The sequence below is a fragment of the Aulostomus chinensis genome, chromosome 6, assembly GCF_037954235.1.
Source record: "Aulostomus chinensis isolate RoL2024-O1b breed Wild chromosome 6, RoL_Achi_v1.0, whole genome shotgun sequence".
Classification (NCBI taxonomy): Eukaryota; Metazoa; Chordata; class Actinopteri; order Syngnathiformes; family Aulostomidae; genus Aulostomus; species Aulostomus chinensis.
The window spans coordinates 17944938-18053089 of record NC_141325.1 but is presented as its reverse complement, the minus strand read 5'-3'; the positions used below and the strand labels follow the sequence as shown (position 1 = coordinate 18053089).

At 40.3% G+C, this 108152-nt stretch overlaps 5 protein-coding genes across 11 annotated transcripts; 2 read left to right on the top strand and 3 right to left on the bottom strand.

The window, feature by feature from the left end:
- Window positions 1–975: 975 nt before the first annotated feature.
- Window positions 976–6932, top strand: ctsla (cathepsin La). Its single transcript, XM_086206893.1, has 8 exons — window positions 976–1098; window positions 2079–2214; window positions 2417–2539; window positions 3476–3628; window positions 5687–5911; window positions 6031–6199; window positions 6282–6399; window positions 6523–6932. The coding sequence occupies exons 2-8, from the start codon at window positions 2092–2094 to the stop codon at window positions 6620–6622; spliced, it is 1011 nt and encodes a 336-aa protein (XP_086063019.1). The 5' UTR covers window positions 976–1098; window positions 2079–2091; the 3' UTR covers window positions 6623–6932.
- Window positions 6933–7872: 940 nt separating this feature from the next.
- On the bottom strand, window positions 7873–20137 carry fbp2 (fructose-1,6-bisphosphatase 2). The gene is made up of 7 exons (XM_086205420.1): window positions 19874–20137; window positions 18449–18611; window positions 17238–17330; window positions 16120–16260; window positions 14354–14491; window positions 10669–10788; window positions 7873–8245 (listed from the first exon to the last, which is right to left on the bottom strand). Exons 1-7 carry the CDS (start codon window positions 20044–20046, stop codon window positions 8060–8062), a joined length of 1014 nt encoding a protein of 337 aa, XP_086061546.1. The 5' UTR covers window positions 20047–20137; the 3' UTR covers window positions 7873–8059.
- A 1285-nt stretch (window positions 20138–21422) lies between these two features.
- fbp1a (fructose-1,6-bisphosphatase 1a) lies at window positions 21423–29132 on the bottom strand. The gene is made up of 7 exons (XM_086205419.1): window positions 28880–29132; window positions 26828–26990; window positions 25454–25546; window positions 25132–25272; window positions 24907–25044; window positions 24627–24746; window positions 21423–22047 (listed from the first exon to the last, which is right to left on the bottom strand). The coding sequence occupies exons 1-7, from the start codon at window positions 29047–29049 to the stop codon at window positions 21856–21858; spliced, it is 1017 nt and encodes a 338-aa protein (XP_086061545.1). The 5' UTR covers window positions 29050–29132; the 3' UTR covers window positions 21423–21855.
- A 5539-nt stretch (window positions 29133–34671) lies between these two features.
- Window positions 34672–92800, top strand: kank1a (KN motif and ankyrin repeat domains 1a). 6 transcript variants are annotated; one of them, XM_086206888.1, is made up of 14 exons: window positions 61943–61983; window positions 63563–63657; window positions 63905–63951; window positions 67809–67938; window positions 78202–80844; window positions 83293–83454; window positions 86282–86390; window positions 86685–86885; window positions 87083–87170; window positions 87829–88048; window positions 88693–88835; window positions 89834–90034; window positions 90517–90615; window positions 91352–92800. In XM_086206888.1, exons 4-14 carry the CDS (start codon window positions 67902–67904, stop codon window positions 91412–91414), a joined length of 3966 nt encoding a protein of 1321 aa, XP_086063014.1. In that variant the 5' UTR covers window positions 61943–61983; window positions 63563–63657; window positions 63905–63951; window positions 67809–67901; the 3' UTR covers window positions 91415–92800. The 6 variants fall into 6 exon arrangements, with proteins under 6 accessions (XP_086063013.1, XP_086063015.1, XP_086063018.1 ...); XM_086206887.1 differs by lacking the exons at window positions 61943–61983; window positions 63563–63657; window positions 63905–63951 and adding an exon at window positions 34672–35072; XM_086206889.1 differs by lacking the exons at window positions 61943–61983; window positions 63563–63657; window positions 63905–63951 and adding an exon at window positions 44886–45009.
- Window positions 92801–93123: 323 nt separating this feature from the next.
- Window positions 93124–102943, bottom strand: cfap157 (cilia and flagella associated protein 157). 2 transcript variants are annotated; one of them, XR_015116565.1, is made up of 9 exons: window positions 102720–102943; window positions 101361–101632; window positions 98035–98188; window positions 97680–97947; window positions 95923–96044; window positions 95645–95795; window positions 95002–95165; window positions 94700–94844; window positions 93124–94371 (listed from the first exon to the last, which is right to left on the bottom strand). XR_015116565.1 is itself a non-coding variant. In XM_086206886.1 (9 exons), exons 1-9 carry the CDS (start codon window positions 102881–102883, stop codon window positions 94323–94325), a joined length of 1494 nt encoding a protein of 497 aa, XP_086063012.1. In that variant the 5' UTR covers window positions 102884–102943; the 3' UTR covers window positions 93126–94322. The 2 variants fall into 2 exon arrangements, 1 of the variants encoding a protein (XP_086063012.1); XM_086206886.1 differs by having other exon boundaries at window positions 93126–94371; window positions 94700–94849.
- Between the last annotated feature and the right edge of the window lie 5209 nt (window positions 102944–108152).

Here is a 108152-nt window from a genome sequence, read left to right as displayed (position 1 = left end):
CAATTTCAGCTGATCTTGTTGAGGCAAGGATTGAGGGTCAAGAGGGTACTGCATGAAATTAAATCACTTAATAAAGTGTAGCTTTGAATTAATATTATGGGAAACCAATAATCGGAACTGTATTCCAGAAGTGTTTGTGGATTACTGAACGTATGAATGCATAGACAGGGTCATTCTGGTATTTGCTGAGTTTGAGAATTTGTAAAGATGTCTTCAGTTTTGCTGTTGATTATAGTCATTCTGCAAACCAGCGCTCAGTGTCTGAGGGGTTCTGGGTTTTGTGATGTCACAAACAACCTCCTGACTTTGTTTTCTGACTGTCGTTGAGTGTGACATTGTCATCACGAACCCTGTAGCCCCTCACACCCCAAACATCAAACCACACTGCATTTCCTTGAGACACCAGCAACGCACCAAGGTTGATGTTGGATTGGAGGAATTATTCTTGAGAGAATTTCTGCCCTTGATCTCAGTCATTTAGACCGTCATCTCACCCCCAACCGCGATCCAGAGCGGTTAGTCTGTTGACTCTAGAGTCTAGACTCTGAAACTCGACAACACACCTACCAGTTGCCAGCAATGTACACGCCACTTTTGCAATCCATGGGATGATCATTTTTTGGGGATTAATTGGTTTAAAGTTAACCAGAGGCACATATTTTAATTTCACTTTTTTTTTCTTTTTTTACTTCTGCAGTAAGATAATTGAATCAAAGTGACTTTGTTACAATATCAACTTCCAAATATCGCTTTTTGAATTATAAGGCAGACTTATGCCAAGCATGCCGATGGTTTCAAATGCTTTCGATGCTTTGTCTGTGAAGGGTCCTGAACATGAAACAAGTTTGAACAAACAACGGAAACTTGACAAACACCCTGTACTCGACCCAACGCCATTCCAGAAAGGAGAATCACGTGCATTCCCAATGACGCTATTCCATTGGGGCGGGGCTGCAGCTGCAACAAACAAGGAGTGGACCAATCAGAAAGCTGGATGGGTCCTTCCTCAGCTGCCAGTCAAGCCCTTATAAACTTTGCGATCCTCAGCTGCAGGGGGATATTTTCTGCTTTGTCATCTTCCGCAACGAAGTCTGTACAGTAAGTTTATTCGCTTGACTTGTTCTTAATGTCAGGGTAGACATACATGACTTTACTTGATTAAGTCCTGCAAGATAAAATGTTAATATTTCATTTGTATTTTTACGGCATTCGATGGAAAAACAAACTGTCCCTACGTATTGGTTTTATTACATATCTGCTTTAGAAAACGTGTCTACTCAATATGTATTCAGTCAGAAATCGCTATATTTACAAAGTCTTTGCTATCGGCTAGCCATCTTGTTTTCTCCGGCTGCCTTTGTGTTCGCCGCCTCTCCCTTGGATGAGAACTTAGCCAGCTCCTCTGCTATGCTAGATAAAACATACATCAATAAAGGGAAATGGGGCTTCAGATCGCTATTTGCCTGCTGTTCGCTAAACTTGGAGTTTCATTTCCTTTTTCTGGTTTTAGTTTCCATAGCCTGGTGAGTTTCTCGGTTCCACCGCCGCCTCGGGTCCCGTGACTGCAAATACAAAAGGCTTGGTTTATTGTCGTGATGTGGCATCGTTTAGCAGGAAGACGACAGGAACGCGTTCTAGACCCGAAAACACTCCGTACCGCCCACCCGTCTCATAAATGATCGATACTGTGGCGCCATGGTAGGGTGTCAGCTGGTGTGCCTGTGGCCCATTAGTGGGCCTCACAGTCGGGAAAGTACTCAGTAAATGTCGGGAAATGAACACTGCTACATCAACGCGGTTCCTCCTACTTCCAGTGTTGTGGGGAATTCTGTTCTCTTTTCAGGATCAAGTGACAACAGCCGTCAGGTTAGATAGGGTCAGCATGCAGGTTGTGATGAGTGAATAATGATCTCAGCTTGGAAACAGAACTTGACATCATGCCAGCTTTGAAAAAGCTCCCTCCTTTGGATGACATGTGACGAGAACTACATGGCGCATTGATGAGATTTCAGAGAATGAATGGTCTTTTTTTTTCATGTGTATAAACCTTGGAACATGTTGTTCTGTTTTTTCTCCAGTAAGTAAACCACAATGCTGCCTCTAGCTGTACTGGCTGTCTGCCTCAGCGCAGTCACCTCTGCTCCCACTCTGGACCCACAGCTGGATGAACACTGGAATCTGTGGAAGAGCTGGCATAGTAAACAATACCATGAGGTAAAGCAATGCTTTATTATTTATATATATATTATATTTATATATATATATTATATTTATTTATTTTTATATATATATATATATATATATATATATATATATATATATATATATATATATATATATATATATTATTTATTTTATATAAAATTTCTGCCCCCCCAACTCACAGAAAGAGTCTGAATGTTGATGATGTTTGTAGAGGGAGGAGGGCTGGAGGAGAATGGTGTGGGAGAAGAACCTGAAGAAGATCGAGCTGCACAACCTTGAGCACTCCATGGGCAAACACTCCTACCGCCTGGGCATGAATCACTTTGGGGATATGGTGAGTGAGACCCAGCTTCCATACACAACCACCAGACCTCACTTTGATCAAGAGTCCAGCAAGACAAATAGTTCTGGTTACATGCAGCTTTAAGAATATGTGAAATTATCAACAGGGATTTGAAATCTAAGTACAACTTCAAATAAGATGTTGTTCATGATTCGTAGGCATTAAAAAAATAACTGTTAAAGTTGCTTTGAAATTATCTGAACTTGAAGAGTGAGTTTGTTTCTCTATTCGACTCTTGAGTACAAAAAAAAACACTCAAAGAATTGAGGGGGAAAACATTGCCTTGGAATGGGGGGGGGTCATGCCTGACACTGAAAATGTCTAAAGAATACATGGGCGACTGTAAAATCAGCTTATAGTTTACAGTTGTTATGCCACAAAACAAGATACTTAAGCAAGGAACATTTTGATGTTTGAATGGTTATTGTCACTGAAAGTACAAAGATGAAAACTAAAAAAAAAAAATGTGTGTAATAAGAGGCAGTGGTCAGCACTGTCACCTCACAGCAAGACGGCTCTGGGTTTGAGTTCGGGATCTTTCTGTGTGAGTCTGCATGTTCTCCCTGTTCCTGTGTGGGTTCTCTCTGGTACTCCAGCTTCCTCCACAATCCAAAGACATCAAGAGGGGACGAGGCTGATTGATACTCTAAATTGACTGTAGGTGTGACTGTGAGTGTGAATGGTTGTCTGTCTCTATGTGTTGGCCCTGTGATGGACTGGTGACCTGTCCAGGGTGAACCCCGCCTCTCGCCTGAAGGCTGCTGGGTTTGGGTCCAGCCCCCCATGACCAGTAACAGGATAAGTGGTAGAAAAAGGGAGTAACAGTGTAATGAGTAACATTTGAATTTCATAAATGTGGCTGCTATATAAATCTTTGGAGTCCAATTGTTACTGAGGATGGAACCATCTCCAATAATGTCCCTGCAGAATCATGAGGAGTTCAAGCAGATCATGAATGGCTACAAGAGCAAAGTAGAGAGAAAGGTCAAGGGATCCCTGTTCATGGAGCCAAACTTCCTGGAGGCCCCACGTGCTTTGGACTGGAGGGATAAGGGCTACGTCACCCCTGTTAAGGATCAGGTAAATTCATGTTTCTTCAGTACTCACAAAGGCCCGATATGATCTGCCAAGGTGTGGTTAAACAGGCCTTTGTCAAATGATGAAACCAGATCAGGGCGGCATGGCTCAGGGGTACAGTGGCCGTCTAGCAACCAAAGAGTCGCTGGTTCGATCCTCGACCCCGGTGACCATGTTGAGGTGTCCTTGAGCAAGATACTGAACCCATAATTGCTCCTGATGAGTAGGTTGGTGCCTTGCATGGTGGCCTCCACCATCAGAGTGAATGAGATGACACTGTAAAGCGCTTTGAGTGCCGCTAAGGCAGAAAAGTGCGACATAAAATTGAGTCCATTACCATCAGGTCTATTGCCGGGTACATTTTTCAGTGTGGTGAATTTGTCTCAGTGCCGAGCATAGTAAAGTAGAAGTTGCAAGTAAAATCCTGAGTAATTTGGCAATTGCTGGTAAGTGGTGACTCATGCGTTTGACAAGGAAAGCATGTTGGATTGTCCCCAGTCTATTTTACAAGTTTAACACCATGACTGGCAGTAGAAACTGTGCTTGCTCTGATGAGATGTTTTCAATGGCTGAAAAGGGAATGGAAAGTGAAGTTTAAACACTGATTCATGGTTTACATTGCAATCAATTTTCAAACACAGATCTCAGTTGCTTGGTTGTCTTCCTGTTGAGGGGGCTCATTGGATCACTGTGCTTTCAGTTGACCTCATCCATTACTTTATAGATTTGCATGGCAGCATATCCTGGCAGCCACCTCCTAGAAACATATCTACACGCCACTGTAACGCATACGCCATCGTCTCCCTCGGCCAGAGCCCTGGCCTTTTTACATGTGTTTCAGTGTCAGAGTTCTGTCATTGGACTGCGTGGCCAGCAGCTCCCATGACACAACAGATAGAGAACATTTTTTGACATTTGAAAGCGTGAAAATACATGGGTCACTCTGTTGTTCTTTTAAAAAAAATAAAATGAATTGACATTGACCACAGACAAACCCTCATTTAGCTCCTTTTGCAGTAAGTCACTATGGTGAGAGACCTCGGGTGCCAATGGAAGGTAATAAGATTTAAATGGCAGAAGAAACATTTGTGTAACAGCTTGCTGCCCATGGTTGGCATTTTCCTGTCCGCTTAATGTAAAGTTGCGTGTCACGTTGTTGTGTTGTGTGCCTCGTTTATTTGGGCGTTGCCTGGAAATAATTGCACATTTCATACGCTCATCTGATTTAATGGCATCATGTTCACGTGGCTATGACTGATGCGGCTGCCATATTATGAACTCCTTGGTAGAAGTTTCTTCTAAAGTGAGTTGTACAAGAGCAACAATTGAAGAAGAAATGATGAGCTAGGGCCTGGATTGTTGGCCTGTCTGGTCTGAAGCCTGTCTGTCCCCTGGAGTAAATGTGTTGCTCAAATACACAGATAAGATGCCTACTTTCAGGGTATTTTATCTTTATGCTGCACACACACCCACACACTCTCCACCCTATGTGACTGCACAAACTGTTCTCTCCATTCTCTTGCATAAACACCCCTCTATACCCTTTAGCCTACTTAACAGTGAGCCTGCTGGACTTGGTTTCAGCTTACTTGTTGAGACTTCCCATATGAACTTATTTATAGACGCTCTGACTCTGCATCTCATTATCACACTGCACTTCACTCAATCCAAAGAGCAATATTAACAAAGCAAAGATGTCAAGATTTCATGATGGAAAGTAGATGAGGGCTGGTGACACTTTCAAAACATGACACAAGAATATGCATCATCAAAACCCAGAGGCAATCAGAATATATTTTGTTCTTCATATCGGTAAACCTGCAGTTGAAATTATATATGTTATTTCTTTTAAATGTTGTTGATACTTCAGTAGCTTACTCACAACTTTGGCACAAGCTGCAAATGTTAGTCATGTAATGTTAATGTCAAAGTTAGAAAAGCCCAGCAAGAGTACAAATGGACGTCATGGTAAAGCAAGTGGACACGTGTAATTTCTCAGTATTCGTACATTCAGTTGTCTTTGAGTCTTAACACAACCCGCTGTGCTCTCACTCTCTCCAGGGTCAGTGTGGCTCCTGCTGGGCTTTCAGTACCACTGGAGCTCTGGAGGGTCAGGAGTTCAGGAAGACTGGAAAACTGGTGTCTTTGAGCGAGCAGAACCTGGTGGACTGTTCCAGGCCTGAGGGCAATGAGGGCTGCAATGGTGGTTTGATGGACCAGGCTTTCCAGTACGTCAAGGACAACCAGGGCCTGGACTCTGAGGACTCCTACCCCTACCTTGGAACGGTATGTATCTCATTTCTTGGTGGTGGTGCTGAGTCATTTCCATACTAAACATTCATGAAATGTTAGAATTAAGGGACTTAAAACCCTGGAAAACCAACGTCCTCCCTCTCCTCTTCCAGGATGACCAGCCATGCCACTACGACCCCAAGTACAACTCTGCCAACGACACTGGCTTTGTTGACGTCCCCAGTGGTAAGGAGCACGCTCTGATGAAGGCCGTGGCTGCCGTTGGACCCGTGTCTGTTGCCATCGACGCTGGTCATGAATCTTTCCAGTTCTACCAGTCAGGTCTGTGGTTTTCTGTTGTCTTTGACTGATATCTAGCCTGCCCCTCTGGTTTGTGTCTGACTTGCTGATTGTGTGCTTTTAGGAATCTACTATGAGAAGGACTGCAGCAGTGAGGAGTTGGACCACGGCGTGCTTGTGGTGGGTTACGGCTTTGAGGGAGAGGATGTTGATGGCAAGAAATACTGGATTGTCAAGAACAGGTTAGTCTAAGCAGTATTCCTTCCCTCCCATCAAACAGTTGTTTTTCTTTGAACTTGCTGAAACAAACCACCAAGACAATTCCTGTCCTGACTTCATGTTGTTTTTCCCTCTGTCTCCTGCAGCTGGAGTGAAAATTGGGGCGATAAAGGTTACATCCTGATGGCCAAAGACAGGAAGAACCACTGTGGAATTGCAACAGCCGCCAGTTACCCATTGGTCTAACTCCGCCAATTTGCAGTACCACGTGTTTCTTTTAGTTGCAATAGTTCGGCTTAAGATGTGCAAGGCTTCGTTCTGAGCAACGCGTTGACAGAAGACCCTGCAACATTTCATGGATAAAACACTGTTTTTAGGGAATTGCTGCCGTTTGACTGGTTTTACGCCACTTTATTTGTGTCCCAAAATTTTAGTTTAGTCTTTACTTGTAAATATGTATGCTTCCTGGTAAGTGAGATGTTAACACTTGCCGAAGGTCCTTGTAAATGATTTGTTTTTTACTTTTACTGTGATCAATTAAAATTGTGAAACACTAGCTTGGTGTTTTGGACTTTTGATTTTATTCATTGGTTTTTGTGTTTGTCTTTGAGGGTTGACTTCTTTCAGTTTTGATACATTTTTACAAATAAGAGACTTTTTAAGAAAAGATGAACCATAAAGGAGTTGTATATGGAGGTCACTTAGTGCCAATAAAAGGGAATCAAGATTATAGCTCTGATTAAAAACCTAATTGTGAGAATTAGAAATGGGACATTTTCAATGAATCTAAATTTAGATAAAAATCAAGATTAAAACGTGACACTTTTCTTTTGACTTTATAAAAAGGAACTTTGTATTGAATTAAAGGGTTTTGAATAATTCAAATTGCCAAAAAAGGGCTTAGAACTTAAGTTGTCTTCTTTGTAACTGACCGTTCAAGGTGCAATGGATTCATCACCCTGATGTGGAGGGCATCAAGAGGTACCAGGACATGAACCAGCACTTCCCAACCTGCTGCTGCACCACAAATGTAATCACTTAAGTTGATCTTTGTAAATCTTCAGCATCACTGATTCATTTTGTTTGTATTTAATAATTGATACAACTTTGAATTAGTGAGGTCCAGCTTGACCTGCTACACAATTACATGGTATATATTTGGTTCTTCAGGCCTTATTAGAGGCTTCACTTACATTCACAGCGAGGTTGGTCAAAGCAGTGGCCGAGTCATGTGATTGGCTGTGCTGCGTGATGCGTGGTACTGGGAGCCTATAGGATTGTTGATCCTCAAACAATGGTGGTGATTCATGAGTATGTAACACCATGCCAATGACTTGATAAGCTTGTTTGCAAAGTCTTCTCAATGTAAAGGACTGAACAAATATGTCAACGAGGACCGCGACTGATGAAGACTTTACATAGAGAATGAATGCAGTAGTTTATTAGTCATGTAAGAAAATGTTAATGTATTACACTTTCCCAGAATCCAAAGCTGTTGGACTAACAGTTTGAGATTTTACTATAAATTTTAAGAAAAGTATCATGTTTCTAAAGGTGGAAACAACAAATCTTGCTTTGCAGATAATTTTTTATGATACAAAGTCCAAAAACAAAACAAAACAATATCTTTGAGGATGGCTTTATTCACTGCATTTTCTCCCACAAACAAAGGTCGTAGCAGCTTCACTGGTGCTTCTTGACGAAGTTCAGGAACTCGTTGACATCATCAGGGGAGCCGACTATAAAGGGCACCCGCTGGTGGAGGGCATCGGGCTGGACGTCCAGTATACGCTGGGTGCCAGTGGTGGCGAGGCCTCCTGCCTGCTCAATGAGGAAGGCAATGGGGTTGCACTCGTACAGCAGCCGCAGCTTCATTGGGAGGTTTTAGAGAAAAAAATGATTCAGTTTAGGTTTATTAAACTTTCTGATCTTCAAAAACAAGTCGTTCAATTGCATTAGTATTTGCAGCTGTTCCTTTTATAATTCAGTTCCTCTTTAATAATGTAGTTTCTCCTTTTCAAAAGAAGTATTCTTGGTTCTGATAACTTTTGAATGTTTTAGATTTTATTACTGATATTTGGTCAAAACATACCACAGCTGTACAAGGAAACATGCTGAAAAATATGAATAGATACAGACAGTCAGGTAATGATTCTGAAAGATGGCAGTGGAAGGGTTTTCAATGTTTCACTTCCTCGTAAATGGTTGTAGGTGTACAAGGTAAAACCACAGTAAAGTTGGCTGAAATATGGAGGGGTTTTTTGAGGGGGTTGCCAGAAAAAATATTATACATAAATTAAAATTATGGGGTTTTCCAAGGTTACAGGTGTTTCTAAATAATATTAATGTTATTATATTATTATTATTATTATTGCAATAACAGTAATACCCTGAACAGAAAGAATAAAAACAATATAAAATATGTCAAAATAATATAAAATGTAGGCAATGAAACAACAATGAAATGCAAGGAATGAAAAAAGAGCTGAGTGAAAAATGACAAAAATGAAAAAAGTGTTCAATCATTCCAGTCCCATATCAACAAAACCAAAACGAAAGAATTTGCTTGTCTGGAGAGGTTCGTTTTAGCTGGAATTTAAAGGTGGCAAGAGAATCAGAATGTCCTGAGATAGAGTCCCAGAGGTGGGGGCCAAGCAGCTGAAGGCTCTTGACCCCATGGGTGGTGGGAGGATGGATTGGGTGAATGTTTATAACTTCAGCTGCATGGTTGTTTTTTTGATACTTAGGCACTTGTTGTCATTACTCCTGCTTGTCCTGACTACTTGTACCTACTACATCAACACAAAGCTCTGAAATTCTTTTACCTAGCAGTAAATCAGAATCTGATTCTGATTATACGCTGGTGAAACATCAGTTTTGTTACAAATGTTAATGCATATCCAGTCCACAACACAGGACTAGATTGCTATAGGGGAACACTTGTTGTAAATTAATAGAATAATGAACTGACTCCTGAGTGAAAGGGTTTGTGAGTCATGCTAACTGGAAAAAAACTTTCTTTATCTCTGAGTTTCATTTGTCAGGGCAAGAAAAACTCATCTGACCCCAAGTTCTTCAGGGTATTGTGTCAGTTATGGACCTGAATGTGTAGTAAAAAAAAAAGAAAGAAAAAAAGACCTAAGTTCTTACCATCATAACATCAGAAGGAATTATCCTTTAACAGGTCTCTGGCTCTGTTCTTGATCATTTCAAGACCAGTTTGGTATACTGGTATCATAACTGGGCCATTTATGGAATAGCTCTAGTATTTGCGTAATATTTGCTATCCTGCTGAGAATACGGTGATAAGAATTCCTCTCTAAATGGTAAACATGATCCAGCAGTGGCTGACATGTGAAAGTGACCCTGTAGCTGCACTGTTGGGAATCACCTGATCATTTTGGTGTGAACAAGTTCGCACTGGTCTATCCTGCCTCGTAATACAGCCGTGTTCAGGAGTTGCTCCCTAGTGACACTCAGTCACTGCAGCATGAAGGAGTGGCAGAGGGGAGCTCTGATACTGGTGGAGTTACGGTAAGTAATTATAACCGAGTTTCACCAAAGAAGCACAAAAGCGAAAACAGGTGCTTTTTTTTGACAACAGCATTTTTGCCATTTTGGCCTGAATATATCAGATGGTGCAATTAGCTTTGACCTCTTGTGAAATAAATCTTTGTAAATAGTGAAGTAAAATCTTTGTTTCTACCCTCAGCTCATGCTAAGGAAGCTAGAATTTCTTAGCATTCCTTTCTTAAAATAGTGTTGGACATCCCAACTTTCTAGAAATATGCTGCCCCCTCTGGATGGAGTGTGGAAAATTTAAGACTCACTTGTTCGATTGAATATAAATTGGAACATGTTCTAAATGTTCATATATTAGCCAAAGAAAGATATATTGTGTTAATCAGTTAAATTTTGACTAGCCCAAAGGTACAGAGGGCCAGGTAGGATGTTTCTTTTTTTCTTTTTTCTTCATGCTAAGCTAACTTGCTGTGTTGCTTCTCTTTACCAGACATGTAGCAAAATAGCAAAATGTGCATTTCCTAAAATGTTAAATAATCCCTGACACTGTATATGAGGACTTTCTGAGTCCAGGATTGTTCTCTAAAAACCTGAAAGAGTTTTCAACAGACTCATGTGAAATCCATGCACACTGGTCAAATGTATTTATTCGCACGAATAGAAATGCACAGCTTTGTTTCTGAGGGGTTTTAATAGTTTTTAAATCGTAGGAAAATAATAATACTAATAATACTTGATTAAAAATGCTTGAAACTATCCTAACTAATTACCTTTCCCTTTGGGTTCTTCTCATTGGCTGGGTACAGGAAGATTCCTCCATAGGTGATGGTACGGTGAACATCAGAAACCATGGAGCCAACATACCGGGCTCCATAGGGGGCGCTGCCATCCTGCAAGGTGTTGGATATTAAACTACATGAACGAGGAATGATTTAAACCAGTCTCACATTGATAAAAAAAAAAGTGTCCAGGTTTCATGGTCCAGGTCACATGTTAGTAAACTATAAAGATTCTTCAGGACATGCACAAACTTTCTTCACCACTTTCATGAAGTGACCACTTCACCTCTACATCCTGTACACAGGAAAAACTCTTGTCACTTACAAAGAATTTCAGAGGAAACTGAAATTCTAGGCAGGAAAAATATCAAACTATAACAAAAAATAATCTTTTGGTGTAGATCTAAGTATGCTCAAAGCACTGATGGAATTTGGGCAAAGTTTAGCTGTGAGGATCCAATTGAGACATCAGTGTCTAATACACTGTTGTTTTTATGATCCTCAATTTTCCCTCTACATAGCATGATTGTGAGTAAACAGACTGATATCGAAGTGACTCTTATCTAAAGGGACTTTTTATCATCTAAACAGTTGATGAATGGACTCAGTAACACACACAATTGAGGCACTCTCATTGAAACGTGTGTTCTGCTAGTATTTCCTCTAAAACAAAGAATCGTGCCACTTTTGAATATTTATATGTTGAACCTCAAATGAGCCACTGAAGAGTGATTTTGTTCAGTTTAGTCACAAAGGATTCCTTTTTTTCTGCCAAGTCAGAAAAATAAAACTTGTAGGATATATAAAGATATCCAAGATTCCCCAAACTCTGCTGTTGTAGAATAGTACCAAAGGTTAATTTAATCTCACTTTATGTTCTATTTACAATTTTCGGAATTGCTAAAACACAAAATTCTCTTCTCTCAACTAAATGCTCAATAGCTTGCACCCATTTATTGAATCGGTCACTCTGGTGGCAAAACGCTAAACAATTTTAACTTGTCAAAGCTTGAAAAACATTGCTTTAATAAATGGAAACGTTTCCGGCTGATTTGGTTATTAAAATATCAATGAAGTTGGATATACACGTAAGAGGTTCAACAGGAGGCTCAGATTCATTCAGAGACTTGTTTTTCTTTCCTGACATGCTGCCGTGGCAGAAAGTTAAACAGCAAACATCACAAAGGTCAAAGTTTACCTGGCTGGAAAATGAGGTTAGATTAGAGACCTGCTGCTTTTCCATAAACCTATGTAGAATAATAACAATGTAAAGAGGTAAAGACTCAACAATATGGACCGAATGTCAAGGTCTGGTTCGACTTGTGTATTTTATTACGTCTCATTGACTGAATTTACACGCTGACGTGAAGTTTTGTAATGAAACAGCAGCCTGACGGAGGTTTGTGTTCAGACCTGACCAATGTGATGCAGAGCCATGTGCCCACTGAGTCACATCCCAGTCATCGTAAGGGCGGGAGCCTAATGGTTGTGCTATTTCCTGAGAGCCTGCCAAACTGTGTAACACTCACAAACACTGAAAACACACATCCAGATGGCCACAGTCGGAACAATGTGACCGAACGAAGAAGAAAAAAACAGCAGTAGCAAGGGAACAAGTTTAAGTGACTTGAATGACTCGAACAAATCGTCTTCTACAAGAGTGTTCATGCTGACAAAGTCTCAGGCCAGGCGATGCCCACCTGACTCTGTGTGGTTGTATTTTTTTAGGACGTTTGCAACAGATATGGTTTATTTTCCTCACGTCATGTTGTTGTTTCACACCCATGGACCAGAAAATCACCTAATTCTATATTAATGCTGAGACTGAGATGGCTTAATCTGTGGGAAAGTATCTGAAGGAAAGGAAGAAAACAATTCTATATTACACAGATTTTGTAAAGAATTTTGTTTAAAGCAAGAAAATTCAAACAAAAACATGTTTTTTGATACATTGCTAAAACATAAAAATGTTACACTTTTCGTTGTTTCTTTCGATTCAGATGTATGTATCTATGTATTTATGTAATTTTATTAAAACACCATATAAATACATAGTAATATATTTTTGGGGATAGAACTTGGACGCTGTGGCAAAACGTATCAATCTGAGTTGTTCAAATCCGAATGCAATAATGAACTTTGTCAGGGTGAAAGAACTCTTGTACCACTATGAAATCCAACAGCTCTCCTATGAATCTTCAACAATAAAAAAGGAATGAAACTTCTGAACAACAAGCTTCTGTGTTCAACAACAGATTTTTATTTATTTTGATATAAAGGTGTTGTGTAATGCTCGTGTTTAGCACATTCGCGTGGAAATAGACTGAACCTTATGGAAGAAGAAGAAATGATTTTGTTTTGGTATTGAACGTATTTTTGAATGTTTTCAACAGTTAGTTATTCTGCGTCTGCACCGGAAACCGTCACAGTGACTGTTACTGAATTTTTCGGAGCCTCAACTCAAGGCTGCAGGCCATGTTTGATCATCAACATAAATATTTAAGTGAAGTATTCCTTTAATCTCACCTGAGGATTTGTTAGCGCCATGATAAGGTGGTAACTGTCAAAGAAAAGAAAGTCATTTTCTCTAAATTTGCTCAAGCTTATGTCTGAGGGAGGATTAAATAAACTGATGTGTGTGTGTGTGTGTGTGTGTGGGGGGGGGGGGTGTGACTTGTTGGAGAGGAGCTGAGTGTGCGTGTGTGTAAATTCTGGTTTGTAGATGAGAAGCAGCCATATCCTGGAGAACAGGATGTTTCCTGCAGCTCAGCTGACCATGCAGCCATCCTTCCTCCTGGCCTGACAAACCATGACATGCACTCAAGGAACTGCCCATCACATTTCCAGCTCAGTATGGCAGCAATTCACTTCATCTGCCGGTGGTTTTACAAAGGAACTTAAAGGATGTTTCTCTGACAATATAACATCTCTTAAGCTTTTACACTGAGTCCGATATTTCCTGTTTGTCAGGGTTTTACTTAACTGTCTACTTAAAGTGAGCCACTCATTTTCAGCCGTTGTACAACATATCAAGTGACTTATGACTCAGAAAACTGTGTCAGAAAGGAAAGCATCATCAAAGTAGAAGCTGTGTGAGTGGACAAGGTCAGCTTTGGTTCAAGGCCTCAGACTCAGGAAAACTGATCAATGTCACAACTTTGGCTCAGATGAAAGGATGTTGATGTGGAAACCCATAAAATGCCGCAGTACTGAAGATCCTGTAAGTCAGCGTAATGAGAAACGCTGTATGTCAAATTCTACAACTTTCTCCGAAATATTTAATTTGTTGAAACAATGATTAACATCCTAAAATAAAGGTTTAGTATCTCAAAATGATAAGAATCACTTCAAATAGTTGTTTGGAATAGTTCTTTATCTCAAAACAACAATAAACCTTCTCAAAATAATGATTTAGTACCTCAAGATGATGACGATTGATTTCAAAGCATGTCACCGTCTCAAAATCACGACTTCGTACCATAAAAGAGTGGAAAAATAATCAATTAATTTTTCAAAACTTATGGGAAACTCCAAAAAATGAACTACCTGTGCTATTCTATTATTCTGAAGAAAAAATAATCATTCTGAAATACAAAGTTGTCCAACAGTTTTGTTTTTTCATCCCAGTGTTAGATAAGGTTCGAGGATCTGTGTGCAGCATTGATGGTGCTCTCACCTCAGGATACTTCTTGTGCTTAAGGTACTCATTAATGGACGGGTGGAAGTATTTGGCGTAACCCTCGTTCAGACTGTAGATCTTTCCTTTGGGCTTGATTTTTACATTTCTCTCTGTCAGGATGAACTCACCGATTGCCTGAAAAGCACAAATATTTCTGTTTTATTTGAAACATTTATTCAGTGGGAGAACTTTGCTACGATTCTTTGTTGTAATGAAGCTCAACACTGCACCTTAATGTATAAAAAACAGTCCATGAAGAGCTTGTGATAAAGAAGTCTGGAAGAAGTTATATTTCAACCATGATGTGACATACTGTGGTGAGCTGGCGTCAGCGGCCGGCTGGCTGATGGATATCATGCCAAATTCATGTTGTTGTAACGGTTGAGTTGTAGCTGATAAAATCTAATTTGATAATAAATGCAGCATTCCTGAACTTAATATCTGCCATAACCGCAGAGTTCTGTCTTTGTGTAAATATCCATCCATCCATTTTCTATATCGTCTATCCGTCAGGGGTTGCGGGGGGTGGAGCCTATCCCAGCTGATATTGGGCGAGAGGCAGGATTCACCCTGGACAGGTCACCAGTCCATCGCAGGGCCATCAGGAGCAATTAGGGGCTCAGTGTCTTGCTCAAGGGTACTTTGACATGGTCACCGGGGGAAGTGAGGATCGAACCAGCGACTCTTTGATTGCTAGACGGCCCCTCTACCTCTGAGCCATGCTGCCCCTTGGGTGTAAATATTTGATAAAGAATTCCATCCCACGTATTTTGTTTCCACTTTCTTAGGCTTCATCCCTGTACTTTGTCTGTAAGGTTAAGAGCTGAACTGACCCCCGGGCCTTGACCTGGGTCTGGGAGTGAACCTGTGGTGCCTGTCATAATTCTTTTGGAATTGTAATTTTGTTGTTAGAACACTAGTAGTAAAACTGACCAGGGTGAACCCCGCCTCTCGCCTGACAGCCGCTGGGATAGGCTCCAGCCCCCCCCCGCAACCCTTAACAGGATAAGTGGAAGAAAAAGGATGGATGGAAGAAGTACTGAGTGGGTGATAATTAATGTCAACCAGGTGTGGCTGAGAACTGGCGGGAACTTAACAGGAAGTGGAAGTGAAACAGGGATGACAGAGATTAAGAAAATAAAACAGGAAGTGGATTGAGTCCAGAAAATGCCTACAGTCGGTGAGCATAACATTACTGAATGACTGTTTAGTAGGGGGGGACCTTGTACATTTGTATTGGAAATGTCCAATAAATTGTCCAGTGTAAGCCGTCTCTGAGTCTCCAGTCTGTTTCTGTTTCCAAAGAACATTTTCATCACACAAAATTCCTCTACAATATTAAAAAAAAAATCACATAAAACAAAGGATTACTGAAATGAAAATATTACTTTTACTTCTTTACTACATGCTGTTTATATTCAACTTGTGGCAGTAAAATAATATTTAGAATGCCAACTGTTATAAAAGTTCAAAGGATTAGATAGATTTAAACATAGATAAGAACTGTGGCATACTCAGTTCAGTTCAACAAAATAAAAAATTGACCATGTGTCATCATAGTCCCTTATTGAACTGTAGAGGTGTGACTGCTGGGTCAATATTTTCTCAGTTTTCATTTAATAAAACCATGTAACAGCAAAGAAGTAGGACAAGAGACACTAATTGGACGTAGAAGCCATCTTTGGGAAGCATTTCAATCCTTCATCTCACATTGTCCAGTAAAACCTCAGGCATTCAGTTGCAGTGGGGACTGAACTACTTACAGGGTCCAGCATGAAAAAGTTGAGGCCTGCGCCGGTGCTGAGGGCTACCAGGGTGGCGCTGCCATACAGGGCATAGCCTGCACACACAATATTGTTGCCTGGCTGGAGGGCATCTTTCTCTGTGGGCTCCGCCTCTGATACCTGAAGGGGCCAGGGGAGTGGCATCATGATGAACAGTGTCACACTAAAAACTTGTGGATGAACAACTGGATCCAAATAGAAAACAGCATTATTTTAATCAGATGACTGGTGATGATATCGGTAGCATTGACACTCGGAATTCAATGAATCTTGATTGAAAATAAAAGCTGCTTTAACAGTACGTGCTGATATCAACAAATACGAGTTGTTACGACTTTAAATTACAAATAGACAGAAGATGGGAAAAGTATGAGCTGGGAGAGTTTTCCTGCTTTTCTATGTACCTTTAAGTTGTAGATTACAATGAAAATATACAAAAGAAGAAAAATAAAGAGTAAAGCATCTACTATCACTGTATCAAAAACAAATGCTTGTGTGCTTCTGCATAATATTAACTTACTCTTACTACAGGCATGTAACATTGTTCGCTGTACAGCAGCGCCCCCTTGTGTTCATGGAGAGCGACTGTATGTTGAATTTGTATACAAATAACTATAAACTGCTCTCACCTTCTTTAACATATTGATCAGCATAGCTATTTTATAATTTTTCAGAAACATCCAAAGTTAAAAAGATAGCAATGTGTGTGTTTACTGCTTTCTTTTCCTAAATGTATTTCTTATTTTAAGGCATCTGTCCTTCATACACATGCATGAAATGTTATCAGTTTTAGTACATAAAATATAAACACTCAGGGGTAAGCTGCTATTCATATTAATCTGTCATCACATTATCAGTAAAAATTAATTGTAATATATCTTAAATGGTTTATAGGCAAGCATAGAACTAACTCCAAACAAGGCAGTGTCTCAATTTAAAGGGAAAATAGTTTTGCTGCAGGAGTTTAGTGTCCTTCCCTTCAACAATACATCATGTTTATTCACTATATTGATTTCCAAAAAACATTTAAGGTTCTTGTTTATGCAACAGAATAAAATATTTTACCAGAACGGCATCTTTTGGTTGTATGTACTGACCCTTTTGTAGATGGCGAATATGGTGCCAATAGAAGCCAAACAGTCAATGTTACTGGAGCCATCCAGTGGGTCAAAACAGACCACATACTTTCCCTAGAAGAAAATAAAAGTCACAAAGTCACATTATTGAATTTGATTTCCTGTTGTATGATTACATTCCAGCAATTAATCATGTAACTTTTTATCATCAAAATATATTGTCGCTACCTAGCTCCACGTGCAGCTAACAGAAAAAAGGCAACAATAACATCCTGTTAATAGTCCCGTATTAGACTTGATGTTCATTAATGAGGGGGACTTGTTTGTCAGTCCTGAATAATTTATTGATCGTCTGATAGAGCTTCTTTCTTTTGTTATTCAATATTAGCTGTGCTGGTTCACCTCCTTCCCGTTGGTTCAGGGAAATATCTCATCCCTTCCCCTGGTCAAATGTAGTCCACATGGTGTTTGTTACAGATACCGTGATCATGTGTTATTATGTTAGTTAGCCAGTGTGCACATATTGCACATATGCACCATTGCATAGTTTGAAGAGAAATGTACATTATTGATAGTTTAATCATTAAACAATCAATTGAATTGTTTGCAGCTGGGTGCAGCACTTTCGGAGTTGTGCACTGCAGTACTATATTGTGTTGTTGATCTGTTATTATGTATCAGATGTTTTCAACTGCATGCAGCTCTTATGCTCCACTGCAATGTTTTGTTGATAATGTATGTTATGTGTTATTTACAGAATTTCATTGGCATATATTGCTTGATGCCAGATATGTAGCCAAAGACAAAATTTCCCTCTGGACATCTTGTTACACGACATTCGGCTGCATTAAAAGTAACATGCTGAATATTACGTGATTTTAAGGCCATCCTTTACTAAAAGCTTCTGACAACATTCATTGTGGAGAGTTTCAATGAGGAGAACAGAATAAGCAGTACCATCATGCCCCCCCCCCTTAAAAATAATATTATGAATTTGAAAAAAGGACCACAGGTCTCCCAAAGCAGTCTAACCTAGTTTCATTTAATAATATAACATTATCACTAACATGAATGTATTTTACTGAAGCTTCATCACACCATTTCAGATTTAAGAGGAACTGTAAAAACCTTCAAACTTCTCCATCAGCAAAAGACATGATGCGCATTCATGGCATCGACTTGCTCAATTCTGTGATTGCTAACTAAGCAAAATGGCGAGCGTATATACTGACCCTTTTATCCTTTGGGGTGAGGATGAGCTCCTTGTTCTCCTCAGACACCATGCAGCAGGTGCTGTAGGAGGCCTGCAGCATGTTGATGACCAGGTCGTTCGACAGCACGTCCAGCTTCTTCACATCATCCCCCGTCACGTTGATGGAGCCAGCCAGGCCCTGTCTGCATGGGTCAGTCAGTCAAGAAGGTGTCACTCACACACATTGACATGCCAGTGGTGAGAGGAGAGCCAGTTGTGAGGTGCTGCTGGACTTGGTTGATGGGAAAGCTTTCAAACAATGGAACAACTGATGCATTTTAAAGTTTACAGTTTACAAAGACAGCTCTAATGATCTTCATTTGGTTTCAAAACAGTGTGAATTCAGTTACATAATTTCAATGTGCATCAAGTTCTCTGAATAATGGTCCATTCTTCAGGAGCAGGCCATGCAAAATTTGTTTTCACTAGATATGAACTCAACAGGCCGCATACATGAATTGTTCTTATGCTCAAATTTGCTCTTACACACTCATTTAAGCCCTCGATGCACTTTTACAGACAGGAAGCAAAGCCTGAGGGGTGTTTGTAACTCCTTGCTCCTGACATATATTCGGCAACATTAACATAATTGCAAGCCTGAGTGATTGACAGTTACTGAGGGAAGCAAATATTTACTTGTTAAAGCTTGAAAAAAAAGAAGCTGAGTATAACTGCAGCTCTGTTTATTTTTGCTCTAGAATGAAAATTTGGGGGTTTGCTGATGCTCAGACTCAGCAAGAAATCAGGTGTTTTTTTTAAAAACTTGTCACTTGCATTTTTAAAATTTTAACTGTAAAAAATGATCTACACAGTCAACGATAATAATAATGTACTATCCAACAAACAAGAAGCAGCTGAGTTTGTGTTCATTACAAAATGTCCAAGTCCAAATTTAAGATTTACCTCTTCCTGAGAGGCTAAACTCTAAACCCTGAAGGACACTGAGAATGCTGTTCTCCGGACTCAATTCCCCAAACAAAAAGTTAGTTGTTACATCACTTTTCCACAATCCAAAATGTTGTGAAAGCTACATTTTTTCGATTTCTATGTTTTTCTGAAAAACTGCACTGTTTTATCACTCTTAGATTAAGATGATGAAACCTCAGATTTAGAAATGTCATTGTCCTGCTTTCAGCTCTACTAATGCCATGAAAGATTCAATCATATCACCTGCTGACATTTTGCAAGCGCTGCAATCAGATCTGATTAATCTTTGACAATTTTCAAACTCTCAGCTTAAGGACACAAAACCACAGTCTTGAATAAGTCCTGGACCCCTCCAACTAATGTAGGAGTGAAAGAAAATGTCCAACAGCTCAATGACCGCTGTTGCACCCTGACCTCTGACCTCTTAGTGTAAGAATGCAAACCACACAGAGATGAATAATCGCTCCTCAGTACTTACAGGTGGGCCAGACCTGCCTTCCGCACAGCAGAGGAAATGGCTTTGATGGCGGTTAGGATAGCGTTGATGAGCTGGGTCAGCTCACCAGTGGCCCCCTTAGCCTGGCGGCCAGTCTCGATCACGAACCGAGTCAGGGTCCATACGTCCGTGTCAAATGCTGACTGGTCTGACATGGTGGGTTTTAGTCCCTCCTGGTGGACAACAGGTTGCGTGCTCACTGGGTGGAGGACAGACAGCAAATGGGCGACCTTATTACCAGCTGAGTCCTTTTCATTCCCTGAGCCATGAAGGCCAGCCAGCGGATCTATTTGTGAGAGCAGCCGAGTGGAAGAGTGAGTGTGTGTGTGTGTGTGTGTGTGTGTGTGTGTGTGTATGGGTGTGTGTGTAGAGATGGGTGGGGGGGTGTCAAGTGTCAGCAAAAGAGACAAGGTTTAAACCTGCACATGACAAGCATTTTGTTAGTGTTAACTCGGGTAACATTTGTTAAATAAATAAATAAATGAATGAATAAACAAATAAATATATATAATTATGCAATATTTATATACATATAGTTTCAGTATACACTACAACACTATACTGTATATGTACTATTATATTATATATATGATTATACTATTTATGTACCATTAATAGTCACACTGTATATATATATATATATATATATATATATATATATGATTATGTAATATTCATATACATACAGTTTCAGTATACACTACAACACTCTGTATGTACTATTATATTATACATACTATTATACTATTTATGTACCATTAATAGTCACACTGTGTGTATATATATATATATATATATATACACAGTATATATATGTGTATATATATATATATACTGTGTGTATATATATACACACAGTGTATATATATATATATACTGTGTATATATATATACACACAGTGTATATATATATATATATATATATATATAGTCTCATAATTTTACGAGGTTTGATATTTTTAGCACTTTTTTTTGTTTTGTTTTATAAAATAGTGATTCTAACAAAAATAAACCACAGTGATTTGCACTGTATTGCTCCACACACCACAGCAATATGTACCTTAATTAATAAAGGGTTGCAAAGACATCCTGCTTGCACAGAGCAAAATTGGATGTCATAAGTTAAATTATCTCCAAAACGAAAATAAATCAAATCTCTTTATCTAAAATGTTGTTTTGTTGCTTTTTTCCACAACTTGCAACAATTCAGAATTGAGTTTGAAGGTTTTTTTTTCCTAACCTAGGACCGGGGCCTTCTGAGCTGCAACAACAGAAATTCAATTTAATTCATGAATTAAAAGAGACATGACTTTTTAAAATCAAGAGAGTTGCAGTTGACTCTGTTGTTAAGTTTTCGCACAACAGCAGCTCAACTGAGCTTTAAATATCATGTGAGCTTCCACTGACCTTTAGCTTAAAGGTCGACTCCTCTGGATAAAGTATCTGCACTTCTAACTTTCATTTCACAAATTCAAAGTATTCATTTCAGCATTTGTGTCTATGTAAAATGAGTATGCAGGACAAAGAAATAGCTTATTGAACTCATTTGGATTTATTTAGATGCAGCAAATTAAATAGCAATTGATCACATGATGAAGCCTCTGACATGGATGCATCAAGGTTGTATTTGGTCCTTCACATGTCTAGAACGTCTGTTCATGCTAATCAAGGCACATTGGAGGTAAACTGAGAAATAGTCTTCACTTTGGGTTCATTAAGTGCAGTTATTTTGGTCACATTTTTTGGTAGTTTTCTAGTAGCTTCTTTGGTATCCATCAATATTAGTGGTATAAAAACCTTGTAGCTCCAAATGTGGTTATTCTTTTTGTTTTACAAACCACCGTTTTCAACTTTCAGCTCCACCCTTCAAACTCAACAATACATGATCAAATACATGTACGTTCCCTGAAAACCAACAATGTGGAAGTACAAGGTTTTCCACAAACAGCGATGGTTGTGCGGTCTCACTTCCTGGCATGCTTCTTGCAGATGGCAATGTACTCCAGCACGTCGTCAGGGGAGCCCATAGCCACAGGGGCTCGCTGGTGGATGCTCTCAGGCTGGATGTCTAGGATGTTCTCTGAGCCAGTGGAGGCCATGCCTCCTGCTTGCTCCATGATGAATGCCATTGGGTTACCTTCATACAGCAGCCGCAGCTTTGAGGAAGACAGGGAGTTCAGTTTCTTGTTCTCATGTTAAACTCCAAAAATAATTTTCAAATAATCAACAAAACACTCCACTAAACCTATGAAGGTAAAGGAATTACTGAAAGAGCCCACATAGAGTTACAAATAACTTCTGCTTTTTTTTCCAACAGTTGACAATGCAAACAAGAAACATCCTGCAAAGGAGAAGGGGTTCTAAAGACACCATGTTCATCCCTGAGACTTATGAGACCATTGGGAAACTTCCAAAAATGTCTTCTTTCAGTTATGATGGTGCTTCAGTTCAAAAATAATTGAATATGATAAGAAGAATCTCATATTTACATCGTGACATTGTAACATTACAAAGACATTTCAGATGTAAGTGGAATGTTTCGATGTGGTCATACAGCCATGTTTAGCTGATGTTCCATTTTGATTATTTTATGGTCAAATTGCAGCATTTTTTAAACTTTTTATACAGTGCAAGGTTTTTTTCATTCATTCGTGGGCCACAAGAGATGTTCCCTTTGGAGTTTTGTGGAGGAAAAAAAAAGTTAGAAATGACCCAACTGGTTTAAAAAGAGTCTTAACAGTAACAGAATGTGGAGCTCTTTAAAGAATTAACATTTTCCTGTAATGTAACAAAAGAAATTGTACAAATATTCTGGGAAAGAAATGCAAAGGATCACACAAACATTATAAACATTATGTGTTGGTCCCATAAAGGTTCCTGGGATCACCAGGTTCTGCAAATGCCACAATAACATAATGTACAGACCCACAGACAAACGTTCCCACAACATCATTTCACTCAAGACTTAAGAGTCAAATATCAGCCCAGGATACAAGAAAGGAACCATTTTTGAGCGGAAATGAAGTAAGATACCAACCAAATCCTGAAAAAAGTTGCTCTATATGTATATACCTTAACCAGCAGACTGCAGCTTTTGGGGAAATTATCTTGTAGTCTTTCCTCCTCAGAGGATGACAAGAAGATATACACTGCTCTGCTCTGTCCTGCATTTGGGCGCTGCAACTGGCTGACTAGCACAATGAATGGTAGTGGGCAATGTTAGCATTCAAAAATATGAGACCTTGTTACGTTCTCAACTGGATGCATAAAATTTAATAGCCTTGGCTGACAATTTAAGACAGGATAAGAATATTAATTAAAATCATGACGTCTTATAATTTTTCAATGACTTTTGAGGGAGGAATGCTAGCACTTCCCACCCACTACCATTCACTGTGCTAAGACAGCTAGCCATCAGTACTTAGTACACCTCAGGGCGGTAGTGGTCAGCACTGTCGCCTCACAGCAAGAAGGTTCTCAGTTCGAGCCCCGGCTCGAGCACAGGATCTGTGGAGTTTGCATGTGCTCCCTCTCTCCAGGTACTCTGGCTTCCTCCCACAGTCCAAAGACATCAAGAGGGGACGAGGCTGATTGATACTCTAAATTGACCGTAGGTGTGACTGTGAGTGTGAATGGTTGTCTGTCTCTATGTGTTGGCCCTGTGATGGACTGGCGACCTGTCCAGGGTGAACACCGCCTCTCGCTCGAAAGCCGCTGGGATAGGCTCCAGCCCCCCACAACCCTTAATAAGATATGTGGAAGAAAATGGATGGATGGATGGAAGGATGGACTAAGTCCTCAGTATGATAAATAGTGTAACATAAAACTAAACTAAACTAAAGGCTGAGGACTCTTAATGTCTTTTATACATTTTTATGTCCCTTAAGTCCACGAGCAGTGTTCATAGACTCATGAGTTAATTTATTTCCTCATTCTCTTAACAGACAAAATATTCACGTCATCAGTTCACTAAATCATGGGTGCTGGTAGTTAGAAACCATTACTGTTAATATGCAAACACTATCACTGTCACATTATAAGTCAACTAAAAGAAAATATGATGTGCCTCATCTTGCACATACTGGGAGGATGTGGCAACTGAGGAAACAACATTGTGACACGATCGTCTATATGGTCTCATGTTACTGCTGAGACTTAGAGCTTTCTAGACAGAAGTGGAAGAAAAATCGGAATGGAACTGAAGTGGGTGTAATACATCATTGTAGCTAATGGTGTTATTCAGTTTGTTTTCAAAAGCACAAATAACCATGGAAATATAATGTTGATACATTTTTATTCGATATACTGATCTCTTGTACGCTGCGTCTGAGAATAAACAGAGGCCACGTGTACATGAAGCAATCCTGCAATATTAAAACGATGAGGAGGATACACTGAATAAGATGCCGTAATGTAAGTAGCATTTTCTAACAACCATCACCTGGATAAGGTCATTGTCGGAATGAGCAATAATCGGATTAAGACATGGAGTGCTCTGATTTTGATTGCATGTTGAAGTGCTTGTGCACATGTATACACTTTGATCACACTGCCGAATCCTACCAACGTTTTTGCGGCATTGTAGTAACATACACGATGGTAAAACTGCTTCCAGATGCATGGTCCAGCTTTCAGTGAGAGGACTATGCAAGAGATTACTGTCATCTGCGCAAACGTAGATAATGAATTTTACTCTAGTAATTCGAGGTTAAGGAGAGGAGAAACAGGACTGTACCTTTCCCTCTGGGCTCTTTACATTTCCTGGGTACAGAAAGATGCCTCCATACATGAGTGTTCGGTGGACGTCTGCCACCATGGAGCCGATGTAACGAGCATTGTAGGGCTCACTGCCATCCTTCAATAAAAAAGTTGCATTAGTTACAACAGTTGAATACAATTCAGTGTGATGACCTGGAGTGTTTTCACACACACACATTGGTTGTTGAGTTCGTAAACTTCTCATGGAGTCTTTAAAATGCATGAAATTCTTACTCAGTGATAACAGACAGCATTACCTGAGGAAATTTCTTCTTCTGCAGGTATTCTGTGACAGCAGGGTCAAAGTACTTCGCATAACCTTCATTTAAACTGTAGATTTTGCCTCGCTTTTTAATCTTCACGTCCCGATCGACCAGGATAAACTCACCAATTGCCTGGCGAACAGAAAGCAAAAAAAAAAAGACCAAAATATTCAGACACTGATATTTAATACGAAAGAATTTTGTTCGGGGACTACTCACTGGGTCGAGCATGAAGCCGTTGACTCCCTGGCCAGTGGAGATGACCATCATGGTGGCGCTCCCATAGAGGGCATAACCTGCCGCCACGAGGTTCCTGCCAGACTGCAGGGCGTCTCTCTCGCAGGGCTCATCATCTGTGGTCTGAGACAAATCACGCATGTCATATTCATGTAATCTTTCCTTAACATTTCATTGTCAAGTACGATTACAAAAGTAAATCAGTGTGGAGGATTTGGCATAACATGCAACATACACAGTTTTAGTGTTGGACTTCAAAAGCTCTGTGTTGGTTTGTAAAGAATAATGACTCTTTTGCTAGTACCTTTTTATAGATGGCAAAAATGGTACCAATAGAGACGAGACAGTCGATGTTGGAGGAGCCGTCCAAAGGATCGAAACACACAATGTACTTGCCCTAAGAGAAGGAAAAGTGTTAGCAGTGTTATATGTTGTTGTCCAAGATAGCTGTAGATCATCTGATGCCAGTGAGGATTGCTGTATTGAATAAAGGGTGAATGAAATCAACCCGAGTTAAATGAGGAGTGGGGGTCAGCTGACCTCCAGTAGTAATACTACATCTGAATTTGAAGAATTATTGGACACAGTATGCATAGGCAAAATATTACTCGTGTGCGGTGCCTGCAATGCCAATGCAGGAGAAAAAAAAATCACAATTTTTTTATACAATACGAATGTGCGATCGAGGCTTCATGACCTTGTGTTCGTGTAAATTATTCATGTATACACTTTGTGGAAGTTACAAGATGCAGTATTTTTTTTGTTTAAATGAGCCACACACACTCAACTTTGTCAGCATAGCTGTCGCAGTCCAGCAAGACATAAAAAACAAAGTGACCATGTTTGCTCAGGATACCAGATGACATCATGATTGAATGTCCTAATAGTCCACATAGCTGAAATGTTTGAGATTGAAATGGCTGTGGCTGGAAGAAGAGTTCTGCCGCCACCTATGGATCCCGACATTCCCAACAAGGAGATTTAAACGAAGTTAGCAAGCAATCAAACCAATCAGGACTGCTTTCTACCCCCCCCCCCCCCCCCCAAATAATCATGGCTCTTGATTGGTTCTTGTAGTTAATGACGTGAATTTACTAAGTGGTTGGCAAAACATAGCAGTAGAATCTTTTCTGGTTGCATTTTGTTACACTCACTTGCTCGGGGGGGGGGGGGCTAGTTCTCCACCCTCGAATAGTTTTTTTAGATAGGAGGGGGGCAGACATATCTGCACACCTCAACACACGCTCGTGAGGTACAGATGGTCTCAGCTATACAAAAGAAACCCAGAAACAAGCAAATTTTATTTTGACTCATTATTCTAATGCTATATACAAAATAACAGCGCCACCATGAGGTTGATTGTATTATTTCTAGTGCTGGTATGTTTTACATTTAGGATCCATGTGGCAAGTTTCTGAGCTCCAGATACTTAATGCAGAGAGTTAAAGCTCTTTCAATAGATTGATTTACACTTGTGCCCTGAGCTGCTCTAAATAGTTATGAGACATTGAAGTTCTCACAGAGAGAACTTTATGATCCTGTTTTGCTTTAGAAATTTGATCCCAAATAACAGAAAGTATAGTTCCTGAGCTTCTTGGAGTCCACAGGAATGTCAAACACGAAGCTTCAGGAGGAAATAAACGTGCAAATTGAACTCTGGTCCCACAGACAGGCTCACCCTGGTTTCTGGCTCGACGATGATGATTTTGTCATTCTCTTCTGAGACCAGCACACATGAGGTGAAGGATGACTTGAGCATGTTGATGATCAGATCGTTGGATAGAATATCCAACTTCTTTACCTGGTCACCCGTCACATTCGTGCTGCCAGCAATGCCATAACTGAAACCACAGACAAGATGAGACAGCATGAAATCTGCTAGACTTTCTTCTGCTGCTGTTTTAGATCATAAATGTTCACTTCACAACATTTCTACCTTCTAATCAGAATTCCTAGTTAACATACACTAAGATTACCTAAACAGCTACAGCTCAGTAGATAAATCAGACTGGACTACATCATAACTTTAATCTCAAGGTTTGATGTGAAAACATGAGAAACAAAGGATGTGAGAGGATTTCTAAACTGCAACTTGTGATTGAGAAAAGTATTGCACCAACAGCTGAAGCGATGGCTGCCTCAGAATCTTATCAGCCACTGAAGTTCAGCAAGAAATGCTGCTCAGAGGACACAGTAAGAAAAACACAGGGAAAAATGTAGCTAAACTCATTGTATTCAGAATCAGAAAAGACTTTATTGCCAAGTATGGTTTTATACATACGAGGAATTTGTTGTGGTGCTGTTGGTGCATGCAGTCCAATAATCTAAACAAAACTAACTTCTTAAGTGCAGAAGCATATATAAAGATATAAACATAAATATATACAGTCTGTTATGATGAATAAATCAGCAGTGCAGTCGGCAGTAATAATACCACAGACAAATGTGCAGATGAAAAGGTGCAAAAGAACAAGTAGTCCAAGTTGAGCGTTAATGTAATGCAAATGTATATGTATACGTATTGATTTATTATACTATAGTAATACGTTGTACTATAGTATAATATTGCAAAAAAAATACACTTTTGCCCCGTATACTTCCACAGTTTCTAAATAATAAAATAAGATCCTGTAGATACACGTCAGGCTCGTCTATGTTTATAGTTTCCTTTTCACAACTCATATCTAATTCAGCAAAACATACTCTGAAGTATCAATCACCTAAATCAAAGTTATCCTCAACATATCACTAATGTCCCAGTTATTTTCTTGATACATTCTTTTAAATAAGATATTATTAGAGCAACAATTTAAGTTTTCATCCAAAGACTTTGACAGTTTCACTCCATATATGGAAATAAACTTTGTGTAATTTGGTCAAATAGAGTTTAGAAATTAAATTTCCTCCTATGATCCTCATCCCAATATTTAACTTTGCAGATTTTCAGGCAAATCAACCATCTTTACATTTCTATTTATGAGACTGTGTAAACAACCTATTTTGGCAACATAACCATTTGGTTATATGTCATTCATTATAAAATAAATATTTGATCAAGTCTTTAATTTATTTATCATCATCAATGATGATGAAAGACACTAAATACATGATTTATGGGGCTTTTATAAATGCTTTGGGCAAAAATAAAATTACTTTTTCCCAAACTCAAACTGTTTACATGTGTTTTTCAGTATGTATAAAATGTGAATCTATCTTATAAACTTGTTATTATACATGTAAAATTAATATCACTAAATGCCAACTATGGGACAAAATCAGTTTTAAGATGTCAGCATAAAAGTGTTGTACATCCTTATCTTAAATTCTTTCCTGTCCAGGAGAAGCCAACAATATGAGTCTAGTTTTGGAGCAATCAAGTTTAATCCAAACAACACTGAAATGAGGACATACACTTCATGTAAAATATTAACACAGCAGTTCTTTGTCATGTTTTTTAAGTTTTCAAATAGTCAAGACGATCAAGTAAAACATAAATCAGATAATAATGCTTATATAGATGAAGTTTGTTTATCGAGATCATGTGAAAGTGGGCGTGATGGTTACAGGTATGCGCCTCCTGATTGGCGCAAAGAGGATCTGCCGCTCCAGTTTTAGAGAATGTAGATGTACACGCATGACAGTGACAGAAACTTTCGATCCTTCAACTATTACAGGAAACTATCCCCATATTCTTTCATTCTTGACCCTGTCGACAAGATTTTCTACTCACAGGTGGGCGATTCCAGCTTTACGCACCGCGCTGGAGATGGCCTTCACCGCCGTGCACAGAGAGTTAAGCAGCGTGGTCAGCTCCCCGGTGCCCTTCGCCTTCTTACCCTCCTCCATCACGAAGCGGGTCATGGTGACCACGTTGGTGTCAAAGGCTCCCTGATCGGACATGTTGGTCAGTGATGATGTCCCAGAGTAGAAGGTGGAGGAAGTGCTGCGGGATTTAAATGCGCTGCAACGCGGAACTTTGTAGGGGGGTTGTCAAAGACGAAGGGACCAATCCCGGCCCGCTGGAGAGGTGTGGCCCGGTTGGAAACACAAGCCGCTTTGTACAAACTAAACTGATGAAATGATAGTGTTACCAAGGGAGGGATGTGACCAGAAGAATGAACGCTGTGCATGCCTAAATACACTGCTTGCACAAGACTTTTCATCAGGCTTGATAACGAGCCCCTCGCCATCTGAATGTGCACTATGACATTCTTGCTGCCCTCGGACACATGAACTTCTCAGCATTCAGATTTATTTTAGAAATCTGTTTCTGTCTTCCCTATATGGAAGTCTGTAAAAGTGTGTAGTTTTAGCTCGTATTTCCAAATAGTAGCGTCTCTGCAGATATTTTAGGTATGTTTTCAATAATATGGTAACATCCAAGGATGATTAATTCTGTCAAAAGAGTCACATTATGTATTCTACAATGTTTAATGATTTCCTGTTACTTCATAATACATACTTCCTGGAGAAATATGTTTTTAGGAGCCAACTGTAAAATAAAGAAACAACTACCCCTCTGAACAAGTCCATACGGTGACAACAGTGGCCTCATTCATGAAATGGTCTAACAAGTGTATTCTTGTCAGACTGTTTTCACCCTCAATTTGGTCTAACAGACAGAAAGCATAGCCTGATGATGGTTATTGCTCTTGTAACTGTCATCAGATGTCAGGGGTTACAGATAGTCATCGGGTTTTGCTTCCTGTGGCTGAGACCAAGAAGAGGTCTAAATAAAAAAGTCCTATAGTGTGGAAGAAACATTTGTGCATGGGAACTATCCATGAGCATGAAAGTACTTAAAAAGTGTGTGTACCTCCCAACAAAGGCAGAATTTTGGGCCTGGGCCCTAATTAAAGCTGCGAGCAGTGATGAGCTGGTCTTTGGGGAGGGAATGATGAATGCGTACAGTGTGGTAAAAATATCAGTTCTTGTGTCCACATGTGCTACTAATGAACAAACACTTGTATGATGTTGTTGTACATTGTGTGAGGAAAACACTGTAATCCTGATGTAAATCAAATGGTATTTGTTACATCAGGCTTACTTCCTGTAACCACTACGTTGGGTTGTGACTATGAATTAAATTAATCTTTTAGGTGTCTTCAGGGCAGGACTCACATTAAAACATCAAGCATGGAAAAGATCTGACCATGTGGAGTCCAGTTTCTAGAATTTCATGTTCTATGGATAAATATCAAGTTTGGCTGCCTCACCACAGGAACACCATTTAACTAAAACTCAGTTTTCCCAGTAACTCATCCCAAAGTTCATAAACTGTCTCTGTCTCTGCTCTACCCATAGTACATCAAAGTGTAAAAAAAAAAAAGCCCCTTTCTCATGTCAGCAGGTGATACTATGACTAATTGCCCCAAAATTTGATTGATTAATTTGATTTGGTGAGAATCAGCATTATAGCTTTTGCATAATCCTGCAAACAAACAAAAAAAATACCACCTTAAGAAAGGAGGTAATGGGGCCCATTGCACAATTTAACCAATGTGCAAATTACTGTAGATTTAAGTTTTCTAATAACGTATTGCTGCCTACTCTGCTCCAGTTTTCTTGATTCATCTGTGCTCCATTTGTTTGAGATAACATAAAGAGTCATTCTTTACATGTTTGCATACTGAGCTAGTAATCAGATTCTGAATAAATTACAAGCCATATGGATGTAATTCGTGACATCGGTATACTTTTACCAATAATAGATCTACTCCAGTTGAGTGTCTTCTCATGCATTTTCAAAGAATTTTAAAATATTTTTATGAAGTAAAAAGTCAGGCCTCTTTATATATCATGCAAGCACAAGCAGAACGCTCTTCTTTCCACTCACCCTAGATCATTTCATCAACAAGGAAGTTAGACAGAAAATATCCTACAACCTTTTATTTCCTTGAGCTCTTACAACAAACACCACAAGGTGGCATCCTTAGCCAGTCTGGCTTTCTGGAACACTCTAGAACATCCATCCATCCATTGTCTTCCGCTTGTTCCTATTAAGGTTTGCGGGGGGGGGGGGGGGGGGGGGCTGGAGCCTATCCCAGCAGCTTTCGAGCGAGAAGCGGGGTTCACCCTCAGGTCGCCAGTCCATCGCAGGGCCAACACATAGAGACAGACAACCATTCACACTCACAGTCACACCTACAGTCAATTTAGAGAATCAATCAGCCTCGTCCCCTCTTGATGTCTTTGGACTGTGGGAGGAAGCTGGAGTACCAGAGAAAACCCACACAGGAACAGAGAGAACATGGAGACTCCACACAGAAAGATCCTGTGCCCGAGCCAGGACTCGAACCTGAAACCTTCGTGCTGTGAGGCAACAGAACAGAGCGTGCTTATTCCCACTTACATCCAGTTTAGAAAATGAGGTACAGCCTCTTCTGACTTACTTTTGTATAACAGTAAAACTTTTCCCAAATCTTTTCCCACTCATTTTCACAGATGAATGAGGTATGAGTCCTCTCCAAAAACTCGAGAGGATATGGCGCTCCTTCAAACTGGAAGAGTCACATGCCAGTTAGCAAGACATCCTTAAAGCTTATAGGAAAGCCCTCTGAAAAATAGCACTGCCTACTACTCAGCGTTAGCACAGTAACACAAGAACAACCCCAGGTTTCTCTTCAGCACTGTAGCCAGACTGATAAAGAGCCACATCTCTATGAAGCCAAGTATTCCTGTTTACCTGAAAACAACAACAACTCTGGATCCAGAAGTTGTGGCCAACTACAGAGCAATCTCAATCTTCCTTTTCTCTCCAAAATTCTAGAGAAAGCAGTTGCTAAACAGCTCTGTGACTTTCTCCAGAGCAACAGCTTATTAGAGGATTTCCATTTAGGTTTCCTGGGTCAATAATAGCACAGAAACAGCACTAGTCCAAGTTACCAGTGACCTCCTACTAGCATCAGATGAGGGACTGGTCTCTGTGCTGGTCCTATTAGATCTTAGTGCAGCTTTTGATACCATTGACCATCATATCCTTCTACAGAGACTGGAACATGTCATTGGCATTAAAGGAACTGCACTAAATTGGTAAGGGTCATATTAACTAAGTTAATCTCAGTTTGTACTTGTTGATGATAACCCCTCTGAAACCACTGCAGTCAGTTATGGTGTTCCACAAGGATCTGTGCTTGGAGCAGTCCTCTTCACCCTTTATCTGCTTCCTCTAGGTCACATTATAAGGAAACACGATTCATTTTCACTGCTATGCTGACGACACACAGCTTTACTTATCAATGCATCCACATGAAATAAATCAGCTGCCTAAACTGGAGGCCTGTCTAAAGGAGATAAAAACATGGATGACCCATAATTTTATTTAATTAAATTCTGAAAAAAACTAAAGTCATTGTCCTGGGCCCAAAACATCTTAGAAACACCCTATCTAATGAGATAGGTACCCTTGATGGCATCACCCTGGCCCCCAGCACTACTGTAAGGAACCTCGGAGTTCTCTTTGATCAGGATCTGTCCTTTCATGCCCGCATTAAGCAAATTTCTAGGACTGCTTTCTTTCATTTACGTAACATTGCTAAGATCAGACACATCCTGTCTCAAAAAGATGCAGAAAAACTAGTCCATGCCTTTGTCACTTCCAGGCTGGATTACTGCAATTCCCTCCTATCAGGCTGCACCAGTAGGTCCCTAAAGACTCTCCAGCTGGTCCAAAATGCTGCTGCCCGTGTGTTGATGAGAACTAGTGGAAGAGACCATGTCTCTCCTGTCCTGGCTCCTCTGCACTGGCTCCCTATCAAATTTAGAATAGAATTCAAAATTCTCCTTCTAACATACAAAGTCCTCAACAATCAGGCATCTTCATATTTGACAGAGCTCATAGTCCTCTACTATCCAGCTAGAACCCTTCGCTCCCAGGCTGCAGGGTTACTTGTGGTCCAGGCTCCCCTCCTGTTGAACCGTCTCCCAGTTTCAGTCTGGGATGCAGACACCCTCTTAAGAGCAGACTTAAGACCTTCCTTTTCGATCGAGCTTACAGTTATTGCTGCTTAGGCTGACCCTCAGATATGCTGCTATAGGCTTAGACAACCAGGGGATTCCCATGGTGCACTGGGCTCCTCTCTCCTCTCTTTCCTCTCTATCCTCCTGTACTCATATGTGTTATTAACTCGTCTTCTTCTCTGGAGCCTTTGTGCTTCCCCACTTCCCAGATCCCTGACTGATGCTGCTGCTGGAGGAGGCTACAGACCTGAAGAGGCTCAAGCAGCCACCCTTTGCATCACTTGTTTTTGTAACAGCTTTTGCAGGATGTGCTTGCTCATGGAGAATTGTTGGGTGTAAATTCATTGATAGAGTGTCACAACTTTTGTTGTGATTTGGTGCTGCACAAATAAAACTGACTTGACTTGGGTCTGCTCTATATGAAAATTGTCCAGAGATGTCTAGTATGTTTTGATGCTGTTGAATAACAATCTTCTTCTTTTTTTGAATGGCAAGGTCTCATCTTCCAGTATTTCTAACATTATTCACCTAATAATTCCAAGTCAATAAGTAGAATTAGGTGTCCACAAGTATAAGTAACACGCAGGATTCAAACCCAAACATCCTGGGCGAAAGCTATGAGCACTAATCAATCACCTATGAGCAGCGAGATTGTAGCCTCTAAACACTTGGCTATGAAAACACAAGACAAAATGAAATATTTCTCTCTGTATGGAAACCTATTTTTGTGTACCACATATTAGTAATGCGGGCGGCGCGGTGGTACAGTGGTTAGCACTGTCGCCTCACAGCAAGAAGGCTCAGGGCTCCCGCTCGGGATCTTTCTGTGTGGAGTCCCCATGTTCTCCCTGTGCGTATGTGGGTTCTCTCTGGTACTCCAGCTTCCTCCCACAGTCCAAGACATGCAAATGGCGACGAGGCTGATTGGATACTCTAAATTGACTGTAGGTGTGGCTGTGAGAGTGAATGGTTGTCTGTCTGTATGTGTTGGTCCCCAGTGAACCCCGCCTCTCACCCGAAATGCAGCTGGGATAGGATTCAGCCCTCTCGCAACCTGAAACAGGATAAGAGGTAGAAAATGGATGGATGGATGGATATTAATAATGCATAAGTTCAAATGGTGAATTATAAAATCACTGTATTCTTGTTATCGTCATTCAAATGTTCCCAACCTAATATCAACATATAACTTATTACAGCAGTTATTTTATGGTAAATTCATCCTTATGACAGACTTCAAAAGTAAAAACTTTTTTTGCATTTTTTAAATGAGCTCTTTTGGCCACCTGCAGTACCTTCACTGCCCTGCTAAGGGGCTGTGGGCCACACAATAGGATCACTGATTGAACTAATGCTTTGTGAAAGAAGTTTTCGGATACAATGTCAAACTAATTGTGCTGTTGGCTTCACTTTTCAGCTGCTGAGGTTGCTATTTTGGCATCGTCATCATTCCTGGCTCAAATAGCGGCCTACTCAGCACGTGCTCTCTAGTGGCCAAAATCATTATGACCAGAGGAAAGCAGATGACGTCCATAAAAGCTGATGGGTCAAGGAAACGCTGCTACAGGAGACCAAATGTAGTTGTCCATGAGAATTTTAACTTTCCAATTGACGAGTTACAGAGTAAGTTATTTAACAGTGTAACCCTCTGGCGCCTGAACAGTAAAAGCAGGACGTATTTGTTAACGGCAGGTACGCTACACCTGTGGCGTAGACTGACCTTCATACGAGCCCTGGACTGACTATCAGGGTCTTTACTGCGCATGCGCCTGGTTTAACAAGTCGCTGCTGAGGCGGACAAGTACAAAGAGGCTGGTGGAAACAGGACGGACCGTGTCCCCGAAGAAGCTCGCTTTGACCTTTTGTCTTTACCGGACCATTTGCCCAGCGAGTATTTGCGTGCGAGGACGGAGTTAAATGAGGAGGAGTTATCTTCAAGTCCAGAAACAGCGTGGGAAACACGGGTAAGTGAGACGCAGTGCAGGCGTAGCGTGAAGGGCTGACTTTTATACGTGATTAAGTTATGTTCATGTGCGTGACGGGGTTTCACTTGAATTAATGTGCAAGAGTCGCCTGGGTTATAAACGCGGATAGATACTGTGTATCGTCTTCAACGTCTTTTCCTGGTCAGGTATCCGGCAATGACCAGACTGTACAATCCCATGAAGTGCTTCTGGATAAACAGGATTAAAGTCATATGGTGTTTGTTGTGTTAGTCTGGCGTATTTTCCCGACCATCCAGACAGGTGTCATGAATGTGTTCTGGTTGAACTCTGAGCCGCTTGTGCAGGAATACATGTTGCATGCAAACTGGGAGACGGAAGGCGTTTGCTCACATGTAGATAGAAGTTGTGAGCACCTTTGTAGTTGCTCCATTGAAGGAGCTACCTATTTAAAGAAGGAAAAAGTTTACAGCGGCCCACCTCTCATGTGACCTGGTAATCTCTCACCATTATAAGAAACATACTGACTCAGCCATACCTCGGATTTAACTGCTTAAATCAGGTTGAACCGCTCGCTTGCACGTGTCCAAACATCCCCACCACCAGCCTATATAAGAATATACAGTTGCAGCTGCCTGTTACAGGTACTTTCACCTTTTGAATATTTTTCCTGTTTATGGTAAAATTTGAAAAAGGCTCATTGCAGTTTTCCAGAGCCTAAATTTCAATTAAGTGAACCAGCAAATATTTGACCATTTTTTTGTAGCCTAAGATAATAAATACATTCTCAAATTACTTGATTTTCTTTACATCAATTACTTGTTGCAGCGCTTTAAAAATAAAAGAAGGGGGAATGTGTCCTAAAACCTGTAAATAATAATCAGTGTTCCCCCCTTGTTCCGTCGTCTCAGTCTTTTTTTTTTCTGGTTATAGCTTGAATTACAGTCAGAAATGTTCCTGAAATGAAGCTGATGGTCTTCCTCCTCCTTCCCTCAGTCATTTGGCACACCACTACTTATTTTCCTTTTGACAGAGGTTCAAGCAGCCAAATGAAAGCTCTGCTTTGAGTTGAGGTGGTGAGCTGAGGGGATGAGGATTTTGATAGTGGGGATATAGACCAAGATGGTGGTCTCTTTTGTGTTGTTAAGGAGCTTTGATCCTTTGAGGTCAGATGGACGGGGCTTCTGCATCATCTTTTACTGGACTGAGGAAAACTGAATTAAAATGTCATTGAAAGAATATGAGAGCCCTGACAGCAGTTGAATGAAATTCTTTGCCTTTCATTGTACAATTCCGGCTTACACACACACACACACACACACACACACACACACACACACACACACACTTGACACACTATAAAGAGATTAGAAAAGTGATTTCACTTAGGAAGTCCCAACCTGTGTTATGTGAATGCTTGTTTTTTTTAGAATTAACTTTAAGTAAATATCTGCACCACTCTGTATATTAATTAAAATGCTGTTACATAAACCTTTTGATCATAGTGCTGGACAAAAGATTCTATTGATTATCTGTATGATGAACTCAGCTCTTGCCTTTCTGATTGAGTGATCAGTTTACAGCAACAGAATTTATTTTTCTTTAAGGGTTTAAAACAAATACCCAAGATGAAAGAAAGTTGGCATTCTTCTCTCAGATTTTCCCAGAGTGCTGGGAGGTCAAGGACAATGCAATATTTATCATGATACATATGATATGCTCGTATATTGTAAAAAGATAATTTACTAAAAATTACAGAATATGAACCACATAAAAATATGTACAGTTAATGTCAGGAATATAAAATTTAGTGCAAGTCCCAGTCTATGAGATGTTGTGAGTGTGATGGGGCAGAGTGCATATGTGAGAGTTCCAGGAGGGGTGACCTGGCATGAGGAGGAGATTGGGCAAACCTTCTGACCAGAGACTACAATATACTGGACCAGGTTTATTGTGACATCTCAGGAGCAAATAAGGCGGCCGCAGTGCCTCCTCTGTGTCATTTTGTTTAAAGTTGTGTCAGTTACCACACAGTCCATATGACTCGCAATCATCCATCCATCCATTTTCTATCAATCTTATCCATTAAGGGTCGGGGGGTGGAGCCTATCCCAGCTGACATTGGGTGAGAGGCGGGGTTCACCCTGGACAGCTCGTCAGTCTGTCACGGGGCCATCAGGAGCAATTAGGGGTTCAGTATCTTGCTAAAGCATACTTGGACATGGTCACCAGGGGAAGTGAGGATCGAAACAGTGACCCTTTGGTTGCTCGATTGCCACTGTACCTGTGAGTAATGCCGCCCCCCACTGCAAATTATGGAATGGAATATTGTTCGGTCTTTGGATCGCTATCAGTCTTATGTCTGAATGACGTCATTATTGGAAACCTGACACTGATGATCCCAAATCGATATCCCATCTGTTGATAACTCAACAGACAAATACATTTATCATGAAAAAAATGGAGCTGTATTGTTGTAATAGAGATCTATTTTTATGTCTGGTCTAATTTTTTTCCTACATGTGATAATAGGCAAATAAAATAAAATGACAAAACCAAACAGAACAGCAGGAAGAAAAGAGGGAAAAAAGCTCAATCACTAATGTGCATCCTTGATTCTTTCGTTGAAAACGATCAAGTTTGCTTTTACTCTGAGTTCAGAGGTGTCTGTCAGCTCCCTCACTTCAGTGACATGTTTTTTTTATTTTGGAGCAGTGAGGATCTAATCCGGCTGTCCACTGTAGTGGGCATAACACAAGTGGCACCAACACCTGGGAGTTGGCTTGGTAGTGCAGACTTTTGCCAGCAGATGAGCAAGGGCTGCTGAATGCGGGCAACAAGGAGGGCATCCATCATTGTGCACACGGACCTCTGTTGTTGATATCGGTTCTTGAGTATTCTTCTGTGCTTCCAACAATAGGTCTCCCAGGTCCAGAACATGATCCATATCAAGGAGCATAATACTCATCAAACTGTAATACTGCGCCAACCTGGAATGTAATCAAACTATCCCCAATTTTAATGACAATACCGAACAATTCATTAAAAAAGTTTTCTTGATGACAGATAAGAATAGGATGAAGATGATTCCTGCAGAGATGTTCTACTTACAACTACCAAAATGTCATGTGCGCTTCCATTCCCTTTGCTACATCCCTCAACCAAGTTAGATGTAATCTGACCTGGTAGGTTTTGCATACAATCCTGCAAAACATCAGTTGCGGGTGACACTAGAAAGTACTCAGCGTGTAAGAGGAATAATACTACTGATGGCTATATCCTGCTAATGCCCATGAACAGTGTTAAGGATCCAGGTCCTACAGGATCTTTCCAATATATTTCACAAAGATGCATCCATTATTTTGTGGTAAATGTGGCGATTAGGAAATAATGGCACTATTCTATCCCACACATTTTCAGAAGCTCATGTGTCTATTTCATTAACTTTTCTCTGATTTATTCATACTGTAACAAGCTTAGAGTAAAATCTGTACATTGTGTATATCCTGCAGAGCTTTTCACCACTAATGTATAAGGAGATTGGGTGGAAGCAGAGCCTGGTACTTTTGGCTTAGCAGGCCACACTAGGCCTTCGTCATTCATCTTCTGTGGTCTTAAGGCAAAGGTCTCACAATTAACACCTTGGTGAGACATCCCCTCTGTCCACATGATTAAAGCTGCTGAGACATGTCACCCCCACCCACCGCCTCCCTGTGATTAGGCCCCCCATCCCTCCTCTGTTTATTTAGAGAAAATGACTTCCACTCCACTGAGCTGTCTGAGTGGGTTGCCCATCAAATCTGCCCTTGCTTTTCTTGCGGCTGCGCAGTTTTGGAGGGGCTCTCACTGGTTGTTTGCTCTGTAATTTAATGTAGAATTCAGTTGTAATTTTAGTTTTGGTTGAACATCTGTGCACACTTCGGTCCCATTTGTGCTTCTCTGGCATGTTTTAGGGCTAAAAATAATTCCACTAACGCTGTTTTACCTTGAAAATATTTATCCAGAGGAAGACTTTTTTTTTTCTTCTTTCTGGTGGCGATTTAAAAAAACAAATTCTGGTGAGAAAGCTCTAGTCTCTGTGGGACAGAGGGTGAAAAGTTATTCAAGCTGCTTGGTTCTTAAAAGTAGCATAAAGACCTACAAGATCCTCTGGGGCAGCCCTGTTATTACAAGATAATTCTACTTTGAAATGTAGATCCTCTGAAACAAAACAATTAGCGCTGCCCCTGGGGGGGGTCAACTTTTAGCAAGCATGGTATTGAAGTACGAAAAAGCATACACTCTCACCTAGGAAACCTTGAGGCTCAAACCTTGAAAGGACAGCTGAGCACAGCATGTTTTTAATGGAACACTTGTTAGATGTACTAAAAACAAAAGTCAAGTGTCAGGGAATTTTCTCAAATAACTTCCTGTAGGTTGAGACCAGCACCACATGGTTGTAAATTTGTCAGGTAAACATTATTGGAGGGATACAGTCGGGGCTGTTGACTAACTTTTCCACTGGTAACACTGGTGCTACCAACTTCCTCAGTTGGTTGCACAAGCACATGATTTGGTTGCAACCTTTTTGGGGGGTTACAGCATGGTATTAATCAGTGACCTTGCATGCTAATATATAATTGTGACAATTTACATACCTCAGTGAAACATTTACAATGGAACTTGATATTTGCAAAATATTTTACTTGATGACGAGTTCATTATCTTTCATTGAGTGATTACTGTTTTCTAACCTCTGAAAAAAGGTTGGGGGGGGGGGTCAATGTTAATCATGCATTGGATGGTCCTGCAGGTTCTGAACTTTTTGCTGTCATTTTGAAGCTTTAAAGTTTCGAGATTAAACTATGTTGAGCTCCTAGCAAGTTTAGTGTTGCCTGCAATGGATGGATCACACTACACTATGCCTACATTAAACACACAGTGTAGCGTTCCCCTCTTACCATAACCACAGGTACTGGGTTAGCCAGTGCTGCTGTAAAGTGGTGGTTTTTTTTTTTTCTTCACTGGTCAGCCAGTTTCTCCTTGCATGCGGCACATTCATCATCGTGTCAGAATCGGCCCATTTCCCTTTATTTTTCTTTCCTCTTTCTTTCTTTCCCGCTTTCCCTCTATCAGCTTTCTGCTGTCTTTCCTCATGGGATTTTAAAGATAATCGGTGGTACAGTAAACCACTTAATTTGGTTATGGTCAAATTTTGTGCCGCCCTGCACAGTGGGTGATGTGCATGATGTTGGGGCATCAATGTAGCATATGTACACACGCAGAGGCTTTTTCACCAGATTCGGCTCAATCATATAATAGTTGTGCCAGTGTAGCTAGAGCGGATCACAGCTATTCTCGCACTGCAATTTCCATCAGAAGTACCTTGGCGCATCTTAGGCATGTCCCAGAAGTTCTGCAGCATACCACCTCACAGGGAATATGTGGCAAGTCTATTTTTGATGAATGACTCCTAAATCTGCACAGAGCAGATTGAGTTAGACAGGAAGTCCCCACACAATTTGCATAGTGAATCCGGTCAGTTTTAAGAGTAAATGCTACGTATAAACTCCCTACTGCAAAAACAGACAGAAAAAGACAAAATATAACCAAGAACTCTTATGTGCATGTGATGGAAACAAATAAACCAAGAGACAACTAAATAAGCAGAATCTGCCCAGGGAAATTACAGCTGTGCTGAGGATGGATGTGATTGGCATCGAATGTAACACAGCCTTGCCCGGTTACCCAGAACAGAGGAGTGCAGGAGAGGGAGCGCAAGGCTGCCTCAGTGAAAGACAAAAGCAATGCTTTCATCCTAAATTAACACTCTTCCTGTGTTACCAAAATAGTAACGATTATGCACTCGCATGAATGTGATTAGGTAAAAATTTAATTTTCAAGGAAAGGCTGCATATGTACCCATTTTGCCTAGAGCCCTGGATCTAGCAAAACCACTTGACCACTCCATTTTAAATGAGTACATTCAAGAGAGTTGCAGCAGTCTGTGATGAATTATAGAAATATTTGCTGAGCTCCTTTAATGATGAGGCAGGAGCCTTCTGGTGGGCCAAAATGGTACTTCAGTTGGGGCCTAAAAAGTTCATGTACAATAAATAAAAAAAGATTTTAATTTAAAGTGTTGTTATCGTAGCCTTGAATACTATTTTCTGGGTATCGTAGGAGTGTATTAAGCCTGCGCATTATACACTCAACTCAATTTCAGTCACAATTCTCAATCCATTTGCTGCCCAACCAGCAACCCTGGCAACCTTAAAGCAAGGTTTGTTGTATTTTCCACATTGCCCTATTGATTGAGTTGGCCAGAAATCTACTTAAATCCAGGTCACAAGACATTAATATTTCAGTTAAGAACTTGCATAGTGTAGATTTTAAGCTTAGTCTTTTACATTGTTGTCTGTCATGCTGCTCAGCTCTGAAAAGTCCAGCCTCAGTATGGTGGTGTACTGTGGAAATAATGCTGAAATATTATAATGAGTTTTTGACTATTTCCCTGTTTATTTTTTTAATATGTTGACATTTTGTTCTGGAAATATATGCAAATTTTCCTCCATATTTAATGAAATCACACCTCATTTGCGCATATTTATTTAATCAGACAAAAACTGTTTTCAAGCATTTTCTCAATTCGATGAAGCGTGACAATTTTTTTTTTTTTTTCACCCCAGTAACTGAATAAACTGAAAATTTGCATGGGGGGCCAAATGAATATCTGTCCCTCTTGTGCGGTCAAAGAAATTGTGGTCGAATGCTGTCTGGTATCAGAAATTCAGAATAGGGTCATTGCTAGTCAGTACTCATCTAAAAAAATTGTCTTGCTGATGGTAGACTCGATTGTACAAAACCACACTGGCGTCATCTGAGGAAGGTAAAAGATCTGCATGCGGATTTGCAAATGGTGTGCATGAATTTATTTCTTATTCCCCACAATTATAGTGTGAAGGATTACTTTCTTTAAACAAGAACGGGATTGTAACTGCATCTGAAAAGAAATCCATTTAATTTAGATTTAAATTTGTGTTTTCATTATTGTATTTTGGATGACACTACACAGTCTCTGTAGTGATTATGAATCTGATTTAAAGCACAAAGAATGGTCTCTCTGCTGAGGGCGGGGGCGGGGGGGGGGGGTCTTATGATTGCTTCCTTTGCTTTGAGGCCCACAGAGGATTCTGTCAGGAGTCAGGTTTCTATTAACCCATTTTGATGCACATGTTGAAGTATCATGCCCCACCATTTTGCAAAAATGAAAATGTTTGTACTCAAGTTTAGTTTTTTTGTTTTTATTTCCAAAAAGAATGAACATGCAAAGAGATTGTAATCACTAAGTTGAATGAACTCAGATGTAGTAAATCTTAAGCTCAGCAATTTCTGTAGCTGTCATCTTCACAGACACACCCAACTTTGTCTTCATCTCTGGACATCATTCAAAATGTATGATAGCGGCTGGTTCTTAAGAAAGATTTTAACTTGTCCTCTGTTCCTCAACACCTGTGTCAGATTCCTCCTCCATTCACGTTGCCTATACCGCCATCTTCTGACAGAATTGCATAGCTTGTTTTGTTCACTCCAAACCCGTTGATGGATGCACATCTAATGCATTTTTGTGAGATTTTCATATTTTGCTTAAAATTCACTGGATCAAATGGAATAGGCCAATTTGAAATTAAATGGAAACACAAATATAGGTATGAGCTGAGATTATAAAGCACACAGAAATTCAATTTTGATTTCAGAGATGATTAGATGACTTCCCATCGTTTAAATTAACTAAAATACTTGAACATAATTGAAGAAGTGGTCATACCAACTATGCAGTGAATTGGCTCAGTCCAACATTCTTTAACTTGTGTGAGATTTCTTTTGGGTAAGACAATTACTGCGGTGGACATGAATTATGGACGTTTTTTTCTTCTTTGTAGTAAGGATTAACCTGGGTAAACCTTGAAGTGTGTTTCGCAATGTTTGGTTTCTTGGTATGTTAATCCCTCTCTTTGATTCACGTGTCCTCTGTTATGGTATGGCTTTTTATCAGGAAATGAACAGTAGAGATCACGACAGATAGACTGGGAGCAAAGCTCTAGGGTTTAAGACTTGGCAACGAGATTATAATTTAGAGGATATGTTATTCCAGTTATTTACACACTGAAAATATCTCCTGGATAAAAGAACCCACTGCTTGTCAAGGCTTGCTGTTTCAATATTTTGACCATAATGGAGAGGAGTGGCAGAAAAATGTTGTAGTGAGGCTGGCAACCCCAAAACTTTATCTGCCATACCCATGCTTAAGGGAGAATAGACTGGTAGAAACCTGCGTGCTCCCTCATCATGGGAGATGATGGGTTGTTTATTATCCAGAGATGGGACATGCTTGGGCTTTATTACCATTGAGTCTATTCTATTGTGTGTTTTCATATTGTTAAATGAAACTGCTGAACTTCAGAACTTCATTCAGGACTTCTCCTAAATGAGCAGAGTTGTCTGGAGGGAGGAGAAATGACAAATCCCTCCTGTGTCTTGCAATTTAAGCAGGACAAGGCAGGTGCAGAGGGAATTCAGGGCCACATTGATACTGTGATAAGCCCTCAGCTATGCAGGCATGCACAGACTTTACCTGTCAAGTTGAGGCATTCCACAAGAAGGCGGCCTTCTTTGGATTTCACTAGACCCTCGTCAGAAGGTTCGAAGAAGAGAATGGAAGCTTGACTATCCATTAGCTTGTGTGGTTAGCATTCAGCCATTTCCACATCCTAATGCTGAGCTTCTTATACTACGACAATATACTGCTTCCAAAGTTTATATAGGTGCACTTTACACATAGAGTACCTCTCATAGAAGGTCAGGTTAACAAGTTATTTCACAGAAAGAGAAATTGTCATTGATGTGTACGGCATTTGGAAGATAGCTTTAAAGCACACTATTTCCACCCTCTGGAGGTAGACATGCAGGCAGCCAATCACCAGTATACTTAGAGAAACAAGACAGCATGTCTCTTCATTGAGGAGGCTATGTGGATACTAGGTTTGAACATAGTATCAGCAATTCAGAACTTTTTTCTTCTTACCCACCAAAAATAGGTTTCTCACATCACTGATCCTGAACACAGTCCATACCATCTGTGGGAGCACAATATTTAACCGTCTAATTACTGTACATACTCAATGCAAAAGTATGGTCTCAGTGAATTTCATCAAAATATGATAGTTTTTTTTGGGGGAGGGAAATATATACAATTAGATTGACAATGATGTGATTCCAGGAGTTGAAACGTAATTCTTTCAAACTTTTCACTTGAACTAAAGGAATCTAATGGAAATTCATGAATGACATGTCTCAAATATTGCAGATAGCTAAATCCGGCCAATGGCCTGAAACAGTCCTCAGGATCCAGAATCTACAGTTTGATGTAGATCAAGAGTTAATTCCTTGTTAGTTGTGATATTACCTGTCTGTCCACTGAGTTTAATTCAAATCTGCCTTTGTTTTTGAGACACCCTGCAAACTTACATGTATTCCTACTGATATCAACATTGATACTGATTACAGTAAATCACTTCGCTTTCCTACTTATTACCAGGAGACTTGTGGAGATGCCCTTAGTGTGGTGTCTCAATACTGACAGGATGGTCATCAGTATGAGCTGTTGAATTTGTCTCCTGCCTGGGATGCCACAGTTTACGGCTGAGAGAACCCCAAAGCCTCAGTCCACTAGTCACCAGGCTGCTCGTATTTCAGCCTCCCTCACTGGCTGCTATTGTCAGGTTACCATGTGTGTGCGTGTGTGTGGCTGCGCTGTGATTGGCCCTTGCTCTGCCGTGTGAGACAGTGCTGGGTGACGTCTCATGTGTTAATCCCTCATTTCTCTTCTGGATAATTTTCTCTCCGGTTGTTCTGGGAGCTGCCACTGAAGGCAAATGTATCCACAAAATACCTTTGAGACAGTCATGGCATGAGTAAGGTGAGTGCAAAATATGGTTTTGTGTCACTCTGGAAAGCTGTCTTTTGTACAACTTTTCTTTGTTTTTTTGTTCTTTATATAATCTACAGATGCCAGTCTTTTTAAAAATTTTATTGTTTCGCATGCTCAATGCCACCATATAATGCTGCTTTGACTTGGTATCTATGCAGTAAATGCATGAAAATTTCTGTTCCTACTGATGCTAATGCATGCAGTGTACGGAGTGCCATTGGTCTTTTTTTTCCCCATTTCTTTGAAGCCCTTCAAACGTTACTGAATTTGAAAGTGAAAATTTCCATACTTGGAGAGGTGCTGGAAAAATAAGTAAATCCATAAAGTCATGAAGGAAAGCCATGAGAATTTGAGGTAATTTTTTTGTTAATTTTTTTTTATTGCTTTTCAGTGATTTTGGTTACGTATACTGAAGTAAATGTTGACAAAGAATTTTAACATTTGCATTAAATGCCTTTCAGAGAGCGCTGAGAAAAGAATTTGCCTAAAAGACAAGGAAATTTAGTGTCAAACATGTACATGAAAAATTCAGTGAAATATAACTGTCCGTATTGAAGTGTTTGAAGGGAAAAAAATGTTTGCACACTCGATATCTTTAAAATTGTCTGGTGAGAGTTGGGGGTTGGGGGTGAGGTCACTGTTGTGTCTACAGCTGCTGCTTCAGATCCAGTCTGGCCCCTTTGGTTCTATGTCTGGTTCTACGGATATGAATATGATGTGTCTTTTCACAGATCAGATCACTGTAGTGGTCGTGCAGTTCCCTAATGCTCAAGTCAAGTCCTATATGAATCTGTCTGGTTTTCCAAACTACATTTTAACACAAAAACACATGATAAAAGTGAAATGATATGATACATCTTCACGAAAAAATGTTCACTTTTTTTTTTTTTTTAAAGAAGAAAAGTATTTAAACATTTGATCTTGTCTGATGACAAGACAATCATGTTACAGCTGGTGTCTGCCAGTTGCAAAAGCAACATTATCTATTGTTGACTCCTCCAGAAAGCTTCCTTTCATGTTTTTTGCTCTTGTTGGCTCTCGGGGCTGACGCTTGTTGCTGAAAGATTCAGATATTTAGCTGGCTGGATATCTGAGATTTGTCTGATCTTGGTCAAACTCAGATGTTTCTCCATTAGAGGCAGTCTGTCAAAGTCTGGTGTTTACTGAACTATCTTTTCAGCTGGGTTTGGTTCAGTTTGAAGTAGATTCTTGTGGAATGTGAAGTAAAGAAGACTGAGAAGAACTAAACTCTTAGCCTTATTTAGGGATAAAGTGATAGTCATATTGATGATACATGGTTGGTGTTTTCTGACTTCTGGAGTCACAAAGAAGTGATACAGGAGGGAAATGAAAATGTGAGCTCAAGACACCTGTTTGTGAGTAATTGACACCAGAAATGATTGAACACATCAAGTCCAGCAAGACTTGCTGTGACACATCAAAATTTGTTTACCCATCATATATTTATGCAGTGTTGTAAATATACAGTGAGCTACCAATACCTTCCAGTAATTTAGTGGTTTGCCTCTTGGTTTGCTTTTTGAATTAAAAAATTTAATTTTAACCAAATTTAAAAGGCAGTGATTTGTCTTCTCCCCTTTGACCTTTGAACCAAATGAACCACACTGCTGGTGTGAAAGTGACCAAAGACTCATCCTGGGACAAATTCTCAAATTCTGACTGGTTGACATATACTGATGATGGCCAACTCTGTGCATGCATGGCAGAAAATTCCTAGTCACTAACTCTCAGGTATAATGAATTAACACCAGCCCACCTGTCTGAAAAGATTAATAAACAGTCTCAATGTATGATAATAATATGCATTGAAAAGATTTTGGGGGAATTTATTAGGACCATAAAGTGTTGACCAAAAATGCAAAGATAGTCAGGCAATGGCATATAAATAGCTGCAATATTATGTGATTAATGGATTTGTTATTAGCTGAAAGAACAAATTTGCAGTGGGACAATCATATGTGTATCATTTTCCTTGAAGTTACAAGAACATTTGTTTGTCAATCCTTGTTTTGGATTAAATTCAATATACTGTTGGGATTGAGGTGGCCTCATGGAAAGTGTTGTGAATTTATTTTTATTATTATTATTCTCTGAAGTAAAGGGCTGTGACTCTGGATTATCTTACCATGCTTAACAAGCAACTCATTTGGACGATGGCAGTGACAACAACTTGACAATTACTATCATGTTCCATTTCATTCACACAGTTAATGAGGCAGTTATTCAGTGTGCCCTTCTCAGGGCTGCATGATATTTTGTCATATGGGTTGTACATGCACAATGATTGCATTGCCGGTCCCAGACATGCAGTGCTGGAGGGATATGAACTCAACAAGTTATGGTTCAACTTCTTGGCTGCTTGATGGAAAACCTCTGGATCATCACATGGATATTATCTCATGGATGCTTAGTGTGATTGACATGCAGGTTTTGAAAGAACATGGCAAAACTCCGATCAAAACCATTCTTGCTCCATTTTTTCAAAGCCAAGCCACCCCCCCCCCCCCCAATTTACACTGTCACCAAAGAAGAATGTGTCAGTTTCTTGACAAATTATGTTTTATGTCAAACTTATTTTTCACTCAAGTTGCCGTCCCCATCCTCCTTCCCGGTTGAACACTGTAATTTGCAGCTAGCGTCTGATGCTTCTGATGTCATGGAGAATACAGTGAGTGCTTGGAGCTCGACTATCAATGATGTACATGAAGGCAATGAAAGTTTGATGTTTTCTTGTACTTTTTATTCTTGGAATATACAGTATATCACTGAGAAACACAGGGAAATTTTATTTTTGTTTTTCCCAATATCATGCAGCACGAGCCCCAGTACACGTTTGCATTCTCACAGATTTGGCCCAGCCAATTTTTAATTGGAAACAGGGCTTTGCATCAGTTAAAGTGAACACATTTTAACTTTTTAACTTTTCTTCTATTTAAGTAAAAATCTGCTGGTCATGTAGCAAATTGGGACACTGTTTTCCCAGTCAAAGGTCTTCTATAAAACCTGATGCCTGAGATTCTGTGTATAAATGTCTTCCTGATGAAGGTTGGGCGTTTCTCAGTAAACTGTTAAATAAAGCAGTAAATTATTTCCTCTTGCACTTAGTGTTGCTTTGTTTACATTAAAGATGAACTCCTTGGTGACTCCACTGATCTTATCCCCAAGTCTTAAACTCCACGAATAAACAGTCCTGTATCCATCAGGGCTGGAAAACCATATGTAGAGCATGTCAGTATGAGGAATCTCAAGATTCTACTTCAATTTTTGAAGAGAACTCTATTCTAGTGATATTGTTTGAAATGATGACCAAGTAAATACATCACAGTTTAATTTTTGCCCTGAAGGTTTTTTTTTGGCTTTTAAATTATAAAAGTTGCTATTTGAGCATTGAATGGTGTCCTCAGCGATTGGCCTGTGTGATGCGTCGCTGCTCTGCGGTGAAGGCGGCTTGACAGAGGCCCTCTCAGGTTTCAGTTTCCACTAAGTGAGGGGCCGATCACCACGGCAACGCTGCGCATGGGCTCCCTGACCTGTCCCGTGTTCCTGCAGTGGTGGCTTTCTCTGTTAGAGGAAGCATGACAGACATCTCGATGAGTTATGTATAACCCATAATTATTGTCTCAAAACACCCACATCAGAAAGAATGAAAATGACTCAAAGTGCTCTGAGCCAACCCCATCTGTGGTTAGTTCAACCTTGTTACATTTTGGATCTGTTTAAGTTGTTTTGGCAGCTGTCATAGGTTGTTTTCAAACCTGCAGTTTGTTTTCTCTTTTGGTCCAAATTTGTAGCCAAGTGAGTTACTTTTGGTTACTCCACACAACTACAAACATTCAAACAAGATATAATGCATCACTTAAAAACCACATGATCATGTTCTATCCTTATTGGTTCAAGCCTGGAACGCAAACAAACACGGGACGTCTAAATGTTAGTTATTGCTGCATACTTGGGAACAGGATGGACCTCAGTTTGAGATCATGACCACTAACCACAAAAAACTTTGCTTGTGCACCTCCCAGCATGCAAAGGTAGAGACTGAGATTCATAATGACATTTTAGCAAGACTTTCCCTTTTGAACAGGAAGGAGCAATAACAAGAAGAGGATTGAAAGATGGTGCTTACAAAAGAGAGACATACCAATATTCAAAAGATCCTTTTCAGTTATTGATATTATGTCATGGTATCTGTTTATTAATATTAACATAATGTTAATATTGCTGCTGCTTTTGTTGAAAATAGGGGCAAATGTAAAAATCCCTCCTTTTTACAAACAGTGTGGAGGCACTGGTACATTAATTTTTACAAGTGAAGCGATGGATTTCTGTTACTGGTTAGTAAAAAGGGTTTTGTTTTTTTTTGTTTGTTGGCTATTTTAAGTCATAGAAGTAGGACTTGATGGCAAACCTCAGTTGCCTAACTTGTTTTTTGTGCACCAGCGCCACCAGACCAAATGACGTTCAGCTAGAGCAGTGGTTCTCAAACTTTTTCTGTCATTCCTCCCTTTGGAGGAAGAAAAATTTTCATCCCCCCCCACCCCAATTTTTTTTTGACAAAAAAAGGTCATGTTTAACTTTTATTGACCTGTTAGAAATTACAAACATTCCTTTAGTTTTTCAGAACTAGAAAAAATGAAATAAAATGTGTTTCATCCCTGTCACATATCTCTTCATTTTAAAAACAGACCTGACAACAGTTTATATGAAAGAGGTTTAAAGCGTGCTTTGGTTCCGCCTCCAAAAAAATTCAGACGTCCAAACATTAGTCTTCCCCCCCTCCCCCGGGACGTGAGTCACTGTGGGGGGGGGTGGGGGGGTGGGGGGGTGTGGGGGGGGACTAATGATTGGACGTCGGAATTTTTTTTTGCGGCGGAACCATAAACAAAGTGAAAGGTGAGGGGGTACTAATGTTTGGACGTCGGGTGACTCGCGCCCCCCTGGGACGCCTCCGCCACACACTTTGAGAAATGCTGAGCTAGAGGGTTGCTCGTAGTGGTAGGTGTTGAAAACACAAACATCTGAGGGCAAAGTTCCACAATCACACTCACACAACAAAATAATTTTAGAACATTTGGTCAAATGATGTAACTTAAAACACATTTCCCACTTAACAACCACAGTATTTCATGGGCTGCCGTCAGGGTTGGAAATGACCTTTATTTTTTGTACCCCTGCCCAAATGGTTAAAAACATTTTTTTTTTTTTAGATTTATTGTGAGAACAATTCACACCTCTAAGCAATAACAATTCTAAATGACAGTTCACTCTCTCGTGTTCCATTGCTGTTACCAGATAAGCACTTTGACCATCTGTTTAAAACCCTGTCTAAACATCAAGGATTCCTGGAGTGTTTTGAAGAGTGCAATAAATGATTTTCTGGGGAAAAAAAAAAAATTTTGTGTGTGAGAAATGTGATCTCCCTTCTTAGGAGAAAAATTGTGATTCACATTTTTTGCAAGAATCTCAGATCCCTTCCTGCTACTGTGGCCTAGTGTCATGATTTGGGACGTTGGAGAGATGTGACAAAAAAAACTTCAAATGTTGGGCTTTGGTATTTACTGAATTGCTTTTATACTTAAAAGCATTAAAAGCTTCATGCCCCCCCTCAAAAAAAAACAACAACCCAAAAAACAAAAAAACCCAGCAAGTTTTAAGGCCTAAAGAAGAAATCTCTATGTTGTGGTACCAGTGTACTCAGACAAATTAATCGACCACTTCTTGTTAAATTAATTATAAGATGATTGCATTTTCATGTATTGATAAATCTTTTGTTTTTGTGCAAATGCCCAAGAACTGGACACTGAAAGCAAATATTTGTAATGTGCTATGCGAAATAATTTTCTCTTTGTCAAATATTTTCATACAGTATTGTTCCAGAACTGTTGTCGAAGTCAAGGTAAAACTCGCAATGTTACCTTCTTTTTAGTCTTTAGTTGCCGCAGACAAATTGGGTTGTCCAACATTAAGCAAACCACTGTCTGCTGCAACTAGTTCCAGAAGCCACAATAGCTTTAGGACAACTAATGACTTCTGTGTCATCCCTTTCATTATCTTTGCCTTGGGTCCCGGTCACAAGGTCATAGGCTATGAAAACAGTAGCAGACCTTCACATGTATAATGCCACACTGTATTGTATTGGCAGCAGAGGGGTGAGGGGTAAGTGGGGGGCTTCAGTCTTCTCAGTGGGAGTTGTCCTGGTCTACAATAGCAGTGACATTCCTTTACATTCCTTTAGAAACACTGTGGCATTATGGCGAACCAGTGTTCGCTGGGGATCCCCACTTCCACCAAAACAAAGGGATTAGCTTGGAGGGTATTCTGGGAATTTTCTGTCTCACTTTTGGGAATTTTCAGAAGAGGAAAGAAAACAAGTCTTCATCCAGTGCATTTGCTTTATCACTCACAATAAGTCGTGTTTGAAAAGCCGTGTTGTGTGTTTTGATAGAAGTCGACCACTTTCATGGGTGTATCTATTATTTTGTGTGTGTGTGTGTGTGTATAGATAGAGATCGACCTATCTATATATCTATATCTATATCTATATATAGATATATCTATATATATCTCTCTTTCTTTTGGTTTTGCCCAGCAGCACGTTCAGGCAGCATGCTGATGCTGTGATGACAACAACCGACAAAACAGCGCATCACAGTTAAGCACTGTTTGATCGTGTGTTTTTTTTTTTTTTTTTGCAATGTCCAGCACAGGAAAACTCTCTGGTGCACAGGGATGAAATACAAGAAGAGAGGACAAACAAGGGAAACACAGACGTGATAAGTTTCTTCTATACATTCTTTCAGCTAGCTAATCTAGCAAAAAAAAAAAGTTTCATGACAGTACAAATTACAAATCACTTGTACAAGGTCAACTAAAAAGAGTTCCTAGTAAGCTGTTTGGCTTGGTTACACAAGAGGAACCACTGTATGCATCTCATAAAAGATAGTAATGTTTGTCATGATGTGAATATTAAACATTTATGATGAATAAACAGTCAATTTAGTTAAAGTCACCTTTAGCATCAGTTAATTAGCATCACTTAATTTTGCCTGTTATCTCTCCTGGTACCAACATCAATATAGCATGGAATTGTGGCATGGAATAACAGGTGATTTAGTCTGTGTCTAATGGCTGCACCATAATATATATATGTATCATTACTATTACATATACTACTCTACTACTACTACTACTTCTTATAATATAACATACATATTGTTCACTCCTCTTTCTCTCTTATCTTTAGATGCAACCAATACATCTTTATTTGAATCGAATGATTGTGAGTGTGTGTGAGACATTAAGCCATATAGTCAAACCCCGCCCCCCTATGTGGCGAATGCGTTGGACACCACGACCACGGCCATGGGGCTCCCGGAAAAATCTGGCCTGGGGCACCAAATTGCTTAGGGCCACCACTGACCATACTGAAACAGTGGAGAAAAAAGAAGAAGACGTGAATATAACTCTGTTCTGTACAAGATGATTAAAATCAAACCAAAATGATATAAGAAAGAAAATGACAATCAGGCTACCTGGAATAGACACCTTTTTTATATTTAATGGTTTGACCATGAGATTACTTGAATGAATCTCCCTCCTTTGTCTACCAAATCCCATCTTTCATTAATAACTGAGATAAACTGTAATCAGTTTGAATCAATGCCATGGAAAAACACATACAATGAAAGCTAACATCACCAGCCTCTCTAAAACACAGACCCACCTGGCCTGTTTGTGAACAAATATTGACTTGAATGGTGGCCTGTGGTCTATTTTTTTCACCAACACTGGAAGGTAGAACATGCAGCATTTCCTTGTGGAGAGCTTTGCCAGCAGATGTCACTGAATATATAAGATGGCCAGAGGATCAAGGAAGGGAGGAGTGTCTGCAATGAAAGAGGCTGGGAATCCCATCAATGTCAGTATGGCCACTATAAGAGCCATACTTTCATTCTGCAGGGCTTTCTTTTTCATTCCTCTTATTCATAGACCTAAAAGGTTCAGTAGCTTGAAGACTTATCATACTTTTTGGACTGGTAGTTTCAAATAAGACACTGACCTTTTGGGAAGTATATGCCATCCTTCTCCAAGCCAGATAGATGGTCTTCTCTCCTGTGCGAGGAGACAAGAACCACAGAGGCTAACTAGTTAACTTAGCAGAATGAATGGTAGTAGGCAGGCAAGTTAGCATACCTCAACCCAAAGTTATTTGTACTCTTTTCTACAGAACGGTTTTTGTCTGCATTGACAAAACTGAAGCTGTATGTTACATTTGAAAAAAGAACATAAAAAAAATCATACAATATCCTACATTTAGAATCATACATATATTCAAATGTATTTCCTGGGTGAGGTGATTTCACAGAACATCTCGAAATTACAACCAACAAGAGGTTTGTTGACACCTGTGAGTGGCTGCTGCTACTAATTAAGGCTGATTTTGTCCAAAGTAGACACCATTATACACTCTTAAAAACAAATATCTTGAACATGGTGTATTTGAACCAGAATTTGCAGAGGACAACTTGCTGGTCTTGGTAGCTGAACTGTCAAGATGGAGGTATGCTAACCTGTCAACCTACTACCATTAACTGTACTAAGCTAACTGGCTGTCAGCTGTTCTCTGATGCACTTTTTACAACAGTATCTTTTGACACCGTTGAGATTGAGTTTTGTTAATGTGTGATACATCTTTTTTTTTTTTTTTAATCTTAGCTGGGTCTTTTTTTCCAGATGTTTATATTTCAAATCTTGTCAATCCTTCATTCTTGATATAATGACTGCTACATATTTACAACCGCACAAACTTCTTCAGGCATGTTGACATTGTTTATTCATCTCTTATGAGTCATACTATGTCATTGACATGCCATTTGACATCCACAACAACATCTACTTGATTGTTTTTTATTTCCACTTCCATGTTGCATCCCTCGAGAATAAATTTGACTTTCAAATGAGTGAATAAAATGGCGTGTGGACGGCTTAAAGCACAGTCAATGACAGCAGGGGCTGTTAACATGGAGAGACGAGATCAGAAAAAGTGAAGGGTTTCCTTTTAAAGTAGTTTTGCCTCACTGCTACTGTCATTCCCCCTAGAGACCCCCTCTTCTTCCCTTACCACCTTATTTTTTTATCTTCCTTTTTCTCTCAGTGGAACAAATCATTTAGCTTCCACTATAATGGGATTAGTCCTTGCTCCCTCCCTTCCTCCCCTCTCTCATCTTCTTTCACATGCTGGAGTGCATCCTTCAGTTCCCTCTTTTGGGGCGCTGCATCTGGGTTGTGGTTCATCTCAATGAAAAGGTTTAGAGAGAGGGAAAACTGAATTAATGAGGAGCAAATGGAGGATTGTAGACTTTTAGGCACCTCATTTCACCACTTCGAGTTCACTGTTTTTTTTTTTCCAACCTTTTACCAAATGCCAAACTGCTTATTTCTGCTTTCAAGGCAGAATGGAATTCTAATGGCTATGGTTAATTGATTATCATTACATGGTGTCCCGGCCTTTATGCAGAGATAACCGCTCATCTCATTAGCAGTAGGGATTTTAATTGTTAACCTTAACTGGCACAGATGACATGTTATTGACTAATACCATCAAATATATTTAAGTATTATTTTCATATGAAAGCTATATTTATATGTGCTCATAACAGCACAAGCAATGAGACAACAGCAGGATTCACACACAGTCACATCAGACACGCGCAGCTGTTGTAAACAGATCAGCTTCAAACTACAGAGTGCCTCTACAGCCACTGGCATCAAAGCCCAGATCTCCCATTTAGGAAAATGTTAATGACATCTAATCAAGCAGAATAGTAAATGACCCGTGATGCAATTCTTCAGTGTATACACAGATGAACAAAGAGGAATACACATTTCGCAGCCAGTCCTACTGTACCTGAGCACTCCCTCATCAGGGTGGACAGCTGCTCTCCTGGTTTTTATTCCGAAATGGCTTCATGTCAACATGCTGTGTATTGGTTCAGTGGGAAATCTGTTAATTCAGAGGAAGTAGTACAAGTGTGCTCATACCTAATGGATGCGTGCATTGAGTGGCAGGGTATTGGGTTGCATGCTTGATTGATAACTTGTTGCAAAAGGACGTGTCCTCAATTTCCCTTCCCAGAATCATCAATGTAGTCTTTGATATCACAGGTCCCCAGGTGAACCTGCCTCACCTTCTGCTCGCAGCAGGAACAGCAAGTCATTACTGAGATCCATCAAACAAAAAGTCAGAGTACAATAGAAACATGTTAGGTTTTGTCGGATATACTGGACTTGGCATTCATCCTTGCATACTCGTTGATTCTTAAATCAGTATTTATGTTCAAAGTATCATTGTAAATGTTAAGGTATATGTTTGACCTCAGTTTAAATAAAGTTTATTGAAAGAGCGTCTTTTTCCTCTGTCAGGCTGTCATCAGTTTAATTAGCTTGTTCTTCATTGTACGCTGGATCTCATTGGTCCGTTTCCAAAAGGTCAGCAGTGTGGGCTCACTTGGCACAAAAGCAAACACAAGAGCACTTAAGATGGGGAATTTCTCCCACAATGCCTCTTTGAGAAACTGACAACAAAAGTTGAAAGCTTGTGGAGGCTCGTTGGAGCTTCTGAACTCATTAAAAACACATACTTGTATCATAAGTGATGACATTTCTTATCACATAAGAGCCTTATATTTTTTTGTTCTCATTTTATCAAGCTGCTGAGTAGATTACAGCACACTTGATTGTTTTACTGAGCCTGATTGTGACATTTGCAAGGGAGATGTTCCAATCAAACACGATTTTTTTCCTCCCTCCCAACATGAATACAGATACCTGAACTTGGCGTAATGACTATAACAGGTATTAAGGAAATACATCTGGAGAATGAAGCCATTGATTTAAAAAAAAAAATATTTTTTTAACCATCTACTTTGATGTCACCTTCCAAACTGCAGTCTTAATACTGGATATATGCTGCAATTTACTATGTATTGTTTGCATTTTATCGTTAGCTCTGTCTGACTATTGTAACTAATCAATTTATTAGCGTTAATCAATTTTTTTTGCATTGTTATAAAAAAGTAGCTGCCAGTGGAAGCACAGCACAACTTTGTGTGTTGGCTTACCTGTTTTTGTTTTTTTGTTACAGCAGGGAAGAAGAATTGAATTCCTGTGTGACATTAATCCTTACTTGTACTTCTGCATCAATTGAAGGCACCACCTACACTGAAGTTGAGCATTTCTACGTCTGGGGTGGTTTTTATTCTACTGCGTTAGGCTTCTTAAGTTAAAGCCAATAGTCATGGACCTCTGCTTGTTTTACAATAGCTAATACTTGTAACACCAAAAAATAACTCAGACCGACTAAAAAGATGTGAGGTGAAGTTGTATATTTCCAGGAAGGTGCATGGCTGGGCAAGCTGTCAGCTTAAGTATGGGTGTGCACATTTGTAGCATTTGCAGTACTTGTATTGCAGTTGAAATGACTTGTAAGAGTCATGAAATTTGGTACCACCGATATATCACTGTGACCCATCTCCCCAGTATTAGTAACTGCTGTGTGTGTTTGCTTGTTGACCACTGCTTTATTCAGCTATAGGGGGCACATTAGAGCCAGTGATGACTTGTCACTCTAGTTAATAAACTCTAGAGACATTTAGTTTCTTGGCGCCTCTTGGTCCGCTACATGTGGTGGTGGGTGATGTTCACCAGCCCATATCTCCCCTCCGCTGCAGCAGCTCCACTCAAGAACTAAACAAATAAGTGGCTCCAGCCTGTCCCTAGTCAAGTGCGGGCCGGACAGAGAAGGACATGTGGGGGAGGGGCGGGAGGGATAACGAGCCTGAAAAGGGGAAAGGAAAATGTTTCTGTGGTAGTAGAGCAGATCTGCCACCAAGTAATCGTTTCCAGATCAAACAAGTGTACAGTGATTAGAGAATGATGCTGCAAGATCCAAAGAGATGAGATGAGTTCTAAATCTTTGACTCGGATGGCATTTGGGAATGAAGTTAAGCTGTAGGTAAGAAAGGCTTCTAAGATTATTATGCCTGTGATTTGGTTTAAGATTTAGTTAAATTGGGATAATGTTGATCCCTTGGGATGTTTTACTGGTTGTCCTTCTTTCCATTAGTCAGAAACTAATAAATGACCCAGGATAAACTGTTGTCATGTATTTGATGTACTCTTAGGTTAAGTTAAACTGCAATATTTTTAGTTGTTGCATATGGGATCAAATAACATAAGGGATCCTATGTTTGCATTCAGAAACAAACTTGGGGCTTTGGATATGTATTTATGCATATATGTAGACAATCATGCATCATGATATTTTTTACCAAATACCTCATTGATATCGTGACAATATTGTAGGAAGGATAATGGTATGTCCTGAGTCATTCCACAAAATCAGTGATATCGAATATTGAGAGAGAACATAATGGCTAATTCTGAAAATTACTTAACTCAGTGAAATGAAGTAATTTTCAGTTAACTGCAATGTAGTTTAAAAAAACAGGACAAACATGTTAAACCATGATATAAGAATTTCTCAAATTTAAGACAATCTAGTCCCTTATTACAAAACTCATATATGGATGTATAGCCCATCCCTAGCATACATCAGTAATGTAAAGGGGGGGGGGGCTTTTACCAAATGTTTTTAATGATGATTAATTCTATATTAATTTTTTTATAAACAAAGTAGTCAACATTAAAAAAAACATTTTGTGAAACTGACAGTATGATAGCAATAATCATACAAATAAATAATTCAAAGAAGTGTACATTTTTAAAAATATTAAGAGACAGACATTTGAATTTTTAAAAATATAGTGAACCACAAAAAACTGTAGGTGCCATTCTTATATGAACCAACACACATGGAGATGCAGTGGGTGACATATTGAGGCCGAGCCCTTTGTGCCGTGACTCAGAGTGGCACTCTAATCTAGACTTACAGATGTGAAGCGTTTTGCTGTTACTTTTCTAAACTCAGAAACAAAAACATGCTTTGCCATCATCATTTTTAACCAAAAAAGTTCAGTTCAGTTCCTTTTTTGGTCTCAAATGTTCCCTGGAGCTGTGACATCTGCGTCCTCTAGGGGGCAGTGTTGTCAACAGAGGGATTCTCAGAAGGAGTCGTGTCATAAATCACTCCTCACAGACAACCAATACTGTAGTGAGCTCTAAAAACGGATTAGTAAACATACAGGAACAGGGAGACACAATTATTGAAACAGTCCGTGGATGACGGAGGACTGATACCACTGTTACTGATATTCAACATAACAGCAAATTACAGTGAGGGTGAAAATGATAACCTCAAAATATTCACTGGTTCACCTGCAAACAAAATTTTATATAATCAATGAAATACAAGATGTACATTAAACAAATTTGCAGTGTTTTCGAGCACCTTGTCAGAAGAGTTAGTTGCAGTCTTGTGCAGCAGGAAAGTAGTGAATCTTACAGCCATAAATTTTCATAGTTGTGGGTGCTCAAGCAAGTCTGCCAGGTTTGATCCCGCTAGCCTCCAACGGCTGGCATCCACATGTCGTAACCACACCTTCAAAGATATTCTGGAACTGATAAGTGTGAGATACAGCTTTGTGTTTTAAGTATTTTTTTTTATTGCTGTCTTTGAAGTCATAATGTTTGTGTCAGTTCTTGGGAATCCTAGCAGACATACTTGCAGATTAGCTGCGTTATTACAGTGAATCATGAATCAGTGCACATTTCTGCAGGGCTGCAGCAGCCATAGATAGTTTCCTACTAAGTGACGTCTTCTTTAGAGATTAATTGATAACTATTGTCAGCATAATTTTTGCAATTTCAGTAATGGATAGGTGAAACAGCAGGAACTGAAATTTAACATCTGTTTTTGCAGCTTTTGAAATTTGAGTATCGGGGTTTACTATATTAGTATAAAGTCAATTAATATTTAGAGGTTACAGACTGTTCAAATAAACAAAACTTTTAAGAATCAGTGATGGGTGAACTCTTAGAAAGATTATTGTTGATAGAATGAATAAATATGAAATTGCGCTACTTTGGCTTTGCTGCAGCGGCCTCCCTCTGCCTGTAGTCACCAGTGTGTAGTTTCCAGCATCGATCCACCCACAGCAACATCTGGTTGTGTTTGTTTGTTTACACGTCACAGGTAAACGCCAATCAACATGAAGGGTACTGTGCGACAGATGGACTGCACTGAGAAACACATTTGCCGACTGTTTTTGTAATAGAACAAAAAAAGCCGAAATCTCTGTCTGAACTGAAAACCTCATATGGGTCAACCCCCAGTCAGCAGAACAGATACAGTGGATTTCAAAACCTTAAAAGCAGAATGTGGGATAAAAAATACTTCAATTGCTGAATGCAGAATTGCAGAAGGATCATTTTCAGAATAATATACTGTAAAGTATTATCAAGAATTATGTGTTCATCTTGGTTTATTAGTTGATCTTTGTAAACTCAAGATCAAAAATTTTGTTATGAAACCAAACACTGTAATTTTACAGTCAAATACACAGCCAGAAATCCTTTCTTATCTGGGTGCAGTGATTTCACATAACCTCTCCAAACTTAGCTCAAAAAACATTTGACAACTAGAAGAGTGACTTTGATGACTGATGACGAAATTGCAAGATAGTATGAGGAGGAATATTTGTGCACAAATCAAGGTAGTGTGTTTGAACCAGAATACACAGAAGAGGAACAACAGTTTTGGAAGCTGAACTGGCAAGCTGGAGGCATGCTAATGTGTCCACGTCCTGCCATTAATTGTGTTTTGCTAGCTAGCGACCTGGTGGTCTCTGTTGGCCTCAAATCCCTAATGAACGCACATGCATTTTCTTGCTTGACTCTGGGAAGGACGACAATAAGCATAAAAGCATTTTGTGTGAGTTAATTTTGTGTGCTGTTGTAGGAATCTCAATTCTGTTGGTTCTGCTTCATCTTTCCCAACAATAGCAAGTCACATTTAACTGGTTTGATGTGGCTTTTTGTTCTCCTTTGTTCGCTGTGATGTAACTCGTGTGAAAACCTTGTCGGTCAAACCAAAAACACAAAACCCTCTCAGCTGATGTTTGACTCCTGCAATTTTCTCGTGATAATTGAATGGCTTTGAGGCAGGTGAACTCAGCAGGCTCACGCAGCACATCAAAGGGGAACCCTCATAGCACACAGGTCGGGGTCAGTACAGCCACTCACACTGCCAAACAGTAGTTCATATCAGTGTTGAGATGTCTGGCCTCCTCACCCAGCCCTTGTCCTCCCTTCAGTCAGCACAGCAGCTTCTCCTGCAAAGCTTCAAAGGCATTTGCTAATGATGGCCAGATGCAGAGCAGACGACAAGTAGTTCCTACTTGTTTTGCAGTTACACCAACACACTCTTGACACACATACACACACCCAAAAGGAAATAATCATCTCAACTACTCCCAGAAAGATAAGATTCTCTTTATGCTACAGCACGCACTTTTGTGTTGCCATGAGTCTTTACTGAGGCTCGGAATAAAACAATCCCAGTTTGTCTGGGGGCCTTTTCCCTCCATTAAAACTCCCGCTTTTGTTTTTATTAGGGGAAAAACAGGCCTATTGAATATTCAGCTTGACGGTTTTGCAACTTTTACAGCCTTGTTTTTAACTTGGCATGTTTCCCAAGGAGGTAATGTGATCAGCTTATCTTAAACTATGTAATTACTTTTTAAGGAATTTGGTGGAAATAAAGGAAATATTTGAAGGAACAAGTGATTCCTTGTGGAGGTAATGTTAATCAAATTGTAGATTTTTATAAGACTCTTATGACTCCAATGACAGGAGAATGACATGGTATTTTTCTGATTGGCATATGTATGTAATCAGTGATTTCCGGCTATTTATTTACATTATTGCATAATCGAACATGAATTCCATTCTGGATTGCTGTTTTGTGGCGTGATGTTGTAAATAGGTCAGTTTAAGTCAGACTAACTCTGTTTAAGAGGTTGCACTCAGGATTTGAAAATTATCAACCTCTTATGTAGAAAAATGCAATAGAACAGTCGTTAATTGGAATCCCGTGTTGGGCGATCCGGCAGGATCTGCCAAGCTTGAGTAGGCAGACTTGATGACAGAGCAAATATGACAGCGCACATAGTGAGAACTTTGAGCAGAATCAGGTTTTCATAAATGGTTTTAATTTGTGGTGTTCAACATTTGTTTTGAGACTGAATTGTCCTCGCAAGCTCCTCCCATGTTTTTTTAATGGTGTTTGTGTGTCTGTGTGCTTGTAAGCAGCCCTCCCGACACCACAACCCTTGATAAATAAAACCTCTGGTTGCTTTGGGTGAAGTGAAATTTCCTGAGCGGATTCACCAAATGTATTTTAAGAGGTTGGAAATAATACCATGTCAGAAAAATCGACTTCTGTCATGTAACAGTGGGTACCATAACACACCTAAATAATGTTGGGGATCTAATTACTCAGGCTGTGCTTGATAAATGAACTTAATTAAAATATCTGTCAGATCTTTTATAAATGAGTGGATTTATTCTCTGGAAATTAATAAACTGGATAGCATCATCCAGAAATTAGTGGAAACATTTTTGTGTCTCTTGTTAAGGGGCTCAATGAGGGGCGGGGCCTGGGCTGCACCATAACTGTGACTGCTTGTAAATCTGTTTTTGTTTTGCATGACGCATCCTCATAAATTTAGGCTGGCTGTCTTTAGAGCATGAACACACACCTCTCTGTGAAGAAGAACTTGATCTCAGTCCCTATAAATCAGTTGACAAGCACCTGCAGCTCCTGTCAGACTGACAGCTACACGCACATGCTTTATATTTATGTAACCGTCGAGGAGGAACAAAACAAGTTGATCAGGTTTGTTTCAGCTAACAACATTGGCCTGTTTTGGTCCTCCAGTCACGTTAGACTCCTCGGTGCCCCTTGTTAAGGAGTGAGTAATGGTGAGTTATTTATCTTTTTTAAATGAGAAGAACTCTGTAAAACCTGTTTTTTAAAAAAGTAAAAGGTTAGACGGACAGCTTGATAGCTTGGCGCAGCTTTTCAACCTGTTCAGTGTTGTGAACTGAACACATCTGGGGAAAGGAATCTTTAATGTCCTACTTTAAAGTCAGACAAATTGAGTTCTGGGTGTGTAATCAGCAAGAAAACTTCTTGCTTTACAAGCTAAAAAATACAAAATATTACTGATTTACCAGTGGACCATTTCCCATCCCGTTGTATCACCAATTTAACACTCTTGCAAATGTGTGTTTCCATCAGATAAAGTTAATGTTAAGAGTAACCACTTGAGTGAAAGGAAAGGGGTGAATGTCATTTAAAGTTATTGCTACTGCAGGGAAAACCTGGGTGTAAATGGATGTCAGCATGTTTATTGGCTTTTGGGAATGGACTTTGGTGACCAGAGGCCATTTTATTAGGTTGGTGACCAATCTAACAAAATGGCCTCAAGTTTTTCCATCAAATAGTAAGAAAATATCATTCACTGTCAGGCTGAGACTGACCAAAAGACCTCTCCCTCACTGGGGGGGCAGAATAGATGGTGTAGTCCCGTTATTGACCATTACAGGGGTGCATTTCCCCTGTTATTTCCCAATGAAAGGTAAAATTTTACTTTCCAACCAGAATATTATAGTGGAATTTCACTCAGCGTTATTAGGGTATACTTTCGTTTACTCAAATGTGTGTGTGTGTGTGTGTGTGTGTGTGTGTGTGTGTGTGTGTGTGTGTGTATATGTGAATATATTCACATATAAATATATATACACAAATGTGTGTATATGTACAGTATGTGTGTGCGTATGTATGTGTGTGTATATGTATATATGTGTATATGTATGTATGTATATATATGTGTATATATGTATATGTATATATGTATATGTATATATATGTGTATATATGTATGTGTGTATATATGTATATATATATGTATATATGTATATAAATTTGTGTGTGTACAGTATATGCATTTATCTATCTCTATCCATCTCTACATCTGTCTCTCTATCAAGCAATCATATTCCCTTGACGTCACTGTTGTTCTTATATTATTTATATATCTTATGTGTTGTTATTACATATATTTTAATATATAATTATCATAGGGGCGCCATAGATAAGATTTTGGACTTGATTGGAGTGGAACCAGATTGGATGACATCATATTTGTGCAGAGGAGATTAAGCTGGTTTTGTGTTGATCTTGTGTCCTCAGCTGCAGGGAGATGCTGCTCTGCTGGTTAATATTTAACTTTTTACTTAAACACTTTCTCTGCTGCTCTTTTGTCTTGATAATTGGATGTTTTTCAGCCATTAGTTGAAAATACGTGCAGGCTGAGGACTGACTGCAGGTAATAAACCACACTAGCTTGCCATGTGCTTCACCTGGAGGCCCAGCGTTGGAGAGGCCGCTGCTCCCCAAACAGTCAACTTTCCTCTTATAGTCCACAGATCGTTTGGCTGTCATCTGAAGAAGTTGTCTAATCTTAGCTGTGAACTCTATCTGTCTCTCTCCGAGCAGAGCTGCTGGGTATAGGCTCACTGTTGGGGAGCTTTTGGACTCAGTTGTGATTGCTGCCTGCAACTTGTAGGAGGAATTTAGAATGATAATAACAGGTAAGTCACATTTATGGATTTTGACTGCAGCAAGTGAGGAAACATTTGTTGATGTTGGGGACTCAGGGAGGGGGTTTGATGCATCAATGATCCTGCAGATTTGAGATAACTTGTATGATGTGATCTGTTATGATGTGAACATCTGTTAATTCTGCAAATTTAAGCTGAATTGGTGATTTTGGTCAGGACAAAATCGACTTTTCATGCTCTGTTCGTAAATCTGAGTATATCCTGCTCCCTCCTTCAGGTGTGCGTTCTGGCAGCCCATGGAACAGGACACGTGGGAGATGTTTGGTCAGTTTAATGTGTATTTTTATTGAATTCACAGGCTTTGCATGGTGTTTGCAAGAGGTGTTTGTCTTTTAGGGGTCAATTTCATTTTTGGAGAATCTGAATATCAATATGAAGAGAAGTAGGGTTGGGTATTGTTTGGATTTTACAGAGTCCGATTCAGATTCTCAATATCGATTCCTGTTCTAAACAATTCTTGATTCCGATTCTTTGAGATGAAAGTCATCAGGTCACAGCCTATTCATCAGGAGAATTTGTTTTTGTTTGAAAAAGTCTTTACACAGGCCAATGTATTTATTCACATTGCCAGTTTTAGTCGAAAAACAAAGATCTGCAGCCCAGATGGACGTATATGTATATGATGTATTTTGCAAGCGTTCAACGGCTATAAACAGATATACACAGTTTAAGCAGGTTTCTTAAGAATGAGACAACCATAATTTTCACCTACCGGATTCTGTTTGCAACGAGGAGTTGCTGGCTGATGATGAAGGTTGACTGTTAGAAGTGGCGGAAGCAACAGGAGCAGGAGAGCGACGCCACAAGTTGAACATTTGCTCATTGTTACACCATACAGGCCAAGATGTTTTGTCATGTTTGTGGTGCATCCGCCTTTGATAGAAGTTGTTTTTTCGCACATGTTGCACTGTGCTACTCCTTCCTCTTTCAAATTAAAATGAAGCCAGACTTTGGAGCGTTTTTTGCAGTCCATGTTCAGATGACTGATATTCTTGCTAGCGGACGCACAGAGTACGCCGAGCGGAGTGATACACGCCCCGAAAACAAACTAGTGCAGGCACCCGGAACCAAAATAAAAAATCGAAATACAAAAAGCTGCTTAATGGTTCCGGAACCAGATGTTAGGAACCGGTTCCAAATAGGAACCAGTTCTCGGTACCCAACCCTAAAGAGGAGGATAGCATAAAATCCTCACCTGTGTTTGTAGCTCCACAGTTTTTTTGTGTGAGATACATGTTGGTTATATTAAGACCCTTTGATCCAGAGATCTTCAAATATGGAGCTATCTTGTATCTTTTGGAGGGAACATGCTTGTTTTGAAGAAGTACATAAAGAAAACAGAAGACGAGCACAAAAAAACATACTTCACTTACTTGAACACACATGGTCCTGGATTTAGGCGGAATGGTGTATTTGAATTTCATTTACACTGAAAGAAATATAAAATGTGCTAATGTGCTGTGGTCGCATATTGTGTGCATGCTTCCTTACATTTCAAGAATATGCTTTTTAGGTTGGGACTTCACTACAGAATCACAATGTGCATCTAATGTTGCGCGCCATATGTTTGACTCAAATTACTCATCTTTACTGCATTGTGAAAATTGCAACTCTTACAATTTGCAACTCTTACAATTAGAACATTTGGGAAGATTATGATTTCAAAAATTCCAGAAATTGTGCCACTCTGAGTTTCAGGGCTTCTTTTGTATATCAAACTAAAACTCACATCGATGCTAATTCAGTCTGTTATTGCAAATTCATATTGATGTGTTGAGGCATTTAAAACTTGGAGGTTTATATGTTCAGTTGTTACAGGTGGTTGGAGGATTTGGTTTGTGACAGTGTGGTTTCTTCACAACAAACCCCCAACAAAAGTTGGTTGTAAGTTTGCAATTTTGTATTAACTAGATTATTACAAAAGGGAGTGATTTTCTTGTAGTAACGTTGTGTCTAAATGTAAGAACTCTCATGGGTTTGGTGCTGAAACTAGCATTTGAATGACTTGGCAAGGCAGGGTTTCCGCCAGTGTGTTATAGGCATGGCTGACTGCAAGGCCTAACTTGCCTGAGTTTTTGCAGCGCTAACACTTTTTTTAATATTACAATTCACTCTTATTATTAAATGTGACTGTTTTTTTTAAGACTTGTTTTAAGATTCGGTAGGACTTCGAATTTTAATGCAAAAACTTATTATTTTTATTTTAAAAGTATTTCTTTTGTGTGTGTGTGTGTGTGTGTGTGTGTGTGTGTTATTTTTAAAAAACAACACTCCAAGACTGTACAGTTTTGTAAGGTTCTTCATTTGTAGATATTTATTTAAGCATGTTCAACTGGGCTCTTATAAGAACACATGATTATGTAGGCGGCACGGTGGTGAAGTGGTTAGCATTGTTGCCTCACAGCAAGACGGTTCGAGGTTCAAGCTCTGGCTCAAGCTTGAGTCTTTCCTGTATGGAGTCTCCATGTTCTCCCTGTGCCTGCATGGGTTCTCTCTGGTACTCCAGCTTCCTCCCACAGTCCAAAGACATCAAGAGGGGACAAGGCTGATTGATACTCTAAATTGACCGTAGGTGTGACTGTGAGTGTGGATGGTTGTCTGTCTCTATGTGTTGGCCCTGTGATGGACTGGTGACCTGTCCAGGGTGAACCCTGCCTCTCGCCCGACAGCCATTGGGATAGGCTCCAGCCCCCCAGCTACCGTTAACAGGATAAGCAGAAGAAAATGGATGGATGGATGATTATGTAGTCATATTTTCAAATCTCCTGTCAACTTCTAGTATTGACTTGATTTAGGGCCCTATGGAATCACACCTCTTCTAAATTCACAATTCCATCTTTGCATCTGTTATATGTTGGGCTTAGCCATCTGTTAATTGCTGGCCCTTGCTTTTAGTTTTTGACTGAATACAAGAAAGTGGTTCAACAGTCACACAAAGGCAAGTCATTCTACTCAGAAGCTGTAGGTCTACACTTTTTTTCAACATATTTCATGTTGTGTTTCTATCTGCTGGGAGGCAGAGAAATACAGCTTTAAGTGCATATTGACGATTGTATGAAATAATTATTTACAAAAATGCAGAGCTGTGTTTAGCTGCAAATGGGTTAAACCTGTCTCTATTGCTGCTTAATAAAGCAAGAGTAGACCCATATGGACCTTGTTTAAGACCACTTGGGGGCTTTGATCCCACTTTGGGAGTCTAGGGGACCTGTGGTCAGTAGTCTTCTTGCTTTAACATGGTTTAAAATAGCGTCTGAAGTAATGTGTGTGTGTGTGTGTGTGTGTGTGTGTGTGTGTGTGTAAAAATGGCCTGGTCTAAATGACTTTATAAAACAATCTGAGCCAACCTTGTCTGTACTCCTCCAGGTGCTCATTTAAAATCTGTCTCTTGACTTTTCCCCTCCTCCTTTTTATGAGAAGAGAATAGCTCTTTTGTTACAGTTCATAATGTAGCCATTGATGAACCAGAACGGTGCACACAGGGACCTCTATGTTCATAAATGTCAGACACAAAGTTGAAATAGCAGAAGCTTGTGCTGTCGTTCACATTCAGATGGCTTCAGCTTTCATAAAAAATAACAGACTGTATGGATGTTTTTTAAGCAGACTTTTGATTTTCTATGTCAAATTTTAAAAAAGTTTAACAGCTCTTGTGTCAAGCACAACTTTTGTCTGCATCCTGAGATTCCAATCAAGCAAACTTAATGTAGCTTGTGTGTCTGTCTGTGTCTGTGTCTGTGTCTGTGTCTGTGGTTGTTTGTATTAGGGCCTGAGCCTGAAGGTACTTCGGGCGAAGACCCTATTATGTTTATTATTATTTTTCAAAAATTGTCAGGTCCCTTAATACCCAGTAATTAACAAATTTTCTGGTAGTTATTCTAAGACTTAAGTCATTTTAAATTTCTAAACTTTCACCCTTAAGAGGAAGGTAAGAAAAATTGTCATTTCATAAATTAAACTTTTTGACTAGTGAATGCAGTGTTTTATTTACAGCTTAACCACTTTATGTCCTGGATAGCTTCCTTATACAGGATATATAAAAATATCTTTTGCTGCTCAACTGTCCGTGTGTTTCAACTAATTGGATTTGTGACTAATGGGTCCTGTGTGTTTTGTCTCAGTTTGCAGGCTGCATGGTAACCTGGACTTGATGCATGGCAGTTGCATGACGCCAACAGATCTTGTTGTGGGACTGAGAGCGCACAGCAGCAGCCATGGCCCAAACCCTGCAAGTGAATGGCAATAGTCCAGGTAACCATGCCAATTTGTTTTTTAATTTTCACATGACTGAAACTGTTAATTTGAATTACCACTTGGGATGCACCTATTGTGGGGCAAATGTGTGACGGCACCTAACTGCTATTTTTGTTGTTAGCAGGCCAGTCTTAGTCTGACTAACATAAATCTACTATTAAGCTTAGAAATGATTTATGCATTTATATTTGTTTATACAAAGGCTAAATACCCCATTGATGAGGAGCACCTTAAGTATTTTTATCCCTCAAAGTCTGCGAAAGGAAGATGATAGCTGTTATGATCACATTACTCATCACATGATCCCGATACTGCGGCGTTGTGGTTACTACCACATTACCCCTGTATGTTAAGTGAATGCATGTTGCCTCTTGAACAAACTGCTCATCCTGGCGAAGTAAAACTCAGCTAGATGATGAGTTTCAGGCTCAGCCGGGAATTTCATGTGCTTAGCGCTTCAAACACATCTTTTTATGCACGTGTCAACCATATTGATGAAAAAAGATTATTTCCAAGACTTTGTGTCGTTCACATGGTGGTCATTAGGTGAATAAACATATAACATTTAAGCCAGTCAGTTGCAGTGATGTACGGAAGATTACGTACAAAAAAATCAGATCACTCATGAATGATAAACATTAGCTTTTAGTCGAAAAGAAAATCTTTTTCTCAGAGCTATGAAGCTCCTTTGTCAATTATTCATGCACCTCTTGTCCCGCTGAGTGTTCCCACTGCTGATGGTGCTACTCATATGGAGATACCCATGCCTCAGTGTGAAATAAACACTGTCATCCGAGGCAGGCATAGCACCGACCACACACCTGCGGATGGCTGACATTCCTGGGTTGACTAACAGGAGCAAGTGAAGCTTCCTTTTTCAAATAACTCCAGGAATGCTGGAAACATGAAGAACACGTGCTTTCAGGACATTAAGACAGCTGCAGTCTCCCAACACATGCAGGTGATACCATTGGTGTAGAGATAGTTAATGAGCTTGTCTCAAAAAGAAAAGTTTCAAAGGCCACAACTTGTTTAATTATTTTCTTTGCAGAAGGTGAAAAATGCTGAGGAATGCTATGCTAACCCTGCTAACCTCCTCCCCCAACAAAAGTAAAAATAGCTTCACTGCAGTGTTGGCAGTTAACATGCCAATGTGGTCACCTGCTGTGCCAAAAGAATTTTAGAGAAGACTGCAAAACTTAATCTTCAGTGTGGGAAGTCTTCAGTGCTGTAAACTTGATGATATTCAGTCAAAAGCTGTTTCTTAATCAGTAATATTTTACATGGATCAGTTTGCTCTTTTCATTTAATGGTAAACCTGAGATGCAAACTTGATCAGTGGTGTTTGAAAGTGGAAGATATTTAGAAGATGGGTAGATTCTGAATAAATATTCTGTTCAGTTGCATTATGGGTAGTGTAGCGATCCAGTGGCAGAGTCAAACCATGCCGCTTCAATTTCAATTTCCATATCTGATTTACTGAGTCATGTCTGCGGTGGACCATAACTGAAGTTTGGCTGCAGCATGCTCAATCTTGACTCTTCTCTTCAAACAAGCATGTATTGGATAGCCTCATCTCACGTCTGTCCGGAGAAACACTATTAGCAGTCTGTAATTTTTGATATCTGTTGAATATTTGGTTTGAATTTAGTTTGAATGAATGAATGAATGAATACTTTATTTCAAACATGTGAACAATACATTACACTTGAAGCACTAATTGATTAAAACCTTTGTATGTTTGAAAAGGAGTAGGATGAAGCTTTAGCTTATGAATCCCCACCCCTTCTCCACTTAGTACCTTGTACTATAGGTTATCATACTTCCTGTTTCTGCCTAAATTACCAAATCTGTAATGAAATTTGACCAATGAGAACAAGCTGACCAGGAAATTTCTCTGATAAGATGCTGCGTACTTGTACAAAACTATATTTCCAACTCACCTCCCTACTTTGTACGTACATGGTAAGTAAGTATGTGACAGTAAAATTCTATCTTTATATCTTTATTTTTGCTCTATTTCAAAGTGACTGAAAATCCTGTTGTGTGCTGCAGGCATAAGAAGTCTCACACTGAATAAGTGCTGGTGTTTGGATATGGGAAACCTCAGTGCGTTAAGTACTCTGAAAGCACATACCTTCAAGAAGGAGTAGAATACCACAAAGTTATATCCTGCCAATGACCTTGAACTGTCTCCAGGATCCATGATCTACAATTGGATCCAAATCATCTCTAAAATGTAATCATTCCGAATATTACCTAGCTTTCCCCTGAATTTCATCTAAATTGGCCGATTCATTTTTATTAAAAGTGCTGTTTATGAAATGTTGGCATGATTATTGAACCTGAACATGCCAACTTTTAGGAAATGTTTATTTTATCCTGTTTTAGCACCGTACAAGAGGACCTACCTGCTTGTGTTCTACAACATTGCTGTTGACTTTGGCCATGCTGGCTTCTCACTGCTGTTTTACACAACTCCTCCTACCCCCTTGGTTATTGGATCTGCAATCTCAAATTAGCACAATTGGACAAACCGAAAGCTTAGCCGATAGACTAACCCTAGTATTCATCTGATGCTAAGATAACAATGTTTTGTAATTTATAACAGGGATCTCTGGAGCTCTGTAATGCAGCCAGAGAAGGGAGAGTAGATTGTGTGACATTAAAAATGACAAGTGCATTTCCAAAATGTTAGAATGTTAATACCAGATTTTATCAAAATGTATCTTCATTTTTAAGATCTCTATTTATCAGACACAAACTAGTGATCACCTTACCTCCTTTGCAGAGGTAGCAAAGACTCAGCTAAATTTAAGTAGAGTGATAATGACAACCCTCAGCTACAGAAATATGTTTGTCTAAAATAATTCTTTTGAATAATTTTCCAAAGGCAATTGCTGAATGTTGTCATAAAATGTTTACTTTTACTTGGCAGTCTCAATCACAAGGTGGCTGTGTAGTATAATAATAGTAACAGCAATTATGATGCCAACTGTCATGGGGTTTTTACATTTGTTTTCTGCCAATAAACCAAAAAAGAAAAAACCCACAGCACTAAATCCATCCCTCATGTAGTGAAGTACGGGTCCCATTGGAGTCGTGGCTCAGAGCAGACCAGCTTTGGCTGGACCTGAATGCCAACAGCCTGTTGTGGACAAAAACCCAGAGAGCAGCGGTCGATGTCTGCTGATGGTTTCACCCCCCACAGCTCATTCAAACCCTATGAAGTGGGTTAGTTTCTGCAGTAGGGACAAACTCAGCTGCCACTTAAGAAACTCCATGGTGCTGTTTTCTTGCTGCGCCCCATCAGTCACTTTCCTGGTGAATGTTTATGTGAGTGCTGTGAAGTTAGAAGAGTGTGTGCCAACGAGGCAGGGCGCTATATCTTTGTGAACTAAATGGGTTAATTGTGTTGCTCTGTTCACTGGTTTTGGAAGGAGGACACTTACTGTCTCCCTCAACAATGTTTGATAAATTGGTGTTTATTTGAGTCTTGACTGTATCTCTGTTTTGTAGTTGCCCCGTGCTGCGTGTCACAATGCTATATTTGTTCAGGACTGACAGTGCACACATACACATCTGTGTTGTTTACACAGTAAAAGATACAATATAGTAAATCAGTGCCATCCTGACGAGCTGTATAAAATGCCTTGAAAATACAAGATCCCTGTACACAGCAGAAAACTTTAGCTTTGCCTCTCAAGTCAATTGTCAAGTCAATTTTATTTATATAGCACCAAATCACAACAAAAGTTATCTCATGACACTTTACAGGTAGAGCAGGTCCAGTACCACACTCCTTCAATGAATCTACACCCAATAATTCTCCATCAGCAAGCACATCCTGCAACAGTGGGGACGAAAACCTTCCTTTTAACAGGCAGGAACGTCGAGCAGACCCAGGCTCAATGGGGACGGCCTTCTGCTTTGACTGGTTGGGGGGGAAAGAGAGCAAATTAAAATTTTTATCTTTCAATAGTTCGAGAAAATGTTGTATGTGATGTTCAGTGATTAAGTGGAACAGAACATGAATTTGAGACTGCCCACCTCCGCCAAACCCAGTAGTCTCCCCTTCTATTATATGCTGATTGGTGCTTGTTGTGATGGTGTTTCCACAAGTTTTGAAAAATATGCCAGTTTTATGCCAATGAATGTGGTATCACCAAAAATCTGCTTTTCTTGTCAAAAATAGATCTGGATTACCATAACACAAATGGTTATGTTTAGGATTACTTTTTTTTTTTTAGTATGACCTACCTCTCCACCATTTCTTCAAAGTGGTTCTTTTTTTTTTTTTTTTTTGGTTCTGTTTTTTTGGTATTCTGACAAACTAACATAAACCAGTGATCACAAAATCTTTCCACCAATATATCCAGCTAACAAACTCATGCCAGTGATCACCTCCTTGGTGGAGATCAAAATAAGAACATAAAAAATCTAAACGTAGGGCAAGTGTCATAATTCCAGGTTGACTTTAAGTGTGATTGATGCAAAGGGAAAAGATGGACCTTGATTTTAGGTGACAGTACTCATCAAAAATGATTTTTTTCACTGAAATCAGATTATGTTTTAACAGCAGTTCAAAGCTGTAGAAACATCAGGGATAGGGGAATATTGCATAATAATAGCAAAGTTATCTTTCACTAACACTGCAATTATAGAAGCTTCAAATCTTTTTTTTTTTATTTTAGATTGTTTAAAATAGCAGTTTATTTTTTTACAGAGCTTAATTTTCCCTCATTCCAGTTTAGTTCACCAAACATAAATCAGCCTACATGCTTGGTGTGTCTTTAATGTGTCTGATTGTTTTTCTTTACCATCTATGAGAAAAGTCTGCAGTGGGCACCACTTTTTAGTCTGCCTCTCTGTTTTCAGAGGACGCCCAAACATTTCCTCTGGTCTGCATCATCATGTACGGAGTGCAGTTGTTGAATTTGGCAGCAGAAACTGGCACAGCCCTGCAAGTTTCTACAGAAGAAGCTAATAGATCAGTGGCTAGTTCTATTCTGTCTGTGTTCTGTTAGAAAAAGGGCAGGAATGTGTAACATTCATGTACTTATTGTTTTCTGTTTTACTTCCTGGGTTTTTATGTGGGCGGATGTTTCTCACTGGTGACCTGCTGCAGTTGGAGGCATTGATCAAACACTAGCCCCACTTTTCTTCTGAGTAATTAGGCGTATAGAGCTCACAGGCCAGCCAGGAAATACCAAGCTGGTTGTATGAGAAAGGACCTGTGTGTGTGTGTGTGTGTGTGTGTGTGTGTGTGTGTGTGTGTGTGAGAGAGAGCTATTCCTCATGGTGGGGGGTCATAAACATGTTTTTACATTCACATTGTTGGCACTCAACTTCCTTTTGGGGGGAATCTTGTTTTAGGGTTAAAGCTGATCTCTAAGAAATTATTTTAAATCAGTGTAATGTCCTCAGAAGAGATGGAAATATGACTGTAAGTCTCCTCCACCCAAGCACTTACATCATGCCTTGCTTTCAGTTTCAGTGCGAGTACAACAGTCTTATCATTTCACTCTGCAGCTACATATTTTGGTACAGAAACAAGATGTCACACTAGTTTACAGAACAATCTATGGCATGGGTCAACCTTGACGACAGGGTTAGACAATGTTAGTTGGCATATTCCAAAATAAACTATTATCTGTGTGTTGCAAATAAAATCACAATAAAAAAATAACATTGGAGTACGTAAACGAAAACTACGAAGGCATCACAGTAAAATAAAAAAAACAACAACAAATAGTCTCAATGCAGTAAGGTAATTACATAAACTCTACTTAATGGGTGTATTTCAATTGCGCACCTTGATATCCATATCATCATGGCCACATGTAAACATACTGCTCTTATGAGCGGCAGCTTCACAATTCTCATTTCCATATGACGATGTTTGCTTGCAATTTAAACAAGCCTATATGTAATCTGTTAATGTACATTTGAACATGTTTGCATGACTCACTTTTTTAGTTAATACAGGCATATGCCAGGTTGATAATTCAGGGTTTTTAGTAGGGGTAACATTATCTTGAGGGCAGGTACACACACACACACACACACACACACAGCCATCTTCATCCATCCTACCTGCCCTGGAGTTCCCTGGTTCTTAACTAAGAACCATGCATCCACTGTTTTACTGATGCAACATAAACAAAGAAGTATGCTTAAGTCGCAAAGAGAATAGATTCACAAGGGGGAAAACTTCAGTGTGTTTTTGATAACAGTGCCGTCACCATTTTGGACCAAAAGTGTAAATGGAAACTGCACAGGATTTTGTCCACAGAACGAAAACAGGATGACCAAGAAGTGTGGAGAAAAAAAAGTGGCATCATTGAGGAGATTGTACAGCAATCCATGTTACCACTGTACAGTGGTAAAGGGTGCTGATCTTGTGAAAGAATACTGCACATCAAGTTCCAGAAACAAGTGAACAAGCAGCTTTGGAACCCAGAAGATGTTGTGGACACATTGATGTTGAAGTTCTTTGGAGGGTCTGTGGTGATGCACCTGGCCAATATAGGAGCACTTAAGTCAGGAGGTGGATAGATTGCACATACACTGTTAATATAGTATACAGCCAAAGTAGAATGTGATATATGCTTGAAAAGTCTGTCTTTTTAAGAAAAATTGTGGGGGAGGTTTTAGCTTTTTGTCTGAAAAATACAGTTTTACATGAAACCAACACTTTTTTACGTGTTATTTAAAAAAAAAAAAAAAAGCGATTACAAGGAAACATTTTTTAATGAAAATAGAGGCTTTGCTCTTTCTTTAATATGTTCAGTTTTTACACAATCATACCACAAAATGTTCAAAACACTGGTAGTGGCTGGCAGCTTTAAAAAAATAAAAAAAATTAAAAAAAAGGTTGCCAAGGACAGAGTGAAGTTAGAAATAACAGCACTTCGAGTTATGGCAGCCACAAAAATAAATAAATAAATAAATAAAAAGTCTGTGGTTGAATATCGGCTATTCTCATTAAATTATCACAAGTTCTCATGACTCACAGGAAAAAAATCTTAGAAAAGTGCTTTCTTCTAGCCATTTAGCCAAGCAGAATATCTTTCACATTTTCATCTTTATCAGTCAACCGGCATGGCTAACAGTATCCATGTCCACCCTCTGGCCAAAGTGGCCACCTGCACCACAGCTGCAGGGGCTTGGAAGGCCCAAAACACACTTAAGCCCTCCCAGCTGGGTGTTTTCAGCTAGGAAAATGTACTTTGGTTAAATAACAATAGTGGGTCGCGCTGGTGGAGCTCACTTTGTGTGGGAGTATGTTACTTCATCCATAAAATATTTAATAATCTTATATATTGTGCTGATTATATGTAAATATTTTCTAATTTTATGTATAGAAATATTCTGCAACAATGAAGACCATGACAGTACCTGTCCTTCATGTGAGTAAAAGATAAGTGTTCTGCCTCACGCTGCCAACTCTCTTAACTGTTGTCATTCCTGCCAAATTGACAATGTAACAGCTGTTGATAACGGAGCAGACTCCCTGTTGTTGGGTGCTGTCACTGGAGTGTGACCACTTCAGTTGTCCTGTGTTTATGAGGTCATCGCTCAGCTGTTCAGGGGCTCTGTGGTACCATGGGACTGCCTGTCACTCCTGTGTGAGACATGGTCTCTAAGCACTCATGCCAGGGGGGAGCCCTGAAAACCAGACAGCGCTAGACTGTGACTGTGCCGCCTTACAGAGATTATTTACAACAGGATATGCAGACGAGAGAACACAGACAGTCTTGAAAAAGTACCCCTAGTTTACTGACAAAGAATTTTAGATTTCAGCACAAAAAGAGAACAGTTATTGACAAAATGTTATGAAGTTGGACACTTTGGAATTATATTTTGCAAGATAATGTATTCAGATGTCTTGTCTGACCATTGGCCTAAAATCCAAAGATGGTGAGTTAATGGTTAAATTGCGGTGATATGACCTTCATGACTGAGTGTTTTAATTTGGTATTCTGCTTGAAAAATAACTGAAATCATTTACATACTTAAATCTATGCCCTACGTGCTCTCTAGATTATTCAGCATTTGGTCAATTGATGTACTTTGCTGCAGATATGGAACCTTTTTTGCGAACTTTATTGTTGTTTTGTTCAACTATCATCTAAAGTGGTAAATCCTTATATTTGGGAAGTTGTGACATGAACTTTTTTTTTTTTTAATCAACGCCGCTAAATTATTACTCAGTTTAGATAAGTGGCACACTTTACAGGGCACCATTTTTCCCAGGTACTCTGCAATGTAAGTCAGTTCACATCTGTAAATGAATTAGAGCTGTGTCCATTTCATTGACTTATTTTAACAGAATGCTTATAAACTGTTGTTTAGAGAGTTCATGTACAGTAGCTAAACCATTTTAAAAACAGGCTGTTATTGTCATGAGTTCACCTCCCCTCCACTGAATAACAGCACTCTTATTTAGGAAGGGAAGCGCCCGGCTCAGAGCCTCATGCGATTGGAGGAGGCAGCTGTCCAATAGTGCACCAGAGCAATGCTTAGTTTACACCAATAGTGGAGTTTTTTCCCCCTTTACGGAGAGAGGATTGAGAAAGATTTCAGAGTGAGAAGAAACAGCAGCTCAGTAGCTCAGACAGCCTGATCTTTGTACTGTATGGTCCAACACAGCAAGCAGAGAGCAGTGAAGGGTGGTGACAAGTAAAAATGGAGTGAGTGCTTCTGTACTGAGGTGAGTGGAACTTAAACAATGTTTTGAGCTTTTAGCTGAAAGCTCAGCCTTGTAATTCCCTCTTCTGTTTTAGCTGAATGGAAGGGATTGACGGGACAAATCTGTGTGTGCTGGAAAGGAAGAGCAGGGCAGTTTATTTCCAGCTTGTGTTTGCTTTAGTTGGTGAGTTCCAGGCATACCAGGACCAAGACGCTGGAATTAGCCAACACAGTGTGAATATAGTGGAGTGTCCTAATTGGCTGGAAAGCTGCTTGGCTCCAGAGATCTGATAGAGAGCAGAGATTTCTCCTGGTGGATCAGTTAAAGCTGCTAAAAGGAGGTTAGAATACCCTAAAGGATGTTTTGTATTTCTGTCAACAAAGTGTGTACGTGGCAACTTTAAAACTAAAGGTTCATGATTATTGTTGTTTAATCTAAAAGACACATGTTTACATGAGGGATGGATTTTGGACTTGAAAAGTATTGACATTGAATGTTCCTGTTGTGCTGACCTTTTTGGCCTTATCCCAATTTTGTAAACCAGAGCGTGTTTATCTACATCCAGCTTGGCACATTTTAAAAATGTTACCAGCACAGTGTTTCTCAAGATTTGTTAGAAATCATTACAGATATTTAGTTGTTATCACAAGTATGTGTTTTTTGTGCAGTATATCTATGAAAAACAAACAAATTTTTTTTGGAGGAAATTTGGTGAAAATATAGGCCACATTACAAGTAAAAAGTTACTCACTTTTGGAGGTGATCTGGATCAAATTGTAGATCCAACATACTGAGAACTGTTCTATGCCGTTGGTAGAATATAGCCTCTCTAAACTCTAAATTGGCAGTAGGTATGACTGCATGTGTGAATGGTTGTCTGTCTATATGTGTTGGCCCTGCGATGGACTGGCGACCTGTCCAGGGTGAACCCCGCCTCTTACCCAAAAGCCGCTGGTATAGGGTCCAGCCCCCTCGCAAACCCTTCATAGGATAAGCAGAAGAAAATGGATGGATGGATGGTTGGATATCAGAAATTTGCATGTCAGTGATATGTACAGAAATATTGCACTTGGGTAAAATGCACATTACAAGCGTGGCCTATTTTGATGATACTATGTTCATATTCTGTATCAACGCACCCTTTTTGGTGGAGGTATGTTCTCTTTGAGCATTTCTAATGTTTTGTGGGCTTCACATAGTTTGAACTTGCATAGTTTTGGGCTGACTTAAACAACCTCTTGCCAAAATGATTACCACTCACACTTTTCAACTGCATTGGCTGTGAGAAACTTCAGACGTGTTTGCACATGCACTGTCAAATTATGGTGATTGCCTGTGGCCGAGGAAGCACTAAATATTTTACCTGACATTCAAGTTGTGGAAGGAACTTGAAAAGAGACCCTTTAACCTAATTTTTTCCTTTTTTTTCATAATTTTTACCCCTTTTAACTTGAGCTGATCTGGGATCATAAAAATACGCAAGACAATTTCTTGTTTCATAAAAACACTAGAAAGATTTGAATGTTAACCTTCATTAATTTTATTTTTTGTGGTCTCCTCTGCAGAAAGAGGACAGAAATGCCCAGACACAGAGGATGAGAAGGACTCTGAGGCCCCCTACTATGTTGAAACTCCATATGGTTATCAGCTAGACCTGGACTTTCTCAAATATGTAGATGACATCGAGAGGGGTAACACCATTAAGAAGCTGAGTATCCAGAGGAAGCCCAAAGTGGCCAAAACCTCGGCAGTGCCACGGGGCAGCACTGGCGGGGCTACTCAGGCCGAATGGACCTCCACAGACTCCCTATCTTCTTCCAACAGTGACGACAAGCAGTCTCCTGTCTTCTTCAACTCCAGGTCCCAGGTTTCTGCGCCACTCACACCCACCCTCCCCAGGGCAACTTGTGAGGTCTCCCTCCAACAATCATACTTGAGCTTAACAGAGCCAAAACAGCTCCTGCCACCACCTTCACCAAGGTTCATCCCCAGACATAACCCCCAAGTGGAAAAGACCCTCATGGAGACCCGTATTCGACTTGAACAGGAGCGTCTACTCATGCAGCCACAATGTGAGCCTCCAGTGCCTCGCCGTCGTCTCGCCAGCTTTGGCGGCATGGGCTCCAACAGCTCGCTCTCCTCCTATTCAGGCTCCATGGCCCCGAGTCAGATCTCTCCCAGCACCCTTCAGCCTCTTCCCATAAACGGTCACCTTGCCAATGGAGAGTATCATACTTACTATCTGCCATCCATGAGCAGCTCCATCCGCCACAGCCCTATGAGCTCTGGCATGGCCACACCAGTGACAAATGTCAGCCCACTACATCTACAACAAATCCGGGAGCAGATGGTTGTGGCCCTCAAAAGGCTGAAAGAATTAGAGGAGCAAGTGAAAACCATTCCCATTTTACAGGTTAAGATTGCCGTTCTGCAGGAAGAGAAAAGGCAATTGGCTGCTCAGTCCAAAAATCAAGGTCCTGCTGCTTTCCGCAAGCGCTCATACAGTGTGGGCAGTGCTGACCAAATGGAGAACCCAGGCCCCATCCAAAAACAAACAGAGCTGCACATCATGGAACCTGAAGCCCAGGAACAGAGTGCTCAGTGTCTGGAGGAGTTCAGGCGTCTGGCTGCTGAGGTCCAAGCTCTGGAGAAGACGAGCCAGGACAATAATGGATTTGAAAGTCAGACTCATAACCTCAACCAGTCCAACCAAAAGTCCATAGGTGTAGTTACTGATGAAAACATGAACAACCTTTCTATCACTCAAAGAAAGCTGTCAAAAGAGCATTGTTTCCAGGATGCAGGCATACTGACGGACCGTCAGGAAACACGCTGTACTGCAGTTGGCGTGAATGAGGCCATGCTGGGCATGACCAGTGAAGCTGAGAAGGAGATTGAACTCCAGCAGCAGACAATTGAAGCACTGAAGGAGAAGATCTACCGCTTGGAAGTACAGCTGAAAGAAACTACTCACCAAATGGAGATGGGCAAGCTAAAGCTTGAGCTTCAAGCAGCTGGTGGGTCAAACAAGAAAAAGGCAGATAAATGTTTGATGGTCAGGCCAGAGATGTATAATGCATGTGTAGAAGCCAAAGTGCAGGTGCGCAGCCAGGGTGTGGGTGACCATTTGGACAGCAATGCAAACGCAGCTAAAACCATACAAACCCAGACTGTAGGAATCTCCTGCCATCCCAGTGTGCAGAGCATTGCCACAGGTCCAAACATCCCTCTGGACCGATGGGTAGTGCATGAGCGTGTGGCAGTCAGTGACCAATGTGTAGGGCACCAGGTGGAGACATGTGACCAGCAGGTAGGCATGGAGCTGAGAATTTGTGAAGTGGGTGTTAACACAGAGGAATCAGTAGATAGCTTGGCCCTCAAAAAATCCATGGCTGAGCTGAGCAAGGAGTCAAGAACAATTGGCTGCGGAGACTGTTCAGTGGATGTGATAGTGAGCCCCATCAAGGTGATGGTGACACAGGGAACCGATCCATGCCTTGTGAGCAAAGTAGATGCTGGCATCATGGCAGTTGCTGAGTTAGCAACTCAACAGACTAACACTGAGATTGAAGTCGTGAGCAGATCCACTAACACAAAAAAAGCTGTTCTGACAGACTCCTTCACTGAGATGTTGTTGATCACTAGTGACAAACAAACCAACACTACTGTGACTGAAACAAGGACTGTTGCTGCCGGTGAAGGACTTGTCAAAGATATCCATGCAACAGCAAAGATGCGTTCAATTGCTGTTGGAACCACCACAGACATGGAGTCATTCCTTGGCAAATCCAGCTCTCCGAAAACCAAAGAATGTGGACTGGGATCTGTTAGCATTCATGAAAATTTCTTGATTGGCATAAAAACCAGGAACATAGCATGTGGTCCATCCCAGCCAACAGAACCTCTCACATGCAGCAAGGAGAATGTGGAGGCTAAGACCGAAACTGTGCCACTTCAAGCAGAGGCCCAGGGGGGTGCTGGACTGGATCATTATATCGAGAGGGTGCAGAAGCTGTTACAGGAGCAGCAAATGCTACTAGCAGAGAACTACAGCGAGCTTGCAGAGGCCTTCGGCCAACCTCAGTCTCAGTTTGGATCCATTAACAGTCAGCTGGTCAGCACACTCTCGTCCATCAACTCTGTCATGAAGTACGGAAGTTCTGAGGACATCCTCAATCTGCAGTTGGACTCCGTGGGCTCAGACAAAGGTGAGAGGCTTACCTCCTTCAGCATTTGCACACATGAACATGACTGCATCGCTGTTTCTGCAAGTGTTCTTAGGAGAATTGTCTGAAATTCATGCCAGGGAATCTAGCAGTTTCTTTCTTGTTTTAAGACCAGAAAAAAATAAGATTTACAAAAACACCCAGACTTAACAAATGTAAGGATTTTGATTTTGTCCTCAGAAAATAGAGCTGAATTGTGTTGAGCTTTGTGTTCATGTTCGTTAATAGCACTAAACAGTTACTACCCTTTGTTTGAATTGCACCAGCTCTGGAAGTAAATTTACTTTTAATGTTCTCCAACACAAGACCACCCATTCACAAACTCAAGTGCATCATTCGGTATGATAGTGTACATGTTCTCTTTCTAGAGCATACAGCTGGAGCATAAAGTTGATTTAGATTACACAGGTGTTGCATTTGAGAGTTTGTAAACAGATGTATTTGCCGCTGTTAGTTATCAGCTGCCATTATGTTCAAGTTAAACATATGTGGCTGACTGTTAACATTCTGGAGTCCTAAAGAAGTAATGCTGGAGGGGAAAAGTGTCACACCCGTTTGTGAATACTTGAAAGGCAAAATACCCTTTTTACAAGAACATTAAGATTTGCTGTAAAATAATGTTGTAAATTTGGAATACTGCAATAAAAAGCTGCAATAAAATAAACAGATAGAAATAATATTTCTTTCTTCAAATGAAACACCTGTAAATATGAGGAGTAGTTTAAATGTGGTTTTTGTAGTCTTGTTGGTAGGGCATTCACGCACCATCCAAAGAGAATCCTGATAGGATCAGACAGGCCTAAGTTATCTCTGACCCTGAAAAAGGCAGCTGGGGCTTTGGACACAAGCTAACAATGAGCTCATTTCTTTTGGAAGCCAGTAGCATTGCACCCTTCAGCCACTTGTTGTTTTTGCTGGCAGCCCCTCCCCTCACTAACACCTCACTGCTGATGCTGATTCATGGCCCCTTCGTTGTTACATAACCTACATTCATGCTGGCTGGCAGATTCATGAGGGCTGATTGTCTTGGTTGCAAGCTTGTTTCTGGTCAGTTGCTGGCCTCTTTTGGAATGTAGAATGACTTACCAGCTGTTGTTTCTGTTTAAGTGAGTATAAGCACAGCACTTAACATAATAAGCTCAGTGGAGACAACTATATAAAACTCAGGGTTGAGAGTAGGTTGCTGTTCTTGCAAACATTACAGCCTCAACCTTCCTCTCTTTTTCTTCTCCAGCTTCATGCATCTCTTGGCATGTGTTTAACTATGTAAGGCATGTATGGCAGAGGTGGAGCCTGACCATGTGAGCATCCTGGGATACCCTCAATTGATGAGGGGATGTTATTTTCCCAATTCATGAAAATTTGGGAAAGCAGATCTATTAACGTTTACATGGGTCATCTTTTTCAGATAAATATCATCACGTGATTCAGTAGCACCCTTTTTTTTTCTTAGTATAGTGTGGTATTGACCAGTGACCTGATGATAATGGTTACGTGCATCGGTGTTCTGACCGATTTGAAAGCAAGACAATATGAGCATTGTTTCTCTGCCACAGCTGCTGCTTACAAAACTATTAATTATTAAATAGAGGTAATCAGGTAATCACTGTCACAAAAGCATGTAAATGCCTTTTTCCTGCACAACCAGTTAAACCCCTGGAGAAGTGCACTTTGTCCTGTGGTCAAGTTGTTGCTAGAATCTCTTGATGTGCAGAGTGACATTCATAGTGTTAAGGATGTCTCAGTCTTCTCATCACACATTTTCTTCTTTCTTTTACTGGACATTTTACTTGTCTCTGTTGAAGTGTCCTAATTTGCTTTACTAGATGATGCAATACTTTGGGAGGAAAAGTCAGACTTGGTTCCGTTCTTAAATTTAAAACAACATCAAGCACTGGTTTTGTGACAGAAACGCTCCTTTACTTGGGTTGTGCATGACATTCTGGGGGTTTTCTGAAGAAAACAAGTTTCAAATAATGCAGGGGCCAACTCAGCAAGTATTCCTGTATCACAGATGTCACTAGTATCCTTTAAATTCTACTCTTGTTTTATTGCTGCTGCTTTTTTATGTATTCTATCTACAGAGTGCCGAGAAAGGCGCCTTTGAAATAAAATGTATTATTATTATTATTTTGTATTATTAAGGGTGCAAAGCATCCCTGTTGGAAAGTCTATCCTGCTGGGGTTACAATTACATGTCTTGCAGAGCTATACCAGAATGGATCTTCGTTCTACATGACCCTTATTTTTCATGGGACTCTTTATACATGCTTTCATTTTAGAAAATTCTGTAATTGCAATTCTGATTCAGCATTAGTTCAGCCAAACATTCCATTTACCATCATCCAGAGAAACTAATATTGTTACTGTAAATAGTCGTCTACCCACCTGTGTAACTGCTTGCTGACTCTTTGCTTCTCTATCTTTCAGAGAGCCATCAGCTCTGTGTTCGTACAGAGAGGACAAAGATGGAAAAGATCTCCTCAGACCTGGCACAAGCAGATAAATCCGCAAACGCACCTACGCAGCAGCAGATTAGTGCAGCGGAGCAAAAGAGCCGTATGGATCTGCAGATGTCTTCAGCACTTCTTGGTATGGCTTCACTCACCAACCTCCCTCTCAGATTTTTAAAGGAAGGATAGTAAAAAAATGTAAAAAGACAGACATTTAATTGTAACATGGCCAAGAGGCAACGCCATATTAATACAGAAGGGGCCAAAAAGGTAACTGTGAGGGACACCATGTGGCAACTGATCTGTCAAGGAGACAGAAAAAATTAATAATATTATCGTGAATTTGGAACTGTAACAAAATGCACAGAATATTGCACCTATCTGAAATTTAATTCAAATACAAATGCAGTTAGATGTGCTCCCTACACAAATACTAGAGCTAAGCAATGTAAACAGTAAAATAGAACCCTAAAGTTATTTTTATTCTGTAGTAATCTGATAATTTCAGGGTTTTTTTTGGGGGGGGGGGTATTTCTAAAAGCAAACAGACATTTTTGTCATTGTATGGCTGCCAAAAGGTGTATAACCTTACATTAGAGCTGTTTTCACTCTTCATTCATACGTGAACCATCTATGAGCAGAACGTCAACATCAGCTCCCCTGAGTTGCTCATCTTTTCACTCATCAAAACAGCAGCGTGCACACATGCAACTGCGTGCATGTTCATACTTGACGTGAACTCACCCCTGGAGGAGTAAATGAGGCCCGTGTGCTGGGGCAAGTCTTGGCATATGTGCTGAGTGTTCTGGCGCTGGGTTGGTATTTGGGTTTGTGAGGCCTGTACTTAAAATGACTGAGATACTTTGGGGTTTCAGGCAACGTCCAATTCTTCACTGACAGATTGTTTCAGAGCGAACAGGAGAAGCAATGGTTCCTTCTTCTCTGCCAAAGCTCTTGATCATGTCAGGAAACATTAGTGGACCATTCAGCTCTTATCAGTTGTTTGTATTGAACTGACTGGCCTTGTTGTGTTGCTGCTTGGACTTTAGAGAGAATATATATGATGGTGTAAATTTGTCTTCTAAATTTGAAATGGTGAATTTTCTTTAATTTAATGCTCTCAATATAAATCATGCACTGGAAAATAAATAATTATTTTGTCGCAATTTTACAATGAATTTTCCATAAGATGATAAAAACATTTGTAAATGAATTAATTGTATTTACTTTGTTCTTTGGAATTTATAAAAGGAAGAGACTTCAAACCTCACCAAGAAAAGAAAGCTCTTGTGGTATTTTTCAGTCAGTGCACAGCTGATCAGTTGCTCATATAGCAATAAAAAATTCTTCTTCAGAAAAAGAAAAACATACCTTTCTGTTGAAGAATTTCAAGAATTAAATGGGCATCAACTTTTACCTTTGTGCTCATACTGGACATCCTGGCCTGGAGGTCTCTTCATCCAGAAGCTGGATTGTATAAGACTTGTCATGCTGCCACCTTCTGCAAGTCAGACAGAGACTTTCTTGTTCTGAGTCCATCTGATTTGCTGCCTCTGGCTGACTCATCTGATTTGATATTTTCTGGGTGAAAAAGCTCGAAAAGGCTTGTGTTGGTCACAAATATGTTATGGATACTATTTACCATTTATTCCCAACTAAGTTTACAAACTAGTTGATAGTTTGTCGTCATTTTTCACACTTTTGAAGCCAGCAAGCAGTGTGGTGGATAATCTGTCACTTCAAAAAGAAGAAGTAAAGCCCACCAAACCTCTTGGCATGTAATTCCAACAAGTTTATTCTTATAAATAACATCACATTTTGTTGTGCAACAGCTTTGATATGCCTCTGCGCTGCAACTAGCCGTGTACCTGCTTATATTTCCGGGTTATCTGACCCATTTTCATTTAAGCCTAAGGAAGGCCTCAAAGGAATTTCTCACAATATGGTGCAAATGGCCACGTAGACTGAGGGATGAAGTCACTAGCTTTTGAGGGTCAAAAATCTTACCTGGTGAATCCATCGGTATCCTGCAAGCTCAAGAGTTTAGCTCTGCAGTTACGCCTGCATCACCTCCTGTCGACAGCCACAGGCAGCGTCACAAAGCCTTCAATCTGCCAAATGCAGTCAGAAGTAGGACAAATGTCTTTTTTGCTTAGAAACTCCATGTGCATACTCCTGTTCCTGCAGGTATTTTAATCACTCTTACAACTAGTTTTATTAGACTAATAAATATTCTAAAATAAATGTTACCACTTGTAACTTTCCAACGTGCGGAAAAGCAGTTGGAACCCAGCTGTGATAGGTTCATTTGTTCTCTGATTTCTTAGATAGGAGAGGTTCCAGACATAGCTGCAGAGCTCAACTCTTGAACTTGGGAGAAACAGATCATCTCACCTTTCTATTAAAAGTCAAAGGTTCACGTGATTGCAACTACAGAAACGTTTTGGGCCTGAAGAATTCCCATGCTAGTAATTATGGCAATATTTGACAAGACCTTCTAATAGGATGAAATGATGAAGAGAAGAGCTTTTATATCCAAAGGTCAACTTAAATGTGTTGACATAATGTTCTGCAAAAACACTTTCTATCCATATCCATAAGTGTCATTTCAGTGAACCTTCATGTTTGTTTTATGTATATTTTTATATTATGATTATTTGTTAGAATTCCTGAAATTCTTAACCAGGCTGTAATTATACTTCCTCTCGTTTTATTGTAGAACAAAGCGTGAATGACATTATGAACTACTTTTCCTCACTTTGATCTTGAGGCCCCTACAAAACATTCAACAAGTCTTCAGAATAATTTGATCAGCAATAGTCACAAAGTAAAATGCCATCCTCTTCTATTATTCATCAATATTATCCATAAATACTGCTTTAGGTGTGATGCTGGTATTTTATTTTTGGCTACAGTGATGTGATTCTCTCATTTTCATAATTCTCTCTCTCTTTTCATCTCTTTAGGACAACCGTGCAGTCAGAGCACCCTGAAGTCCATCATGAAGAAAAAAGATGGCCGGCCGGACTCGAACGGTACTAAGAAGAACCTGCAGTTCGTTGGGGTGAATGGAGGGTGAGTTGTGAAATATATTCATGCACACTTAAGTGTGAAGTTTAATTGCTGTTAGGTATATTCAAGAAGCTTATTTGTCAGTTTGTGGGTTGAGACGCTGCTGGTGACAGCTCGGAAGTGTGCTAGATGGTGTTTAAGAGGTGCCTCACCAGTGCAGATGGGGTGGAAGGTTCTGTTGTGTTTTACTGTTGATGCTCTGTTCTCTGAGTCTTCAGATATTATGAAATCTGACCCTCTTGTTTCAGCACAAAAACCTGAGCCTTTCATTAACTTTGTTGCCCCCTTCTGGAGCAGATATGAGACTACATCAAGTGATGACTCAAGCTCAGAGGACAGCAGCTCCTCTGGTTCGGATGAAGAGGAGGAGGAGGAAAATGGAGGAAAGGAGAAATATAAGAATGTGGAGGGAAAGAGCACCAGGGAGGAGATCCAGCCTGAGGGAGCAGAGGATGTGAACAAGAAGGACGACGAGGAAAGTTCAAAGACCAGAGAGAGGTGCGTCACCAACAGATAGAAATTAAGACATATAAAGAATGCCCCCGCAACCCAAATAATATGGCATATCCCACATGTTATTACTGTACTCCATTTGGGAAAAGGCCAAATTCTGAAAATTGTACTGTAATATTCTGTTGACATGACCTGGAACTTAGTTATTTTCTGAAAAACTGAATCTCTGATTTCCTCTGTAGGTATGAGCTTAGTGAGAAGATGGTCGCTGCCTGCAACGTTCTTAAAATTCACCTCAGTGACCCAAAGGCTGTGAGCAGCAAAGATCTGGTGAGGCTTTGTTGAGTTTCGGCTCTCTTAAATATTTGCAGGGATGTCAGACAATGTTACTGACATGCACAGCCACACGCAGCTGAAGGTGTTCGTGTTGCAACACTAGATTACACCTTCCAGAGCTGTAGCCCTGTTCCGTCTGTATTTATGGAGGTTCTGTTTACATCATCTGACTTGTAGCCAATATTGTAACCATCTCTGCAAACAAATGCCAAGAAGCTCAGTGACTCATAAAAGTTGACCTATTCTTGTTCAGACACTTATTTTGGTCCACAGCACATGAATCTAGATAAGAATATTGTAAAGACATATTATGAAAAAAATAAAAAATAATATGTTCATAGGTCTTCCTTGCTGGTTTGTCAATGCTTTCATGTTTAGCCTTTGATCTTAAAAGATCATATAACAATGTCTTTGGTCCTGTGTCAAATAAGGAACTTTATTGAAGCCTGAATTCAACCACTTTTAAAGTCTCTTTTGAATTTTATTTTAAGTCTTCCTTGACTGTGGTGCTTCTGATTTTGATTCAACTCTGTTTGTTGGTAATATTAAAGTTTAATAAGCAATTCAGGCTGACCTTGTGGTTTTGCCACAAGAATCTCTACATAAGTCTCTGCAGACACCGTTGATAGTCACCAAAGTTCCTCCTCCACAGAGATCCTGCCTGAACACGGTGCAGCACGAGTGGTTCCGTGTGTCCAGCCAGAAGGCAGCGATGGCCACTATGGTGGGGGACTACCTGGAGGCATTTGGGGCCATCTCACCCATCGTGCTGCGCCACATAGTCAACATGGCTGATGGAAACGGCAACACAGCACTGCACTACAGTGTTTCTCACTCCAATTTCCAAGTGGTGAAGAAGCTGCTGGAAGCAGGTGAGCAGCAGAATGAGGACATAGGGTACAGGTGTGGTGGGTTTTATGGAAGCCACACAAAAATAGCTTTGGGGTTTTGGCATGTGTATACAGTCGGTCACTCTTAATACATCCATGCGGTGATCTCTCTGAAGGCTCAACAGACTGATGAGGTCTGGCCACTCGCTTCTCTTGAAAGCCTTTTGTCTCCTTGGCCTTTTGTGTCCTTGTGCTGTGTGACAGCATACCCACCCCCCCATTCCCATTGTGGCCTTTGTCCTCCCATCGCCCCAGTTCCTCAGACTTCTCCTCCCCTCGCTGGCAAAGCTGCCACCCTTGTATTCCTTTTACTTCCATCCAGGCTCTGATGTCTCACAAGGGTTCGGGTCTAAAAAGGCCGCCTGCATAAAGTCTAAAGGATGACTCCTTTAGCGGCGAGACAAAGCAGAGTCTTGCTAGGTTGTTGTTCTTGTCAGGGAGGAGACTTGATTGACTGAAGCGCCTCACGCTCACACTCCTCACACATGCTCGTACACGATTGTGTTGTTGACTGACAGGTAGCGACAAGTCAATCACAGGCGGGTTTGATTCCCAACAAGACCACCCACACTGAAAAGTTCTTCAGTAGGCATTAACCATAGTGTGTGTGTGTGTGTTTGTTTCAGATGTGTGTAACGTGAACCAGCAGAATAAGGCAGGATACACACCCATCATGCTGGCTGCTCTGGCAGCCGTGGAGACACCCAAGGACATGCATATTGTGGAAGAGCTTTTCAGCAAAGGCGACGTCAACGCTCGAGCCAGTCAGGTCAGTGGCCAGGGTCAGAGGCCAAAAGGCAGAGGCAGGATAGCAACAGTCATCGCACGTGGTTTATGTTGTAATGACCACTCATCACCTGACAGCAAAAGTTCTTAAAAGTGGTTCAAATGAGGAATTTAAATGTGGGTCTTTGTAATGAGGTGGAAGAGAACCCTGAAAGACCACGAGAGTGATTTTAAAGTTGAGTGGAAACATCAGAGTAAAATATCAGGTTTGTTTGAAGCTTTTGGAAAACTTGTTCGGTGGCAACACCTGGTGGTGAAACAGAGCAATATTTTTAAAAACATTACATCAACCCATGAACCACAGTTTGTCTAAGACTAATTCTTGTGGCTTAAAGAATGTATTGTATTTGTTTTAGTACCGGAGAATGAAATTGCTGATATTTCAGCAGACGCTAGCAAGAATTTGAATTTCATTTGAGCAGTAACCCAGTAACCCAGCAGTGTGGCTTAAAGTTTGGATGGTGACAGTTTGTTTAATGACATCTTGATGTTCACAAATACTTTCATACGATTAATAATTGTGAGAAAGACCATTTTGACTTATTTGTTAGGTAACTGAGGAACATGATCTATACTTGTTTTTTTTTACTCACATTTATGTGTGATTTAGGCCTCAGTCATTTTCAAAGGTAGCAAACTGAATGTTTGTGTTGCTGACAAAGCAGTTGTACCATCTCAATGCTGACTCAGGGAATTTTTTTTTTTTAATTTCATGACAATTACAAAACAATTGAGGAAAAGGTGATTCAGCCTCATTATGTTTGAAATAACGCCTATTCCCCAAACATCTTGAATCTGAAATAGGTTTTAAATCAGTAACAAGGAGCGTTTTGTCTTGAATGTTTCAGTCAGATTGATTTGTTTCATATTAAGGTGTTTATGTTGCATTTGTTTTTGTTTAGCCAACCTAACCTCTAACGTAACCCTCCAAACAAGCTGCTGTAAGCGGAAGGAGATGTAAACATGTCTGTGGTCCCGCAGGCTGGTCAGACGGGGCTGATGCTGGCAGTCAGCCACGGCAGGATGGACATGGTTCAGGCCCTGCTGGCTCACGGGGCCGACGTCAACGTCCAAGATGACGAGGGCTCCACGGCGCTCATGTGTGCCAGTGAACACGGCCACGTGGAGATCGTCAAACTGCTGCTGGCCCAACCCGGCTGTGACGCTACGCTCAGCGACAGTGTGAGTGGAGGATGAGCGGGGATGTTTACAGTCCTGTTCAGCATTAGACAGATCTGAGACCAGCAACATCTACGAAGATGATCTAAGAGTCCATATGTGGGACTGCCTTTAAATCCCCATCAAATTTTACCTTCCCTCTTTCCTGTAGATGGAGCCAGTTGTGACAGATTGTGCCAATGATTGAAGTATTACTATAGATAGCCATGAAGTATTACTACATGTAGCCAGTTACATCATGGAAACAATCATGTCATTTAAAATGGGTCCTTGTACAGCTGAACTTATCGATGAGGGACAGTCTGTGTACTGTTGCTATTTTTAGCATATTTGAAACCATATTCTTCAGAGGTAGGGGTTAATTTCACCCATTTCGGTCATTTATAAATATATATAAGAATGCGTATATATATATTTGAACTTGCCCCCCAACTTTCTTACTTGCCTTTAAAAGAGAATCCTGTCTCATGTCCTTCTTCCCTCAGGATGAGAGCAATGCCCTGTCGATAGCTCTGGAAGCAGGACACAAGGACATTGCAGTGTTGCTCTACGCACATGTCAACTTCTCTAAAGCCCAGTCACCGGTGCGTCCTCATTTTGAATTACCCGATACACATTTGGCTATCAACACACAATCATAGTGGCCCTTCATTCGTGATTGTCTCCTCCTCTGTGCTCATCTGTTGTGTCAGGTGGTGAAATATTGCGGTAAATGCAAGATTGATGGACGTCTCTGAATTTTGCAGATCAAGAAAAAATGTTCCCTTTTCGAATTCATAATGTGTGTGTCAGTCTATGGACAATGTTAATGTCCTACTAACTTGTTTTTGTATGTTGACACAAGTAAATATGTACTCCTGGCCAATCACTTGTAAGAATATCATCATATCCAATATCGGCAAAAAATCCAAAAATGTGCATCCCTAATGAGCAAGATTTATACATAGATTTACCGACAAATGACCAGGACTTTTCCACTCCAGTGAGGAAATTTTATATGATCATACATTTCCCGAAACATCAGTTTACACATGAAAAATTTAAAAAAAAACATCTCGGTCAAAATTTGCCAGTCTACTTTTAACTAAAATACTGACTGCCTGTTATTGATACACCATAAATATGTAAGTAAATGAATCCGTCCTAACTGACCTATATGCAACATTCAGTTATTTGTGAGGCAAATTTCCATGACTATTCCAAAAATGTCTGGCTTTATTTATTTTTCATCAACTTTTGCAGGCCTGTAAACTGCCATTTTCAAATCCCGTGACTTTTCCAGGTTTTTTTCCTAACTATGTATCCCCACGTGCATCCTAGGGAACCCCTCGGCTCGGCAGAAAGACGTCCCCAAGTCCAACTCGGAGGGGCATGTTTGACTAGAGGCTACACCTCACAAACCCTGTGCTGCTATTGCTTCATGCTGATCGAGGCCTTACCCACAGCTGGATGAGGGACTGAATCACCAACCAACCAACCAATGAGATTTCTGGACATCTTTAATGTAAACTTGCCTCCCGAGGAGCCCAAAGTGCCCTTTAATATGAATGTAACCAGCTGATGCCTGCAGGCCCGTCAGGTAGACCTCTCTCTCTCCAAGTATTCAGCAAACTGTCAAGAGTTTTGACCAACATGGATATATATGCAACAAAAAATGCCATTTTCCTTCTTTCCCTTTTTTTTTATTCACTTTTTCCCCCAATTTTGTTTTTTATTTTTAAAGCTCAATGTTGATCATTCTAGAGCGCCAAAACATCTTGATTTATTTGTAGTTTTTGAGCGCATTCACATCAGAGTAGAATAATTGCCTCTGGAGCAAATATTTCCTGTATGAACAAGATTGCTCCTGTCAACATTCAGCCCTCGCATACGTGCACCAGCTCTACACTTCAACGTAGTGGATGAATGAATAACAAGACCTAGACTGGATAAATTCTACTTTTATACAAATCCTTTGTATCTATTTAAAGAAGAATCACAGTATTTTGAATTTTTCCTATATTACCTAACGATCCATGAAGTTATATATTTATCAAAATATAGTTTTTAATGCAGATATTGTACATACAATGTCGTTAGTCTAGTTGTACACCTTCTTGTCTTGTGTCCGGTTTCTCTCAGTGTAATATATGAGCTGTCTGTCCTCCACTAGGAAGCATGGTGCTGACTTTCAAACTCAAACGAGGGATGAAGTGCCTGCAACTTTGCCATATAACAATAAACTCCAATTAAAGAATATAAATTGGGGGTCTTCATTCTTGAAGCAAAGTCTTAGTTGACCAAAAACCACATATTACACATCTTTTGTAAAGCTACATCATGACACATCCGTTAACAAACGCTTGAGCATCTTCACGGTGAAATGAAGGAATGGCTGAGGTCGATCGTTGTCTTTGTCCTGCCATCACGCTCAGTATGAATGAGTGCCGTTGGGTTTGTTCATTTAAATGTGTCAGCTGGTCAGTTTGTGCTCGTTCATGGCAGCACGGGACTGGTGAGTGTTAATTGGTTTGTTTTTGGCTCAAAATGAAGTGTTTCATACGGCTGGATGAAGAAGATTCATGTTTGTTTGTAGCTGGTGACCACGAGACGCCATTCGCTTCAAGCTAAATATAAGTAGACACAGAAATAATGCAGTTGTGGGGGAAAAAGCATTTTGGGAGCTCAGTGCACCTACAGTATTTGTGAGTTACTGCAAGGTGTGAACTATCGCTTTAAAATCCATTATCACATGGTGGCACTTTTCATGTTTCGTTCCCACCTCGCTGCCACAGTTTGGAGCCAAATAAATGATCTTTGCACAGGAGTGATGACACATCATTTCTTGGTTTTACAGAATTACTCAGAATTTTCAAATCATGATTTGAAGTATGCTCAAACTGAGTTGCTTCCAACACGAACAAGGGATGAGCCTAACAACTGTGTTAAATCATTATCCATCCATCCATCAAGTTTCTATCCCGCTTATCCATCAAGGGTTGGGGGGTGGGCTGGAGCCTATCCCAGCTGACGTGGAGAGAGGTGGGCTTCACTCTGAACAGGTTGCCAGTCCATCGCAGGGCCATCAGGGGCTCAGCATCTTGCTCAAGGATACTTTGTCATGGTCACCCAGGGAAGTGAAGATCGAACCCACGACCCTTCGGTTGCAAGACAGCCAGGCTACCACTGAGCCGTGCCGCCCTTCTCAAATCATCATTAATGATTTTTAAATACTTTTACGTCTTTATGAATGGACCAATTTTGCCTTGGCTTTGACAAAGTGCTTTTGGACCAAACAGCTTTTAGTTGCTTAGTTACAGGAAATGGCCACCAGGGAGGTCTGCTGAGAACTACATGGAGTGTGGACACCTCTTTACAGTAAGTCTTCCCTTTTGAGGATTAATAAATGTTGTAAGCATTATCAACTGCTCTGTATAGGCGTCATAAACCATTAACAGTTGTAAATGACTTACAACCTATTTTCACATCCATCAGTGCAGGACCACTTTTTGGCTTTTAACAAAAGTCTTATTTTTGCGAGGGCTTTTCGACCACCAATCCCACAACACTGAAGTCCCCATCATTGTGCTGATGAAGTACCTTCACTGATGTAGGAGTTTAAAAAAAAAATCATTGCACAATCATCACATCACTATGGTCCGCTAGCACTCATGTTGCTTACAATTTCAAAATCTTTTCTTTGGAAATACGGTTGCACATCAAAGTATGTGACTTTTACTTTTAGGCAACATGCTAATCAGCCCATAATAACAATGTCAACATCAAAACTATAAGCTAACACTGATTGGAATGACACTTATTTTGCAGCCATTTCATCATAAACTAAATTATAAGCCCATTTAAATTATGAATCCTGAGATGGACATTGACAACAATAAGCAGAAATGATATGCTGACACGTGAACCTCTGGTCACATACAGGAATCGTTAGTCATCAAAGTCAATGTTTTATTCTTCAATCAAGAGATGCTGATCAAAACATTTCCATGTCTGGTCCCTGAGGGGACACCACAGTGACGTAGAAAATAGGTGTGGACTAAAAGAAACGCTAGCTCTACATCTAGGAAACATAAAAGGGGAACAAGTGTCTCAGTGAATTGACTGTTCCGTGTGCAACCATTTTCACACTGCAGGGAACTCCTGTGAACCTTCTGCTACAATCAATTGCAGTTTGTCTTCATTCCATAATTGTCACCCTTGACTGCGAAGTTACTTTATTTTAACATCAATCAAGGTTTTCCTTCCATGAATAGAAACTTGGATTTGGTTTCGGTGAACGTCTTTGTGAAGATCAAGAGCCCAAATTAAAGCAGCTGCTCGTCTTCTGGGCAGCTGGTTTCCTGAAGGATGAACAGAGGAATAGCTGTTACATACCTGCACAAATCTGAGCGGCTGGGAGCACAAATGACTTAAGAAAATCGTAGTGTTACAAAGGAAGTCACTGTTTAACGGAGTGAATGAAGTAAAACTAATCTTGTTCAGTTAAAAGAGCACTAGGTTCTTATATACAGTTGTGTGTTTTTTTAATCGCATTCTGTTTATTTTGCAAATGAGCTCCTCTCCTTTAGATTAGATAGCTCAGGTGCCAGTCAGACAGCTTTGTTTTGATGTTCACAGTGAGATGAAATGGAGAAACTGTACCTTCAAACTACTGAGGCACTAACAAACCTGTGCAGAGGGAGGTGGTTGCTGCTGGTTCTGACTCCCACTCTTGAGAGCAGGCGTTTCTGAGAGGGACGGGGTACTAGGCCAAGATCACCGGGCCTGTAGCGAGCCAACTGGAACTGGAAACTCAAAGCTGGGTTCAGGCTTCCTGCTCTGTTAAAGAAGTGACAAAGCTGGAGTGTTCCAAAGAAAGAGCAAGACAAACCTGTATCTCTCACGTCAAGATTTTATAAATGACATGATCAGTTTTTTTAAATGATGAAATTTAAAATTAGTAGCAAATAAGCCCCAAATTGAGAGTGTACCTGGAAACAGCGGGATCCAGATCATTCACTTGGTGGTTGACTGGAGTAGAGCTGGTGAAGGAGGGATCCTTTCTCAGAGGGGGGTGCTGATCCAGGACCACCAGTAGATTCTCCATAAGCCGCTTCCACTGAACAACCTTTGAGTCCTGATCTGTGGCTGCTTCCTGTAGGGGACAGAAGAAACCTCACCAGTGTTTCCATATCCAGGATATAAAGGATTATACTCAGTCTCTGACTTTAAGGAAAATTTTGATGACAAACATCCTACGAATCTTTAAAAAAACTAATATGAATGCCCTTGATACAACACCAGCATGTATTAAAGTAACACAATATCAACCACTCTTAGCTGGACACATATACCCTAACGTGACTTTTCTAAAATTGTGGAAATTGGTTTCCACGCTGGTGTCTCCGTCAGGAAAAAGATGAGAACTTCAGTCTTCTGTGAGGGGCTCACTAGAACCCCCGCTGGCTGAGGTGGACTGAGCTCCTTGTAAGGGTGAATTCATGCACATCTAGTAGGGAGGGGGCTCGTTCAAGTAACGGTTGATCAAACCATATCATAACTCACCACATTTGAGCTACATCCTTTTGAGCTTTTGCACATCGCTGGACAAATGTTTTAGAAGAAGAGTTTTACCATCAAAGCTTGTCTGAGAGTGACGACTGCTTCCTGCATGATGCTCTTCATCCTGCCCCTCCTCCTCTTCTCCTCCTGTAGCTCTGCCTCCAGCCGACTCAGCGCAGCTTTGTCTTTACAGCACTGCTCAGTCACCGAGGCCTGGTCCCGTCTGAGGACACGGCAGTGACACCGTTAGAGATGTGCTGGGGTATTTAGAACGGTCTTATGAGTATTTGATTGGTCTCGTGAGGTTGTAAATTGCTGACAAGATGTCCTAAAACTGAGTGTTCTTTGACCTGAGCTCTTCCAACTCTGCAAGGATTGCGTCATGTTTGGCTGTAAGCTGCCTGAGTTCCTGCCTGCAGTCCTTCAGCTTCACCTGCAGGTGCTGACACTTTGCCGTCAGCTGCTCAACCACCTAATGGAGGGGAGACATCCATTAAGGAAAAACTAACCAGAGAGCCAGTGAAAATGTGACACGTATTTCCTTGAAGGTGCACTAAGCGTTGGTGCCTGATGTCACTTCCGCTGATGTTTGTTATAAATACCAAACAAAAACAGAGCAAGCTCGCCCTCCCCCGTGTTTCTGTAAATGTCATGAATGTGCACTGACATGGAAAGCAGACCTGTGCTGCGCTAACGTCACTAAGATGAGTGAGAAAACTCCAACCGTTTAGTGAGTAAATTGATATTCTGTCTTTATACGATATCTTTACGATATTAGGTAATGAGTTACAGCTGAAATATTTAAATTGATTTTGTTAGGTTATGAGTTACCACTGATGTAGTGACAATTATTTTATGAGCTTACACGAAAGAGACAATTCTTGTAGAATTTGTCCTTCCTGGAACTGATGCTAGTGCTAGCTAGGACCTACAGAATAAGCTCGGAATAACAAACTATTACATTGAATAATGGCTAATGAGTGACATAGCTACTATGCTACACAATTGACTCTGCTTATTCCCCAATGTACGCACATGCACTAACGCCCCCATCCCCAAACATCTTGTCGGTGATTGGCTGGCATGTGGTTTATGTTCATGTGCAAATCCTGTGCACTCAGTGTTTGTTTGCCATTTGGGAGCCCTGTGCTGTCTCTAGAGACCAGACATTCTCAGTGTATTCAGGGGACAGGCAGTTGGCGGATCAAGGAGCGACGCCTACAATTTGAGACAAAAGCCACAGTTCTCATTTTAAATAACGTAGCAAAAATATTATGATTATTCCTCAAAAAAATCACGCAAACCCTTGGCCCTCTCTCAGTGAGCGTCATGATGTCATCACCTGAAATGGTTTTCCCTTCACAGGTGGGCCTCTACAGGGTTCATTTGTGGAATTTCTTGCCTCTTAATGGGGTTGGGACCATCAGTTGTGTTGTGCAGAAGTCAGGTTGGTACACAGCTGACAGCTCTATTTGACAACTGGTAGAATTCATATTATGGAAAGAACCAATCAGCTAAGTAAAGAGAAACGACAGTCCATCATTACTTTAAGAACTGAAGGTCAGGCAGTCTGGAAAACTGTAAAAACTTTGAATGTGTCCTCAAGCGCAGTCGTAAAATCCATCAAGCGCTACATCGAAACTGGCTCACATGTGGACGTCCCAGGAAAGGAAGACCAAGAGTCTCCTCTGCTGCTGAGGATAAGTTCATCTGAGTCACCAGCCTCAGAAATCACAAGTTAACAGCACCTCAGATTAGAGCCTGGATAAATGCCACTCAGAGTTCTGGTAGCAGTCACACCTCTACATCAACTGTTCAGAGGAGACTGCACCAATCAGGCCTTTATGGTCGAATAGCTGCTAAGAAACCACTACTAAGGAAAAGCAACAAGCAGAAGAGATTTGTTTGGGCCAAGAGACAGTTCAGATTTTGATATTTTATAGACTACATGATTCATCAGTTACCAATGAAAATAATTGGCAGATTAATCAATGATGAAAATAGCCATTGGTTGCAGCCCCCACAGTACATTCAAGAGTCTTTAGAGCCCATGTCATGAAGTATACAAGCTGTGACTACAGTCATTAGTAGGCAGTCTTTCTCTCACCCTCTTGCGGACGCAGCTCTGACGGGAAATCTCTCGGAGCATTTGCTCCAGGATGTCCACGTCCACCTTGAGTTTACTCTTCCTGTCCCGCAGAATCATATTCTCCTCCACCAGGATGTGGGCCTGCTCAGACAGCTGACCATATCGCTGCTTCACCTCCTCGTTCTCCTCAAGAGCCAACCTGGTCGCTTCCGGGACCTTCTGGTCCACCAGGTGCTGAACATCAGCTCCCATGGCCGCCACATGGCTCTCCATCTCCTTTTCAAACCTGTTGTTGGGGACAGGTAGAGGTGAACAAAAAGGACGTGAGATAATCTTTGCACAAAGAAACCCTCTTCCAGTAAGTCTTTCTGACCTTGTCTTCTCCAGTAGTGCCTTCATCTCCAAGGTGTGGATGGCAGCATTGTGCTCCTCCTCTTGACTGGCCAGCTGCCTCTCTCGAGACTCCAAGTTGCGCATCAGCTGCTCCTTCTGCTCCTGAAACTGCTCCAGCTCAGCCAGCCTCGTCGCTGGGAGATGCCAATGGGAGGAGGATCTCAATCACACCAAGACTCTATAAATCTTCTGCTCTGTGGCTCTGCTCACTGAAGCTAACACCTTTGTTTCTGTATCCAATTTGTGTAAAATTTAATGCACGAGTTGCAGCCACTCCGGTTGTTTTTATGGTGAGTGGTTTTACTAAGGTGATAATGTGATGGCGTTTCAGGTCCAATGAGATGGAAAGAAAGACATTTTATGTTGTCAGCTTGTGTTCATGGAGGTGCATAATTCACATGTGTCACCAGAGTCAACTAGCTGCAATTGTTCCATATCAAATTAAAGTTGCCCGGGGTTCAAACTCATACTTTACACTAGGGCTGAACGATTTTGAGAAAAAATCTAATCCTGATTATTTTGAGCAAAATTGCAATTGCGATTAATTCGCGATATATATCTTTCATTTTATTTATTCATTTTTCCCATATACGCATCGTATAGGTGTCGGTGGTGGTTGTACAAGTGCCCCCCCGTACAGCGACAATAAAGGATTCGGATTCGGATTCTGAAAACGATCTTTTGTTGGATGTCTATGATTTCGTAACCAAAATAATCCCATAAAATCAAAGTGCTTGATTTCTTTCTGATTAAATCAGGCGGAGTTTCTTCTGTCTCAAGCTCTGCAGCAGACGCCATGCTTGCTACTGTCGCAACGCCGTGTTAACGTAAAGCGTTACCTTGTTATTGAACAGACACCTCGGATTGGTCAGAATAGAGAGCACAGCACTTGTGATTGGTGAGCACGACTGTCGCTCAAGAAGGAGGGCAACTGCTGCAGTGTCGTACTCGCTGGCTCAGACTCGCTTCGATTGAATATTAAGATTGAAAAAATAAAAATCGCAGCCGTTGCGATTCACAAATAATTTCAGTTTCAAAATGATTAATCGTTCAGCCCTACTTTACACATACACTTTTCTAATCTCCTTAAATGTTGCTCATATGTTTTGGGTCAGAGGTGAATTTTTCCATTCACAATGTGATCACTGCCTAAGTTCGTCTGTTTGCAGGACAACACAGACTGTAGGCTGCGGACTAATCGGAAAGAAATTTTGTTGGATGACAGACTTCAGATTGAAGACCAATTGACTAGATTTTGGAACTTGAACTGAATCTGATTCATTGATTGTATCATTTAACGTGCGATCATAGATTTTTGGGTCGGGTGAATTTTGCAGACACAATGCAAGAAGGATCTGGTAAAGGATCTGGTTGTGATAATCTGGAGGTATGTGTTCTCTGATTCCCCTCTGAGAAGTCATAACTCAGTGCTTACAACAGCCATAAGCCGGATACATTATAATTTAAGTCTGTCCACCCCACTCTCATTGATCAGATATCTAAGCTATTAGATATTCTACAATTCTACAATTTCATTTAGCAGACGCTTTTGTCCAAAGCGACGTACAACACAAGCAAGAATTTAGACCTAATTCAGGAAAAGTCCATAGGAAGCGCAAAAGTGCTTCAGTTGTGATTTGGTCACAGGTACTGCCATCTAGTGGCAGAAGAAGTGTCGCCCCCCCTCCCTTTTTTTTTTTGACAGACATACAACATCACACAACACAGTTAGTGCTACATAATCACTAAGTGCTGGGTCTTGGACCCTCTGACTTATTCTACCCCACAGGACAAAGAGGAGAAGAGTCAGGTTCAGTGCCTAAGTGCTCTCTGAACAATTGAGTCTTCAATTGTCTCTTAAAAGTAGAAAGGGACTCAGCAGAACGCACAGAGTTCGGTAGTTCGTTCCACCATTTGGGAACGACAGAAGAGAAGAGTCTGGCTAGAGATTTGGAGCAGCGCTGGGCTGGAAGCACCAGGCGTCTTTCGCATGCAGAGCGTAGTGGGCGAGAAGGAGAGTAGACCTGGATCAGGGATTCCAGGTAGGCTGGAGCCGTTCTTGTGATTGTTTTGTAAGCCAAGAGAAGTGCCTTGAATTTGATCCTGGCTGCCACTGGAAGCCAGTGAAGAGAAACCAGCAGCGGGGTGACGTGCCCTTTTGGGCTGGTTGAAGACCAGACGTGCTGCTGATTTCTGTATCATCTGCAGAGGCTTGAATGAGCATGCAGGGAGGCCTGCCAGAAGAGAGTTGCAGTAGTCAATGTGTGAGATGACAAGAGCCTGAACCAGAATCTGTGTGGTCTGTTGGGTCAGGAAGGGTCTGATCTTCCTGATGTTGTAGAGGGCATAACGGCAAGACCGAGAAACTGAGGCCACATGAACCTTAAAGGTCAGCTGATCATCAATCATGACACCCAGGTTTCTGGCTGAGTTTGTGGGCGCAAGTAGGCTCGAGTCAAGTTGGACACTGACCTGAGGCTGAACAGATGGAAAAGCTGGAAAGACCATAAGTTCAGTCTTAGAGAGATTCAGTTGAAGGTGGCGTTCCTTCATCCATGTGGAGATATCAGCCAGACACGCTGATATACGATCTGAGACCGTTCTGTCATCAGGTGGAAAAGAGAAGAAGAGCTGAGTGTCGTCAGCATTAAAGATATTATAGCTAATCTAACATCCACTGGGACTCAAGGATGAACTTAAACTATTTGGGTGGTCAAAGGTCACTATGACACGCATTTCTCACAGTGGCATACAGCAGTGTGATTATTTCTAGTTTGACTTTGCTTTTCACATGTGCTGCACTGACTGAAGTTGGTTTTCTAGAGGGCAGGATGAATCTTCCATCCATCCCTTTTCTTACGCTTATTCCTGTTAAGGGTCGAGAGGGGGCTGAAGCCGACGGACGAGAGGCGGGGTTGACAGGTCACCAGTCCATCACAGGGGCAACACATAGAGACAGACAACCATTCACAGTCACACCTACAGTCAATTTAGAGTATCAATCAGCCTCGTCCCCTCTTGATGTCTTTGGACTGTGGGTGGAAGCTGGAGTACCAGAGAGAACCCACGCAGGAACAGGGAGAACATGCAGACTCCACACAGAAAGATCCCTTGCCCGAGCTGGGACTAAAACCCAGAACCTTCTTGCTGTGAGGCGACAGTGCTAACCACTGCACAACCGTGCTGCCAGGATGAATCTTTAATACCTGTAATATTGTTTGAATCAACAACTGAACATCTGTCTTGATGGAAAATGAAAATTGAATCATCACAACTTGTCATGGGAACTGAACTGTTCTGTCTCACCCAGTGTCATGTTCTCCACTGCAAGTTCACTATTACGCTCTTGGAGCTCCTGTCTTTGCTGACAGTGCTCCAACTGCAGAGCATCTCTGTCCACCTCAGCAGCCTGTTGCAGGCTCTTCAGACGCTCCAACAGCTCATCCACCTCGTCCTCCTTCTCCAGCACGGAATGTTTCAGGTACTCAACAATGTCCTTCTTCTCCCGTTCAAGAGAGCCACACTGAGTATTTAAATCTTTTCGCTGCCTCTCAAGTTCATCACATTTCAGCCGATATCTGAAACAGAAAATACACACAATTCTGACTGTACAGTTGGCTAATAATTACTGGGTTATTCCTCAGCAGTGAGCAGAGGTAGATGTTATCAAAATGTATGATCATAGACTAGTATGGAATAATGCCTAAAGGTGCAAATCGACATTTTCATTGGGGCTGGTTACCCTGAATATCATTCTATTAAACCTTCTTAAATGTATTTTGAATCTACTTGGTTAGAATTGTTTTTTTATGCAATGTTTGATTTCGATTCTTTGGTTTCTTTCTTCAGATTGTTCCATGAACCGATTCCTTTCATAGAAATGCAACATTCAGTCCATTTAGTCTTGAATCTTGTTTTTTATTTTAAATATCTGCTCTTTTTAATTCATAATGGCTTTCTATTGTTTCAAATCGTTTCTGTATTTTAATTGGTAAAGTTTTTTATGAGTTTTCAACATAATTTTCAGAACACTGCAATCCACCAATTCGTGAAATTTCAACAATTTTAACTGAAAGAAAAGTTTTTGGATCCACATAATGGTTTCTACCAATTATTCTTTTGGCTCTTTTACTAAAATAAAAACACAGTAGGTCAGATATACAACAATCATAGAAATGCATAAAATGTTCACCACTTTGTTATGTAATAAATTCCGAACTTTGTGTTATTTCCTTGCCTTAATATTTCGAAGTTTCTGACCCTTGTAAATCAATAAATATAAAAGTTGAAAAAAAAATCTTATCCCACTTTGACTCAAACAAATCTGCTATCAAGAAAGTTAGGTCTCTCTTCGACGTAATAATGTCCACATTCGAAAGGAGGGACCACACATATTTGCATAGCTTCGACAGATTTAAGGGAATCATGAACATTTTTCGGGAGTACAAGAGTTCCTAGCAATGCCTGAGCTTTACATAAAAAGCAAACAAGCAGTTGTCATGGTGCTAACATGTTCTTAGGTTCCACACGAACAACTCGGCTTAAAAAAAAGGTTTTAAATCAAATTATTTAAAAAATATACCAGAACACCTGCACGTCGACTCACATAAATTGCGTGCATGTTTGAGCATGTAAAACAATCTTCGCCGATGTTACGTAATTTACCTCTCCAACTCCGTGTTTAAATTCCGGATTTGAATCAAGTACAAATCCCTCTCTCGGTCGTCAGAGACGTTTTTATCTGCCAGAGCCACGGGACTCTTTTTAGACATGATTTTCTTGTCTTCGTCTTTTTTGTCGCGCTTTTTCTTGTCCATCTTCTTGGGCATTGTGTGAGAGAAAGTTGGCTAAAGTTTCCACAGCGCTAGCTAACCTAACTACGTAGTTGCTAGGCAATGCTGCCTTCAGGGACCCCTTGAAAAGTTGTTCATAAATACCTTGAGTGCGAGCAGGTTAAAATGGGCAATGTGAAAACGAAGACGCACATTTGTCTATCTTGTCACAGAAGGCATACGCAACTACATGATTTGGTATTTCACGCAAAAACGTATAAATTACGATCAGAGTAGCTAAAACAAACGCATTTTCTGCACTGAAAAACAGAAAAGCGAGCATATAAATAACCAAATTTTTTGTTGCCTTAAACATCCCTGTACAATGGCAAAAGCCCAAACGAAAGAACGTTTGTCACAGGCTTGACTACAGAAGCCTACTGCAATGAATTGACAAAAAATTGTAGCAGAAAAATAAAACCGGAAGTGTTGCCTATCCTGGCAACACACTCTGCAATTCCTGTCAAATCAACAGTGAAATACATAGGCATACACATTACAAAGGACCAGAACAGAATAGAAAATCCTAATATTTGGAACACTATAGAGAAATGCAAATCCTATCTAAACTTATGGTCTCAAGGAGATCTTTCAATCATAGGCCTAACATTTCTTATCATAATGGTATGTATAGGCCTATCCCAGCAGCCTTCAGGTGAGAGGCGGGGTTCACTCTGTACAGGTCACCAGCTTATCGCAGGGCCAACACATAGACAGACAACCATTCACACTCACAGTCACACCTACAGTCAATTTAGAGTATCAATCAGCCTCGTCCCTCTTGATGTCTTTGGACTGTGGGAGGAAGCTGGAGTACCAGAGAGAACCCATGCAGGCACAGGGAGAACATGGAGATTCCACACAGGAAAGACTCATGCTTGAGCTTGAACCTCGAACTGTCTTGCTGTGAGGCGACAGCGCTAACCACTGCACCACCACCTGCCCCAAGAACTTGAAACAGAATTGCAATTTTGCAAAGTTTCTCCAAAGAAGAAGCTAAGGGATTAAGATCCAAATTCTTTAAATACCCAATAATGCCAAAGCAAAGGAAGTACACTTCAAAATTATTAACGGCGTATATCCCTCAGGAGAATTCTTTTAGATATCCTTTTGGACTGGATAATAAAAACTGCTCCTTTTGTGACGAGGACATTGAGACAACAGCACACTTGTTCTATGACTGCAAATTCTCTGAAGCTTTCTGAGAAGACTTATAAATGATTGTTTATTTCCTAAATTTGAACATCTGTCTGATTTTGTTAGAGACATTATTTAGCTATTTGGTGTGTTTATGAAAAATGCAATACATGTAATGGCAATCAACACATTTGTTATTCTTGGGAAATATTTTATACACGAGTAGATTTTTCAAACCCCGATCTCTGTTTTCTGTATTTCATAAAGAGCTGTGTCATTATTTCTCATCTCTGACAGCAATAAAGATGACAAATGCTGTAAAACTTTACAAGCAGGTAGATGATCTCAAGCTGTCAGAAAACCTCTAAACCCTGTGTTGACACCCGTGTTCCTTCTTTAATCTTTTTATTTTTGTATTTATTTATTTTGTTAGTTTGTCTATTTAGTCCTTTCAGCTTGTCTGTCTGATTCTGTTATTTTGTCATACGTTGTTCAATGCCATTTCTGTTATCATATTTGGTGAAATAAAAGGAGAGAAAAAACAAAAACAAAAAAACAAAAACGATCTCTGCAATTAGTGAAACAACTCAGCTGTTTCCCAGCCCCTAAAGGTTTGTGTCAGTCAAAATATTGTTATTGTTATTTTTGCCAATATTAGGAACCTCTCTCTGGCTCTTCAAGAACTACTGTATATTGGGAAATTTGTCGAATGAAATTTTGAAAATGAACCGAAGTTGTAATATGTGTCTTTATTCTCAATAAGCTTGTAAATTTGACAGTGCATATAAAGGTGATGGAAATGACATCATGCACAGTATGAAATTTTTAAATTTTGGATTTCAGTTGAAGTAACAGATGCAGTGCTTCGTTCATTGCTGGAACCTGAATCAATAGGTTGCATATTTGACTATTTGAGACTGAATCTGCAGGTGAATGCTCTTCTATTATGCCCTCTTCTGGAAGCACTGATACTTCTATAGAAGTGCTCATCTAAACTACTTCATTGCGAAGACACATCACAATGGTTCTTAATGGTGAAATACATTTATGGCTCAATCAAAAGTAATATAAACTATGTGGCTATTAGTTATCAAAGTTATTTTTTATGTGCTGTCTCCACAGTTTTCCTGTTTTCTTTCATCTACGTAACATCGCTAAGATCAAGCGCATCCTGTCTCAAAAAGATGCAGAAAAACTAGTCCATGCCTTTGTCACTTCCAGGCTGGATTACTGCAATTCCCTCCTATCAGGCTGCACCAGTAGGTCCCTAAAGACTCTCCAGCTGGTCCAAAATGCTGCTGCCCACATGTTGACTAGAACTGGTAGAAGAGACCATGTCTCTCCTGTACTGGCTTCTCTGCATTGGCTCCCTGTCAAATTCAGAATAGAATTCAAAATTCTCCTTCTTACATACAAAGTCCTCAACAATCAGGCACCTTCATATTTTACAGAGCTCATAAACCCCTATTATCCAGCTAGAACCCTTCGCTCCCAGGATGCAGGGTTACTGGTGGTTCCTAGAGTTTCTAAAAGTAGAATTGGAGCCTTCAGCTATCAGGCTCCCCTCCTGTGGAACCGTCTCCCAGTTTCGGTCCGGGATGCAGACACCCTCTCGACCTTTAAGAGCAGAATTAAGACCTTCCTTTTTGATCAGGCTTATAGTTGGGCTGCTTAGGCTGGCCCTTAGATATGCTGCTATAGGCTTAGACTGCTGGAGGATCTCCCATGGTGCATTGGGCTTCTCTCTACTCCTCTCTGTCCTCCTATATGTGTCATACATAAATCATACTCATACGTGTTACTAACTCGTCTTCTTCTCGAAGCCTTCAGGCTCCCCTCATCCCAGATCCCTGGTGCTGCTGGAGGAGGCTGCAGACCTGAAGAGGCTCAAGCTGCCACCCGTAGCTCCACCTGCTCACGTCCCCGTCTGTCCATCAGTCTCTTCCTTTCTCTCTCTCTTTATCTCTGTCCCACTCTTTTCTTCTGCATATCTGTCTTCCTCCATTATCTGTCTTTGTCTCTGTCCTGCTCTCCTGCTCTCTTTCCCCCCAACCAGTCAAAGCAGAAGGCCGTCCCCATTGAGCCTGGATCTGCTCAACATTCCTGCCTGTTAAAAGGAAGGTTTTCATCCCCACTGTTGCAGGATGTGTTTGCTGATGGAGAGTTGTTGGGTGTAGATTCATTGAAGGAGTGTGGTACTGGACCTGCTCTACCTGTAAAGTGTCATGAGATAACTTTGGTTGTGATTTGGTGCCATACAAATAAAAGTGACTTGACTTGACTATGGTGTGGTGAGAAAATATATAGGTCAGGGAGGATCCACTTGTGCATGTCATTTATCATTCATGAAGAAGGTAACCTGAGGAGTTAAAGAAATTTTCACATCAGTTTTTAGACTGTACATCTTTGGTTTATTCTATTTTTGGATCACTGTAAAAAAAATAAACTCCCAAAACACAAATTATTAGGTGAGTGTGGCTTTCTTTAATTGTGACTGAAACCAGGTGAAAACGAATCAAGCCTGCAAGGATAACACTTGTTTCTAATTTGGCAGAAATTGACACATAATTTCAGGTTTCTACTATATACCCTTCAGCCGTGTTCCTGCAAAAATTCTAAACTGAGTTTGAAATAATGGAAGTGACTCAAATTTCTTTTCCCAACACAAGCAATACATTGCTTCACAACACCTGTAGCTCTTAGGTGACGGGAAGCATTTCAAGCACAAACTATTAAGAAGTCTCCTTTACAAGGAGTGTCAGGAAATAAAAGCAGACTGACCAATAGCTGGGAGTTGCAGAAGAAGCTGGAGCTGCTGCTGCTGCCACCAAACACTCTTAGGGTTTGGGTGGAGGATGAAGTAATGACGATGTGGGGATGCTTGCTGGCCTTGAAGGAAAACTCTTGTTTTGAAGGGGAAACTTTTCCTTGTTTTGTTTTCTTACATCACACCTTGTTTATTTATTCCTGTAAAAAAACGACAGCGGTTTTAAAGACTATAGACTTTACATGAAACATACCGTAATTTAAAACAAAAGAAAGATAAATAATTTGAAATACCTGCAACAGTTTGTCTTCTTGAGAGAAAAGCAGAGCGTGTGGTCCCAAGAGCTGAAAAGGGGGAAAAAAGAAAAAAGGTCAAATGTGTGATTACTGACAACCCTAAAACTTCTGTGAAAGTTTGATATTATATGACAGATATAGCAACATGTAATCGAGGTGGCATCAACATGACCAAAGAACAGAAGTCGTCGAAGCAGATAGTGTGCACCTTCTTTCGTGGTGCATTAAAAGACGGTCAGCATGCAACAAATTAAAATTCTATACACAACGGGTAAAATAAGAATTGAACACATCACCTTTTTTCTCAGAAATATATTTCTAATGGTGCTATTGACATTAGATTTTCAACAGATGTCAGTAACAACACAAGTGATCAAAACATGCAAAGAAATCAAACCATAGATTCCATTACTTCAGTTGTGTAATAATGTGATATGATTGAGTATCGATCAAGCTTACTGAAATTGATTTAATGCTTTGAACAAAAGCCTTTATTGATGACAGCTTCAAGATGCCTCTCGTATGGAGAGACTAGTTGCATGCAGTGCTCAGGTGTTTTTTTGGCCCAGTCTTTGACATAAACAGGTCCTCAGCCCTTGAGGGTTCTGTGGGTCTCTTCTACGAACTCTGTTCATTTGTTATTTTCAGAGATTTTCTGTAGGATTCAAGTCAGGTGATTGGCTGGGCCACTCAGCAGCTTTATTTTTCTTCTCTGATACCAGTTGAGCGTTTCCTTGGCTGTGTGTCTGGGGTCATTGTCTTGCCGAAGTATCCACCCTCATGTGATCATCATCATCATCAGGTAGCAGATATTTTTTAATCAAGAATGGCTTTGTACTTCATCCTTCCTTCAAATATATGAAGATTCCCAGTACCATATGCTGGAAACAGCCAAGCATCATGATGTTCCCACCTTCAAACTTCATATTTGGTGTTGTGTTCTTGGGGTGTTAAATGTATTACATAAGGAAAAACATGGCTAAAACTTGAACAGCAATTCACAGATACATGTTTCTGATGAGCAAACAATCAAAATCTATACATACCTGTTCTCATTTTGACATGA

Bases quoted from the DNA above. Each gene is read 5' to 3' on its own strand.
- cfap157 (XM_086206886.1), bottom strand. From the start codon at position 102,883: ATGCCCAAGAAGATGGACAAGAAAAAGCGCGACAAAAAAGACGAAGAC. The intron at 95,796-95,922 runs GTCAAAGAACAC...CCGTGTCCTCAG, and splicing joins GCAGAGTTGGAAGAGCTCAG to ACGGGACCAGGCCTCGGTGA. The intron at 95,166-95,644 runs GTAAAACTCTTC...TGTCCCCTACAG, and splicing joins CTCTCAGACAAGCTTTGATG to GAAGCAGCCACAGATCAGGA.
- kank1a (XM_086206887.1), top strand. From the start codon at position 67,902: ATGGCCCAAACCCTGCAAGTGAATGGCAATAGTCCAG. The intron at 88,836-89,833 runs GTCAGTGGCCAG...GTGGTCCCGCAG, and splicing joins TCAACGCTCGAGCCAGTCAG to GCTGGTCAGACGGGGCTGAT. The intron at 90,616-91,351 runs GTGCGTCCTCAT...CGTGCATCCTAG, and splicing joins TCTCTAAAGCCCAGTCACCG to GGAACCCCTCGGCTCGGCAG.
- fbp2 (XM_086205420.1), bottom strand. From the start codon at position 20,046: ATGTCAGACCAGTCAGCATTTGACACGGACGTATGGACCCTGACTCGG. The intron at 18,612-19,873 runs GTAAGTACTGAG...TGACCCATGCAG, and splicing joins AAGGCAGGTCTGGCCCACCT to ACAGGGCCTGGCTGGCTCCA. The intron at 14,492-16,119 runs GTAAGTAGTTCA...TGTGCTTTTCAG, and splicing joins ACTTTTTCATGCTGGACCCT to GCAATCGGTGAGTTCATCCT.
- ctsla (XM_086206893.1), top strand. From the start codon at position 2,092: ATGCTGCCTCTAGCTGTACTGGCTGTCTGCCTCAGCGCAGTCACCTCT. The intron at 2,215-2,416 runs GTAAAGCAATGC...TGATGTTTGTAG, and splicing joins ATAGTAAACAATACCATGAG to AGGGAGGAGGGCTGGAGGAG. The intron at 5,912-6,030 runs GTATGTATCTCA...CTCCTCTTCCAG, and splicing joins CCTACCCCTACCTTGGAACG to GATGACCAGCCATGCCACTA.
- fbp1a (XM_086205419.1), bottom strand. From the start codon at position 29,049: ATGTCCGATCAGGGAGCCTTTGACACCAACGTGGTCACCATGACCCGC. The intron at 25,045-25,131 runs GTGAGTAGTCCC...TCTGTTCGCCAG, and splicing joins ACGGCTTCATGCTCGACCCA to GCAATTGGTGAGTTTATCCT. The intron at 24,747-24,906 runs GTAATGCTGTCT...TTTTTATTGAAG, and splicing joins AGAAGAAGAAATTTCCTCAG to GATGGCAGTGAGCCCTACAA.